Source organism: Acinonyx jubatus, chromosome C2 (genome assembly GCF_027475565.1).
Source record: "Acinonyx jubatus isolate Ajub_Pintada_27869175 chromosome C2, VMU_Ajub_asm_v1.0, whole genome shotgun sequence".
NCBI classification, from domain to species: domain Eukaryota; kingdom Metazoa; phylum Chordata; class Mammalia; order Carnivora; family Felidae; genus Acinonyx; species Acinonyx jubatus.
The window spans coordinates 133,518,757-133,662,935 of record NC_069384.1 but is presented as its reverse complement, the minus strand read 5'-3'; positions in this window follow the sequence as shown (position 1 = coordinate 133,662,935).

The following is a 144,179-nucleotide window of genomic DNA, read 5'->3' as shown; positions in this document are numbered from 1 at the left end:
TCTCCCGTTGCTCATGTTGCCCCAGTCGCATGAGCCTTGTGTTTGTTCTACTGGCATGTTAAACCTCTTCGTGCCTCAGGGGTTTCACACTTGCTGTTCCCACCGCCTAAAATATTCTTCCCCAGATCTTAACATGACTGGACTTGACATGACTTAACATGACTGGACAGACATTATCAGCACAGATGCCATCTCAGGCAGGCCTTCTATCATTCTACTCTCAGGTTGCCCTGGGCTCCAGCCAAGGCATATCCCTAGCATACCATTCTGAACTATTTTCTGCAAGGCTGTATTGCTATATTAGGTAGGGAAGGCTGGCAGATGCTTCCCAGGGTAGAATGACTCAAAGGCAATAAGAGTGTATTTCTCAGATGTAACAGTCCAAGGTGGGTATTCCTAATTGGATTGTGACTCTTCTCCCTGCAGTAACGCAAAGACCCGGGATGCTTCCATAGGGTGGCTCTGCCCTTTTCTAAGGCTTCCATGGGAGGGAAAGAGAGACTTGGCCTGAAAGGGACACACATTGTTTTTGTTTTCTCTTACATTCCATGCAGGGAGAGTGAGTTCCCTGACCACACAAGCAGCTATAAGGGCAGTCCAGCCAACTTCCCAGCTATGAGTGCAGCCTGCAAAGAGAAAGCAGGTTTTAGTGGATATTTACCTCTGCTATAGCAGCAAGAATGCTTTTTAAAATTATCATGGTTATTTATCAATGCACTTACTAGTTGTAGTATTATTACTTCATTCCCCCATCAGAAATTAAGCTGAGCTACGTGATGCCAGAAACTTTTTCTATTATGGATAACACTATAGCTTTATTTCTTAGAATAGGGCCTAGGAGAGTAGAGGATGAATAAATTCTTGTTTTAAAAAATACGTTTAAACAAAAGCGGAGCTGGAATTAACCTTGGTCTTATTCACATCTGACACTTTTTCCACCATGGCGCTCACTTTCCAAAAAAAAAAGGAGCCAGATACCTGGCCCTGGCTGACTTACGAAGTGCAAGTAAGACAATCAGTGGCTTCTGAGGTTCTACCCAGCTCTGAGATCCTGTGTGGCTCTAATTTCCTCTATTGTGATGAGGAAGCTTGCTCTCTAGAAGATAGGGGAAATTTGCATTAAATATGACAATGACAGGGGCCCTGGGGTGGCTCAGTTGGTTGAGCGTCCAACTCTTGATTTCAGCTCAGGTCAAGATCCCAGAGCCATGGGATGGAGCCTGCTTGAGATTCTCTGTCTCCCTGTGCCCCCTTTCCCGTTCACCCTCTCTGTCTTTTTCTCTCTTGCAAAAAAAAAAATAAATTAAAAAAAAAAATAAGACAATGACTTATATTCAGTGGTTTGGCTTAGGGCTGGGCACGTTTTCAAAACTGAAATTGGCCTTGGTACAGACCCCAGTACCTTTAGGCATGCCATCAGTTCTGTGGGGCTGGTTAACTGCATCTCTTGGGAAAGGCAAGCAAACGGGATAGAAATGTGCTTTGAACCGATGCAAGCCTTTCTGTTATTTAAATGCAGCTAAGGTACCATATCCTTAATTGGTAAAGTGATCCTACTGATTTCCTCCATGTCGCAATAATTCCAGGCTAGTGTCTGGTATTTCGGAAAGGAAGGCTCAAAAAATGGGTGTTGAATGTATATATATTAGATTTAAAGTATCAGTGACACTTAGAATGTTTAAATATGTAAAAAAATGAAAAAGCTGGCCAGGAGAGTTCCTCAATGTGCTGATAAGTCCCCAATTCCCCATTTTTGAAAAATGCCAGTGTCACCCAGCATTTTGCTGCTTTGATTGCATGTGCAGGACAGTAGGATCTCACCAACACCCCCTGTAGGAATCACCTCTGCCTGGAGTGTTTGTGGAAAAGGGGTATTTTGGCATGAATGCTTCGGAGTCCCATTCCCTTGTGTCTCCTTCTATGCTACTCCTGACTTCCAAGTACTAATAAATACCTTGATTCTCAGCCCTACAGCTACTGTTCTTTCACTGTCTTGCTATCTGCAAAGAAATGGCCATTCTCTCTTTTATTTCCCCAAACACACCTCAGCTGCTGTGCATACTGCAGTCCCCCCTTATCTGTGGGAGGTACATCCCAGGACCCCCAGTGGATACCTGAAGCCATGAGAGTACGGAACCCTATATGTGCTATGTTTTCCCCTATACGCACAAGCCTACGATCAAGTTTAATTTATGAATTAGGTACCGTAAAAGATTAACAACAATAACTAATGATTAATACAATCATAGTAATATCATGTAATAAACGTTATGTGAATGTGGTCTCTAAATACCTGACTGTACCGGGCTCACCCTTCTTCTGGTGATAATGTGAGATGATAAAATGCCTACGTGATGAGATGATGTGAGGTGAATGACATAGCCTTAGGCTACTATTGGCCTTCAGATGATAGGTCAGAAGGAGGACCGTCTTCTTGCAGAGTGCAGTTGGCCATGGGTAACTAAAACCTGCGGAAAGCAAAACCACGCATAACGGGGGAACTACTGTATGGAACTTTACCGCAAAGATAAGACAAGGTAGCACTGAACAAGATCCAACCTAGAGGTGAACCCTAAACTCTTAAAAATTCTACCAGCCCAAACAGAGGGGTGGTCAGTTTTAAAGCTCACTTGCTTTCACCTTATCAGGACCCAGGATCTTTTCTATCTACTGGAAGAAGATACCTGCTAGTCCTCCACTCCAACCCTCAGGTCTTTACCAGTGCCACCTTCTGAAGGTTCTCTCTGGGTGCCATTGCTGGCGCTGCCCTCACTGGGTACAACCCCAAAGTGCAGGAGAATCAAGCCTCTTAAAAGCATCCATCAAGCAGGGTGAAAAAACATACCCCTATTATTACGCTCCTGTGGTTATTTGCGTGTACTAGATCTGGATGGTGGGACTTCTGTGCCGTGATGTGCTGCTGTGCATTATGTCCCAACTCCATGCATAATGGTGTCACACCGGTAGCTTGAAATAGACCATGGTGGGAGCATTTACGCCAAAGAAATTGACAAACACTACAAATCAGGGCTCTGTTTATCCCCAGCATGCCAATTACTAAACGTTTCCCAGTATACCTCTGGACACCTCTGAGGTTACACACTGGCTCCCAGGGTTCCCCCGTGGGATTCAGCTCTAGTTACCCACATGGATTGGGTACCTGCATGTCTCTGCCTCAGTTGCTTGCTTTGCCTGCTGAGGTTTTCTGAGATCACTCCCAGAATAAATCTTTGTTTAAGAGTCAGCTGCTGGATGAACTCAAATTAAGACACTGCTGGGCACTTCCATGTAGGTTCATTAAGACCTCCGTTTGGCCTCTGGACTACCTCTGCATATCCAAAATAGCCACCTACCCCTACCATATACCTTTAGCAAAGAAGGAATAGAATCCCTGAGATGATTTTCTCAAGGAAGATTTTCCTGACCACCCTATCTAAAATAGCAACCTCCTCCACCATCCCTGGTCCGATATTACTTTTCTTCATGGCATATATTACCACCTGGCATAATGCTAGAGATCTACTTGTTCATTAATTTATTATCTGTCTGTTCCACTAGACTACGAGTTCCATAAGGACTAGTGCTTTCCTTATTTGCCTCTGATCTCTACAGTTTTGGTGCAGTCTAAACCCTATCCTATGTATGATGCAATATAAACATTAACTGATCCATCAGACAAAACTGAATCAGACACAGGGGATATAAAGAAAAATATACCGTGATTCTTCCCCGGAGAAGTTAAGAGGCTAACGGGGGAGACGTTTATCAGATAATGACAATACATTGTGCTAAGAGGTGTTACCGGTGGCCTAGTTTATCTATAAGGAGTCTATTTGCTTCACATCTGGCATAGGTACCAGTGTTTCTCCACTCCCATCATCCTGTCTCAGCTCAACCTCACCTCAGTTATGTTCCTTTAAATCAGTGCTTCCTCCAGGAATTTAAATCTTCCACAGACCCTATCAGAGTAAGCTTATAAGAATGCAGCTATGACTATGTCTTGTCCCTCATAAAAGGCTTTGAGCTGTTTAGTACTGCCTGCAGAATAAATTCTAAACCTTAAACATACGTGGATACTTCTTCAAGGTTGTTTTAGCCCCCTTTACTTCTCTAGCCACGTCTTTACATCTGAACTCCTAACATCTCCCCAAACAGAAATATTTTTCTCTTGCTTCCTTTCTCTAACTGGGGGGGCCCACCCTTTCCCCACTATATCCACACCTACTGTGACCATCATCACATGACTGTTGGATGATAATTCACAAATATCTGCATGTCTTACAAGTGAGGTATGACTGTCTTTGTTCTTGACAGTCGTTTCAAGGATATTTTTATAGCTAACAGCCTTAGAAGAGAGAGGCAGTGTCTCCCTCTGGAGCAGAGGGTAAGTTTGCTTGCTGCTCATGATAAAAGACTTGGGCTGCCTAAGGTCAAGGTGTCACTCCTGTAACGCAAACTGCTATGTGTTCAGGTGTCTTCAGGTCCCCTTCATGTCTCCTTGTGGGAATTGGGGCACAAGGAACCAAAGGGAAAATCTGCTGATGTGCTGGCTATTTCTAGTGTGTGGAGTAATACGCTGTCATTTATCTCCAATCCAGGTGTGTCACGTTTTCTACCACTGTCCATTCACTTGCCAAAAGGGTAAAATCTTGGACTACGCAGTTCTTGATAAGGGCTAACCTTTGCTTAAGTTTAAGACTTAGCTGAAGGATTATATTGTCAAAGGAAAACTGAAAGAAAGATGCATTTAGAAAAGGAAAGAAAATATTTACTTTCAAAGACTATAAAAGAGGCTATGATAGTCTCCAGAGATGGCCCCTGTCTAGTCCTTTCCTTACTTACATTATACTCCTCACATCAATGGATTGAGTTTAATTCCTATCCCCTTGAATCTGGGCTGGTCTTAGTGTGGCAGCAATTATGTTCTAGGACTTCTAAAAATTTTTTTTAATGTTTATTTTTGAGAGAGAGACAGAGTGTGAGCAGGGGAGGGGCAGAGAGAGGGAGACACAGAATCTGAAGTAGGCTCCAGGCTCCGAGCTGCCGGACGTAGGGCTCGAACTCACAAACCCTGAGATCATGACCTGAGCTGAAGTCGGACGTTCAACAACTGAGCCACCCAGGCACCCCTGTTCTAGGACTTCTTAAAGTAAATTACCAGAAGACTTTTAGCTTCTACTTGGGTCTCTTAGAATACTTTCTTTGGAGACAACCCCTTTGGGGACAACTCACTCATTTACCATAATCTAAGAAAAATCTAAGTCACATGGAGAGGCCACATTTAGGGGCACTGGTCAACAGGCCCTACTGAGCTTTGGTTCACATGTAAATGAGCCATCTTCAACATCCGGCCCAGTAGAGCTCCCAGATAACATCAGTCTCAGCCATCACTTGAATGCAACTGTATGAGAAACCTCAGGTGAGAACCACCCAGCTAAGCCTGCTCAACCATAAGTGATAATAACAGATTATTTAAACTGCTTAGTTGTGGGGTGGGTTATTATGAGGCAACAGATAAATGGAGCAGAATTAGCCTTCAGAAGGCTTGAATCACCATGTCACCAAATAAAATACATAACAGATATTTAAACACACACACACACACACACACACACACACACACAACTACCAATGTAAGCGTATTGTTCTTATCATGGTAGAAAAACAGCAACTTTCTCTGACGGTTATTGAGTCAAGAAGATTATCACATATCTGCAGACATCAGCATAGCCACAAGCAGGCATCAAATGATTGCCTTTCTTAAGAGTCCAGGATAATGGGAAATAGTAAAGGCTTTATTCTTTTGAAGACCTGCCTATACCATAACTAACCCTAACAAGGTGATCCTGTTGGTTTTAGTTTGTCGCAGGGTGCATTTTTTTTTCTTGCTGTGGAATGTGAAGAGCACAGTCATAGTGGAAGTCAGACAAAAAGTTTTTGCTTTTTCAACATACGTGAGGCTTTTCTAATCACTCTACTCGTTGTGACATGCATCCACAGGTGGTTTAATATAAGATCATCTTCATTAGAATATTAGTTATCTTCAGTATATTATAGGGCAGTGGTTCTCAAACTTTATCAGGAAACAGAATCATCTGATGGGCTTGTTAAAAATCCAGATAATGGGTCCCACTGCAGATTTTCTGATTCAGGAGGTCTGGGGTGGGGCATAAAATCTGCGTCTCTCTCTCTCTCTCTCTTTTTTAGTCACGTGGTTCAAGTTGGGGTTTTGTTTGTTCGATTGTTCTTTATTTTTTAACTTTTCTAGCTTTATTGATACATAATTGACAAATGACCTCGTGTAAGTTTAAGCTGTATAAGTTGATGCGTTGACATATGTATATATTGCAAAATAATTACTACAATAAGGTTAGCTAACGCATTAATTATCTCATACAGTACAATTCTGTGCGTGGATTGGGAACTTTTAACCTTTATTCTCTTAGAAATTTTCAAAGATACAATAAGGTATTGTCAGCTACAGTCACCATGCTGTACATTACATCTCTAGAAGTTATTCCTCTTATAATTGGAAGTTTGTACCCTTAGACCACCTTCACCCATCCACCCCCCCCAAGCCCCAACCTCTAGCAACCACCAATCTACTCTGTTTCTATAAGTTCAGGTTTTTTTTTTTATTTTAGATTCCACATATAAGCAAGATCATACAGTACTCATTTTTCTCTGTCTGACTCATTTCACTTAGCAAAATGACCTCAAGTTTCATCCATGTTATTGTAAGTGGAAGGACTTTCTTCTTTTTTTATGGTTTAATAATAGTCCATTGTATATATATAAACCATGTTTTCTTTCTCTACTCAGCCATTAATGGTCACTTAGATTGCTTCCATGTCTCGGCTACTGTGAATAATGCCGCAGTAAACATGGAAATGCAGATATGTCTCTGAGATAGTGATCTCATTTCCTTCAGATATACGTAAACTCAGAGGTGGAATTGCTGGATCATGCGGTATTTTTATTCTTACTTTTTGAGGAATCTCTATACTCTTTTCCATAGCTGTGCACTAATTTACATTCCTACCAGTAGTGTACCCAAGTTCCCTTTGCTCCGCATCCTTTGACAGCACTGGTTATTTCTGGTCTTTTTGATGATAGCCATGCTAACAGGTATGAGGTGATATCTCATTGTGGTTTTGATTTCACATTTCCCTGATGCTTCGTGATGTGGAGCACATTTTTATATACCTTTTGACCACATGAATATCTTTTCTGGGAAAGTGTTTATTCAAGTCCTCTGCTCACTTTTAAATTGGATTATTTGTTTTCATGCTATTGAGTTGTATGTGTTCCGTATATCTTGGACATTAACCCCGTATCAATATGTGGTTTGCAAACGTATTCTCCCATCTCAAAGGTTACCTTTCAGTTGTGTCAATGGTTTCTTTGGCTGTGCAGTAGCTTCTTATTTCGATGTGCTCTCACTTGTTTATTTTTGTCGTTGTTGATTGTGCTTTGGTGTCATATTAAAAAAAAAAAGTCATTGCCTGGACCCTTACCAAAAAGTTTTTTTTCTATGTTTTCTTCTAGGAGTGCTATCGTTTCAAATCTTGCATTTAAGTCTTTAATGCATTTTTAATTTTTGTAAATGGCTTAAGACAGGGTTCCAGTTTCATTCTTTTGTATGTGAATAACCAGTTTTCCTAACATGATTTACTGAAGAGAATTTCCTTTCCCCATTAAGTGTTCTTATCTTTCTTGTCGAATATTAGCTGCCTGTATATGCATGGGTTTATTTCTGGTCTCTCAGTTCCGTTCTATCGATCTATTTTGTTTGTATACCAATACCATACTGTTTTGATTACTATAACTTTGTAATATAGTTTGAATCAGGAAATGTGATAGTTCTAATATTGCCCTTCTTTCTCAAAATTTCTTTGGCTATTTGGGGTCTTTTGTGGTTCCATATGAATTTTAGTATTGTTTTTTCTGTATCTGTAAAAGATATCATTGGAATCTTGATAGGGTTTAGACGGAGTCTACGGATGGCTTTGCATAGTATGGACATTTTAACAATATTAAATATTACATGAACATGGAAGTGCAGATATGTCTCTTTCCATTCATTTGTGTCTTTCTCAATTTCTTTCATCAGCATCTTCTTTTAACAATGTTTTATTTTTTTAATGTTTATTTATTTTGAGAGAGAGAGAGAGATTGAGAGAGAACATGCAAGAAGGGGTGGGGGCAGAGAGAGAGGGAGAGAAAGAATCCCGAGCAAGCTCTGAACTCTCAATGTGGAGCTCAGATTGGGTCTCGATCTCACAAACTGTGGGATCATGACCTGAGCCAAAATCAAGAGTTAGAGGCTTAATCAACTGAGCCACCCAGATGCCCCTCATCAACATCTTCTAGTTTTTGGTGCACAAAAGAAAAATTTCTTTCTCAAAGTTATTCCTAAATCTTTTATTGTCTTTCATGCTATTATAAATGGGATTGTTTTGTTTATTTCTTCTTTACATATTCATTGTTAGTGTGTAGAAACACAACTAATTTTAGTATGTTGACTTTGTACCCTACATCTTCAGTAATTCATTTATTAGTTTCAACAGTTATTTTTGGTGGCCTTCAGGATTTTTTTTTTTTTTACATATATAAGACAATATCGTCTACAAACAGAGACAATATTATTTGGTTCTAATTTGGATGCTATTTGGATGCCATTTGGATGCTAATTTTCTTGCCCAACTGCTTTGGGTAGGACTTCCAGTACTATATTGAATAGAAAAGGTAAGATTGGGTACCCTTGTCTTGTGCCTTATCTTAGAAGAAAATCTTTTAACAATTCACCATTGACTATGATGTTAGCCATGGGCTTGTCATAATGGCTTTTATTATGTTGAGGTATTTTTCTTCTATATCAAATTGTTTGCGATTTTTTATCAGGAATGGATTTTGATTTTGTCAAATGCTTTTTGTATATCGAGATGATCATACAGGTTTTACCTTTCATTCAATTAATGTGAGGCTTCACGTTTATTGATTGATGTATGCTGAACCATCTTTGCAACCCAGGGATGAATCCCACCTGATTATGCTGTAAGATCCTTCTAATGTGCTATTGAATTAGGTTTGCTAGTATTTTGTTGAGAGTTTTTGCATCTATATTTATCAAGAACGTTGCCCTACAGTTTTCTTTTCGCATAGTTTCTTTTCTTTTCCTTATTTGACTTGGATATCAGAATAATGTTGGCCTTATAAAATGAATTTGAGATTGTTCCCTATTCTTTAATTTTTTAGAAACACTTGAGAAGGATTAGCATTAATTCTTTTTAAAATGAAAGAATCACCAGTGAAGAAATCACCAGTGAAGCCACGTGGTCCAGGGCTTTTCTTTGTTGGAAGGTTTTCGATTATTGATTCAATCACCTTACTCATTATTGGTTTGTTGAGATTTTCTCTTTCTTCAAGATTCCATATTGGCAGGTTTTATGTTTCCAGGAATTTATCCATTTTTTCCAAAGTTGTCCAATTTATTGACATATAATTGTTCTAGTAATCTCTTAGGACCCTCTATGCTTCGCTGATATCTATTGTAAAGTCTTGTATTTCATTTATCATTTTATTTGGTTCATCTATTATTTTCTTCATGAGTTTAGCTAAAGGCTTGTCAAATGTGTTTATCTTTTGAAAGGAACAATTGTTAGTTTTATTGATATTTTCCATTGTTTTTCTTCTCTACTTCATTTATTTCTGATCTAATCTTTGTTATTTCCTTCCTTCTCCTAATTTTAGGTTTAGGTTGTTCTTCCTTTTCTAGCTCCTTGTGTGTAAAGTTAAATTGTTCACTTAATTTTTTTTCTTGAGGTAGGCATTCATTCTATAAACTTAGGTCTTAGAATTGTTTTTTCTGCATCCTTTAAGTATTAGTATTTTTTGTTTTCATTATCATTTGTCTCAAGACATTTTTAAATTTCCCTTTGGATTTCTTCTTGATCTGTTTGTCGTTCAGGTGTGTGGTGTTTAATTACCATGTATTTGTGAATTTTCCAGCCTCCCTCCTGTTGTAAAATCTGGATTTTTAACAAGTTCCTGGTAAGGCTGCTGCTATTGTTCAAGGGCTCACACTTTGAGAAGCACTATGTTATAGATTGGTAGTTAAGAGTGGTGCCGTTGCTGGGAATGCAAGCTGGTGCAGCCACTCTGGGAAACAGTATGGAGGGTCCTCAAAAAAACTAAAAATAGAACTACCCTATGGCCCAGCAATTGCACTACTAGGCGTTTATCCAAGGGATACAGGTGTGCTGTTTTGAAGGGGCACAGGCACACCCTTGTTTATAGCAGAACGATCAACAATAGCCGAAGTATGGAAAGAGCCCAAATGTCCATCGATGGATGAATGGATAAAGAAGATGTGGTATATATATATATATATATATATATATATATATATATATATGCAATGGAGTATTACTCGGCAATCAAAAAGAATGAAATCTTGCCATTTGCAACTACATGGACGGAAATAGAGGGTATTATGCTAAGTGAAATTAGTCAGTCAGAGAAAGACAAATATCGTATGACTTCACTCATACGAGGACTTTAAGAGACAAAACAGATAAACGTAAGGGAAGGGAAACAAAAATAATATAAAAACAGGGAGGGGGACAAAACAGAAGAGACTCATAAATATGGAACAAACTGAGGGTTACTGGAGGGGTTGTGGGGGGGGATGGGCTAAATGGCAAAGGGGCACGAAGGAATCTACTCCTGAAATCATTGTTTCACTATATGCTAACTAATTTGGATGTAAATTTAAAAAAATTAAAATTAAAATGGATCATCTATAAAAACCAATTGTGGACATATATCAACTTATACCGTTTTCGTCTACTGGATTTTAAAAATGTCTTTCTCTTTTCTTCTGTCTTCTGATCTCTCCTTATTCTTGTTCTTCCTTTCAGATTAATATCGCATAGTTAAAACATATTCAAGATTAGCACAGTAATTAATTTGCCCTCATTGGCTATCTTATTTCGAGAACAACCAAGCCCCGCAGAACTGTGATTGATTATCTATTTAAAAGAAGTTACCTAATTTGCCACTTCTGCACTTTAGTATACTTCTTATTGCATATCAAAGGCTTCACTAGTCACTTTTTCTAAAAGAACACAAGGACAAAAGGTTTTATAAAAATAATTTTATAGGCTCAATGTTTACCTGTTATTGCCTGAAAGATGAAGTGTTGTCAAGAGGAAATGTCAGCAGTACCAAGAAATGTTTACATAGTAGAAATGACTCTTAGAATTCTTACAACTGCAGAGAATATTTTATTTTGGATGACAAGACAATCAAGTATTTTCCAAATGTTTTTACATCTTACCCTGCGTATTGCTAATGCTGATCTATTCACCCAGCTTAGAACCATTTGCCCTGAAAATTAGGTTTCTAAACCTCCTTTTAAAATGTATTTTTAAATACATTTAAATGTATCAAAATGTTTAAATGTATTTTTGTTACCCCTTTGCAACATTCCCTTATTCCTTTGAGGTTTTGCCCATGTCAGTATAAATTATAAATGACACTTATCTAAGATTCAAACTCAGCGTATCCTGCCAAACCACTCACAATATCGCCTTATTTAACTATTTGGATCAACCTTGTCAAAACGGCCACTTGTAGCAAATCGTGTACTGATGAATGTTTAACAACCAGCTCTCTAAAAGAAAATTCCAACAGCCATAACAACAACACTGCTTTGCAGTGTTTGCCAATTTTCCTGGTGTAAATACTCCCACGATGGCAGATCTCAGGTTACCAATGTGATATCAGTGAATGCAAAAATAGGAATAGATGTAGACAATGGACTTTCGTGAGTAAGCTTGTGCCAGCTGACTCGAGCACACCACTGCCACTAACACACACACACACACACACACACACACACACACACACACACTTCAGTGCTTTAACCACAGCAGAGCGTTTATGATTTCCTAAATACAATAGCACATGCAAACCTCCCTGCTTTGGCTTATGCTGTTACTCCTGCCAAGTGTACCCACCCCCGTGTGTATCCGGCAAACTCCTACGTAAGCACTAAAGTCCAGGAAAAATGTCAATTTCTCAGAGTTTTGCTGCTTTCCTCTAAGGGAAGAATTAATTACTCCTTTTTAAAACAGCAAGTTTATTGAAATATTTTTGACCTACAAAAATTGTATACATTTAGGAGCCTGGGTGGCTCAGTTGGTTAAGTGTCGGACTCTTGATCTCAGCTCAGGTCTTGATCTTGGGGTCTTGAGCTCAAGCCCTGCATTGGGCTCTGCCCTGGGCATGAAGCTTCCTTAAAAATAAAACTGTATACATTCAAGGCGTGCAACTTGATGTTTCGACATACGCATGCGTTGCGAAAAGATCAGGTTAAACAACTTACCCATCACCTCGATACAGTTACCATTGTGTGTATATATGTGTAGGTCATGAGGATATTTAATTTAGGATCTATCTTCTTAACAAATCTCCAGTATATGCTACAGTATTAGCTGCCGTGACAGTGTTGTACATTAGATCTCAGAACTCACTCACCTTGCATAACTGAAACTTTGTACCCTTTCACCAATATCTTCTCATTCCCTTCTCTTACACTCTGGCCCCGACAATCACCATTCTACTCTGTTTCTAATTAGTTTGACTATTTCAGATTTCACATGTAAGTTAGATCATGCAATATTTGCTTTTCTGTGTCTGGCTTAATTACTCCTTTTTCTGTGTTCACTTAGCACTTTAGTAATAATTTCATTAAACACTATCACATTGCCCATGCGTGTGTATATTTATGTATGCCTAGCATAGTTCCTGGCACATAGTAAGCAATCAATACATTTATATTGCATTAGCCAGAGAAAAGGCTCCGAGTAAACAAAGACCCAGAGTTTTAGAAAACAGAAGAAAATATATTTCAAGTAATGAAGTAAGTAAAAATAGTTTAAAGCCTATTAAAAATTACATTACAACCCTTTTAAAGGTAAAGTACTCAAGGAAGGGCATCAATTATATGGCATTTTTGTTTACAGAACATAATATTTAAATATTATATATATATCCTTTTACTTAATTTTTACTACATTTCAGAAAGGCTAAAAAACGAAAACTCACAGAAGTAAAGCACCCCCCCCCACCCGCCCAAATCAGCAAGCTAATTATTAACAGAGTTAAGACTCAAATTTCTCTAATCTGCTTTTTCTATCGAAATATGCACTCAGTCTAATATGAACCCCAAAGCACTATAAACTTCTTACAACATTGTACATTCGATAGTCACTTAATAAATATTACTGACTTTTCTCAGCTCAAGCCTGGTAAAAAGTAATTCAGCAATACACATTTAATTTCAGTCTGCCAATCCAAGTCTTGATAAACTAATGTAGAAATATGACTTGAAGAACATGTTAAAATTATAAAGGGCATAATTTTCTAATTTGGTGATACAATACTAATTCAGTCCTTCATCATGCATGTATTGAGTACCCACTATGAAATAGCTAACATTTCCTGACTCCTTAATGTGTGCCAGGCAGTATTCTGAACACTTCACATACATGATCTCTTTCATTCTCACAATCATTTGAGGCAGGTGCTATTATTATTTGCGTTTTTCAGATAAAGCTTAGCAAGTTGAAATAACATGACCAAGGTCACACAGCTAATGCACAGCAGAGTTGAAGTACAAACCCAAGCCTGACAGCTGCACTCTTAACCACTACAAAATGCCGTTTCCTTTTTGTTGTAGAAATAAAGCTATCCAAGATTCTTTTGTATCAACAGCAACAAACACTCTTTTAGATATTGAGAATTTCCAGTTCCTGACTTTAAGAGTTTAAGGTCTGCTGAGCAAGACATATATTGACAAAAACATATCTAGATAGAAATACTTTTGGGCTTCGAAATGCTTCAGACATTCAGAAAAAAATAGGACTTCCTGGCAACTGAAGCAGGCAAATAAGTGTCAAAATTTGAGGTAGACACCAAAGGATGAATGGGAGAAAAGAACAGGAGGAAAGTATTCCAAAGAAGTAAAAATATCATGCCTAGAGGCAATAATGTAAGGAAATGATATGTGACCAATGATTATACAGATTATACAGTGACCAATGATTATAGGTCACTGTAACGTGAAGTTTAGAGAGTAAGATTAGAATTGAATGCAAGAGGGTACTGAATGCAAGGGGAAGGAAATTGGACCTTATTCCTCAACCGCTATTTATGGAGGAAGGAATAACTGGCAAAAAAAAAAAATGGTATTACAACCTATTTGCTCTGGCACCAGTTTGTTGGACGGGTCAGGGGAGGGAAGAGGACGGTAATCTAGACCCGGATGCTGGAGATTAGAGGTGGAATGGTAATGGGGAAATGAAAGCATCTACTATAAAAGTCATTCTGAAGATGAGTCAGGAAGATTTCATGGGTCCCAGTGGAGGCGCTCTAACATGTGTAAGCCCAGTAACTAGGCGAAAATAAGGGATATTTGGGGGAGAGATACTAGTTTGTGACTATGGACAAGCCCTTTGTTTGCACATGCTCTAAGTGTGATGTGGTAGGAAAACTTCCAAGTGGAAACATCCAGTAGGCAGCTAGAGATGTTTGTGAAAATGGAATTCAGAAGAGAGTTCTAGACCAGTAGTCAGAGATCTATCTATCTAGAGATAATAGATGAAGTTCTGAAGTAGGGATAAATCTTGACTGAATACAATTACAGAAAAGGAAGATCTAAATCTTTAAGTAAATTGGCATTTAGGGGATGGGAAGAGGAAGTACAACCAGTAAAGGGGAGATGAAGAAAAACCAGCAAGTGTCAAGGACACCAAAGTGCGAAAGGGTGCAAAGTACTTTGTGGCTAGATGTGCTGAGCTGCAAAGGGGCCAAGTAAGGCAAGAACTGAAGAAAGACTGTTGCTTTTCACACCTGGCTTAAAGGATTCTTGGAGGGTTCTAATGCACTGACACATACAGATTCTGCATTGCTTTGAGTTAAGGACAGTAAAGAAAGGGAGGGAAACTATGAACGTATTTGACAGTGAGCTAGGAGCAGAGAAAGCAAGATGTAGGAAAGGTTTTTGGCAAGATGGAGGGCACTTAGGTACATTAGAAAAGGAAGACCCAAGGTTGAGGAAAAGACAACGAAAGGAAAGACAGATGCTTTCTTCTCTTGAGAAAGCAAGAGAAGATGATGAGGCCAAAGGAACAACTGCAGGGACTAACATTAGGCTGGAAGATAATCACCTTTTCCTTTCTATGAGACCCTGGAGAAAAAAGCCAGGAAAGGAGAAAATATTTTGCAGTGCAGGAGAGAGTATAGTTATTAGGGAAAAAATTCCTTTTGATAATCTACCTGCATCCAAACTTAGTCTGCCTGCCAAGTCGTCACAATCATTATTTAATGGAAAGGCTTCCCCTAAAGGGAGCAGGTGTGATTGGAACCAGTTCAAGTGTGAAGGAGTTGATGCTTCCTTTGGCAGGCTCCTGCCTTTCTTTGCACTCTTTTTTCTACCACATCCTGCAGGTGCCCAGTGGCCCCCCACTGGGGAACTACATCCCAGGTCTGCTCCCTGGGGACATTTCTCAAGACTGTACTTATTAAAAATTTAGGTCACTGTTTTCTGCTTATCTATCAAGAAAATTTTGATAAAATGTTGGGTGTCCTAGTGGCTGAATTATTATCACTTCCCCTTCAAGTTCTCTCCTCCAAAGGATTCTCTATAACAAAATCTTGGTCCAGAAGAAGGAGTAGAGTTTCCAGTACTGAAGTCGTACACTTTTGGATGCTCTTTGGGTAAGCAACCCTGACAAGCATCATTTCCAAGTGTATATCATCTGGTTGAAATCGGCATGGCCTTGATGGACCAACAGCCTACAGGCAGGTGGTTGAATAGGAGTAGGCATCAAAGTACAGGAATAATGATTTGGCTGACACATACCGGTGCTGAGTAAGTGGTGACCTATATTATTAATAATAAGAAGTGTTGCAAATTATTGTTATCAGTTTTTTCTCTAAAACCTGCTTTATGAAAGAAAATAATATGGGTGGGAAATTTCAAGTGAGAACAAGGCCTCTATCAATAGTCAGGGTTCTTCAGAGAAACAAAAGCTATAGGATACACACACACACACACACACACACACATATATATCGGTAGATTATTTATTTCAAGGAATTGGCATTACACAATTGTGTGTTGGGCTAGGAGTCAGGGTGGAACTCTGAGGCAGGGGCTGATGTTGCGGTCTTAGGAAGAATTTCTTATTCTTCAGGGAAATCTCACTCTTGCTCTTAAGACCTTTCAACTGAGTGGAGGAAGACCACTCATCTTGTTGAGGAAAATCTCCTTTGCTCAAAGTCAACCGATCGTAGCTTTTAAGCACATTTACAAAATGCCTTCACAGCAATACCTAACATTTGATTGAATAACTGGGTACCATAGCCCAGTCAAGCTGACATGTAAAACTAGCCATCACAGGGCTTAAGCAATGGCTGGTAAGAACAAGCATGTGTTTGGCATAGTCTTGAACCGCTTATACCTTCACACATCTGCTTTGTATAAGTGATTCTTTAGGGACAGCCAGTACAAGAGGCTTGGGTCAAATCTAAGTAAAAGAAGATAATCACTGGCAAGAAATGTAAAGGATTTGGAGAATGCAGCAAGTGCAAGAAAAAAAAAAAAGAGTTAATGAAGAGAAATGATCAGAGCCCAAGAATCCCCATGATGGATTCCCATGAGTATTGATGGGATGGTTTCAAACTATTTTCATTTAAGTATCCAAGAAGGAATGGCCTCACAGTACCAGAAGATTTGGGGATAGATTTGTCACCCAGACAAATGACTTAAGTTACATAGAGAGGAATAAACGTAATGAATGAAATAATGTTCCTTCCATCTGTAATATTTGCTTCTTTTGTGTTGATTTTTTTCTTTTGTATATGAATCATTTCTTAAATTTAGGATGTAAAACTAGATATCACTGCATCAATGACTGACCAAAACTAGCACCAATTTTCCTATTGATTTATTAAAATGTGCAGTTTGAATAAGACATGTCGCTTATTAGAAGGAGGAGAAAGAGCTAACATTTATTGTATGCTTACTACATGCCAAGCCACCTCACTAATTTCCTTACTCTCATTTTCTCCTCAGGAGGGCTCTTTAAGTTAGGTATAATTATCTTGATTTTGCATATAAGGAAGCAGGATTAAGGAGGTTAGAGATAATACCAATGATAAATGGAAGTGTTCAAAATGGATTTAGGTCTCAGTGTAGGGCCTCTGAAGTCCAGATTCTCAACCAATATGCTGAAGTGCAATTCCAGAGACTGTTGTTTCTGAAAGAGTTCCTACATGTGTTCCTTGGTGCCTTGGCATGGCGCCAACTTGCTTTCGGGACAACCTTGGAAGATCAGAAGAAGTTGTAGCTGGAGCTGGAGTTGGGGTGTTAGGCCAGGAAGCCCCCATCAGCTAGATCAAGCACCCTGTTTATCGAGAACATGTTGCTTTCCAAATACAAATATATATACATATATATACATATACACGTATATATATATACATACACACACACACACACATACACAGTTTTAGATCATTCAATCCAGGTATCTATTAGACAACCTAACATTTTTTTTTTTTAAATTAACACTTATGATCGAAAGAACTCAACTTGGTTTACAGTCTGGTGATTGAGATCCTCTCACAGTGTAGAGGATTCCCCATTTAAAATGAAGACCACTTTACAACTTCAGGTCTAAGTAACATAAATGTTTTTTGAATAAGTAGCCTGGGACAAACTGAACTGATTTTTAGACTTTGTTTCATCTCAGGCTGCCTATAGAAGTCTAGCCATAAATCAGAACCTATCCTTACTGGAGTTCTTTATAAAGGTAGAGAAATAGGACATAAGCATCAGCTTCCATTATATGAGGTAGCATAATCCAAAAATCAACACATAAAGGGTCTTCAAGTGTTATCAAATCTATTAAGTCCCAGATAGTTCATTGATGACCAATTTCCAAGTGCTTAAATTGTGCAACTGCATCTTAGCTTATGTGAAAATCAATGCAGAACCATGAATCACCAGAGAGTATGCTGGAGCCTTCCAGAGACAGTTTGTAATTAGCAAACCATCGATCCAAATAGACAGGACCCCGAAAGCTACAGAGACCAGGCAGGTGAAAAGCCAGAGTCCCTGTCCTTTACGATTTATCATTACTGCTCTGCTCCCTCCCAGCACCACGTAAGGGACTTCCATCCAGACCGTGATGTTGGCATTTCAGCTAATTTGGGGGTGGTAACTCAACTCTGGCACCAACGAGAAATATGTATAGTATTAAAGTCATTACATAACTTATACATGTTCCATTTTAAGGCTAGCCCTATTATCACTAATATTTCCCAGTATTTTTTTTTCCACCACACCATATGCTGGTCAATATTATATAAATCCAAATGAAGGTTATAATTCATAGAATCACAGAATCTTGGAACAAAAGGAAGATAAGAGGACATTTCATCGAACCACTTCATGTACAGAGGTGATGTCACAATTTGTCTGAAGTTATAGAGCGGTAGATACGAGGCTAGAATCATGGTCTCACTACCATACAGTGCACTTCCCGCCACATCTTATAGATTAAAAGCACAAGAGGTTTAACCTGGTGATCTGAATCTTTTGTCTTAGAGTAATTGATCTAACTGTTAATTACACCACTTTCCCAAAAGGGCTATGACCTTCTCTAAGAGCAGTCTCTAGTTAGGCCTGGATTCATGCCATGAAACTGACTTGCATGTGTAGTTTATAGACTAATAGAGAATTCCAATCTTATTTTTTTTCCATATTCAAACTGTTGTACAGATTCCACCAGAGGCCAACCTTTCTACTGTTCGCTAATACCCATTTTCCCTCATGGGAAGTTGTGCTTCATTATCTCTTTGAAGACAGGCAAGGTCATGACTACTTCCTGGTCAGTCAGGGAGCTTGTGGATTGTGGTCAGAAATGACATGTGTCACATTTAAGCCAAATCACTGTATTGCTGGTGTGAGACCCTAAACCTTGCCCTTTCCCTGTCTTTCTCATCCAGAGCATACATATCAAAATAGACTGTCCATGAGCATGGTCCCTGAGTGACTCTAATGAACAGAACTGACGGGCGTTGGGAATGTAATGTGAGCCACCGACATTTTGGGAGTCATTTGTTACTGCAAAATTACTAGTCCTACCCTGACTAATATGATAGTACTTGACCAAATGAAACTTTTCTTGATTTGTTATGGGATTTGAAAACGCATACGCCCAAATCCACAAGTTAGCTAGACAACTACATGTGTTGAATGATGAATACTCAGGCAAGATAAGAATTGTTAACTTATTTCTCTGTGGATATATACCTTGAAAGTGCAATCAAACTTATTTATTCATCTAATATTACTGCACGCTTTTGGAAACTGACTTGACTACAGATAATTATTTATCTGGATTATAATTACATGTATAACAAGGGTCATTAACATATGATTTTGCTTATAAGTATGATATGTCTTTAAAAATCAGTCTAAGTAGTGTTGAGAGTAAAACTAATTGGGGGAGGGGGGTCTGAGTGTGGAGCCAGCAATTCCACAATAGTTACCTGAGAACACTATGGGGATAATTATTATTGAGTCAGTCAAATGTTCCAGCAGCCTGGTCACAGCAGGAATCAATGCATACCTCTGTTTTCAATATCGAGGGATCATCTCAAAATTATCAACATTTGTGAGGTATGTAAATGCAAAGTGGCTTGTGTTTAACCCCTCAGGGGCCTTCGTAGGATCCCTCATCACTTGTATTTAAAGCAACATCTTTCTCTCAGAAGCAGAGGGAGAACTTTTAAAATTCCATTTCATTAGTATAAAATAGAAATACAAATATAGCTACACATTTTTGTCTCTCTCTCTGTCTCTCTCTGATGCTCTCTCTCACTCCTGTTCTCCACCCCTAATAAAGTATCTCTTACTACAGGGGACAAATCCTGTCAACGGGAAACTATACCAGGTGCCTAATGGATACATTTTTATCAGATTCCTTCACCTTTGAACCTAGTAATCATTGATCCGTTTATGAAGCAGTGGGCCAACCAGAGCTCAAAGACCAGTGGCCGGAAATTCCAGAGGTTCCAGGTCATTTATGGGCAGAGCAGAAACTTCCCAGAAAATGAATTGAAGCCTCTCGCATGTAGAGCAGTGCAACTCAACACGTGGTCCGGGGACTTGCGTCCTTAGCATTTTCTGGGAGTTAGTTGGAAATTCAAAGGCTCAGGCCCCACTACAGACCCATTAATGCAGAATTCTTAAAGAAGGGCCCAGAGCTAGGCGTTTCAACAATTTCTCCAAGCAAGGTTTGAGAATCACTTGTGTAGGGTTTCAATCAGCCTCCGCGCATTTCATCTGGAACTCAGATGGTGGGCATCTTGAGGACCAACAGACATCCGGGTGTACATTATCCAGCTGTTCTGAAGCCTCTGTCCGATTAGACCCTATTGACGGCAGTACTGATAGAGGCTTAGGCTTTGGAGGCGGAGGAAGTGCCAAGCAATTGCCTTTTCTTAGATAATTCCAAGATTAACGGGCTCACATTGCTCCGATTCTCAGCACTTCCCACCCTGCAACCAGCTAGAGAGGGAACACGCTGTCCTCTCTGCGGGCCAAGGGGCTCGATTCCCAGCCATCAGTTTGGGCAGGGGCAATGCTGATCAACATAAGTCACTGCCTGTTCCCAGATTGTCACCATTACCCAACCAGTCAGACATTCCGTCCTGGTGCTCAAGCAATGCTCTGCTGGTTTGCCTGGCTCGTGCTGTGGATGGGCAACTGCAGCACCAATGGCAGAGGACGTTCTGTTCAAAAGGGAGCAGGCAGACGGGGAAAATCCTTCCCACCTGATTTCAGAAGGAAATGTCAGTGCAGTAAAGCGGTCATTTGCGGAGAGCAGGAGTGAGACGAGCGAGAACCTTCTTGCACATCCCATGGAAAGCCAGCTGGACCTTGAAGTACTTAATGTGTTTCCCAGGGGAGGTTGCCATGTGCACGCCTGTCTTCCTGGGGAGCAGGGGAGTGGTGGGGGAGGCTGCCATCGTTCCATTTTTGCATTTTACTTTTAAGCTGTCTGAATTTCTGTTTTGCACGATTTGGAGCTAGTGTCAGTGTGCGTAAGTTGCAGAAGCCTTCAAAAGGAAACAGGTAAATACAATGAATAGCTGCCCTCAGTAGCAAAAACAGCTTCCACAGTGACAATGGATCCTACTCCGAATCTGCCAAAGGCAGTGACAGCAATACACGTGAACATAGGTTCTCACTCTCTTAAAGAAAATAACATGAAGACATTTTTACATGATAGTTCTCTGAAAAGAAAGTTGCTTGCTTTAAAGCCTCTGGCCATAAGATAAAACAGAATCCAAGTGTTCAAATATGCAAACGTGACCCTCCAAAAATACCCGGCTCTGCCCAGTTTTGTTAAAATGGCTTAATTCTGTCCAACCTCATCAGATGAGATTTCCGAATGGATGTACTAGAAACAATAGCAAAAAATGTTTTGCTACAAAAGTAGCAATGGCAAAAGTCTGGTTCCCTCTCCAGCCTCTCAGAAAAAATTATCCAGGCTGCCCATTATAACACCTGCTGCTCACAATGAAAGCCCAAGCCAAGCAACTCATGCCCTTCCATCCAAATATCCAATCTACCCGCAGAGAATTCAAGCTGTCCAGCCACACACCAGCTGCTTGCTTAGTCACTGCAGAATGCTCAACTTCCACACCCTCATCCCTCCTAATGTTTGTTCTCTTGGTTTCCCTCCCCTCTGCCTCTTCCACGACAAAAGGGTAGTTAACACAGCCTCAGAATCCCGCATGAACTCCCGAACCAAGATTTGGGGTACTTGGGGCAAGAAGCATAGAATTTTAGCCTTCCTTTTCACCCTCCCCTTCTACCTCTAGTATGATACTAAGCCAACCATTTCTAAAATACAAAGGAGAACCAGCAGGCTCTATCTAGTGCTTAGAGACAATCACGATTCCTTGATTGGACACCTCACGGAATGGGGTGAGCCATGGGCCAACCTCACTAATCTACCTGTATCCTATTTTCCAATGACCAGACGAAGGAATGGCTTCGATGATCTCAAAAACCATTTTAGGCAGTTCCATTTTCTTTTTTGCTATTTTGCTTTCCCAGTGCTTGAGTCACAGAAATGGTTTTCTGCTTCGCCCTGTCTTGAGTCATGACTTGTCTTACCTCACAGACAGATTTTAAAAATAACACGTATAAACCTTAAAAAATGAATTGTATTTTCTCACGAACGCGCATTTTTATTTGAGAGGCTCTTGGGCTTTATCGGTGATTGATTATTGGGCAGCATGATTCTTAGCATTTTGACGTTAAATGCATTCTCTTGGGGCGGTGAACACACTGGTCTGCCAACCCCAAGTGTTTATAGTGCCCTCAGCATTAATCTTTATTGATATAGAATCTTTCTGATTCCGTTATAAATAATCACTCCTAGCTAATCGTGTTTGCAAGCCAGGGGTCTTTCTGGTACTTCTTATAATGCACCAGAGACTTCCCTGTCTGTGCCCTTCTCTGGGACAGCTCAGCCAATGGAAGCTGAAGTTCAGCCCTAGCTTCACTGGCCAATCCAGGTAGACCATGGGAGGACATCCCTTGAAATTCAACTCTGCAGAGAAGGGGATTTTTCTGCAGTTGACACAGAGATTCTGTGTGTGTGCAGACGGAGGTCCCTAGGCCTGAAACATCCTTATTCAAGCCTTTAGTGAGTGTGGTTCCTTTCCACCTTTCAGATCTCGCCCCTCAGAGAAGCCCTCACTGGCCATTACATTTCACCAAGCTTTCCTCACTCCAAACACACGCACTTTCCCTTATACTCTCTGTCACCCACTATGTAATTCTTAGCAGCCAAACAAAGCAATGATACATTTGTGGTGGATTTTATTACTGCCCAATTTTTTTTACCCTTCCCTGTATCCAGGCTCTTTTCTGTGTAACTTTCCAGGATCTTCCCATTTGGCCCTTGTTATTCCCCTTAACCAACAGAATGAGGCAGAAGTATAATCACGAATGCACATTTCAAGCCTCTGTTTGCATTAGTTTAATAGCATCTCATCAGCCAATCAAGTTACATGGCCAATTCGAAAGTCAACAGGAAGAGAAATGGGAGGAAATGCAAAATTACCTGACAAAGGGCATTAAACACAGGGAAAGGTAAACAACAGGTACCGATAACTCGATGAACTGCATTGGGCAATTTCCACCACTTGCCAGTGACCTTCTGGAACACTGTGTTGAGAAGGATTCTGAAGTTTTGACTGAGCTCATCTCAGTTTCAACTGGGCTCATTGAAAGATGGGCCATGATTAATTTGCCATGCCTCTCATAGTCTGTGATATATCTGATGACATAGCAGAAAGCTGTAGAGAGAGTTGGAATCAGATTAGGGGAATCAAGAAAGCAACTATTTGTCAACAATCCTAGAGTTTATGAAACATCCCTGGTCAGTAGCCTTGTCACAGGTTCAATGTCCCATATCCCTTATTTGTTTTCCTTTTCACTGTTCTCCAGTCTGGGATTTAGACGAAGAATACTAAGGAGATAGAAAAGTGGCAGATCAGTGTAGGGGGACTAAATGCAAATGTTGGGCTAAAAGAAGCTTAATTTTTTGCAAGGCTAACTCTGGAATTGGTTTCAAAAAGTCCATTGTTTTTCTCCTATAATTTGGGCTCATCAAAAGGTTTCTTCTGTGTGGGCTCCTTATTAAGGTTTGTTGATAATTTGCTTAAAAGCCTAAGAAAATGGCGTCGAAGTGTTGGCTTATAGCTTTATTTCTGTCGCACCACTATTTGAACACCCACATGAAATCTATTGTCTGCTCCCCAAATTGTCTAAACCTTCAAGTACCATTAAGTTATTTGTTTTTATTTAATGTCTGTCTCTAATAAAAAAAAGTCTGCGTTAACTGGGAATGCTGAGCTTCTGGTCTGGAGGAGCTACTGATTCCCTGCTCACTGTAGTGGCTCTTGTACAGGGCGAGAGCAGCAATTCCAAATTTTGTCTCCCGAGAAAGACCACGCACGTGACCAAGTACCCATGGTCCCTGACTTAGGATGTTTCAACGTACAACTTTTTGACTTCGCGATGGTGCAAAAGTGATACAAGTTCAGTAGACACCATACACTGAGTTTTGAATTTTGTTCTTGCCTCCAGTTAGTGATGTGCAGTATGATCCTCTCTCATGATGTGGGCAGTGGCACCAGTCACAGCTCCCGGTCAGCCACGTGATCGTGAGGGTAAACAACCAACACACAACCGTTCTGGTTTTCACTCTCAGAATGGTATTCAATAAATTACATGAAATATTCAACACTTCTTTTTATCACGTAGGCTTTGTGTTAGATGACTTTGTCCGACTGTAAGCTACTGGAAGTATACTTGTCATGTGTAAGGTAGGCTAAGCTAAGCTCTGATATCAGGTAGGGTAGGTGTATGAAATGTTTTTGACTTACTATATTTTCAACATACTGACTCCACCTGAAGTCAAGGAGGATCTGTAGAGTGATTATAGTTGCCATCACAGAGGGAAAAAGTGGGAGAAAATTAAATCAAGAAGGGCCCTGTAGCTCGGAGTTCAGACACCATTGACATAGTAAAGGGATGACTTCATCTTTCTCCTGCAAACCTGTAGTCCTCACTTCAGTGAATGTGGTCACTGTCTGCCCAGTTTCCCTAGACACAAGCCAAGAGTCATTCTCAATGTTGCTTCTTCTTCACACCTCAGGTCCCATCGGTCACCAAGTGAAGCCAATTCCATTTTCTAAAGAGGTCTTAGGTTTGTCATGTCTCTCTCTCTGTCCATTCCCAGCCTCTGAGTTGAGACCATCCCGCCTTTCATGCGTGTTATTGCCTAGCCTCCTACCTGGTCTCCCAGGTCCCAGTCATGCTCACCCAACTTTGATCCATTCTCCAAAACAGCCAGCGTGATTTTCTAAAGAGCAGCTCTGATCAAGACTTGCCTGAATGTTTCATCCTTGTCACCATTCTTAAAAAAAAAAAAAAAATTAAATTCTGTAACTTGCCTCCCAAGATTACCTATCCTGCTTCTTTTCTGACCACTTTCTCTACATGATTCAATATTTTTTTGGCTCTCTGAACCTACTGTGCTCTTTCCAGGATTTTGGTTAGATTGTTCCCTCACCCTGCAATACTTCTCACTCACCCATCAGCTGGCTAATTCCTATCAAGTCATGGCATAGACTTCCCTTTATTTCTGATGGAATATCTGGATGGAACAGGAAGATACCAGAGTAAGAATGTTGGTGTAGCTCTTCATATTGCATGGAGCTTTGATATGTAGCTAAAGTTCCATTTGCGTTTATGCTGTGCCCCCCTCAGGTTCAAATAGGCACGTATCTATCTGGAAGGCCTATCTACATCAGTTTGGACACTTTTTGACTGGTAAGGAAAGTGCAAATCACACAGCTTAAGCACTAAAATGAATTTAGTGGTTCATGTAACTACAATAGAGAGATGATACTGGCTTCAAGCAAAGCTTGAACCCACGGCTCTGAAATGTCACCAAGAACCCAGTTATTTTCGTATCTAATTCCAAACATGACTGCCAGAGGCTCTCCATGGGACTTGCATGTGCCTTCATGTTCGCCAGAGAAGAGGAAGTCTTTATCTGAGTATTCAAGCCAAAGTCCTCACATACACTGATGGTTCCAGGAAAGGTCACATGACTCCAAATGTCCCAGTGAGAGGGTCAGTGTCCTTTAATCAACTCATTGTGATTAGGGAGACAGTATATACTGATTTGCTTAAACTAATCTGAACCCATTAGTGAAACTGGAATTAGGCTCAATCCCCTTAAACTGCAAGGCTGAAAATAAGAGAAAGGAGTCTTTTCCCAAAGACCTTAGACATAGTATTACCATTAAAGAGAGGGAATGGATGCCTGCCAGCCAATAATGGTGCTTGAAGGACCCGGAAAAGAACTTGTCTTTAATGATGCTTCATCATGAAACCAGTCTTCAGAGCTTCATCCCAAGACCATACCCACTGGAGGCAAGGGTAGAGAGCAAGGAGGGTATCATTTTGCAGGAGCAGTAGAGGCTCTTCCTTAAAGGATGTCACAATAGGAGTACCTGGGTGGCTCGGTCAGTTAAGCGTCCGACTCTCGGTTTCTGCTCAGGTCACGATCTCACAGTTTTGTGAGTTCGAGTCTGCATCAGGCTCTGCGCTGACAGTGTGGAGCCTGCTTGGGAATTCTCTTTCTCTCTCTCTGTCTCTGCTCCATCCCTGCTTGTGCTGTCTCTGTCTCTCTCAAAATAAATAAATAAACTTAAAAAAAAAAGGATGTCACAATAACCATACCAAGAAGAAAACCAAGGATATAAAAGATCATCTACATTGCCTAAAAAGGTTAGTTTAAAGCTCAAATCCAAAAACTCTGACTTAAAAATCATATGGCCCTGTAGAATTGCATAAATTGAGCCTTCACGTGAAATAACCAAACTTCACAGCCTTTAGAATACTTTTACCACAATAAACCCCAAAGCAGATTGATAGGTTCATCTAAGCAATGTATATATATAATGGGTACAACTACATTTAGTGTCTTCCAAGCGATTGCATCGGTGGGATCAAAGACAATAGTGGTATCTGATGAATCTGTAAGCCTCAAAGCTGTTTTTCCATTTAAATGTGTAACTCCTTTTTTTTTTTTTTTTTTTTTTTTTTACAGCATATGAACTTCTTATATTTATTTTTAGGCACTCTGCACTGAGCTGCCTGCATCATGTCAATGTTTGCTGTGCTAACTTTGCATCTAAAGGTTATTCAACACACTGAGATATGAAAAAACACTCACATTTTTACCTCGAAGAAACTGTGCTTGGATTCTGCTATATGTTCTAATGGTGTTAAATGTCAAAAAATACTGGAAATATAAGTATTGTGAAGCGGGCTGCAACTGCTGCCCTAGGTGGCTTGCGTAGCTGACGGAGACGAAGATGTCAGGCACCACAGTTCAGGTTTGGCATTCTGGTGTCAGTCTGGCGGATTCGGAAGAGGAATACAAATTGGGAGGTAGGAAAAGAAGTTTGTGATTATTTATCAGCGCCTGCAATTCACCTGGGTGAATGCATAAACAAAAGAGGCAGTAACAACTGAGGGAAGCACTGAGCAAACCGAGTAGCAAAATGTTGGACAGTGAAATTGCTCTTAGTTGAGTGTCCCAAGCACTGGATCAGTGTTCATCTCAACCCTGGAAAGTGGGGATCTTATCTCACTTCTGGCAATGGGACAGGTTAAGTTACTGGTTACAAGGTAACTTGTGCCATTCTCAAGTGATGACATCAGCGACCCTTAATGGCTCTTTTCGGAGCCAAATTTCAGTGCTAGCGCATGGATCAGCAGTGAGACCTCCTGTGTCTGTCACTGGTGGAAGAAATCCCCTCAGTTATCTCTGGATTGTTTTCAATGCTTCAAAGCTTAGGCAAGATCCTGTTGTAACTACTGTTTCAGTAATGCAACAAATTTGCTCCTAAGTCAGGAGAAAGACAAACGCACTCGCAGTCTGCCTATTTAAAGACTTTGGGAAAGCAATGGTGAGTTGGGGAACACCCACAGCTAGAAGCGTTTCAATCAATGCTACACACACACACACACACACACACACACACACGGGTTGCATATTATATCAATGAAGGAGAGGAAGCAAGTGTGAAAATGAACTTTTGAGTTCCTTCTTTGTTCAGAAATCATACTGACTTGCTTTTTGTTTCTACTGAAGGTTAGGAGATGCTCGTATTTCAGTGTTCGTGAAGAGAAAAGAATAAACTGCTGTTTGTTTCTAATGATGACAGTAGGTGTTATTAGAATATTATAATTAAAATCACATTGTTACATCACAATTACCTTATACTTTAATAATAATGTAATATGATAAATGTCATTATAACTGAAAAAAAGCCATATTTTGAAACCGGAGGGCCAACTTATGACCCTATACAGACATGAGACTTCAGGCATAGGTTTGTTTTCCCATTTACAACCACAAAGTTCCCAAGCAATCATCTAGATTGGGGTCTGCAAACTATGGCCCACAGGCCAAATCCAGCTGGCTGTCAGTTTTTATGGTTTTATTAGAACACAGCTACATTCATTTGTTAGCATACCAAGTATGGATGCTTTCAGGCTACGGTGGCAGAAATGGGTAGTTGTGAAAATGACTGTATGGCCTACAAAGCTAAAAATATTTATTATCAGGCCCTTTACTGAAAAAGTTGCCAGCATCTGACCTAGATTATGTGACAGTGCTTAATTTTCTTTGTTTTATCTTCACGGGCATGCCTGGCAATAATTAGGCTGGCATATCCTAACACAAAAATGATTTAAAGAATCATCCTATATCCATTATTTTGCTACCTTTGACATAATCTGTTAGCGGGAATATTCTGTTTCTCTTTACCCAGACCTGTTGGTGACTTGATTTTATTTAACTGAAATTTGAACACGTACTGTGTTCCAAAAATGGAGATTCTTACTCTCAGATCTTAACACGCCTTGTGAAGTAGGACCAAGTGATATCTATGGTTGGGTAACAGCATGATGAAAGCTCCTCCATGTTTCTTGAAAAAACCACATCTACCAGATGAGTTGATAAATAAATGTTTTCTCTCTTTTGCTGCCCAGATTGACTAGGAGCAAAAATGCAGAGTATCATTTGGCATCAGTGATGATAACCATTGTGCCCTTCTAATGCCACGGCTACATTCTTTTAATATTTGAACAGTGCATTGTTACCTCACGACAATACCAAATAATTTTAACTCCCTTTTCACAAAGACTCCAATTATAACCCAATTCCTTTCAGATTAAGTACACTTGGATAGCAATTCCCTTATACCAAAAAATATAGCCCAAGATAATGGGCTGTGAGTATAGTTTCAATGCTAATAAGAGGCAGTTTAACAGCCTCGAGAAGTTCATTCTGACTACATTTTCATTGCGGTGATAAACAGCATATAATGCCCCTCAATTATAGCTTTAATGTAAAAAAATGAAGTTATAAGACAATTTATCCCAACTAAATTGTAATTTCATTTCTGAGATGTTGCCCTTTTAATAAATAAAAACTCCACTTACCCATTCCATTGTTCTCAGGTTGGGTTTTGACAGGGAGATCGATTACAGGAAAAAAAGAATTACAGATGAAATCAATGCTACCACTATAAGTAAATTAGTGAGAGTTTGTTCAAGCCACCAAGCTTGAAATACTTCTCTCCCCTGTCCTCCCAGAGAGCCTGAGAAAATAAAATGTTATTGATGATTGCAACTTTAAGTAGAATCATGGATTCCAGCTGACTATGAGCAATGAAACAAAGGAATGTATGAGGGAAGTCTTTGAGTCACATGCGAAGTTTATTTTTTGGATTTTATTGGAGTATACATACATTCAGAAAGGTGCATCTCTTACAAGTGTGCAGCCTTATGAATTTTCACCAACAGACAAGTGAAGTCATCAACCAAATCAAGTAATAGAACCTTAGCAGCACCCTAAAAGCCAGTGATGACCTCTTCTCGAGGACAACCACTAACCGGACTTCTGACCATGTCTTTAACTTTGCTTGGCTGTACTTTATATAAGTGAAATCAAGGTTTTGTGACTGACCGCATTCACTTCTCGTTATGTGGGCAACAGCCATCCCTGTTGTATTGTGTGTGCGACTCATTCTATAGGGTGTGCCCCATAGAATGTTGTTTCCATGGATGAACTTTTTAAAATAATTCTAACATTTATGGATTTCTTTATTTTGAGGGATGCAAAAGAACGTAACAAAGAACACCAAGCCTATGATTTCAGAGAAGCTTAGAATAAAACGAACTTGAAGAAGACCACTGCAATCCTGTATGTGAAATGTTCATAGCAACTTCATGGATGATCGCAAAATACTAAAATAATTTGTTTTCGTCAGCTCGGGCTGACCAACCGCATGACTTCATCTGAAGCAAAGATGCCACATCCAAATGCCATCACATTGGAGGTTAGGGTTTTAGCATATGAATTTTGGGAGGACACAAACATTCAGTTCATAACCCAGCTCAAATGTCCCTAGCTCAGCAAATGGCTGGACAAACTCTGTCATGTCCATACAGTAGAATCCTACTAAGTAATAAAAAGCAGTGAATGATTGACATATGCAACAACATGGATGGACTTAAAGGGCATGATGTTTAGGAAGAAATGTTAATCATAAGAGGTTACATGTTGTACAAATCCACTGGCATAACATTCTCACGATGACAAAACTATAGAGATGAACAGATTAGTGGGTTTCAGGGGACAAGGATGAGGGAGAGGCTAGTGGTGAGATGGGAGTGGGTACAAATACAGGAAGTATCTACTGTCTATCTACCTCAAATTGAACTCAGTGCTCTTGATTTTAGTGAGAATCCTGTCCCTATATTCTAATCCTCATATAGATCTGTATAATTGCCTTTCTGAACACAGCTCTCTCGCTTCTCTGGATCACCGGAATCCTTTCCGCAGTGCCCTTCCCCACTGTTGGACATCATCAAAATCGCCACCATCCTCAATCTCTTCTCATTTATCGTGTTCTCCAAACTGAGACCAGATTCTCTCCCGAGGACACCATTTCCTCTGCACCCTTTTCTTTCCCACCTCTTGTATGTGACCAGACTGGTGGTGATTTGGGCGCCCTCTTCCATCCTCTGACCACATCAAACCCTTCTCCCTTCCGCCTCCCAACAATCTCCAGCTTGAATTCCTTGCCATCATTACACCATCCTTTCTTATTCTGGGCGTGTAAGGTGAATGGGTCAGTGTCTTCCAATGCGTTGAAGATTTTAGTTTCTGGCACGGTGTCATTTACTGCAAAGCCACTTGTATCATCATTCTTAGTGAGTTCGACATCCACGCAGATGAGAATTTCAAAACTCTGTTTTCCTCATTTCTTTAAGCTCTTCTTCACACAACTTCGGTCATCCCTTCTTGAAGCCCCAATGCCTTAGACCCTTAGTTACCAAAACGTGCAACCTCTTCTTAATTCACCTTCTCTGCTCATCATCTTCAGTCTTTCCAGCTGACACCCTCTACAACTCCGGCTCACCATGAGCATCTACAAGCTAGTGATCTGACCTTTGAAATTACCTCTTCACTCTTTATACCCCCAACTCACTTCTTACCCAGGTAAAATTTTAAAGTCAATTGTTAATATCGCTTCTTTGCATATGCCCTTGTCTCCTTGTGCTCTCTTTGGCCCGCTCACTCGAAAAATGCATCTCTAGTCAAACCCCACCCTCCCCGTACGCTCACGTGCACCCATGACACTAAATGAAGCTGGGAACAAACACGGGGCTGCCACTCGCCTCAGTTTGAATTCCTATTCACGCTCCATGAAAGAGCCCTTAATGTGGCTGGACAATCATAGCACGTGCCCCCGATCTATTCACCTTCCTGCTTTCCCAGATGACTGTTTTGTGCTTTCCACTCTCTCCTCGAATGCCTAACTGGTCCTCCTTTGTTCTCACTCTCATTTCACTGAGGAAGTAGAGGCAATCAGAGGAGCAGCTCTACACGTTCTCACACCCACACCCACCACCTACTTGCATCTCTGTCATCTAACTCTTTCTCCTGGCCTGTTACTGAATGAGTGTCCCCTCTGCCAGAAAGACCAATCCCTCCCCTTGTGTACTTGATCCTATCTGCTTTTGCCTACTTAAGAAAATTACTCTAGAAATCTCCTCCTTTTCTCCTGCAGCAACAACTCCTGTCCCAAATGTTTCTCATCAGCCCATGAAAAAAAGCCCATCCCTTAACCCACTTCCCACTCCAACCAGCACCTTCTTTCTCCCCTTCTCTGCATAGCACATCAAGTATCTATGCTCACGATCCCCGATTTCTCTGCTCACGTCCTCTTGAACTCCTCTAGCCAGGTTTCATTTGCATCGCTTGATGAAAACAAAGCTCTTGCCAAGGTCAAGAGGGAATTTCTCAATCCAGTGATCAAATCTCTAATCTTTATTTTACTTGATCTATCAGCAAAACTTGTTACATTTGATCTCTCCCTTCTTCTTAAAGCATGCCTTTCCCTCTGTGGCCAACTGGTTTTCTTTGTACTCACTAACTGCTATTCTCCATCACCTTTGGTAGGTCTCCCTCATCTAGCCCACCTTGGAATGCTGGAGTGCCTTAAAGTTGAGCCTTTGGAGCTCTTTTCTCATTGCCTGAGGAATCGCATCTGACCAGGGTCTGATTACAAATTTCTGTCTCCAGCCAGACTTGGCCACCAATCTCCAGACTAATTCTATCTGAGAACCTTCCCAGATTTTCACACGACTACCTAACAACCGTCTCATATTTAACATATCAAAACTTAGTTCCTGATCAGACTACCACTGGCCCTCTAAAAATCTGTACCTCCCACGCTCTTTTGTTCGCTAAGGCATACAGGCTTGGACTCCTACTTGATTCTTCTCCTTGTCCTCACCAGCAAATCAATCAGCAAATCTTACTGACTTAACTTTCGGCATATACCCTGAAGCCAGTCCTTCCCTATCACTTTTACTGCTCCCAGTCTCACCTCGATGATTGCAATGGTTTCCTGACAGCCACAGTCCTGGGTCAGGGCTCCTGAATTTGCAATATCTGCTGCCCAAAATTTCCTCCACTAGATATCCACTAACTGCCTTACCTCCTTTCGATCTTTTCTCAAATGTCTCCTCAGTGAAGCCTTCCCTGACTACCTTATTTCAATGGTAACTGAGTCCTGCCATGCTTCCTACCCTCCTTACCTGGGTGCTTTAGTTTTCTACCTAGTGCTTACATTAGTATGTCATTCAGGTAACTCTTCTATTTTGTTTAGTATTTTTATTCCCTCTCTATCCATAAAGGCAGGATTACTTTCTATTCTTCCAACCCACCATCCACTGCTGAATCTCCAGACAATATTGTTGCCAATCAATATCCGTGTCATTGTATTCTTTGGAAAGTAGGGAGGCAAGAGTTTCCAGAGTCCCCTGGCAATTAGATTGGAGTCTTATGACTGATTTATGGTCAGTAGGATGTGGGCAGATGAGTTGGAAGTCACGTCGAGGCCTGGTCCATAAAACGCTTTATGAGTGATGTTCCTCCTGCTTCTGGCGCAGCAAACTTGGAGGCCGTTTATTATAGATGGGAGCACCTTTAGGTAGAAGGAACATGGGTCTTAGGAAGACTGGCATTGGTCTGTGACACAAGCAAGAATTAAATCCTTGCATTAAATACTGATATTTTAGAATTGTTCAACAATGAGTATACTCTGAAGGAATATAGCACTTAATAGATATTTGTGAATGAATAAGTAAAAAATTATGTTATTTTAAATCAAACCCTCCTTAAAAGACATAAAAATGTGTTCTCTAACGTAGCCAACAGAATACAATGCACACAAGTTAATCATCAGTATCAAATATTGTTCTATGCTACAGAACCAGGTCTACAAAGGCTTTTGCAATATCCACTGCTGTGTATACCCTTTATACTTTTTAAAAACCATTCTACTTATCATGGTTCCTTTTTTTCTGACGTTACCTTGTTTTGCTTACTATTGCATTGACTTCTTGGGGGCTTCATTGTTGGTTCTCATATCTACTCTTAGATGCGAGAATCCCTACTTCTTCTCGTTTTTGGTTTTCCTTCTCATTTTCCCCCTCACTTTTTGTTGCAGACTTCTTGCTTTTCAGCTGATAATGGCAAGGCTTGAATGTTGGAGCTGTCACCACTGAATAAGAGCGTTTTCTGGTTTGTAAACCATCTATCATACAATATATTCTTTGTGGACTCTTGGCTTGTCTCAGCCCTTGTCATGAATACCCACATACTCAGAATAAAAAGCCTTTTCAAATTCTTTTGAAATTTGAGTCTGTCAGATATATAATCACCAAATAAAGGTAATAGAATAATACAAATGAATTTTGGTAAATCTTTTCCCCCCACATTTTCCATGGATTTACTTTATCTACTGCTCTTGTCTGTAAGAATTACTTTTCTCTTTTCATATTTCCAAATATAAAACAATCTTTTGAAGACTAGAGGAAATGTTGTCCCTTGTGGTAACACTTAAGATTATTTTCAAACACAACCTTTTTAAAACCATTTTAATCTAATCAAAATGTAGTTATAGCCTGGAATTAAAATATGCAAAAACTGAGTTTCTTAATGGTTTATTTCAATGGGATGTGAAGTTAGAATTGTTAAGAAATGCAGAATGCTAATTAACTAGAGCTAAAAGCTGGGGATGAGATAAAATATCCTGCCATGAACTCTTTATCAACCTTTCTTATTAAAAGTTCACAGTGTCCATTTGACTTGGATGATACAGAGCTGTGAGGTCATGGCCATTTAGACTTCTGGGGGTTGTCCCCTTTAGTTATTCCACCAACCAGCAGGGGGAGACACAGAATGCTCCTTGTAACCCAAGATATAACTCCCAGTACCTTGAGCCCTCATCTGTCCTTTTTTGTTCGTAACAGGTAGAACAAGTTGGTCCTGTCTGACAAACCCACCCTTTAGTGTTTTTGTTTGCTTGAATTACAGTTGATTTTGCCTTCAAGTGACTCACTAGAAGGAGGGATTTGTTTGTATTTGTTGGTTTTGCAGATACCAGATTATATCAGTGTGTATAGACACACACACACACACACACACACACATAAATACAAATATATATATATATATATATATATATATATATATATATGTAAATTTGGCCTATGGCTCCGAAGCACTGATGAATCTAATTGGAATTCAGCTAGTTTTTTTAATTAAACTTTATCTCCTAATCACTACCTCCAAAAGTCTTAGCCCAGCAGTCAACTTTATAGGAGCTAACAAAAGCAATACTAATAGACCTACTGACAATCTATATTAAAATTTTGAAATGTCTTGGCAGGTTAGAAATCCCAGGCTTTGTGTCTGATCTTCCAGGAATGAGATAATTTTGCCTTTATCTATCCATCAGTTCAGCTCAACACATACATGGGGTAGGAAGACCCAACAAAGGAGATACATGCTAGCTCCTAATTTAAGTACTAGGGATAAAGGCAGGTCATGGCACTTGCCCTTTGGATAGATAGGCATTTAACAAATAATTACTGGACAGTGTGATCCATGCGACACAAGAGATGTGAATGAGGTGCTGAAGTAGTTTAGAGGGAGCAGCAATGAACTTCATCTGTAGTAAGGCACTGAGGTCAGCTTCACAAAGAGAAATAATGCCTGAGCGTAACTAAGAAGGAAGAGAATAGATTTGGACAAAAAGGAAATAGAATGCGAAAAGGTACAAAATAGAACAACCTGTTTAAGTAACCTCCTTTGTTTGTGTTGCTGGAAGATGATGTGACAGGGAGGCCATACAAGTAAAGCTGAGGAGAAAGGCACAGGACCGAGAGTGGAGAATCCTGGACTAAGGCCTGGGAACAGGCTACAGAGGGAATCAGGAGTACAGAACTCGCAAAACTGGATAGTTATTCAGGCTCTACCGACCTGATGACAAGCGCCAGTCATCAAGGAGACTGAAAGAATGTGAAAACACAACTGAAAAGCCAGCACCTCGAAGGACAACAATCTGTGTCTTATTCTTTCAGGAAGATCGCCTCCATTATATTAGCAGAAGAATAGTAGATATGAATTACTAGGCAACACAGGTTCTCAAAAATTAAATGTCATATTCAAAGATAATTTCAACTTCAAATTTAGCTTGATTCCCAACAACAACTTTTCCTTCTTCAGGCTTTAATTTTGAAGATTAAATATTCGTTCACGGAAAGGCCTCAAAAGAGCTCCTTGACAGGCACATCTCTGAGTTCTTTACACGACAACAAAGGCAAAACAGCTTTGTGTGAATACCTATTTTACTTGTCCCATTTTTATTTCCTTGATTAATAATTTTATCTAATCTTCTGCTAATTTTATAGAAGATTGGGTAGGGATGATGAGTTTGGAGGGCTGAATTCCTACTTGTGTTATATAAAAAAGTATGTGGGTTGTTGCTTTTCAATAAGTCATTTGAAAAAATAAAGACTGGATGTGCCAAATCTCACTTAACACCCCTTTCTGAAAGGAAAATAAAACCCTTAAATATTTACACAAAACCTAATTATAAGTTTGCAAGCATTTTAGGTGGTTGAAAATGCATGGTCTGGACTGGGAAAAAACAGAATGAGAAGTTGATATGCTGTTTCCAGCAAATAAAGCAGAGGTCAACAACCTTTAGGTCATAGTTAAGGTGAAGAGTGCTTATAGATATTTTTGAGAGGTCTCAGGTTTGGCCAGTGGACAAGGAACAAAGAAATAAAAAGAGGAGTGAAGGAAAGAAGAGGGAAAAAAGGGAGAAGGAACAAGAATACTTGTTGACTTTCTCTGACTCTCATCCAGAAATAGCAATTTACTAGAAGTAGCATGGAGTTGTGAGAAAGACTGGGCGATATAAATTGTTAGGCTTGGATTCAAGTTTTGGCCTCTCTCCTCCTAGTAACATGCCCCTTGCATAGTCACTGAACCTCTCTGGATCTGCTCTGTATTTGTGCATTCACAGGAGCACCAATCACATAGTCTTGTTGAGATGGTTAAATGAGATAATGTGCTCAAGGTCAAGGTACAGAGGCTGCACAAAGATGGTGATCAATAAATGTTAGTCCTGTAGCTTTCACCAACCCTATTAATAGAACTGTGAAGATTACCCAACCTAGAGGAACTGAAATTCATGACCAAGGAATCTTGGTCTTTAAACTAAAGATCCAGTCTCCAAATTTGAGTAACCATTACATCATCATGATGAAACCAGCAGTGAATAATCCCCCATAGACCTTACAGTCTAGAAGAGAAGTAAGTTAATAGGTTTAAAGACACGAGGAATGCTATACAGTGGGAAGCACAGGGTATGACAGAATCAAGGAACAGAAAGACCCTTCCTTATCTGTCTGAGGAGCCAATCACGTGTCCAGGAAGAACTAACCTGAGTCTAAGAAATAAAGAGGAAGAGGGAATGAATTATTTGGGCAAAATGGGGAAAAAAACTCTGGTGTCGAGGGAAAAGAGGATGGTGAGCTTGCCGATCTATAAAGAGTGCAGAATAGCTGGAGCATGGAAATGAGGTGACTTCAGCCTTTTGCATCTAAAGAATGATGGTCAAGCCATTCAATCCTTTTTCTTCACTTGATTCTTTTTTTTCTCTATTTACCAAGTAACTTTAAATAATAAAAAAAAAAAATAGTACCAATAAAACAGTCCTTCTCTTCTGAATGGAGGAATCTTAACCCCAGGTCACATTTGCTAATTCCTACCTAGTCAGAAAACATGTAGAAGTTGTGAAATGAGCGAGTTCTAGAATATATACCATTCTACACTCTGTCCCCAAAGGAAACACTGGTAAGTGTAGGTTTAAACCGTGTAGGTGAGAGTTGAGTGATTTCCTAGCTCAGAGCGAATAAAGACCACCTTTCTACGGTCTCTAGTCTCATCATTTTTTTTTTAATTTTTTCTTTTAACGTTTATTTATTTTTGAGACAGAGAGAGAGACAGAGCATGAACGGGGGAGGGTCAGAGAGAGGGAGACACAGAATCTGAAACAGGCTCCAGGCTCTGAGCTGTCAGCACAGAGCCCGACGCGGGGCTCGAACTCACGGACCGCGAGATCATGACCTGGGCCGAAGTCAGCCGCTTAACCAACTGAGCCACCCAGGCGCCCCTAGTCTCATCATGTTTAACTTGCTTGCTGAAACTCATCCTGTATGTGGCAAAAGAGAAAGGGACCAGCATGCATTTTTTTTCTACAGACTAGAGCTACTGTGAAAATGCAGAAATTGTCCATCTTCCACAGGAAGGACCGGAGGGAGGGAGCATGGGAGAGATGAGATGAAAAGTTCCCTCTCAAAGGAATATGGTGAAGATAGGTAAATGTTATATCATCAGATTATGGAATCCTTGTAAGTCAGGGGTTCCGTAAAGGGTCTGATAGCAAATATTTTCAGCTTTGTGGGTCATATATATAGTCTGTGCTGCAACTACTCAGTTCTGCCATCATACCATGAAAGCAGCCATAGAGAATAGGTAAATGCATGGATGTCACTGTGTTTCAATAAAACTTTATTTATAAGAAAGGTGGGCCAGATTTAGCCCATGGTCTGTAGTTTGCCAGTCTCTGCTGAAGTAAAGGTATAGTTACATTAAATACAATTTACTTAAGTTATCAAAAATTTTCACACCCCAGCAGTCCGCAGAGGCAGTTTCTGTGGGTCTCGTGTAATGTATTGCTCACTTCGACTTCAGAGAGACCCTCAGGAAAGAGCGGAAGCATTCCGCATTAAGGGAAACCAATCCACAGAGTCGGTGTTTACACATGGAATCACATTTGTAAAATAGAGCATCAGATAGAACTACTTTTCGTCATCAAATGATGGAAATTGTAACGTAAGCTTTATTTAGCCCCAATTTTGGTCTGATGAATCCCCGCTGATACCCACATTGGCATCGAGACCGTATGTCACTTATCCAATAACTTTGAAGGAACCATTGTGTCTTTTCACGTAAATCTTGCTAAGCTCATGGATCATTGACCTGCTTTAGGTGATGTGTGGCATGTCAATTCATCCCCGGATACACACAACGGGCTCATCCACCCTATTTCCTTCTGAGATTTTATTTATAACGTGACTCGTGAGCACGCACTCCACCAATTTCAAACCAAGGTAGCCTGACAATTTTTTTTTCCCCTGTCAAGATGCCCAAAGCGTTTAGAGTGCTTTACCAACGTCCCACTTGCCAAATTTCCATTTTAACATCAAAGCCGTTGGAACCCGGAGACAAAGCACAAAGCCCTCTCAGCCAGTCAACTCCTATTGTTCTGTTTTACACGGGTTAAAAAAATAAATAAATGAATGGCGAAACAGATTGTTTTTGAAACTGATAACACAATTTGTTCTCCGGCTTCATATGTTAGATTTCCGCCTGCAGCAAATATTTACAGCAGAGTTTTAACCCTCTCAAAATCAGCTCGGTTATGTAAGAGCTGCAACTGTTTTTCACACAGTACCCTTGACGATGTGGCTCTACGAGAGAAAAAGTAGTGACCTCAGCCACCATCCTATGTGCACGGTCAAGGTTTAGTTACAAGGAGACACGCAGATGGAAAACATAGTCAAAAACTTGTCGTCAATTATTTAGCATTCCCATAAACCATTAGATGGTCAAAAATATCTTTAATTGATTCCATCGCTACCTATGCTACTTATTATTTATTACTATAACAAACTTCTCCATGGGAACAGCTAATTGTACCTCCCTGGTGGCCACTTCAAGTGGAATAAACCCTGCACAGTGCAGCCTAAGATACGCTGAAAGGTCTTCAGCTTTGGGGATTTGATTAAAACTGTATTACATGAACACATCAGCAACCATTGCCAAAACAAAACACTAATTTAAAAAATCCTTCTGCTTTACTGCTTAACACAATTGAAAGGAGCTTTGTGTGCATGTGTGCATGTGTGTGTGCGTGCGTGTGTATGAGAGAGAGAGAGAGACAGACAGACAGACAGACAGACATGGGGAGCGGCAGCAGAAGGAGGGGGTTGCATATGTTGTCTCCTCTGCAGACAATCGTGTGGATGGAAATAATGCAGCATTCTGTGGCACACTAAGGCAAAAGAAAAGGGCCATCCTGCCAGCTGCATGATGGGTACAGGTAAAATCTGTCATGATAGGACTCATGACCTCATGATAGGACTGCAAACGATTGTACCAGAAAGCCAATGGTAGCAAAAGCGAGTATCTGGCCCAGCCTCCCCTAAACACACACATACAATCATGCATACTTGCGTGCACACACACACACACACACACACACACCTTTAAAGAAGCATAATTGTTAATCTGCTCTTTAGTAGAAAAGACAGATGTTATGGAAATAGTAAGCCACACTCTGCTAAGAGTGTTCTGTGGGAAGAGATTCCATAGGCAGCATTCTACACGGGAAGATTTAGACAATTAAGCAACCGTTGTGAGGCATGCAGATGAATAACACATGCTAAATTAAATCAATACCAAACACTGTGTTGGAAATAGGTTAATTGTTTATTTTAAACTTCGTGGAAGGGAAAAAAAAAAAGTAAGCAACAGTGGAATTTGTCAACGACTCGAAGCAGTTTACTGGCCTAGATTTACCACCGCAGCCCAGAGAACAGAATGCCCCACGAAATCTTATCGAGAGGTCTTTTAAAAACATGTCTTCGCTTACGACCATTCCAAATTCGTTTCCAAGAAGGTGGTGAGTGAGTATGGAATTCTTAGAAACTTAAAGACCAAGACATTGAAATATTGCCCTGTAATTACAGCTCCTCAGGCTGAGCCTAAGGCCCTAAGGGGAATGTGTGCCTCAGTTTACCGCATTTATTCATGTAGACCTAGAGAATAAGAGCAGAGGCGCTCTGCCATTTCTTGTCGGACCTGGTTGATAAGCCAAGAGCCTCTGCAACATTATGTGAAGGAATCAAAGGCAACAGTTGCCAAGAGATGCCTTTATGTCATTCCAAAGAGCTGTAAATTTTAAATGTCGTGATGCACCGAAGGGCCCATAGCTGATGGATTTCCTCAAGGTAATGTTTATGCGTATTGAGTGAACGAGTACAAGCTCTGAGTTAAAACAACAGACAGAGAAACAGGGTGATAGCCTGTATGTTCTATACATCTATTCAATAACCCCAAATGCTAATTTTTGCATTCAGAAGAAACACGAAAGGGAGCGAGACACTCTTTCCCCGAGTGTCTGAAGACCGTTTCCGTGCTAGATGCTTGTATGTGAATTCTTGCGCTTTCTCCTGTCTGCGAGAGAGGAACAGTAATCCCATTTCACAGGTAAGGAAACTGAGGTTCCAAAGGATTAAAGGACTTGTCTGAGATCACACACTGGCCAGTGACGGAGTTGGGCCATGAAACCTAGCTCTGGCTGACTCTGTAGCTCAAGACCTTTCTGTTACCATGGCAACCTGCTGAAAACAGTCTCTGAGGATGTCCAGGTTGTAGCTCCGAGCCTGTCTTAAGATCATCCATACGCTTCATGACCTGTGTTAGCTATATAGACCAGAGAAGCTCTTCTCTAAAGTAACCCGGAGGTAAGGGAACATGTGTTTTCCCTACTCATCTCATCACGCTAGTACCAGGATGATTTGGCCAAATTGAAGTAATGATATTGGACTCACTAGGCACTTAGTATTAATTTTTCTATCTTTCATGTAGTTTTTAGATTTATACCCCTTCTACTCACAAACTGATCAAAATTGACCTACAGGGTAGGTAGTCTCTGATATAATAGTTAGTTGGTTTCTTTGGAAAAGGGTCAGTTAATATAGGAAATTATAAACAACAGTCAGATAGGTTAATCATTTCATTTTACCTTAAATACACAAATGCACATTCATTCACTAATATTTGAACATAAGATAGAAATCTTTTCTTTGAATATGTGGCTCCACTCAAAATTGACCACTGCCTGCAGTTTCAAATTTTGGTTGCCTTAAAATGAAGGAACAACTTAAAGATACTTTCAAAACAACCAGGATACGGAATTCTTGTAGGTAACTGGTTTTCTCCCCAAGCATTTCCACTTTCTTCACTGATGCCTAATTCCACATCATTATTTTTAGCAACTTAATGTTATTGAATCTTTCCGAAGCGTACAACTTTGTTTTCATAAAAATGATTCCATTTCTTTTTGCACGAATATTTCAAACCTTATGAAATATTTAATTAAAATTTGTATTATAATACTTGCTATAATACAACTGGGATAAACTAGCTCAGGATCAAGCATAACTGCCTCCTGGTAAACATTCTGTTCAACTGCTGGGACATAAACTCACAGGCTCACATCACTCAGAATTTTTTTCCAGACTAACTGGAGAATACCAATTAATGCAGCACACTGGTTATGGAATAGTGTCAATTAAGAAAATAATCATAAATAAGACAGGAGTATTTACACTAAAGGCATACGTGTTATTGGGCTCCTATTGTGACCTGCTAATTGGAGTTGGGACTTGAGTGCCCTGGCAGTAAAGTCAAAAAGGGAAACATGTTGTTTTACTGTTAGAGTTCCACTCCATTGACCCATGATGTAAAGAGCCTGTTTCACCCTGGCTCTGAGCCATCTCAAACTCAGTGAGAACTGGTTTTGGAGATAGATTATTTATGTCCTCACCACCAACAAATGGGGTAGAAGGGGCCTTGTGGAGTTACTGTTATATCATCTTTCAGATTTCTCATTAGTGACATAAATCATGGCATTAATTTGCGGTTCTTATGTTAGATCTTCAGACACTAGGGTAATTTTATGGCTATCATTATCATATGTCTCCTTTGTTCTTGATGAAGTAAGGAAGGGGGTGGGTGAATGGGGAAGTGGAAGAACACTTATTTTCCTTGCCTTCACTTTGGGACGTCCTGGCTGGTTTCCATCTTCTCCCTTCTCCATCAATGGTTCTTCTGGGATAGCATTCCACTAAGGCGTGGCACTTGAAACAGGTATGGAAAATATACACTTTTGCCTGTAGAGATAAATTTAGGTAAACTGAGTCTTAGGAGTCAGGAAGGTATTCATCCCATATTTTGGTATTCATCCCATAAAAGGTATTTTGGGTCCCCCCCCCAAATATTTTGTTAATAGGAGACAATGTATTCAAGCCGGATTTTGTCAATAAATTCACAAGCATACAAAATGAACATAAAAATGAACGGCACTTCTGTTCTTAAAAAGACTAAGAGTCAAAGATTGATAAATGAAGAGACTAGGAAGCAGATTCCTTCTGAGTCCTAGAAGAAATGGTTGTTTTTGTTTACTCCTCACAAGAGTGCCCGACACATATTACATGCCACGTAAGCATCAGCCACTATTGTTAATCTTGCACCCTCTGTTAACCGTGCCCGTTCAAGCAGAGGCTGTGTGATCCCTTGGCAGGGATGTAGCAGAGAAGATTCAAGCATCGGAAGAGTGTTGACAACAATACATTCCGACCAAGATATTCTGGGGTGATGGTCCTACACAAGCACCTTACTTCTAAAATGAGATCCAAATATCCTTCCGGAGACACTGCTCTGCTCATTCCCATCTATATATTTCTATTGAATTTCTAAATTATGAATATGAGGAATGCTTTTAAGGTGTTTTCTTCCTTTGCATTTCACTTTTGTTTCCCCCCGCCCCCGAAACCTACCTCCCAATGCCCGGGATTCCTCATCTCAGCCAATGACAACAGTGATCATCCAGTTTTGCAAGCTGGAAATGTGGAAATTATTCTGGGTTGCTAATTTCACCTTCCTGCCATTCTCAATCCATCCACAGGTTCTACTGGTTCTGCTTCTGCTTATCGATCTTGCGTTTTCCAGCTCCTGCCCATCTCCGTTCCCAGCACCCTCACCACCACCTCTGCTTGCCTAGACAATCAGAACCATCTCCTAACCATGCAAGAATTTGCCAGCTTTCATTCTTTCCCCTCTCCAATCTATAATATCGCAGCAGCCAAAATTATAGTCTTAAAAACAAAAACAGATTATGGCTCTTTTCTATTTAGAAAAACTCCCAGCTCCTTCCTGCCTCCAGGTCTGCTGTTTCTGAGCTGATTTTTACAGTCTTCGTGTGGATAGTTCTTTCTCATCTTCCAGGTTTCAGAATAAATGTCACCTCCCCAGTGGGGCCTCATGATCCATCTTTTCCAAAACTGGTCCCCCACTCTCTCTCATATTTGTTTCTCTCCTAGTGTTTATCATCATAATTATTTGTTTGTTTTTAATCTGTGTATTCTACTACAAAATTTAAGGTACATCAGAGAGGGGACATGTTTGTCTCATTCATCACTTTATCCCTATAGCATATAATGAGCTCTCCATAAATATTTGCTGAATGAATGGCTAAATAAATAAATGAATGAGGTGGGTCAGTTGTCATAAACACTTGGGGCTGCCTTTAAGGAGATGGAAATAAGAGGAAATGGAAACTGAGAAACGTATCATGTGAAACAAACACTGAAGGTTTTGGCTTCCTTGTGTGAGGGATGGTGACTTACTCATTTCTAGTTTCTAGTACTTAGCACAGCGCCTGGAACAGCACACAGGCTTCGGAAGCACCTGCTCCGTGAATGAATGAAGTAGCGGATGATGGGAACTTGAAGCTAAAGGAGAAATGATTTGAACCTCGCCGTTTGGATGAACAGCTCTGTGCAAACACATGGAAGTTGCTTTGCAATTAACAGTATTGTTGAAGATGTCATTATTCGGGCAGTGATTAAGAGTCCTTTTATTAGAATTCATTGTTTCATACAGGGAGAACAGGAGCCAGGCTTCTGTTCATCAATTTTTAACCTAGTTATGCCTCTGTCTTCTTTCATGATCGTGAACAGCTCCCTCAACCGCTTGGAATCTCAGTTCTTTCTCTTTTTTGAATGTTTGGTCATTAACGCTACAATCTGATTAATAACTGGGCTAATACTACTGATAGCGTGAATCTTACTACTAGGATTATTATTAATATTAATGTTAGAAAATTAATGTGAGAAACTTACAATGTGGAAATGGTTTTCTGATATTATTACACTTAAGTATATTTGCAATTATCTGGAAAATGAGACCACAGTATCAGAAACAAGGCTTTTTTGTTTGCATGGACTCTTAATCTAGGAAGAGAAGACTGAATCCCAACCAGAAGCAAAGGCCTATCACACCTCAGTTCTTAACATATCAATCTTTAAAGATTCTCTTTTATTATAAGTAAACCCCAACCCTCACCCACACAAGTGTTCCAGAATTTATCTGGGAATCCACTGGAAAGGGAGGCTCAACACAAACACACATCACAATGTTGATGATAAACATTTGAAAAGCTGTTCTTGTATATTTGGAATCACGGAACATCTCCACAAGCAAGGCAAAATATACATCTGGAAGGAGATTCTGGAAGGTATACATTTAAGAAGAAAGGGAGCTACAGGCTTCATGAAAAAGAACAAAAGAAAGCTAATTTCAGCTTCCTGACATTCTCATTCCATCAGCTGGTCCTACTAATTCTACCTCCAATGTCTGTCTTGCATATTCCAGCTCCTCTCCACCTTTTTCAGGTATTCAATTTGGTCATACCACTCTCTGAAAATCCTTCAAGGGCTCCCTGTTGGGTCCAGAATGATATCTAAACACAACCCTCTAGGACGTGTGAGAGTCTTCGTGATTAAAAGTCAGTATAGGGTATGAATGCCAAAGCTAGACTGCTTAGGTTTGAATCTTAGCTCTGACGCTTTCGTCCTGTGTGACCTCGGGCAAGTTACTCAACCTCTCCGTGCCTTACATTCTTCATGTGTAACATGTGAACTATGGTAAGAATGGACTCATAAGACCAAATATGTCAATTCATGCAGAACATTTAGGATAATGTCTGGCACATTATCAACACTCTGTTTTATATTTTGTTATGATTTATGATGGGCTGGTAAGGTGTATTAGCAGATTGCCGCTGGATATTGGGTTGCCTTGATCAGGAATCAGCAGTGATCAAGCTACTTTTGTTTGAGTGGCTCTGGGCTTTATCGCAAAAAAAAAAATGTGAAAAAGAGATAAAATGAATGAACTCTGGGCTGATAAGGTAGAAAGAGAAATGCCGTCAGTAGAGGTAACAAACTTACTGGAATCAAATCAAGGAAACTCTCCCGTGTATGAAACGTGGGGGAGCACCAGCGTAATGTCAAAAAAACCAGCTGGGCAATCTTTGCATTCCTGGTGCCCTCCGTAATTTCTGGTCTAGCTGCAGGATCCATCGATGGATCGTAAATTGTCCTAATTCCGGTTACAGTTAGCACTAACTAGTGGTAGTTTGAATATCAATGCGGCGGTTTCTCAGGAATGGTCCTGGGGGTCTTGGGGCTACACAAAATGTCCAGAACAGCAACAGAGATTCCAGGAGTCTTCTGGGTACTAAATGCCTATGTCAGCATCCTACTCTGAAGAAATAGAGGTGGGGGCTCCCTGAGATCTACACCCTCCCCCCTGCACTCCCCAAGCCCCGCACTCCCCAAGATAGAGCTGCCTTGATGGCTCTTCCCCTCCTGCAGTGTAAGACTCCCTTACACTGCCTTCAGCTCCTCTAGGACTTTCCAATTGAGAACAGGGCCTGGGATGACGATGACCAGGTGAACCAATCACCGCTCACGCTGCATACAAATTTACGTTGTTACCATGACAGGTACTGCTAGATTTTACTTACCACGTCTTCTCAGTGATTTTTATGTTTTGCACCATATACTTAGAGTTCTATTTTTTTTTTTTTTTTGATTTTTCAGTCCTTGTAAACCTGAAAGCAATCCAAGCTCAAAATCACAACCTCTTCCATTGAGATAAGTATCACAACACAATTTTTGAAAATGTATGGGAATCGGATCATTGATCATGCAACAATTCTTGCACTATGGTTATAGGATGGTTACAACTGTGGCTTACATTAGAGTATTACAGAATGTAGTTCGGTATGGCTACGGTTTGAAGTGTACATGTAGCAATGAGGCTTTTGAGATAGGAAAGGGAGTTCAAAACAGTGAGAAGAAGGGCGCCTAGATGGCTCAGTCCGTTGAACAGCCGACTTCTGCTCAGGTCGTGATCTCACGGTTCATGGGTTCAAGCCCCGCATTGGGCTCTAGGCTAACAGAAACTGCCTTGGGTTCTGTGTCCCACTCTCTCTCTCTCTGCCCCTCCCCAGCTTGCCCTCTGTCTCTCTCGGTTTCTCAAAGGTGAATAAACATTAAAAAAATTTTTTTAAATAAAACAAAAACAATGAAAAGAACATCGTAGGCACAGGAAAATATTGAACTTCACTGCATTTTTTTGCTTACTTGGCTCTTTCGAAACTATGTAAGATTGCAAGCTGTTGATGGTGGGAAATCATTTCATTTTTTTTTTCTATTCCTGAGTGTACTTTAGTGTCTCACACATAGAGGACCCTCAAAATATACTGGTTGAAGAAACAAATTATGATAAAACAGACTAAAAGAACGGATTACAAACGCCTGTCGGCAAGGAGGAGATGACAGATAAAGAAGCTTCGTTTGCTCCCAGTTATTTGGAGTTTTTATCTTATATTGTTTCTTCTTTTATTCCCTTAAAAAAAAAATTAACTCAGAGCATAATATGCTCAGGATCATCGGTGCATCCCTGCCTGGGCTGGGAATTTCTGTTAAAAAAAAGGGGGGGGGGCAGAAAGGGGAGAGTCATATCCACATAAAGCCATCCTCTTGCCTGAAAACAAAGGTTTATGCTTTGCCACCGGTGGTAATGCCATCCGTGCACCAGTCACATGGGCATCCCTGGGGTGCTGGAGAGAAGTACAGAATCTCAGGCCCCACCCGAGACTGACAGAATCGGAATCTGCCTTTGAACACCATCCCCGGGTGATCTGTGTGCGTGTAGAGTTCTGAGAGGCACTGAGCATAATCGCAGGCTGAGGATTTAAGGCGTCCAGTGATGTGTTAGGTACTCGGCGGGGCGCAAGGGTGATGTCTGAGAAGGCTGTGATTTTGAGTCTGGGCGACTAAGAAAATGATGGTCACACGGACTAAAACACGGAAGATGAGATGAACTGGTTTGAAGCGGGAGTGAGGGAGAGGCAGACCGATGCCCCGCAGCTTGAGAGAAGAGGAAACGTGTCGCCCCAACTTTTGTCCATCAAGTCGCTGGCAATCAAACGCGGCTCACTTTCCATAACAGGAGTCTGCAGATACAGAAAGAAACTGCCGGAGAGGGAAAAGCAAGGGAAACATTGTAGCGTGACCGTATGTGAAAAGGAGACGGTGTTGTTTAAAGACTTTTGCACTCTTGAAAGAGAGGCAGCAACTGTTCTGGGTCCCGCTGCTGTCCATGCTGGCTCCATCGTTCCTCCGGGCTGGGTGCTACCCACCAGCTCTCCATGTTTTCCATTCTTGTGCTTCGTGCATTTAATACCTTGAAAAACAATCCTCTTAATATTTAAAACCCATTTTGGATATCCACACTGTGTAAAATGTGTGTAAAAAGCCTCTTAGCGCAATTGTTTTCAAATGACACTGTCAATGTATTTTTCCTCATTTCTGTAATCATTATTACTCACTGTTGCTTATAATAACTCCGTATGAGCCTAGAACTGAAATCTGTTTTCTTATGGATTTTTTTTAAACCTTAACTTTCACTGTATGTCACACTTATTCTTCTTATTTTATTTTTTTATTTTGTAGTGACTTTTTTTCAGGTCCTTCTTGAAAAATATCACAAGCATTAACTTTTCTTAACACAGCCCGGAATCATTTCCGTGAACTTTGCAAAACTAGGCTCACGATGGGGGGGACAGATGATCGGTGGGGGCAGTGGGGGGACAAGGAGAATATTATACTTAGTATAATGCACCTTTTACCGTCAGATCTCAGAGTGCTTCGCAAATATTAATATATCACCTTACTTGCCTGGGAGACAAGTCCATATGATTAAACACATTTCACAGATGAGAAAACTGAAAACACAGATTGGTAGCGTGATCTGAGAGCCGTAGCAAAGGTCACGGTGGAGGGGCCAGAGCTCAGCGTCCCGATACTGGTAACACGGGTCACTGGTCATCACTTCTGTTCTAGACAAAAAAGCCTATGGTCCACTGACCCAGAAGAGAGTGCTGGTACAAGGTATGTTCTTCCCCCTTGCCCTTCCCACAGTCCCAGTTCTCTGTCACTTCTGCCAATGTGGCTCCTTACCTCTATCTCTTGCCATGCTTGCCTCTCAGAAGAGAGGGGAGTAAACATGGGCTCACTCGAGATCAGGTGAAATAAATACTGTGGCTGATGGTGTGTGCACGCATGTAACAGGGAGAGATTGTGTGAGTGTGTGTGTGTGTGTGTGTGGATACGCATGAGAGTGTGTGCGTGTTTGTACATGAGAGTATGCATGAAAAAGTGTATGTGAGTGTGTGAGAGAGTGCACGAGACAGCGTGTGTGAGAGAACATGTGTGAGACACAGTGGGAAGTGTGTGAATGCAGGACGGTGCCTATGTGAGAGGGAGTGTGTGCGTGACAGAGAGAGACTGTGTGTTCATTCGATACCTAAAAGGAGGGTTGACGTATCTACATTTTTCAAAGAAGACAGAGTATTTTAGGATTATTGTTATCATTGTACTAAAATAACATGGAGGCAAAAATTGCTGTTCTACCTTTGGTTAAAGGCGAAGGGCAAATCCCCGACAAACTTTGAGAATTTTGGTTCAAAGAAAGGCTGCCGGGGCTCTTAATGAGAGGCTGGAGTTTTGTTTTGCCCCAGCACTGAGCCACCCTAACTAAACCCCTCCCAGGATGAACTCACAGGTTTGTAGACAAGCAGTCTGCTGGGGCCTGCCTCCCCAAAGTGTCCCCTCCGGCCCGCCACATCCTCTCAGCGCTGCGCCAGGCCTTTGGGGAATGAGCATGTCTGAGATCACTTGGCGATTAGGGTAAAGCCGCTCTTGGATGAGCTCGGGGTATCAGGTAGGCAGAGAGGGCACCCGGGAGTAGAGGAGAGCTTGTGTCTGCAGAGAGGTGAGCAAGGATTGCCCTACGGAGTGTGCCTCTTACCCTGAAAGCAAACCCAGCGAGCTTTGCATCCTTTCGCTCCGTCCGCTGGATCAGAACTCATCCTCCGCCCCCTGCTTTTTTTTTTTTTTTTAACAGCCTTGTTATACATGACCTTGTCTTACTCTGCCTGAACTTCGACCTGGCCATCGTCGACATTTTCACGACTGTTCTAACTCGAGCCTGGTCGTTCACCTTCTAGTGAGTAAGCATATTCATCTTCAGGAAGGCGTCTCTCTCCTCAAGTCTCTGGAGGACCAGCCCCCAAGTTCCCTACCCTGCTGATGCCTCCAGTCCCCTTTGCCACGGCCTTCCGTGAACGCACAGGGCGTGAGTGTGACCGCACCAGACTGGCTTCCCAGCGGTTTCCAAGAGCTGTGTGTGCAGCGGCCAGAGCGATGCGGGGGCTGAGCCTTCCGCTGGGTCCAGGGCTCTTTGTCTGCCCTGCATTGTCAATAGTAATAGCTGTCATTACTACTGATTATAACAGGAACTCTCTGAACAAAGCAGGAATCTTGCTAATGAGGATTATGAGAATCCTAAGAATTCTAAACTAAAAAAACACAATTTCAGGTTTTAAGCCTAAGAGGCTGGCAATTAAATCTGGGCCTAGAAGTCGAGGGAACTGAGGCAGAGCGCACACAGCGATCACAAAACCATTAAGTTTTCCCTCGTGGTGGAAACCAAGTCGAGAGCAGATTCAAGATTGCTGTTGTGACTGGAATTTGGTGACGGTAAAACATTTCTGCTTTACAAGAAGCAGTTTGGGGAAGGTTCAATGTATTGAAATGCTTAAAAAATTCCTACAGGTTCCTGTTACGGCATGGAAAAAAGAAGTGTTAGAGTCACTGGAGGGCAATGAGGGTGTAGCATAAGGCCTTCTTTAGAAATTCACGTTTCTTCTCTTGTGTTTAAGAAGTGACCTGTATCTTGTGTGTGTGCGCTCTTCCTGTAAAATAATTAAATAAATAACTGTACCAATTTAATAGAGTGAATAATGGGAAGTGAGGTTTGAAAAATAATTCTAGCTACTTTTTTACTTCCCAACATATGATCCCATACAAAACAAACTGGATAATGCCAGTTGATGGCCTTACAAAGGTCACAATAGACACACTTTCAAAATGTTACATTACTTGGAAAGGCATATTAAATTCCCTATTTTCACCCATTCTTCCGCTTTGTTTTTCTTCTCTTGTGGCAAAGGTGTTAGAACAGAATAAATGGGAGGGGGGGAAACAGGAAGTGAGGAAAACTTAGCTAAGCGAAGAGCCTGGATAAAGGATGTAATATAGACATTAGCTGTGAACACATACACACACGCACACACGCACACACGCACATACATGGTTTTTGCAGTATAATTTTTGCTTCCTCAAAAAAATCCGATTCACCACAATGTCTCCCTATGTGATCTGTTTTTTCTCCCTTTTCAGTCTGTAAAGATGCATACTAGTCTTTCTTGCCTTAAATCTCTAACATTCACTCCTAAACAGACGAGAGCCATTGAAGAAACAGGTGAAAGTGCAGATTTCAGAATTCCGCCCGCCAAAAGGTTCTAAATCAGAACCGTCACGCTTAGGGTCGGGCACAGAAGTACACATTTCTTACGTAAGCATATCTGGAGGCCTACGAGGCAGGTGGACCAAGAACCTCAACTTTGAGAGGCACGTTGGCCTAAAACCAAAACAGGGACCCTTCGAGCCCTCAGCAGACCAACAACTGATGGTGACAAACTTGGTGGACAGCAGAGAATGAACTAATTAACAATTCCCAATATGTCATACATGCATCGTTCCGATGACATGTGTAATTAAGAACCATGATGTGACCAGTGATGTCTTTTAATAAAGGGATACAGAGTCTACAACCCCAGAGATAAAGCCACAGACAGAAATGAGCACGCACATTGGGTGGGTAGGTTTGAGAGTACCAATTTTTAAAAAAAAAACTCTCTTTCAAAGTCTGGGATTTAGGAAGCCTTAACTGGTTTTTCCCTATCACTTTCCACCAAGTTTTATGAGATAGAAGCATTTCCAATAAACATATCTGGGAAGGGCTATTTAACGCCAAAGAACACTTTTCCTCAGTCCGTGTAAGGCTTTTCTCTTAGAAACAGGAAACAGCTTTCTCTTGCAAAGATGAATGTTGTTCAAAGGGTTCATGTGTTGCCTCAATTCAAAACTCATACTAAATTTGGCAAAATGTGGTGCCCGTGGAAGGGAGAGAAATTTCTATTACAGTTGATAGTGTCGAACGGCTTTCTGAAATTATTTGACGAATGCACACTCAGATTCGTCTTTAAAGACTCTTTAATGAGGCATTTCCCAAGAAATTTTGATGACAATCTGTGGAGGACTGATTGGTAGTATTTACGTACTTCTGAGGGACCACAAAGTTACATTTGTGTGAATGAGTTACTTCCTATTAAGTAAATGACTCTTCTTGTACATGTGTAATAATACTTAGACTTCACTTTTTTTCCCTCTGCTCTCCCAAAGAAGTTTCTGTCTCTCCTGTCATTTGTTGTTGTTGTGGTGAAGTTATTTTTCTTGACGAGTTCCACCTACTCACAGTTAACCTGAAGGTCTTTTCCACTGTAGACACGCTGTGAATGCGCAAAAAGGAAGCTGCTTATCGCAAGATCAGCAACTCAAATTACAGCGTGATCAGAAGTGACATCACTGTGTGGTTTCATTAATGATATTAGAGGAGAACAAACTAATTTCAGTCATTCTTTTCGTGTCGAAAAACTATGCATCTCCTCCTCTTGGTTCCCATTCTTCTATTCCTCCCTGAATCGTACCAGGGGTTTTTTCTCGGGATCTCTTCTCCTTCTTTATTCCCAGGCCCTTGTGAGTGTGCGTACCTCCTCATTCAGCTCCTGGAGAACAGAGCAAAAACAAAACAAAACAAAGCACCTTAACACTATTGACCTGGTAACTTTCTTTTCCCAGAATAAGATCTGAAGAGAATTCAAGAAAACCACAGATACTAGAACTGATGAAGTCTACTTCCTGTGAATTTGTGTGGCTTGCTCGTCAAGTCATATCCCCTTTTTTATTCTTATTCTTTATCCTGTAGTCACAGTGTTTCTGCAATTGTCTGTGGACCCCGCTTACCACAAACCATGATTATCATATGTGAGAACCTTGGCCCAGTTCTAGTCTTATAGCAACAAAGACCGATAGCCTGGACTGCCTTTCACCTATGCTCCCATTTGCGCTCTCAGTCGTAACGAAACTGGTGGGTTTGAAACAGATGTGATCAGGGGGAAATCTGCCTTTGCCTGAGCTAGTCACACTCTCTGCTTTACTTTTCCAGTGATGAAATTGTGTGTGCATGTGTGTGCGGGGGAAGGGAGGCTATGGGGGGAAGCCTGATATGTGGGAAGAATAAGGATTCTGTGCTCTCATACTATAGTAGAGGAAGTTGGATTGCCGAGAAAAGAGTCTGGATGCTGGGCTGGCTTCTGGCTTCTGGGTTTGTTTGGGTATCCTGTAGGAGATCAGACAGAGCCAGAAATAATGGCATCAAATCCACAACCATGGACAAGTCATTTATAAAGCTGCTCCCAGCTTCAATTTTCTTAGCCTAAACCATAGTTTCTCAACCTTGTCACTATTGACTTTTTTAGGACAGATAATTCTTGTCATATGGGGACTCCCCTGTACCCTGTAGAATGTTCAGCAGTATCCCTGGCCTCTACCCACTAGATGCCAGTAGTACCCCCATTTGTGACCGCGCCCAGACACTGCCAAATATCCCCTGAGGAAGGGCGAGAAGGCAAAATTGCCTTCAATGGAGAACCAATGGTATAAAATAAAGCAGTTAACATTTATGAGAGCTTTCTCTTCTAAGAGTCCACAAGTATAATATTCCATGACTCTCTAGATCCATAGCCAATTTGTTGACGCAAACGACCTTTTTTCAACTCTAATGGCAAAATAAGTTTATGAAATGAACCCAAATGGAGATTTAGCCCCAAATATTTGTAGAGAGCTAATCTGATGGCATAACAATAGTGGGCAGCATTTGTTGACCACTTACTATGCTAAGTGCTTTCAGTGAGATCTCTCATTCATGGGTGAAAGTTGAAAGAAGTGAAATTATTAGCTCCAACTTAGAGAGAAGGCAAAGTAAGGGGCAGGGACATTGAACAACTTGCCCAGGATCTCACTGCTAGTAAACGGGAGAACAAAAACTCAGATCTATCTGCCCTCAAATCACTAATTTCAGCCATTACTTTCCAAAAAATCTTTTTTACATTTATTTTTGAGAGAAAGAGGGAGACAGCACAAGTCGGGGAGGGGCAGAGGGAGAATGAGGCACCGAATCCGAAGCAGGCTCCAGGATCTGAGCTGTCAGCACAGAGTCTGACGTGGGGCTCGAACTCACAAACCGTGAGATCATGACCTGAGCCAAAGTCGGACGCTTAACCGACTGAGCCACCCAGGTGCCCCTGATTTTAGCCATTATTTTCTATTGCTTCCTGCAGTGTTGTGCGAGGCATTGTTTAGGCTTTTAATATCAACAGATTTACTTCTTGTCTCATGGTATCTATGAGGAGGTATAATCATTATCCTCATTTTTTTTTTGTATGTGGGGAAAGAAAAATGGCAGAAAGAGGTTATATAACTTGCCCTAGGTCACACAGCTAGCAGGTGGCAAAGTTGAGATTTCAACGCAGTGGGTGATCCCAGACACTACTCCCTGTTGCCTCTCGATGTGAAAAGCCGCAGTACTAGACCTTGACACCCTAGGAGTCAACGCGAATGTTCTTTTGGTGGTGTTCAAATGTTTAGGGAGACTTTATAAATGGCGGGAGATGTCATCAATCCCTTTTCTGCAAAGGAGTTGGTGCTATGGAATGAGAATAACACTGAAATTACAGTTGTTACAATAAAAAAGATGTTTTATGCGTTGTTACATAGGAAGAGAAATTTGACCTGCACTCCTCCCACTCAGTCAAAGGGTGAGACATTTGAAACACCCTCAGTGGCAATGCTTTCCAAAGTCTGACCAATAGTCATCCAATTACTCTCTCATCATGCCTTATTGAGCGCTCTCTATGTCCTTGACACAGATGGTAGGGATACAGCCCGCGATCAGATATTGATTCCCGAGAAGCTCAAATACTGGTAGTAAGAGATGCCCACACCGACATGTACAGAGGGAGAGAGGAATTACAGATGAGAGAGTAAATTTTCCTAACTCAGAAAAAGGCTGACCAGGACAATCTTCCAAAGGAAGGAGACCCCTGAGAGATTGTAAAGGGTCATCAGACACCCAGTTGGAGAGACAAGTACATGGTGTGGTTAGAGGTAGCAATTTCAGAGATAGAGACATTATCAATTATGTCTGGAGAAGGAGGACTATAGAAAATAAGAGAAGGCCAGAAAAAGTAGATTAGGGTAAGAGAGAGCCTTGACTTTTATCCTAGGAAGACTGGGCTTTTTTTTTTTTTTTGTAGGTAACATGGACTCACCGAAGAGTTTTAAGAAAAAGAGTGGCAGAATCTAGAACCTGTGTTTTGAAAGTACTGCTGTGCACCTATGTAAAAAAAAATGGATGGAGTTGACACGCATCCAAGCGTCCACGCACCTTGCCATTGGGCAGCCAAATTTTTCTTCTGGAGTTTACAGTTTGTCAGACAAACATGATGAACTAATACAAAGCCAAGTACCAATTTGGCCCCAATTTTTCTGCCACTGCTCTACCTTGGGGCTAATTAAACTATCCTTCAGGAGTCCTCCGGGGACACATTTCCTTGAGCAATAGGGTCTAGGGAATGCAGTTACAGCTTAACCTTCTTTTCCCACAAAAGAAGTCTCCTGAGTTTAACTGGTCTAAAAACTCTTGGTGTGGGTGGAAGTAAAAGCAGGCGTTGCCAACAGCATTAATATTTTATGCCTACAAGGCAGCTTTGTAGCCAGGGTTCTCAAAGCTTTAACAAACATGCATTTTTAAAATCTCTCTCTCTATGTGGTGAAAACATGGGAAATTAGGGGTAATGACTGAACTTGCTGTGGTCTCCGTTTTTAAAAAGAACCTGGAATTGGACCCTTCCCCCCTTCCCTCATGTGCTGTCCCCCAGACCAGAGATGAATCCACACTGGGTAGAGTTGGACTCCTGACTAGAGAAGTTGAATATCCTGAAAGAGACGATCTCAATGCTGAGGTCCTGATGGCGACACAGTTAAGCAGCTGTATTGAGACAGTATTCCCACCCGCATGGCTACAAAGGACAAAAAGGAGTCTACACGATCCACACAATAAATGAGACCAGTGTGGAAACACCATCACATGGGGAGAAGTGGCTCCACAGGTTCCCCACCGGGGTTACCTTCCCACCTTGCCATGACCATCAGGCAGGAGGGAAAAGTCATGTGGATGCGCACTCACTTCTCAAACTACCAAGGATCAGGTCAGGAGTCAATGAAAAAGACATACAGTGCCTGAGAATTTCCAGTGTAAGCAGACTTAATACGACCTCTTTCATTGATAGCTCAAGCGGATTTTTGCACGGTCAACTGCAAGAACTCTCCCAAGACCGTAAGTCCTGGTAGCTAGTGGGCTACTCCACCCATAACTATGGCTTACTTAATTTATCTGTGGCTTTTTCTTCTTTTCCTCGACAACATTCATATGAAGAGGGGCCCTGGAATTACGTGGCTAGAAGCGGGTCCTGACAGCTCAGTCACAACTGGACCCTCCACTCCTTGTGACTGGACCCTAAACTCATCTTACTCTTATGGCTGAGGAACGTAAGCCATGTGCAGCTTCCTTCCTACATCTGTATCTTGTCTCTTTCTCCCAAGTCCTCCGGAGTCCTGAATTCTCTGATTTAACATGCTGTCTACTGAGTATGCTGCTATCAAGGGTCATTTTCTAACCAACAGATCCAATACACTACACTAGGAAAGAGGAGCTTGGAAGGGAGAAGGCACAATCTCGCTCCCAGCTGCCATTTTATGGAAGCCAGAGGGTAGAATGGCTCTACCCGGGACTTCAGTTCACTGCAACCATTCTTCACAGATCCCCAGACCCTGTGCCAAGCAAGTAATTCTCTTTCCTGCCCCTGTGCTCTCCCTGGGAATGATGGGGTAGAGAATGGGGAAAGCAGGGAAACTTCCCGCTAGGATAACAAACACCTCTTGAAAACTATGGAGTTTTAAATGGAGCTCTATCAGTAACCATATGAGTGATTTTTAAACAAGGCACTCATGTCAGCTTTCTGAGCCTAGATTTTCTCACTTAAGCAATTAAGGGGTCACACTAGAAAATGAGCGATAGGACAAAGAGTCATGATTCCCACCATCCGTAATGCTCTACTGGCTTTAACATTTTGGGGTCATCGGGTTCCTTTGAGAGTCTAAAAAAAACTGGGGGGAAAAAGTTCATGCTTCAGAAATTTTGGAAGTAATCCAGGGGATTTACAGAGTTGACCCCAACCCATTTCCCTACTCCAGAAACCCCTTCCCTATTGCTCTGTAAGAAGGGGAAATTTTGGGAGGGCGCCTGGGTGGCTCAGTCGGTTGAGCATCTGACTTTGGCTCAGGTCATGATCTCGGCTTGTGAGTTCGAGCCCCACTTCAGGCTCTGTGCTGATAGCTCAGAGCCTGGAGCCTGCTTCAGATTCTGTGTCTCCCTCTCTCTGCCCCTCCCCGGCTTGTTCTCTCTCTCTCTCTCTGTCTCTCTGTCTTTCAGAAATAAAATTAAAAGACATTAAAATTTTTTTTCAAAAAAAGAAGGGGAATTTTTTTTAAGTGCCCACGATGAGCATGCAATTAGTGCTCAAAAATGCTCCTTGAGGGAGTCTATCCCATGAACTCTATGTTCTCTGTCTTCACAAATGCAGTCTATGTCACATCATCATCCCTCAAAATAAATTATTGAATATCCACTTGCATTTATTGTTATCTGCAAACTAAATAGCACTATTAAGTTCTAAGGATTGGTTCATCCCCCATAGAAACTAAATTCAGATGTACGGAAGTGAGAATGCTTCAGGAACACATCAGTCACTCCACTAATCACCGGGGTTTCTTCAGCTGCTTGGGTTGGCATGTATTCATTCCCAAAGTTCTGTATTTATTCAGAGAGGGTGGTGTCCCCAAAGAGAGGAGGGCACTTTTTAATTCAAGTATATCTGAGCAGATTCCCTCAAGAACCCCAAATGAAATCTCTACTCAAGTTTGGTACAGCTTTCCAGGAAGCTTTATAAGGATATCTATCTAACTCATTCAAATTAATTGGTCCTTTCCAGGAGATGATGACATCTTCTTATTTATCTTCCTATTTTCTAATTATTTGCATCACCTTATTATTTTTATTACCTTTATTCTCTTGAATAATGTTAATGGAATCCAGTATCGTTTGATAAAAGAAGTGTGAACCTCCTAAAATATTTAGCACAAGCAATAAGGAATCAGGGGTTTTGCCCATGGATTAAAAATCGGCTGTCACTGTAGCATCTGACTGTAGTCATGATCCTGTTTATAGCCAGGTGGTTTGGGTAGAAGATATTTCTACTTTTTTTTTTTTTTAACTATACCAATAATACCGTAGCTAAATGCTACCTTAATTTCTCATTACCAAAGCTTGGCTTTTGACTCATCTCGGGATAATCTGGCATAATTTGTATATTACATGACTGCACTCCAAATTCTGTCTGCCTGGTGTAGTGTGGTAAGCTAATCCAAAACATCTGTCCTGCACTTTGTGCTCAAAATCCCTAAAAGAGGATATAGGATAGTGGAAAATAGATCTTCCCTATGTGCTTTAGTTATTCAAAACCTAGGCCCTTAAACAAACATTCGGAAACAAATTTATCGTCTATAAATGGATTCCAAGCACATGTTGAAATAAATACGCGTGCCCTTCTCCAGTATCCACAAAACTGGAAGCAGTCTAGTCGGCCAATCTGTCTTCCTGATTCACTAACTCCTCATTATTCAGAAGGTATTGATGGTGGTTGGCTTGCATTGTGGCCCCTAATTAGCCAACCGCCCAGTATTCACGCCGTTGTGTGCCCATACCCATGCCCCGCCCACATTAACTCTATGCTTGAACATGTGACTTGTTTTGGCCAATGGGACCTTAGGAAGTTTGATGCAAACGGAAGTTTGAAACGTGCTTACACATTGAGTCTCATCCTCCTGGAATATCCCACCTTGGAAGCCCACTGCGGTTCTGAAAATAGCTCAGTCTGACTGCTGGTTGATGGGAGGCCATGTAGTGGGAAGCTATGTAGAGAGAGGCCCCGGAAGAGGCGAGCTTGTCCTGAAAGTCCCAGCCTCTAGCAGAGCTCCCAACTGTGTGCAGCCAAGTAAGTGACCTCAGCTATACTATGTGGAATAGAAAGCTGCCTAGCTGAACCCCGTCAACCCATAGACTCATGAATAACAATAAATCATTGTTATTTTAAACCTCAAGGGAAATATATAAGGAATTATAATGTTACTTATATAGTTTTAACTCCACATTTCATTTAATACAAAAAATATCTATATAATGTGCATGTGTACATGTATGTTACAAGATGTAATGTATGTATATAAACATTGTAATATGAATGGTAGTTCTTATTGTTGCCTTTATTACTCACATAGGCTTTCAACTCTGATGCCCATAGTAGGCAAGACAGACAAATTGTCAAGTGTAAATTATGCTTGAATTAACGTCTCTTTTCCAAAAGTATGTTTCTCCATATTTTTACGCAAGATAAATAAAAGCATTGACGCAGACTTACAAAATTCTGACGTATTGAGAGATAAATATTTATTAATTGGCTGTGCTGGACCCTAAAGACATTAAGTACACAAATACATGTTAAAATTAAAGTATAAAACTAAGCCTATGATATTACTTTGAACACTTGTTTTTCCTATTGAGAATTATAGGCCTAAGCTACTTTTTTTGGTCTCTATCAAACCAGTTAGTTTAGTTGATATATCAGGTATTTTTTTCTACTTTTGCTCAGATTTAAGTATAAACTAACCAATTAGTAAATTTTATCTAGTATTGTTTCCATTATAATTACCACTTGTTCAGTGATTATTAAGTGTTAGGAATTCCACTCATACCTTTGCATAGATTAACTGATCGTCACAACCTGCAAAGTGGATAGAGTATTGTTCCTACATTTTGAGAGGAAACCTAGAGATCAAAAGGAAATTTTCCAAAGTCAGAAAGCATATATGTGACAACCCTTTCCAAGTGGTTTATTTTTTTCCTCTAATTCTCTAAGCCAGGGGCCAGAAAACTTTTTTTTCTAAAGTGCTATGTATTAGTAAATATTTTTATTTACTAATAAAATTGTAGGTTTTGAGTTGTGAGTCATACAACTCAAGGCTACCATTAAAGCACAGTAAGTCAAAGGCAATAAATGGATGAATGGATGTGCCTCTGTTCCAGTAAAACTTTATTTATAACAACAGATGGTGGGCTGTATTTAGCTTGCACCTCTAGTTTTAAAACTTCATCCATTGTCTCCCCATCCCCGCAAACCAATGTTGATCAAATTTGAGCTCAAATCACAATCACGTGGAGGGAGGCCTTGTTACACAGAGTGTTGGGTTCTCCCCCAGAGTTTCGGGTTCAGTAGGTCTAGGATGTGTTCAAGAATCTGCATTTCTGTCAAGTTCCAAAGTGATACAATGTTACGGGAATAGGACACACCCTTTGAGAACCACTGTTACAAGTATACAGGACTTCAGTTGATGGTTCTAAGGTCCAACCCCATTCTGAAGACCTCAGTCTATCTTGCTGCCTTTTTAGAGAACCCAAGCATCCTGGGTTGTTAATTTTAATCAAATTCCCGTTTTTATTTCCTCTTTTTCTTTGGTTTATTGTGTGTCCAAGAGGAGGGAGTGTGCATGAGGAACTAGAGGGAGGAGTGAGAAGGAGAGTTATAATGCATGTTGAACATAGATTGACAGCCCCTCTCTCCACTGCCTACTCCATCCCTCAGTGCCTTTCCCTTCTCCATCTTTTGAAGATGAAAGTTTTAATCTTGTCTTAGACAAGACTCAGACATATGCATACATAACCACATATTTGTGGATGATATTTGATATGAACTCTGAAGGTTATGGACTTAGGATAACATAACCTTACAGAATAACCAGGTGAGCTTTCTACAGAGACTACAAAGTGCAATAGGTTAAGTAATGTCAGAGTGAAGCAAGAGACAGAAGAAACAGTGATTTTCTGAGTGCTTTATTGAGTGTAAATGTGGAAGAAAAATTGCATTCACTATGCATGATCTCAGAACCAGGCACTGGCCTTCCGTGGAATCAGCATTCGTCATTTTCCACAATGACACTGTAGTTTGGAAGATTTCATCACAAGGTAGCTAAAAGCAAAGACTCCTGAGTCATAACAGGTCTTTACTTACTATGTCTATGAGCTTGGGCATGAATTTACCCTCTCTTCTCTTCTTCCATAAAACAGGATATTGATTGCACCTCCCATAGAGGGTCATGTGAGGGCTAGATGGGTTAATATGTGGACAGAGACTGATCACATGGTAAATACTTATGAAAATGATGCATAGTGCTGAGTACATTTTACAGTTGAGGAAACTGAGTGTGAGAGAGATGGAATGATGCATTCAGGGTGATTTTACATGTGTACTAATCACCAAAACAAGCTTTGAACCTCGCTGGGGCTGATTCCAAAGCTTTGACGCCGAAGGGAGTGGAAACTCAAGCCAAATAAAAGAAGCATCAAATCTCTTTTTACAGGACAACAGGCTTAGGAACCCACACCAAAAGATAATCCCAGTATCCAGAAACACAGAGAATTGTGCAGGTATATAGGTTTGGAGAAGAATGGGCTTCTGTGAGGGTGGGCAAGAAGGAAGGGTCGGGATAGAGCCATGTCTACGTGAGGTGAGGAGGGGACAGCTTGGTACAAAGCAATAGAAGACTGCCTTGGATATACGCAAGGTCGTTTGAAGCAACAGAATATTCCTGTGGCAAAATTAAGGCCACAAAGTTAGGATGACCTCCTCCCAAACACACACACACACCACAAACGAAAAGAAGGAAAATCCCTAACTTTAAAAAAACAAACAAAACTCCTTCTGAGTGATTTATTCAAGCACTGAAGAGAAAAGATTATCAAAATAATTTTCTATTCATCAATAATGGTAAATGGGAAAAAAAATCATTATTCCTTCATCATTGCTCCTCCCAGACTCCTACTTATTTAGCTAAGTAGGGCAGAGGGGAAGGAGCGCCTGAGGTAGCTGGGAAAATATTAAAGGAAAAATTTTTGTGCAAATAATTTTACAAGCCCTTCTGTTTTCCAACAAGGGGGATATCTGTCCCAGGAGCCCTGCAGCTGTGCCTCTCACAGAGCGAGCTATTAGGTTTACAGCTCCCAGAAAATAGCTTCACACGGCTCTGATTGCACGGGGCCCTCTGAGGTCTTGCTGAGGTTTGCTTTGGTTTCACGGTGATTTTATATTTCCTGTTCAAGGTTTTATTAGTTTTATATAGATACATAAGCATGAGGGGTCAAGGGGGAGGAAAAACACAAGACAATGGGGTGGAATTTTTAAGCTGTGCTAGGAGTTTAAGGGAATAAGATGTTGCTCAAATCGTGGGAGGTTGGTGCTGGAGTCCGGACATTCAGTCCCAGACTGAGTCAAGATCTGGTGTCAGAAATCCTTGCAGAGTGGACCCACTGCATCTCCCAACTTGTGCTTCCTTCCTCTGCTTCTAGGTATGAGCACTGTCTTGCCAAAGCCGTCTCTTTGTTGTAGATGTTAGGGACAGAGAAAACACTACACATACAGACCAAGGTCATTCTAAATCTATTTCAACTGGTGATTAAGAGCATGGGCTCTAGAGCCAGACTGCCTAAGTGCGAGCCCGGGCCTCTCCACATGTAGCCAGGACATCTGGGATAGCAGTGTTTTGATCCTTCACCTTAGAAGTGAAGACAATAGTAGGACTTAACCCATATGGTTGTATTTAATAATAAATGAGAATCAACAGGAAAACTATGATAAATGAAAATTTGGAGATATATATATATATATATATATATATATATATATATACACACACACACATATAGATGTATATATATTTAGAAAAGTACCAGGCATACAGTAAATGAGATATATAATGAAGTATATAATAAAATACAGTACTACCATAGTCTCAAAAAATGCTATCTCTCAGTATTATGTTTATTATTTATTTATTTTGAGAGGGGGGTGGGAAGGGGCAGAGAGAGAGAGAGAGAGAGAGAGAGAGAGACAGGCAGAGAGACATAATCCCAAGCAGGCTCCACACTGTCAGCTCAGAGTTCAACATGGGGCTCAATCTCAACCGTGAGATCATGACCTGAGCTGAGATCCAGAGTCGGACACTTAACCAACTGAGCCAACCAGACACCCAAATATTATGTTTATTAGTAGTAGTAGTTGTGTTTTAATGAAATACTGATTCTCACAACTAATTTGTTTCACATCCATTTCCTCAGGTGCTCTCACATATGTTTCTGGTCTGTTGCACTTGGGTCATGGTTGAACCATACAGGTTAGCCCCAGAAAATGAAGGACAGGGAGAGTACGTTTACCTGTGGCAAACAACTTAGTACTTTCGACCACAAAGAAGTATAGTCTAGAGCCTTGCTTCTCAAGTGTCCATGTTCCTGGGAGGAATTACCTGGGGATCTTGTGCAAATGTACTTTCTGACTTAGTAGGTCTTTGGTGACCCAAGTCTTTGCCTTGTTGCTGGTCTATAGACTAGACTTTGAGTCACAGGGGAATCTAGGAATGAGCACTCATCTGGGAGGCAACCAACCCGGGCACATGCCTATCTCAATGTTGAGTTCAAGTGGTATTTTATAAAATTCCCTCATTTCCTTCCCCCTGTCAGCTTGCCAAATGAGCACTGAAGGTGTAGAAGAACTACAGGACATGTGCTGAAGAATATAGAGGTGACTGAGACACAACACTCCTGCTCTCAGAGGACTTACCATCTAATGGTGCAGAATGAGACCCCAACCACAAATGAATGCCACCCAAGATGGCAAAGGGAAAATACAAGCGTCCAGATGAGGGAGGGCCATTCCGTCAACCTGAGGAAATCAGGCCAAGTAACACACTTAGCATTGCTTCGCCACAATTTGTCCCTCTGCAAAATGGAACTAAAATTCTTGCCATGTGGCTCTTAAGACTATATTACGGGTGTAATGAACCCATTGAGATAAAAGTGGTTTTGCAAGCAATGGCCTACGTGATTGTTATTAATATCAGCAATAAAATCAATATTCTGGTTATGAATACATAGGTCAGCCGTTTGGAGTGATTGTTCTTATTATCCTATATAAGTCTTAGCATTAGACTGTCACTTAATAGAATAGAAACAAAATGGCTCTCTTGGCCAACTTCACAGCCATAGAGCAAATGCTCTGTCCCTGACATGGGGCAAGAGTACTACATGCAGCTCTGCTTTCTGCTCATAAGCAGCATGGTAGGGTTGCAGAAAATAAAGCTCCACCTCTGTCTCTCCATGCATGATCCTGTGTTAATTAGAAGGGGTTAAGGGGTAAGAAAGGGGAATCTGCTAGAAAGGCATGGTCAAGTATTCAGAGAATAGCAATCATCAGAAACAGAATTATCAGTCTTATTCCGTTCTCCCCATTATGGCAACAGACAGGAATCCCACCCGTCATTTTGTCCACTTACAGATGAACCAGCTACCATTTTTAAAAAGTTCCTTTTTCTGTTCTAAACAGATCTTTAAGTTTCTGGCCACCCCAGATCCAGAGCTTCCTGTGGGTTGTCTCAGTAGGGGCTGCATCCCGGCATAGATGCTGCCTTGGCACAGACTCACTTTCCTCCCTACAAAAGAATTTCCACCATTGTTGCCCTTGGGGGCATTCCCTGATAAACAGCCTACTTGCTAATCTCCATCTTAGTGTCCCCTTCTCCGGGGTGGGGGTGGGGTGGGGGGGACACCCACACCACACCTTCACCTGGCGGCCTATCTAAACAGAATGGACTGCTCTCAGTCCCTTGAAGGGGCCACATACTCTCACCTCTATGTTCTTTTGTGCACGTCCTATGTCCCTCACATCAAGCACACAGAAAATGTGCAAGAAATGTTGTTGCTGTTGTTGCTTTTGACTGAATATATGTCCTCGGGTTCAGAAGACATTCTCCTGCCCTTCTTCCTCCAACCTCCCTCCCCTGAGTAACTCTTCCTCATCTTTTCAGATATTCAGCCTGAAGGTCATGTCCTCTGCAAAGTATTTTCTTTCCCTTTCTTGGAATTGTTATCACCCCTTTACTGTATCAGAGATTTTTGTTGTACTGTGTTATAGTTGTTTACTTGCCTATTTCCTTCCACCCCCACACAAACCTAGATTTTTTTGCACCTTGAAGTCATGGCTGCATTTTTCTTTTACTTTTGTTTAACCAGCAAATAGTAGATGCTCAATAAGCATTTGAAAATAAAACTTAGATCAGTGATAGCCTGACATGTACGTGCGTTAGAATCACCTGGAGAAACGTTAGAAGTACAGATTCTCATGCTTGACCTTGAACCCAGTGAACAACTGGGGTTCAAGGGGGAGGGCCTATTTCTGCCTTTGGGAACTAAAATCTCAGCTTGACGATTTACTATTTCTACTGAGAAGAGATACATTTAGTTATGTCTTCACATTTTTGACATTCATTTTATCATCATTTTTATTCAAGGCTGAGCTCGTGGTCAGGAATACACCAACTGATGATGTTTTTTTCTCATGTGGGAAAAGATACTGTGATTTCCAAAGATCCAGTTTGGTGACTGAGCCCGAGTGTTGTGGAGACAGGTTGCCTGGGTTGACTACTGGTCCTGCCATCCTCTGGCTGTCCAGCCTCAGACAAATTATGCCCTCACTGCATCCCCCCATCCTCGCTTGCGGAATGGAAACAATAATAGTCCTTGCATCATGAAGTGGTTGTGAGGGTCAGATGAGTGAATGGGGAACATTTAGAACTGAACTTGACACGTAGGAAAATATTAATTAATGTTGGTTATTTCTATTACTATTATGACTACTATTTTTTATTATTGTTTTAGGAAATCACCTTCTGGAAACGTGTAGTGATAAGGGAGCTATTGCACGACTGTCAACATTTAAAAGTCAGGCAGGGAACTGAATAATAAAATTCAGTTTCAGACTCTAATCCTGAGACCTACGTTATCTTCCCCTAGTTAAATCGTGCTTTGCCACGATCTCCTGGTTCCCGGTGCCTGACGATTTTTCTCACATTTTGTTTTTTGGTCAGGACTTTCCAAGTGTAAACAAATACAGTTCACCATTCTACAAGAGACTGGGGTGAAGAAGGATGGTTTTTATATCTCAGAGGTTCGAAATTGCACAATCCTTCAGGTACAGCATTTCAACTGAGAGCGGCCTGTTTTCTGAAAGCCAGCCTTCCGTACAGACAGTAGTATATCAATTTGTCACCAGCTTGGAGATTCTGGCAGAAAGCTGTGAGAATTACATACCTGTAATTTGGTTTTCTCATTATAGGGACCTTGACTGTCTGGGTGCTGTTGAGTAAGGTCATTGACACTTAACAGAGAGCAGCTGGACTGGGGAACTTGATGCCAAAACTCAGCAGCCCCTCCTCTCCCCCTCCGCCCCCACATCCCTCTCTGGCAGGAAATTACACCCAAACCACAGAAAACATTGCAAATGCTTGCATCCAAAGAGTTATAATTAAGTTGATCAGCTTAAATAAAAAGGCTGTGACCTGTTTTTTTACTTTGTGTAAATAAGTCAGGTGAAATAATCCATTTTACTTGTCCCCAAAGTGTTCATCCACCTGAAGGCAAGAGAGAGCTTAGATTTCACAGGATTAATTTAGGATAACCTTGAGAAAAGTTTGCACCTTACAAACTCTCAAAAATATTACGACGAAAACCTGAGAGCTTTTTTCTCATTACAAAAAGTATTTTCCAAAGCCCCCAATCCCAGATAAAGATAATGTGGATGTTTGACCTATAAAAGATCAGTACAATGTAAAGGACTTAAAAATCTGTCTTGTAGAAAATAAACTTGGTTTGGGTCATTCCATGGGGTAGAACTGAAGAAAATGGATAGAAATATATAAAAAGAGAGACTCAGAGTTAATATGAGTTAATAGTGCAAAACGTCATTGTATTAGCAGCTGGCATCTTATTCGCTCGTAGAAAGGGAGCAACATTTGCTTAGGGACAGACCCTGACAAGGGCTTGAGGACGAAGGTGAGCGTTACAGAGAATTATGTGTGGACAGAATATTCATCTATGTGTGGTGACCTCTCCTTTGCCCCCTCAAACCTCCAATAAAATAATTAAACCAGCACATAGCTAATTTCTAGAGGGTCTTTCACAGAGACTGGTGGAGAGGCTGGATGCTGCCTCCCAGACTACGTAGGAGGGAAGAGGGGACTCGTGACAGCCAGAATGTAGATGGACAGACGCATGAGGAACCAAGTTGTCAGGAATTTGCAACACTCACGGAGAGGCCTCTGGACTTTCAGAGAAGTTCATGAGGAGTTGGCTGAAATCCCTGAGGGACAGGAAACCCTGGCTGACAGCTAAATTGCACGAGAGAAAGAACATTTATTTCTACGGTGCTCTGCTAACTCGTACGGTAACTCCCTCAGAGGTGATAAGCCCTACTGTGTTTTGTCACAGAGCTGCAGTCTGGTGCCCTTTGGGGACAAATGAATGAGAAGACTATGGCCACTCAAGGGGCCCTATTGTGAAACTGCAGTCTTGCTTAGCATACCAAGTGAACCCTCAGAAGGAGCCTCAGACTCAGCCTTAGAGGAAGACGGTGTCAGAAAAGGTTTCTTAGAAGAGGCTACATGGGGTGGGGCAGGGGGTAAATTTGAACAAACAGTGCCTTCAAAATACCAGAGATTGGTTGGTACTTTGAGGGAACAGCAAACGGTTGAGCATGGCTAACTCTCAGAAGTTAAGGTGAGAGATTTGTTCTGCCTGAAACAAGCCTATTAAGGTAGCCAGGGGCCACATCACAATGACTTTCCCACGCCAATCAGTCCAAGGCCTTTGGATTTTATCTTTTTTTAATCTTTTTTGGGGGGGGGTAGGGGAGTCAGAGAGAGAGAGAGAGAGAGACAGAGTGTGAGCAGGGGAGAGGCAGAGAGAGAGGGAGACATAGAATCCGAAGCAGGCTCCAGGCTCTGAGCTGTCAGCACAGAGTCCGACGTGGGGCTTGAACCCACAAACTGTGAGATCATGACCTGAGCTGAAGTCAGATGCTTAATTGACTGAGCCACCCAGGCGCCCCTGGATTTTATTCTGAAGACAATGGGAAGTCATCAAAAACTGTTAAGGGAGGGGAGTAGTGTGATTATATTTGGGGACTTGAAAAAATATGTCAAGAGTCTCTAGACAACTATTTGTCTTGCATAGTTTAGACATTTACTTGCCCAAACACCCTCCTCCTAGTCCAAAAACTGGCATTTTCTTCAAGACCCAGTTCCCCTATGAAATCTTATTTGATAATACCAATTCCCTTCTTTGATCCCTGTAGCATTTGTTTTTTTCTCCTGTTATCACTTCCCTCCTTGCACATTTTTTTCCCAGTGTAAGCATTCTTCAAGTGTCATTTTGTATCCAAGTCTTTGCAAATCATTCAGGATAGAAATTCACCTACTGGAGACAGACAGATGGTAAATGAGGAAAGCAAACCAGGTAGGATAGACATTTGTTTGCATCGTAAACATGACAATTGACCCTTGTCAATTGCAGAGGGGGGGGGGGGGGAGTAGGGACACGGACCCCCTCACAGTCCAAAACCCATATATAACTTTCCCAAAATGTAACTACTCATAGCCTACTGTTGACCTGATGACATAAACAGTCTATTAACACATATTTTGTGTATGTTATGTGTAAATATTTTATCCTCACCACAAGGTAAGTTACAGAAAAGAAAATGTTATTAAGAAAATCTGGGAGCGTCTAGGTGGCTCAGTTGGTTGAGCATCCGACTTCGGCTCAGGTCGTGATCTTGCGGCTTGTGGGTTCCAGCCCTGCGTGGGGTTCTGTGCTGACAGCTTGCTCAGAGCCTGGAGCCCGCTTTGGATTCGGTGTCTCCTTCTCTCTCTGCCCCTCCCCCACTTGCACTCTCTCTCAAAAATCAATAAATGTAATGTTAAAAAAAATTAAGAACATCTAAAGAAGAGAAAATATATTTACAATACTATGTTGTATTTATCCAAAAAAAAATCTGTGTATAAGAAAACATGTATAATTCAAAGTTCAACTATACTCTTTAGTTCCATAAAGAAGAGGTAAAAACAAACAAAAAAAAGGTACATGATTAACCACAGCCTAGGGGAGCAATAGGGAGCCATGAGGTCTCTGGCTTAGCAGAGAGCTCATTCACTTTTGTAAGAAGGGCAACCACTGCTTGGTCGCAAGTACAGAATTGAAGGTCCACTGGATAAGATCTCTTGGTTAAAAGGAAAAAAAAAAAAACTTGGAAACTCAGATTTTATTTTTAAACAAAACTTTTTGAGTTTTATTTTTTTCCTTGGGTTGGAGATTCATCTTAACATGCGTGCATTTTAAAACTGTAACAGGGTCTCAAACTGTTCCGAGCAGACATTAGACAAGCACAGAAGGTTGAAAATTCCTATTTAAAAAAATGGAAATTGCAGTAAGAAATGGAGAAGTCACACACATATGGTGGGGTGGTAGTTTATCCTGCTCCCTCAGAAGTTAAATCTAACCTTCATTCACATTTTTTTTTATTACGATATTCTGATCTGATGCCTGGTTGTGCTGAAAAGCACTGGGCCTCCCCACAAGGATTGTTGGTTCCCATCTCCTAACAAAATGGCTCTGAACAAGAGGAAGGTACCCTTCTGGAAGTTTCCTCCCCAGCCTCCAAAGGATCTCAGTACAACCCATGGAAGGCCAGCCATCTTCCTCTTCCACTTGGAAGTACTCTTCCTAAGTGACACTTCACAGAGGAAGTCTAGGACCACATCACTGTCCCCTGCAGATGGCTAGTAGATTTGGGCACAGTTGCTTGAATGTGTTTTCCCTTTGATTCCTGTGCTCAGGCTGGACGTCCCCTCCCCACACTTCTGCCAGGAAGAGGTGAGGTCTCTAGACTTGACAGGAGCCACAGTTCTATGGAAATCCACATTCAATATATGAAATATCCTGATATTTGAAAGTTGACTCCAAACCTTTCTAAACGCTATAGTCTAGAACGAGCATAGCAGTGGCACAGATATGTGACACAGACCTCTAGATTACAACGTCCATCATACATATTTATACTGCCATCAGGTCTAGAAACTTGCTTCATAAATATAGTTTGAAGGCAAGGTGCCCTCTCTCCTGTGATTTTTAGCAATCTTGTCCTTGTCACTCATTTGGCTCTTAGTTTGTGTTGACTTTTATTGCTCTTTAACTTTCACATTTATTTCTAATCTCCTCAAATAGATGAGACCTCCTGGACAGCAGAAACCATCCCTCGAGTGTCTGTCTGTCTCCAGTCCCTAGTGTGGTAATTTTCCCCTTGTAGAGGCACCATAATAACTACAAAAACTAAAAGTTATTAACTGTGTACTACAGATATTGTGGATAATGATTTATTCATATTATCTCGTTTGTTTCTTAAAACAGTATTACAAAATAACTATGGGTATTTTGATTCCTGTTGACAGATGAAATCCAGGAAAGGTTAGGAAAGGTTAAATCTTCACCAGCTCATGTGGTTAGTAAGGTATGGAGTTGGGACTCAAGCCTAGAAAGCGGGCCTCAGGAAGTGCTGTTCTACTGCTAAAAATGCCTGGAGATGGTAACCATTAGGGTGATGATGTCAGAGAACTTGAAGAAGGTGTTTCTCCTGCCTCCCTCAAACTCTGTGATAGGACGATGCTAATCCTTGGATAGTTAATTCATTTCAAATAGCTTTCAACATAATAATGTGCAGTACAAAAGAAGGAACTGGAGTCATCTTTGGGCCTTATGAAGACAATTGTCGTGTGGTTACTTAAACCATCCTTAACAAATGGTTTGTAAGCTATGGATTCACAAAGATGTGTCCTGATTTCCTCCATATTTGATTTGAATAGAATAGCTTAAATGATATCCTCAAATATTTTAAAAATACTAATTTTTTTTTAAAAACCTGCACATTTATATTTGATTCGAATGTAGTGGCTTAAATTATATCTTTAAATATTTTTAAAACACTCATTAAAAAAACCCCGCACATTCAAATGGAAATCCAACCTACTAGATGTCTCCAATGTGCTAACTAGTAGTCTTACTGATTAATCATATCATAAATACATTTTATATATTTAAACATGAAGTACATTTATACTAATAAAATGCCACATTTCTCTGCTTTACATATTGGAGTTCTGTGTCAGATTTCGTTTGCATAATGCATTCTGCTCTGTGAGAAAGTTGGAAAGCCTCTTCTCTAATATATATAGCTTCTTACTAAGTCAGTCCCTGCTCTCCTGCCTAATTACACATGCCTGAATAGTCAGTTGAGGCCGATTAGCATTGTATTATATTTATGGAATCTAAGACACAATCAATTGTAAGGTGTACTCGTATTTTATGAACCGCAAAGAAAGAAAAACACTCCCAGTGAAAATCTAGCATGCAACCAATTCTGATATCTTAGATTAAAAAAAAAAAAGTTCTCAAATCAATAGAATATAGTAATTAGAACTGGAACTCTTAAATCAGATCACTTGGATTTGAAATCTAGGTCATCCTACACACTCTGACCTTCAGCAAATCACTAAACCTCTAGAATCTTCATCTGCAAAATGGGACTATTATCACAGTCTAACTCCAAGGGCTGTTGTGAACATTAAATAAGAGAACAAGTGTAAGGCCAGGGCCTTGGGATCTAGTAGGATCTTGATAAATGTTTGCTATTGTCATTACTATGAGCCCTAAGAAAGCCCTTGATTTTATGACCTGATTGTATAGGGTTGCTCCCTACTAGTCATGGGGCAGAGTCCAGGAATCTACACCTTTCTGTTAGTCTCCTTTCCAGAAGCTCTTTACTCTCAGTCAGAAGAGTGAGCACACATCTGATTGAGTGGGCTTTTATCCCTAAACGAGGGGGTTTGCCTGGTGATATAAAGCTCTGTTCAGATGCCAATTTAATCTCTTCCGACGGAGAGATTTTAGAAGCTTTTAGCCCTCCTTGGTGACCTCCGTAACACACAAATAGATGTTTCCCACTCTTGTGTCCTACAACCCTAGAGTACTGTGGAAGGATGGAGTAGGCTTTCCTTCTGAAGTGTTGGTCTTGAGTGCAGTGGTGAGAAAGTTTATTTAGATAAATGATGAAAGAGTTCAAATTTTGGAGCTAACTTTAGCTATAGATCTTTTGTTCAAAGCAGAAAAATAAAGGGTCTTGGACCATTTGAACTCTATATACGAATCATTTCCTATGAAACTTTTACGTGGATAAATAGGAACATGGCAACTGTATTCTTAACATCCTCTTGAACCCCAAACTTGCCTTTGCAACTGCTTGGTAGTTACCACCAACCTATCACACCTCAAAGGGGATCATGGACTTCTCCAAAAACAAGTAAGTCAGGGTGGGCTGGGTTATGCTGCTGTGACAAATAGAACAAAAACCTCATGTCACCAACCAGCAGAGGGCAGGTGGTTCTCAGCATCTCGTGACAAAAGTATCTGAACTCCCTCTACTGTGTGGCCACCCCATCACGTACACCTTCCAAGCTTGTTTCAGAAGGAAAGGAGGACTGGGAAGTCACCTCAGATGTTTGTAGAATCAGGACTTTCAGTGGCTTATCTCACTTCCACCCACATTCCATTAACCAGAACTCAGTCACAAGGCCCCCAGATCCGTTGATTCTACCTCAGTGGCATCTGAACTGTGTCCCTTTTTTCCACCCTCACTGACACTGGCCCTTTTCAGATACTCTTCATCTTTTATCTATACCACCAAAGTAACTCCTTAAGAGATCTACCTGCCTCCTTTCTCTCTTTTTTTCCTATCCCTGAACCCATGTCCCCCACACTACTGCCTACATTAACTTTCACAGACTGATTCCCCTGAGGGAAAGCAATTTATTTGCCTGTAGGATAAGGACTGTGTTCCTTGCATGATTATCAGGTGCAGTCAGCTGCTCACGTACCTGTCCAGGTTTACCTCCCATAGACCTCCTTATGTATAACTCTATCCAGCCTTACTGGATGTCTCATTTTCCCGGAAATTTTCTTATTCTATGCATGGTCTCCCAGCAGTCAATATTTTTACCTTTCGAAGGCCTACCTATTATTCAAGACCCCACTAAGTATGTCTCTTCCTTCGTTACACTTTTCTTGATTCACCTAGTGGCATGAAATGGTGATACAAAGAGCGCCTAAAGCACGTTTGAAAGAACTCTTATTTCACGCTATTCATTCCTCTGGGGGTTTCACGTTAACGATGTGAGGACTTGTCTTCCTGATTTGACTGCTTGCTCCTTGAAGATCCGCAGTGGAGACTAATCCCCTTATATTTATGACACCAACCTCCATGCATCGAATACAGTGTACTCAGTACGCACCCAGTAGCTTAATTTGTGAAACTCTTAGTAACTGCTAGATACAAAAATTTGAAATGTAAGATTTTTCATACATTTTCTGCTCTAACATGATACAAAAGCCCTGGAAGGAGAGACTTGTTGTGATAATACTGAAATAATCTTTAATTCCCATAATTCATAAAGGTACGTTCAAGGTGGAACACAATGAAGGGCATTGTCATTACTGCATGATCCATTTTGGTTCTTTAAAGTCTGAAAGCTCTACTGGCCGAGGCTATCTGGGGTTTCAGGTAAAGAAACATTCCAATAGGCAACTAGCGGGCACGGATTTCATCCTGAACTACCATCTGTATTCGTCTCTCCACTTAACATATTTTCTCTATTCTGTGTCTTCCCAAATACTGTGGTTTTCAAACCTATTGTTTACCACCAGGTCCATTTCTCTTACCCCATTCTCCTAAATTTGTGACCTTCACCTTGATTCCTTAACTAGATACTTTCTCGGATGGGTCTAGTGACTAAATGGCTTTATTTCCTTACTGACTTAGTTTTTACTTGGATGAAAATCCAGTTTTTTAAGTACAGTGAGGAAATAGTAAAGGTGAATCAGGTGAGATTCTTTGGACCACAACCAGCAGTGAGCTCGAACTCGAACTGATATAAATAAATAATATGGCAATGTATTCACTTTCATCATAAAAAGTCCAGAAGCAGGATGAGTTCTGATGTGCTTTTTAGTAATTCTCTTGGCTCAGTCCTTCTCTGTGTTTGCTTCATCCTTGTCTTCCAGTGGGAAAATGGCCACAGTAATTCCAGGCATCATACTAGACAAAACAACATTGAAAGAAAGAAGGGAACTGCTAGTTCATGTGTTTTCGTTTTGGAGGAAGGAAACCTTTCACAGAAGTTGCCCATAATGCTTTAGTCATGGGTCATGGGCAGGATTAGGTCACATGCTATTTATAAGCCAGTTACTGTCAAGGGGAATGGGATTACCAAACTGGTTAAAATTAATGATTTAGGGTGGAGTGAATTTTAAGGGGCCGGCCACAATAATTACTACAAAGGAGAAAGCAGAGAACAAATAGGGAAGAAAGAAGGAAGGAAGGAAAAACAAGCTAGAATTCGCTTTCTCATTTGACAAACTCGTGCTTTACAAATCATTACTATATTTCAAAGATCTCTTTTGGGTCTCTAAATTTCAGAGAGCTTCAGTTGGGAACGTGAACTTTTAGGCCCTTCAGCAGAGGAATGAGATCTCTTGAGGTTCATCCAGCATTTAGTGTTCTCATCTCTAAAGCATCTATGTCACATTTACTTAGAGGTCATTGACCAGAACTAGTCATATGGCCCAACTAACCACGACAAGCAAGAAATTCAAAACTACTCAAAGCTACCACGTACCTCCAAGGCAGGAATCTAGAAAAATTTGATGACCACCATTCTCCACCAAATATGCAACCCTTTCAAACCACCCCCAAATCGTAGAGGTTGATCACAACAGAGGTTTATTTCTCACGTCTACTGCGTGCCCCTCGTGAGTTGGAGGTAGGGTTTTCCTTTTGGAGTCACCTGGTGACCTTACTAGTGACCTCTGAGGTATGGTCTCAACCCATGTTTTCACAGCCATCGTAGTAAAAGAAAGAGAATGTGGTACACTATGTACTAGTTTTTAAAGTTTCTGTCTGGAAATGACACTTGCCATTACACCCACATTTCATTGGCAAAGAAAGTCATGGCCATGCCTGATGCCTAGAGAGAAAGGGGAAGTGCAATTCTTTCCTGTGCCCAGAAGCAGAAAACTAAACTATCTGCTACACTGCACTTATGAATAACCTGTTTACTTCTGTTCCCCCAACATGTCATCTTGGGTTTTCCCATAACTTCTCAGGTCGTTATTGGGTAATAAATAGTCTCTGTCTTGTGGTAGCAAATAGTTCATTCTAGTGTAATATCAGAACTCCAAGCTCCATTTGGTTTAAAAATCTCACTGCATATTCAGGTTGGTTTTGGAAGACTTCAGAGGGTGTTTGTGTATGAGAGATTAAGTCTTGATCACTTTTTCTCTTTCTGGATATGCTTCCACCCGCACTCGTTACTGACCCATTCTTTGAACAAATAGCTATTAAGCACCTGTTCCATCAGATACCATTCTAGATGTTGGCTATACGGAAATGAATAAAGTAGACAAGGTTTCCTATCTTCCAGGAGTTTATGTCTTAGTAGATAAAAGCCCAATTAATTGTATAATATGATAGTGGTAAGTTTTAGAGTAAAAGCTATAGTAGAAAAGGGGATAAGAAGTGTCAAGGAAGTGCTGTTGGGGTAGGGATGTCCACCAGAGACAATGACATTTAAGTAAAAATAAAGGTAATTGAATGGATAAATGGAGGAAGAGTTTCTGAGTCAAAGGTGAATAAATGCAAAAGCTCTGGAGTGGGACGTGGCTGGCTCAATGAGGAGGACAGTTCTGTTAGTAGAGCAATGGCAGGTGGGGAGCGTAGAACGATGTGAGGCCAGAGTGTAAAGAGAGGCCACAATCCTACAGAGCCTTGTAGATCGTTGTGGGACACTGGAGGGCTCTGAGTAGAGAAATGGCATGATCTGGTGTGGGTTTTACCAAGATCATTTAGCTGTTGTGATTAGAATGGATGGGAGAAAGGGCAAAGCCAGGACAAGCGAAACCAATCAGGAGACCACTGGAGAAATACAAGTGAGACGCGTCGGTGGCATAGACGTTGTGAATCCTTTTATGTTTCAAGCCTCTCAGGGCCAGAGCCAGAGGTGAGGGAGGAGATACAACTGAGGGGTTGAGGGCAGAAAAAAATTTACCCAACTGCAACAGTTGGAACCTCACAGAATACCCTCTGGATGTGATAGAGGTCAAGTGTTGAATCTTTCTCTCCTAAGGCACCTTTGTGGGTTGGTAGGGACTTCCTGTTGCTGGTGATCTCACACCTGCATTTCCATTGATAGAGTCAAGGCCCCACCAGCTAGCTGGTCATGTATGACTCTCTTCACCAGCTTGTGGTTTCTGGCTTTGCATCTCTTGGTTTGAACTCCTTAGCTCCTCTACAATTTTCTGTGGCCAGAGTAGGCAGGCCAGCTCCCATTTATAATGTCTAAATTCCCCAATGGAGACTCACTATCAGTTGTCCTGCCCAACCCAGGAAGTTCTGGCCATTTCTAATGTTGCCCCGTCTATTCTGCCATCCAAGGGCAACAAGCCAACCACAGCCTTTCATCTTTATAATGAGCTCAAAATACTGGTTCCCGTGTCCTTCAGTCTTTACAGGAGATATATAGGACTTCAAGACATTCTTTTGAAGCTTTGAGATGAGGGGCAAGCATGACCCTCCCCTTTCCTGTTGGTAGAAGGAGGGAGAAACACAGCACACTGACAATTCCCTTAAAAAAGACTTTCCCTACCAGCCTCTCCCAATTCCAGTTTATTTCTTGCCTTCCCTTACACAAACTGGGAGACAGTGATGGGTTAATTCTGGAAGAACAAACTTCCCATTCTTAGTAGGTCCTGTGGAAACACTCCACCACCTAGTTTTACAAGATAGACCATTCATCACCTATTTGCAGAAATTCCAGGTCTTAAGAAAAACCGAATTTAATATCTTCTTACATTGCAAGCACAGCGCTGGGACTTGGATGAGGCATGTGAGACTCTTAGGGTACACAATTTAAAGAGGCTTCATTCATAGGGATGTGAAAGTAAGGCATTGGCACTTCATGACCTGATTGTGAGCCTCCGTAAATTTTATGCCCCACAAGCCTCGTTTGCTTACCTCTAGTCCCAATCTTGACAAGCAAACAGAAGCCAACCAGAAATAATTTAAGCAGAAAAGGTGTTTGTTAAAAAGACCTTTTGAAGGTGACTCATAGAATCACAAAGGATGCTGGGGAAATAGGTTTGGAGGCTATATGGTGAGGAACAAGGCCCCAAATCATGCCACAGGTGCAGTGACAACATCCCAGACTGCTCTGTTGGAGATGCACCCAAGCGTGGACTGCTCACCACAATGGGACTAGACAGTGGAACAGTTCCACGGTAACCATGGTCCCTATTGTTTCTGGAAATGGATTTAATCACTGCCGCTGCCGCTGCTGCTGTCACTGTGGATCCTGAGCAGTCACTGCTTTGTAACTTCACTAGCTTCTCAGTCAAAATCTGGGCAAGTGATCTGAATGGCACAGTCTAGACGATGTGTCCAAGATGCAAGGCATTCTCATAAAGTGTACATCAGCCATTTTCAACTTCTGTACTGGAGATAGGCTTAGGTTCCTCAGGTGGGAGATTCCCCAAATGCATGGAGGGAATTTAGATCCAGGGCAGTCAAAAATTAATGACAAGTGACATCGATCAACCAATAAGTAAATACTGTGAAATAACTGGAAGTTGCAGAAATTTCTATGAAAGAAGCAAAAATGGGGGTTAATAAAGGAAGAAAAAGGTGTAATCTACTCGAAATACAGGGGTCAGCAAGGGGCTTAAGTCGGCTAGACCTCAAGAAGGAAGGATCTGGCTTTGGCAAGGCTGGTCACAGGTGGAGGACAGAACCAACGTAAGGGCCTCTAGGATGAGAAGGAGCTTGGTGTGTTCCTGTAGTGAATAATAGCTAGAGCACAAATGGAGGGACTTTTAGGTAGGGGAGTAAAGTGATCTAATTTCCTTTTTTTTTTTTTTTTTTTTTTAAGAAAATCACTTTTGCTGCTGTCTGGGGAAGGAGTCGGTATGAGAGGGGTCACACCAGAGATGTTAGTTGGATGGCTGTTGAGGTACTCTGTGGGGAAGAAGATGGTCCAAATAAGATAGCAACGGTAAAGCCAAAGATAAAAGTCTGGATCTCTTGTATATATTTGGAGACAGAATCAACTACTTGAGTATGGGAAATCAGGAAAAAAGAATCCTGGATGAGCGCCAGGTTTCTGGATAGAGCAATCAAATGGATGGTTGGAACTTTTACGAAAATGGAGAAGAGAAAACGAGACATGGTGATAAAAGTTCAAGAGCTCCATTTGGGACACGCTCAGTATGCAAGGCCACTATGTCATCGAATTGGAAAGGCTTCAACTCAAGCTGTAAAAGTAACTCCAGAGTCGCAACAACATTTTAAGTGAAATCGGTATTAAACATTCCATGACGCTTGGAGTCCAGAAACATTATGTTGGCTTCTGTCTTGTTTTTTTTTTTTCTTTTCTTTTTAAAAATAACGCAATGTTTTAAACATACAGAGAAGTAGAGGAATAAAAACTTGTAAGACACCTGTATATCCACCATCCAGATTTAACAAATGTTAACATTTTACTATATTTGCTTTAGATCTTTTTTAAAATAAATAGCACTGTGCACACACAGCTCTGTTCCCTCCATCCTGTTCCTCTTAACCGTATGATACCATTTATATAAAATTCTAAAACATTCAAAACAATTCTATGTATTTTTAAGGACCGCTGCATATGTAGTAAAATTATAAAAACAAGAATGCGAGGACATGCCAACAGCTGAACATATTTTTTGTTTTTCTACTTTAGATGAAATGTAGTTCAATCCCCGCCTATCAGGGGTTCCAAGAAATCACATCTCCGTCACTTTGGAGAATGGGCCTCCTCCTCACTTGAAATCTCACAAGAATTCTGCTACCGCAACTCGGAGCCATTGGAGAGAACTGTTAACTTTCAGTTCACTGGGGTCACATCTAAGACGCTCCTTGTCTGAATCTACACAGACCTCTTGAGAGCAGGAAGGCTGAACCTCCATAACGTCCACTCGCTGGTGCCAGACGTGCCTCTAGGACCTGTTCCACAGCTCCTGGTGTCACCAACACTTAGTGTTCAGTCCCAGTCTCCCTGCGACCCCCCTCCCTGGAGGCCCCGGGAACCTTGGCACAATTACCTGGACACAAGGCAGAAGACCTACCTCTCCCCTCCCCCACCCAAATTTCATTCTTCCCAGGGTTAAACCTCCTCTTTGCTCCTTCCTCATCCCAAACCGCCAACTTTGGGGCAATCTAGTCCTCAGTCACCAGCTTAACACACAAAGGCTTTTTAACTCCCCCCACCTCCAATATTAAGGAAAGCTCGCATTCAGGATAATAAGTTCTGCCAACCCTCGAAGAAAAACACAGAAGTATCTTTCCTTCTTCCCCTGGTTGCTCACAGCCAAGGCAACAAGAGACCACTCATTTCTCAGACCGGTTATCTTGTTCCCCTGAATCCAGTTTACCCACTGTGCCTGTTGACCACACTCTCCGAAGACGTTCATCTGGGCTGTTCGTGACAGCCACTTCCAGAAGGTTCTCTTCTAATGCCATGTATTGTCCTCCTCAGGTAGAGTGAATCGACGCCGGGCCCCTGGCATCTTACTCTGTGTATCATTTGTTGCTCTTGCTCCCGCCACACAGTCTCTTTCTTGTATTTTTGATCTCTTAATAATTCCAATCATTTTCTATTCCCCTCAGAAAGCACTTCTCTTTTGTCCTTTCTCCTCCTGCCTTGTATTTCCTTGGTGAACCAAAATATGACTGATGAATCAAAGGGGGCTTCTACCAACACATCAGTATTGAGAAAAGGAAAATGAAATACATTTTGAAGCATTAAGCCTTTTGCCCACCCATCCCTCACAAAAAGAAACACAAAACAAACAACCAAATGCCCTACCCTACTCAAGCCAGCCACGGATTTGAAAACTCTTACCTCCAAATGTCAGAGCTCCTGACACCTATGTCTTCTGTACTTCCTAATTATACTTACTCTTTTCCGATAACAGCCAAGCAGAAGAGTACGGTTTCTGATTGAATTTCATTGCTCAAATACATCCATTTTTACAAAAAAAAGAAGTTTCTACTTCGTTGATTGAAAAGCTGTATTGCAGGATCTTGAATAGACTGGGGACCTACCCACCACGTATGACATTATTTCTCTGACGCGATGGGGTTCCAAAGCCACGAGGAAGCACACTTTAGAGATGTAACCACTGGTGACTCCATAAACACAAAGCCGAGTGATAAAAACAAAAATTCATATTCCTGGTATGGAAATATTTAACTTGGCTGGAAAGATTTCGTTTCGGCAAAACTGTTTTATTTCAATTATCGGATGATTATTTAAATGACTTTCTTCCTCAGAACTCTCTTATTTGCAGGGCAAATATTAATGAGCACATATTTAGGGTTCTCAAAACTAAGGAAACATATACGCAAAAAGCCAGTCATTTTTTAATAGACTCCTACTTCTCCTTCTTCCTTGTTTTCATGTCTGAAGTTGCTACATAAGAAAAGTAGAATATTTAGTTACTGTGAGACTGAGTTCATAAAAAGTTCATAACGATAGCAAGCTTTCCCCATTTTTTTAAGCTTTTTAAAAAATAACATAGGGACACCTGGGTGGCCCAGTTGGTTGAGCATCCGACTTTGGCCCAGGTCACGATCTCAGGGTTCATGGGTTCGAGCCCCGTGTTGGGCTCTGTGCTGACAGCTCAGAGCCGGGAGCCTGCTTCGGATTCTGTGTCTCCCTCTCTCTCTGCCCCTACCCCGCTCACACTGTGTCTCTCAAAAATTAAAAAATAATCTAAATTCATTTTTTGTCTCATGCCTAGAATGTGTACAGAACACAATAGAAGTAAATATTTGAGAATGGAAAATTATCTGTCTAAAATGCTTTTAGATAGAGCCCTGCTTAAAGGGAGAGAAGATAATTCACAATCTCTTCAAATCTTTACATTGTATCTTCTCGGCAGCATGGTAGTATTCCACGTTCCCTTTTTCCCACACTCTCCCAGACCCAAATCCCTAAAAGGCTGAATGCAGGAAGGCAGGACTGGACAAATCAAATACCTCATTAAGAATGCCTGAAGAAATATGCCTAAAGATGAAATTATAGCTCTTAGGCCAGCACTCAAAACCCTGGAATAAAAGAAAAGAGAGAAGGAGGGGGTAGGGGCAAAATTATGCGATTTGACCGTGGTTACTTAGCCAGCAAATGTTTCTGAAAGCTACTAACTACTAATTGTGGTGAAGGTTTTTAAGCCGGGAAATGGTGAGTCTCTCTCTCTCCTTCCCTGATGCTCTGTAATTCATATGCAGTTTGGGGATGGCACTATGTCTTAAATACAATAATATTTTAGAGAAATTTGAACACTCGAAATTAACAGGTATGCCAATTGGGGGCCATAAAAGAGATACAACTCCAGAGATTTCAGATAATTTAATAAGGCGTAACCATTTTTCTAAAGTTGTGTGGTTTTTTTTTTTTTTTTTCATCAGCCTAAAAAGCTCTACCATGTGGCCTAATTCAAGGCTGCAGGCAGGAGAAATTACTGACTTTATTATGCCTGCCTGGTGATCTCCAGTAAAAGCGGTTCGGCACCAGGCGTTCTCATTCTGGGAGGCTCTGCAGAAAGCTTTTGCCCTGACAGATCTCCACTGGCTTCTTGTGAAAAGCAACCGAGAGAAGGAGGTTATGTTCCATTGTGCGCTGGGCTTAGAGGTTTGTGTCCCTCTCTTTGCCTCAGAAAAGCCCACAGCGGGGCCTAGTCACGCCCGAGTCATAATGGCCCTGGGGCCACCGAACACCATTCAGGGTTCGCCGAAGAGAGATTAATGTTTATTATTATTGCCATTAATGCTATTACTGTTATTGTTGTTATTATCCGTTGCTTATTGGAAATGAGCATTCTGTGGTCTTTTCAAACATTCCACTGCTTTTCCTGCAGCGTGTGGAATAGCCAGTCACTTATCTGCAAGGGAACAAAGGGTAAAAGTGAAGGCATTGCTTTCTCCTGCGTTTCCTCTGGTGCAACTAGACTTGTGTTTTTATTTGCTAAGATAGATAAGAAAGCAGAAAAAGAAGGGGTGTGAAGCTGGCTTCTCTGAGAGAGCAAACCCCCGAATCGCAGTGGACTAATGCCATACAAGTTCGTTTCGCTCATCTGAAGTCTAAGCTAGGTATTACTAATGGTCAGACAACATTTTTCCCAGGGAACTGTGGGGCTTTTCATTTTGAGGCTACCAAGTTCACGTTGATGGTTGACTCCATTTTGGCCAGATGAAGGGGGGGAAAGACTCCACACGGGAGGTCTCAAAGGAGCACGCCCTTCTGCCCACATTCCACTGGTCGTACTTCACCGCAAGGAGTCTGAGAAACGGAGGCTAGTAAGTAGTAAAGGTAAGATTGGAACCAGAGCAATCCTACCTTGGAGACCCGTTCTTCAAGTGTCAGGAGGCTGGCTCAAAGCACATGGGGGCTCACTTATATATGGAATCTAAAAACGACGAACTCAAACAGAGAGTAAAATGGTGGTTGCCAGGGGCTGGGGAAATGGGAGATACCAGTCAAAAGGCACAAACTTTCAGTTGTAAAATGTGTAAGTTCTGGGAACCTGATGTACACCATGGAGATTATAGTTGACAACATGGTAGCATGTATTTGAAAGTTGCTACCAGAGTTGAGCTTTAATGTCCTCACCGTGACAACAACAACAACAACAACAACAACATAATAGTTACATGAGGTAAAGGAGGTGTTAGCAAATCTTATTACGGTAAGCATTTTGTAACATATATGTGTATCAAAACATCATCATGTTATACACCTTAAATTTACACATGCGGTATGTCAGTGATATGTCAGTAAAGCTGGGGGAGGGGGACAAGTACATGGGGCTTCTAAGTAACCTTCCCTCAGAAGGTGACATTTGTGTGGATATGATAGCACAGCAGGAGCAAAGCTAACAGCTCTTTGAAAGTTGGACATACTTGTGGTTATTGTTGCAGAAAAGTCAGCATGAGCACTTCTAAAGGTTAAGTTCCTCCTGAAGTAACTTTCACATTTTTACAGGGCTAGACACAGAACAGTCTGTTCAATGCCGATGTCTTTTATCTGGGGCCATTGAATTTCTGAAGAGAGAAAAGCTCCAATATCCCTTCTGGGGGTAGATATCTGGCTACCAGGGTTCTTCTTGCTCTAGGGGGAGGTAGGGAGGTCAGCGCTTCCAAATACAGATTTTCATTCAATTTCTTCTTGTTTTCAGCCCCTCAGTGCACTCCTGTCTGTCAGCACATTGATGCATCTGAGCTTGTAGTGCACATCATTTCTCTTCCTTTCTGCAATCCTCATAAAAACTCTAACCTGTACCTTCCCTCAATCTGTTTTATCACCTCCCACACGTCCAATGCTTTGCATCTCTAAAATTTTATTGAAATTTCTCAACTGATGATGCTTCCTTCCACTCTCTTTGCCCTTGTGGCTTTAAGCAATAGTCCTCGTTTCTTAAGAGGTTTTTCAAAAATACAGCTTCCTTGGCTTACTACTTGAAAATTCAAATAAAGTAAATCTGGATAGGAACTTAAGTCTATCTTGTATTATAAAAAAAATTGAAGTACAAAAAAAAATAGAAAGAATATAATAAATCCCCATGTAGCCATCACCTGGACTTAATAATTATCAAGTTTTGAGATATTTTTTCCTTGCTGAAGTATATTAAGGTAAGCCCAGACATTGTATCATTTTGTCCCTAGACATTGCAATATGCATCATTACAAATTAAGACATTTTCTTATATAACCATTATGCCATAAAATTAACCATATTTATCTGGAATCACCTCATGTTCAAGTCCATAATCTAATTTTCATGATTATTTAAAATTTATTTATAATTACTATGTTTTTCAAAACAGAAAAAAGAAAGAAAACTTTTTTTACAAGGCAAGTATAAGATAGATACCAAAGATGATGAAGATTGCCCAAGAAAAGGGAATTTTTAGATCAATTTCACTTACAAATATCACCTGAAAAAAATTGTCAGGCAAACAGCAACCATAAGAAAATTGAAATGGCTGTACTAATAATCAGACAAAATAGACATTAATACAAAAAAGTTATCATAAAGGACACTTTTTAATAATAAAAGAGTCAATTTATCACAAAGATGTAACATATAACATATAGGCACCTAAAAATAGAATCCCAAAATTCATGAAGCAAAAACTGACAGCATTGAAAGGAAAAACAGACAAGGGTGCTTGGATGGCTCAGTTGGTTGAGCTTCCAACTTTGGCTCAGGTCATGATCTCACAGTTTGTGGGTTCGAGCCCCACACTGGGCCCTGTGCTGACAGTTCAGAGCCTGGATCCTGCTTCAGATTCTGTGTCTCTCTTTCTGTCTGCCCCTCCCCTGCTCATGCTCTGGCGCGCGCGCTCTCTCTCTCTCTCAAAAATAAAAAAATCATTAAAATTTTTTTTAAAAAAGAAAGAAATAGACAATTTGGCAATAATAGCTGGAGGCTTCAATACCCACCTTTGATAATGCATAGATCAACTAGGTGGAAAAATCAAAAAGAAAATAGAAGAGTTCAACAACTGTAAACCAAATATCTAACACACATCTATAGAACCCTCCACCCAATAATAACAAAATTTACCATCTTCTCAAGTGCGCATGGAACATTCTCCAAGACAGATCATACTCCAGGCCATCAAATAGGCCTCAATAAATTTAAAATGATTGAAATCATTCAAATATGTTTCTCAACCACAACGAAATGAATAACAGACATTAACTGAATAACAAAAAGAAATCTGAGAAATTCACAAATATGTGGAAATCAAAACACACCCACTCCTAAAAACTATGGGTGAGGAAAGAAATCACAAAGATAATTAGAAAATACTTTGAAATAAATGTATTTGCAATTCCCCAAACTTATGGAATGCAGCTATGCACCACACAGAGGAAAGCTGATAGCTCAAAACACTACCCTAAAAGAGTAAAAATTAACCTCAAGGACATAATTTTCCACATTAAGACACACACACACACACACACACACACACGCAAATGAAACTTAAAGTAAGCAGAAGAAAGAAAATAATAAAGATTAGATTGGAAAATTATAAAATAGAAAATACAAAAATAGAGAAAATCAATGAAACCAAAATTGGTTTCTTGGAAAAAAAAAATCAACAAAATTAATAAACTTTAGCTAAACTGTCTAAAAGAAAAAGATGATTAAAATAACCACAAGCAGGAATTAAAGAGGGACATCACTACTGGCCTTACAGAAATAAAAAGGATTATAAAGGTATGCTATAAATAATGGTAAGCTAAAAAAATTAGATAATCTAGACGAAATGAAAAAATTCCTCAGAAGACAGAAACTACTGAAATTGATTCAAGAAAAAATAGAAAATCTGGACAGATGAGTATCAAAGTAAAGAAATAAAATAATAAAAATCTTTCCATTAGGAAAAGCACTGGCCTAGATTGCCTCATTGTTGCAGTGTACCAAATGATTAAAGAAAAATTTGATAATAATATTACATTAATGTTATTTTTCCTAAACTTGATAATAACAGTTAGATTATGTGAGAAAATATTCTTGTTTTTGAAAAATACACAATGAAGTATTTATGGGTAAAGGAGTATAATTTAACACCCTAAAATGGTTCAGAAAAGAATTTTTATGTATGTGTATATGTAGTTGGATATGTGTGGATATAGATTAACTGTGTGTGTATTGTGTAAAGAGACATACAGAGAGAGGCGGAGAGAATTATACATTAAGTGTGCCAAATCTTAACAATTGGAGAAGCTGGAGAAGCTGAATTAGGGTATAAAGAAGTTTATGGGTTTTTTTTTTTTACATCTTTTTTACAATAATACAAAGTAAGTTTAAAGTTATTTCCTAATAAAAGGTTTGTTGTTGTTGTTGTTGTTTTTTTTGTTTGTTTTTTTAAATAACAGTACATTAGGATCAGGATAGAATCATTCCAGAAATACAAGGTTTGTTGAATATTAGGAAATCTATAAGGTAATCTATCACTTTAATAGAACTAAGAGGAGAGATTATAAATTTTTTTTTAATGTTTATTCATTTTTGAGAAACAGAGAGAGAGCATGAGCGGGGAAGGGGCAGAGAGAGAGGGAGACACAGAATCTGAGGCAGGCTCGGCTCTGGAACTCATGAACTGTGAGATCATGACCTGAGCCAAAATCGGACGCTCAACCGACTGAGCCACCCGGGCGCCTCTAAGAAGAGAGATTATATGATGATCTTCATAGATATGAAAAGACATTGGAGAAAATTCAACAATCTTTTTTTTGTTTGTTTGTTTTGTTCATTTTTGAGAGAGAGAGACAGAGACAGAGTGTAAATGGGAGAGGGGCAGAGAGAGAGGGAGACACAGAATCCGAAGCAGGCTCCAGTCTCTGAGCTGTCAGCATAGAGCCGGACGTGGGGCTCAAACCCACAAACCATGAGATCTTGACCTGAGCCGAAGTTAGATGCCTAACCGACTGAGCCACCCAAGCGCCCCTAATTTTTTTTATGTTTGTTTGTTTGTTTATTTATTTATTTAATGTTTGTTTATTTTTGAGAGAGAGAGAATGAACGGGGGTGGGGCAGAGAGAGAGGGAGACACAGAATCCGAAGCAGGCTCCAGGCTCTGAGCTGTCAGCACAGAGCCGGCTGTGGGGCTCGAACTCACAAACTGCGAGATCATGGCCTGAGCTGAAGTCGGATGCTCAACCGACCAAGCCACCCAGGCAACCCCCAAAAAACAACAATCTTGATAAGACACTCACTGAAATGAGAATCGATGGATATTTCTTTAATACAATAAATGAGCCATAAAGGGCTACCGTCCCTACCAGATATTAAAACCTAAAAGTAAAATTCTAAAAACTTTCTACATTTGAAACAATATAGTAAATATCGTTGCATAAATATTGTTGCATAAGTAGATGGAGAGATCAATAAAGAAAAAGGCACAAATGATTATGGGAATGAAGTGTTATATAAAAAGGGCAACATAAATCAGTGCAGGAAAGATGGAATTTTTAATAAACAGTGTTGGGTTAACTGGATAGCCATTTTGGAAAAATGCAAATATGAAATTAGATATATACCTCATACAAACATCATGGATACATTTGGCCCACATAATTATGAATCCTGGTAGAGAATTTTGTGATTTGGACATGGGGAAATTCTTCCTAACTATGACTCAAATCTAAAAGCAACTGAAGATAGGTAAATATTATTACATTAAAAAATGTGAAGGCAAATCAAGCAAATATAAAAAACAAAAACTATTGGAAAATTTATAACACAAAATACCGGTATTTCTAATATACAAAGGACAGCTAAAATCTGAGGGACAGAATGAACAAACCAATAGATAACGAGGAAAAGCCAACAGCAGAAAGCTCACAGATTAACACATAAAAATACTCTTTAATATATGAAAAGATACTCAACCTTAATGCCTAATCAGGGAAATAAAAATAAAAGAGTATCAAGTTCTCCTTCTTACCTACTGGATTTGGAAAAATCACAGTTTGACAAATACAGGCTAGAAAACTGTAGAAATTAGCATTTTCTTACTTTACCAATGGAAATCTAATCTGGTAAAAGGCTAATGGAGGCAGTGTTGTTAATAACTAGAAAAATAACATGCATTATCTTTCCAACCCTATACTCCACTTCTAAAAATCTATCCAAAGGTTAAGCTGCCAGAAACCCCCCCTTATTTATGCACAAAGTCATTCCTTGCAGAAATTTTTATCATATCAAAAGATTATGAACAACCCAGATGTTCTTCTTTTTTTAATGTTATTTTTATTTTGTAATATTTTAAAAATGTTTACATATACTTATTTTGAGAGAGAGAGAGAGAGAGAGAGAGAGGGGCAGAGAGAGAGGAAGAAAGAGAATCCCAAGCAAGCTCTGTGCTATCAGCACAGAGCTGGATGCAGGGCTGGAACTCAAGAACTGTGAAATCGTGACCTGAGCCAAAATCAAGACTCAGATGCTTAACCAACTAAGTCACCCAGGTGCCCCCTTTTTATTTATTTGGGAGAGAGAGAGAGAGAGAGAGAGAGAGAGGGAGAGAGAACACAAGTGGGGGCAAAGAGCAGAGGGAGAGAGAATCTCAAGCAGACTCCATCCTCAATGTGGAGCCTGACATAGGGCTCAATCCCATGACCCTGAGGTCATGACCCCAGCTGAAATCAAGAGCCTGTCACTCAACCAGCTGAGCCACCCAAGTACCCCCAGATGTCCTTCTTTAGGACACAGGCAAACAAGGGAATAGCAGGCAGTCATAAGAAACAAAAATTGTTACACACTGAGACGGAGAGATCCTTCACAAATTTTTAGGTTTGAAAAAGGTACAAAAAAAGTAAATATGCCACGGTTATGTCAGTAAAAGAAATATGTAAATCCATGCAAATATAATCAATCGAAGGAGAATTGACATCTTTATCATGCTAAAGGAAGACAAAGTGTGACTTTCAGTTAAACGTGGAGGAATGAGCACGTGTGTTTGTTTTAGGGTTCTCTATAGAAATAGATATATTTAGGGGCGCCTGGGTGGCTCAGTCGGTTAAGCGGCCGACTTCGGCTCAGGTCATGATCTCACCGTCCGTGAGTTCGAGCCCCACGTCGGGCTCTGTGCTGACAGCATGGAGCCTGCTCAGGATTCTCTTTCTCTCTCTCTCTCTCTCTCTCTCTCTCTCTCTCTGCCCTTCCCCTGCTTGTTCTCTCTCTCTCTCTCTCTCTCTCTCAGAGTTTCTCAAAATAAAAATTAAAAAAATTAAAAAAAAATAAAAATAAAAAAAAGAAATAGATATATTTATTTTTAATTACATATAAATGTATAATATTACTAAATAGTATATATTAGTTTGTGTACTTATGTGTTTATTTATCATTTATCATTTTAATTTCTATATTATAATCATTTATATATTATATTATATATTAATAAGTGAAGTAAATATAAACAGAGAGGAGCACCTGGGTGGCTCAGTCAGCTGAGTGTCTGACTCTTGATTTGGCTCAGGTCTTGATTTCAGTTGGTGAGATCAAGCCCCGTGGCAGGGGCTCTGTGCTAACAGCATGGAACCTGCTTGGGATTCTTTCTCCCTCTCCCTGTGTCCCTCCTCCATGCACATGTATATTCTCTCTCTCAAAATAAATCTCAAAACAAAGATTAAAAAAAAAAAAAGCTAGAGTAGGAGGGAGCCAAACCATAAGAGACTCTTAAAAACTGAGAACAAACTGAGGGTTGATGGGGGGGGGGTGGGAGGGAGGAGAGGGTGGGTGATGGGCATTGAGGAGGGCACCTGTTGGGATGAGCACTGGGTGTTGTCTGGAAACCAATGCGACAAGAAATTTCATATTAAAAAAAGAATAAAATAAAATGCAAAAACAAAACAAATCAATAAAAATAGAGAGAGATCGATTGATTGCTTAATTTAAGAAGTGGGCTCACATGACTGTGGAGGTTGTCAAGCCCAAAAGCTACAAGGTTAGGCTGGCATCCTGGAGACCCAGGGAAGAACGAATGCTGCAGTTCAAGTCCACAGGCAGTTTGCTGGCAGAATGCTTCGCTCTTCAGGGGAGGTCAGTCTGTTTTCTTCAGGCCTTCAAATGATTGGATGAAGCCCATGCACATTACGGAGGGTTTTCTTTTTTCAAAACCTACTGATTTAAATGTTAATTCCACCTAAAAACACCTCCACAGAAACATCCAGATGTGCTTAACAAAACACCTGGGTACCACGGCCTAACCAAGATGACACATAAAATTAGCCCTCACAGTGTTTATCTCTGTTCCTTCCGGAGGCCAAATAAAATGATAGTAAAAGAGGAAATAAATAACTGTATGTGATGGGCTGAGCAGACTGAGCTACTCAAAGGATGTGGCCTCTTTGCGAATCAAGAAAAGTAGCCAAAACAAAACAAAACAAAAAATGCACAGGGGAAACAGGATGGGCAGGATTCGTGAAGCAAATGGAAGGAGAAAATGAGTTCAGCAAAGGGCAGCTTCTACTTTCTCTCCCCAGCCTATGGCACAGGAATTGGACTTTCATTTAGGGAAATGGCATCCATATAACACAGTTTTGTTTTGTTTTGTTTGTTCATTTTTAAGAACGATGATGAATCCTCTTACTCGGTTCCCATGATAACCTAAAAAAATCTTCTGCTGAGCCTATGTGCAAAGAATTAGCATTCTAGCCTTCAGCAGACCAGCAGAAAACAAACATGGACACTGTGTCTTTGCCAATGACCGCCTTTCTTGCCCACCCATACATATCATTGATATGGTTCTTTCCCTGCCGGCCTGAGTCCATCCTTTGAGTTTCTAGTCCTCTATCCTTCTCCCCATCTACTAGAGTCACTGACATCCTCTCTTCTACCAGCGCAGCCTTAATCATTATTTCACCGGCCATTTTTGATCAGGCTTGCTTATTTAACCTGTGATAGTGCCATATAAAAGTTGAGACCCTTTGCAGCATCCCAAACTTTTGCTCACCCAGCTTTTGCTTGCATAGGGCTGGATGGTTCCAAAAGTGGAGACAGGAGTGTGGTGTGCTCCTTGCTGATGACAAACTTGAACGTGTTAGAGTCTCAAAGGACTCCTCGGGAAATTCTGCAATAAGACTTGAAAGGCAAGAGGTGCGACCTAACTGTAAGATTATTTGAGGTGGGGCACCAGTGTGGCTCAGTCGGTTAAGCATCCGACTTCAGCTCAGGTCATGATCTCGTGGTTCGTGAGTTCAAGCTCCGGGTCGGACTCTGGGCTGACCACTCAGAGCCTGGGGCCTGCTTCAGATTCTGTGTCTCCCTCTCTCTCTGCCCCTCCCCTGCTCATGCTCTGTCTCTCTGTCTCTCTCTCTCTCAAAAATAAATACACATTTAAAAATTTTAAAAACAGATTATTTGAGGCATTATGACATTATTGTCCTAATCATCTCTGTGTCAGTGGTTATGTTGAATTGGGTCTTCTGGTACATACTTTTGTTGATAAAACAGACATATATTTCTCTTTTATTAGGGATATGTGAATTCTTTCTTCCTGGAACAAGCTCACCTGGGCTAACAAAGTAAATACTAATGTTAACCAAAAAACCTAATTATTTACATTTCATTTAATTGTCATGAATGAAAAGTAGTTGTTACTATAAATTTGTGTTTATGCGTGGTGCATCTATCAGAAATGCTTTAATATTTGGATAGGAATATTCTTAGCAGCCATTACATCACTTTTTTCAAATCCCACTTTAATGACTATAGTTCATGTATCACAGTTATTATTTTTGTTTGTTAGATTTTAGTCGAGCAATAAAAATCCATTACAAATAATATAACTCGAATGCTTTATTTATCATCTTTGACTTTTAGTATCAGCGCAGTAAAAACTACTCAGCAGCATTATAACAATTTTTTAACTATTAATTTGTTAGTTTTGTTTGTATTTTTAAGGCACACTAGTAAAAGTGACTTTCAACATGTACACACTTTTACTTAACATTTACCGTAAATGATTAATATAAAGCAGAATATTGGTGAATATGGAAACGTTCTGGGGTTTTTCTTTTCGCTTTTTCTTCTATCCTTTTCATCATAAGATCCAGGATCTGTAGCAGAGAAACACATAGAACATGTAATCCTAAAATTGGAGGACCACCGTCCTATATAGCATGCATACCCACCCAGCATGATCCTTAGCTTGGGCAAATCTTACTCCTGAAAAGGAGTCACTGAAGGCTTTAGAGATGAATTGATCCAGCCCTCTCAATTACATGACAAGAAATACAAACCCACTGCTGTGCCACTGCATGGCGTTTTGACAGATCTAAACTGTCAAAGTACTCCGCCTGCATTGGAATTCACCACATCCTTCAGAGACTCCTTGAGCTGGTTTTAATATACTATCTTTGTTCCTCAGATCCATATATCCTATTCTGTGTCCCAGGAAGCTGACCTATACGGACTGCATCAACTAGTTCTCTTGTCCTCTGGATTCCAGTTGAGTTTGACCAATAGGAGGCACCACTGGGGACAAGGGACTAGAGTCCCTTGGTTCCATCCTTGTTGGGTCACCAAAGTTTTGTTGCACCTTCTTTGAGAAGCCACATTTCTTCTTATGTCAACCTTTTCCACAGCTACAGGTGCTCTCTCTGGGTTCCAATTTGTCATTTCCTCCACTTGTCCCTAGGATCTAAGGGTGGCAATGGCTCCCCAGTATTGTTAGTCCTTGAGTAGTCTACCTTCATTGATTTCCTTCACCCTGCCCTTAGTAAAGAGTTCCTTTATTAAATGCTTCTCAATGACCCTGCTTGAGTGTGCTATTTCTTTGTTTTCCAGAAATACTCCCATTTCTGCCACTCAGCAATTGAGGACTAAGACTTTGGTCCAATCCCGGGAGGGCCAGGAGTTCCAATGTAGGCGTTCATTGTCATAATCCATTACACAATGTCTGCTCCCACCAGCTCCCTGGGCTTTGTCTTACAAATTATTTACTTTTCATGTTATCATTTTAGAAATATATATTCCTAGAAGTGCTGAAGCCACAGTTGGTTGTGAACAAATCACCACAAGCCTCCTGAGTTTTATTTATGAACTTATATTTCATACTTGCTACTTTCTCACATGTTGTTTGGCTTAAGGAAGTATCCCACTCACCAATCCCCTGCTTTTTCTCTGCTTTTGTGTTTTACCACCTTGTCAGCCCCTCATGGAAGGAAAAAAACATGCTTGTCAAGGTAATACTGAGATCCAAAAACGAAGAGATTTTAGGCAGCAAATTAATATTCACTGCCCATACTCAGCTCAATTTCTTATAATAATTTAGCACCACATATGGTAGTTATGAATAAGCATTGATAAGAGAAGTTTCCTAATCTTTTCTACATGATCCAGAAGAGAAAGATTTTTAAAACTTCAGTGAGCCAATAAATATTAATAGTTTCAAAATGGGTCCAAAACTCTAACCAATAGAAATGTGGAGCTGGGGATTTGCTTTGTTGCAAAGTTACAGAGAAGTAATTGTTAGTATGGCTATGTTAGTGCCATTGTTGGTCTCTGGACATCCAAAGGGTTCTTGGTGCTGAATGAAGTGTCTAGAAAGGCAAAAATAGTTGATTACAAAAAACTCTCATTCCTAAAAGCCACAAATCAAATAAGAAGGAAAAATTAAGGAAAAAATTCACCTTTTCAATGTTTATTTTCCCATTTTCTTTTATCTTTTCTGATTATGAAAAGCAGAGGTGGCCAGCAGAGAGCAAATAACAGTACGTGCACACACAAATCCAGAGTGTGGACATTCCTCAGCACTGACTGAGATTTGTCTCTATCTAAAATGATATCCCCAGGGGCGTCTGGGTGGCTCAGTCGGTTAAGCATCCGACTTCGGCTCAGGTCATGATCTCATGGTTTGTGGGCTCGAGCCCCATGTCAGGCTCTGTGCTGACAGCTCAGAGCTTGCAGCCTGCTTCAGGTTTTGGGTCTCCCCCCCCTCTGTCTCTGCCCCCCCTCCACTCATGCTCTGTCTCTCTCCTAAACATAAATAAATATTAAAAGCAATTTAAAATTATATCCCCAAACATGAGGAAAACAGATAAAACCCTGCTCAAAAATGCAATTGAATCCGATAACTTGATATCCCAACAGAGAAGTTCATTTGAGAAATATTGCAATAGAAATAATCATCCGCAGTCAGAAAGATTGTTTTAAAACTTTGGCCAACTGGGGTCCAAAAAGTGACAAGAAAAACAACATAGTACTATTGTTTTTCTCCTTCTGACCTTTGAAATTTCTTTTTAAAACTTCACAAGGATCCAGAACTTATTTTTATCTGTAAATTGAATGAAGAGGGAAGCCTTCATTATGTATACATTATATATATATATATATATATATATATATATATATATATATATGGCTTACAAACTTGTATGCCACAGAGTTAAATGCCTGATGATCTAGGTTCACATGAGGATGTTGGTTTTAGTTTTATAAGAAATACGGGCTCAATAAAAAGAGAGAATAAGGCATCATGATATGGAACAATTTCTATTTTTTGGGAACCACACATTTATGTATAAACTATAACGTGAAATTGCATACCAGTTAGAATAATAAAGGATGACTAATAATGTTTGGTAAACAATAAGAAAGAATTATCACAGGGTGGAGGGAAGCAGCCCCTACTTTCTCTAATTTTTAAAAATGGGCCAGGAAAAAGAAATATTGTATCACAAGGACAATTAACGTAGCAGAGAGGGAATTGGATTTTGGTGCTAGATTTACCGTAAACTAGTTGAAGGACCCTCCCCGAGGCCTCATTTTCTTCAGCCCTAGAATTTGGAAGAAGCGCCGTGAGGGGGTGGACCAGATGATCTTTAAGATTGCTTACTGTGCCAGAATCAAATGTATTCTAAATCTATCGTAAGTAAGTTCCATTTCACACATACACACACACAAGAGATAAAAATGCCAGTTGTTATCTTCTTCCTAAGGCTTTGGTTTTGTTTCAGACCTTATTTTGGAAAGGGAAAAAAAATCACAGATGAATCACTGCAAATTATGATACCAGTCATGGATCTTATCAAAATTGGCGACTCATCCATTTTCAGCAGTTTTGCTAGCCATGGGAAAAATGCAATTTCTTTCTCTCCTTTCTCCAAAGGCCAAAGGAACATGATTGCATCCTTTTCTCCAAACTATAGAAAAAGGCCCTGACCATTCCTTATTGTCTTGTGCATTTTCGTACTTAATCCATAGGAATAATATTGTTCAAGTCCATTTTGAAGTCAGTCTTTTCAAAAGACTAATGTTTATGTTTGGATTTTTCTGGGAGAGTAATAATATAATAATTATAATAACAAGTATTTACTCTAATTTGATATTTATTATTATTCATTTAATGCCCTGTTTCATTTTGGTTCATATAAATGCCAATTTTATGTAATAGGAAGAGCATTGAATTTTGAGTTAAGAACATATCTATTTGTGCTCATCTTTGGTACTGACATCTGTGTGACCTTAGGCTTGTCATTTACACATTGAACCTTCATTTCCTCCTCAGTAAAATTAGAATCCAAATAAAGCTTATCGGAGATATTCCCCAAGGTTACTGTAAAAATCAAGTAAAATAATTATGTAAAACCATTTAAAACTGTTGAGCATGATGCAATTAATATACTAATTATTATTTCCTTATGTATGTTGTCCTAAATAATTCTGCTCTCCAAAGAGTATTGAAATTCTATAATATTCTATTCACTTCAGAGTTTTTGTGGACTTTTTGGATTTGGGGTTGGTCAGTTTACAACTCAAACACATCTACCTAACCCAGAACCGGTATTGGTAGCCCAGTTAGCAAGCTAACAGCTACGATGTGCAATACACCTAAGTGTCCCTGACTTGCTTAAGGGCATGATATGGACATATCTTCTGAAAGATATGAAATCTGGATGTTCTGCTATTCGCCTGTGTCCCAGCAGTTGAGAAATCTTCCTTGCTGGAAGCAGTATAACTGTGATGGCGATAATTTAAAGAGAGAGCGAATTTTCAAAGGTCACCTTTATTAACCCCGTGCCGTCCAAAACTTAAACCTTTTCCATTCGGCAAAGTGACTATTTTTCAAGTTTCCCTCAGCCTCCACAATGAAGGGAGTTTTTGCTTATCGAGTTCACTGCCAGGAAATAAACTTGAGAGTAGTGATTGCCATAGATCTATGGAGAGATTAAGAGTTTGCAGAGACGGTGGAATATGCAATAAGGTGGTGGTTCCACGTGCAGAAGCATGGTGAGAAAGTTCCTCTTAGCGTTCTCAAAGAAAATCACGGTAACCTGGAAAGTTAATAAAGTTCCTTGAATATAAACAGGCTGGGGAATTATTGGTTTTGAATTACTGGCAATAGTGAAGAGGGTTAAATACAGTTTCAGAATGAAAATTCGTTTTATTTTGTCAGGAAGTGAGTGAGCAAAGAGGTGCTAGGCAAGAAAAAGAAAGAGAGAAGATCACTGGGGCCGATACCAAAAAGTGCAACCTGATTCAGAGATGACAGAGCAGGTGAAGATTTGCAGTGTGGCCACCGCAGGGTCACCTACGGCTGAGATAACCAGAGAGGCGAGAAGAGAGAGGGAGGGAGAGTGAGAGAGAGAGAGAGAGAGAAAGAGAGAGAGACAGAGCCACCATGCAAATGTAGCCGAGTACTTTATTACTTGAATTCTGAATGAGATCTGATCTTTTCTCTCTCCCACCTTCTTTAACACTCTCCTTTGAAATAATGGAAAGACATAAAAGCTCTAAAATTTATGATTCCTTCTTTCCTGCAGCAAACATTGTCATAGTACTGTTTTAATGAAAATGAGTCACTCCAGACTGCCTTGCTGCACAATGTTGAAGTTTGGTGCTCAAACCTTGTACTCCAACCTAACTTTCCTTGCTTTTGTTTTGGTTAAACATATGTCCACTTTCAAGCCAAGGTTCACATTTTTCCCTCTGGCTCATTAAAGGAAGCTGCAGGAGGAAGGCTTTCCATGTTTTCACTCCTTGCATTCAGATGTCCTGTCTCACAGCTAGGTTTTACAAATTCGTAAGGCTGGAATGACCTGAAGGGTCATTTCAAGTTACCCATTACGGAGCTGGAATCAAAACCCAAACTCAAAATCCTATGTCATTCATGATGGCATTACCTGAGTCACTTAACTTTTTAAGTTCTTTGAACTTCAGATCACTCCCTTATCTGCAAATAGGAACAAGCCTGTAATTTCAAGGGTCATTTTGGGAATTAAGTGGGATGTTGTAATTAAATTTCAGAAAAGACACACACTAAATGTCAGCATCATGCCTACCTACCCATTACTCCTTAACACATTTATGAGAAGAACTACATCTAAAATCATTGAAGAAAACACAACCATTCTGTGTTTTAAAAAATCACCTAAAGATAGAAGTCACACACATTCATGGTAAATTCGAATAAAGACAAAGATTAGGAGGTAAATGAATCTGTTTTGAATCCCAGCTCCATACTTACGAGTTCTGTGAACTTTGATTCTCAATCTCTCTGAGTCTCAGTGTTCTCTTCAGATCCACTGAGATTTCTTTGCATATTACATGAGATCATTTACTTAAAATGTATTGTTTCATTCATGCACCAAAATAGTTTTTGACAGCTACTGTCCTAGGCACTTGGGAATACATCAGTGAACAGATAGAAATCAACCAACAGGTAGAAATTTCTGTCCCATGCAGGTTTTAGTTGTGGTGGAATAAGATAGAGATTAAAAAACAAGTAGGATAATGTATACGATATGCTAAAAGTTATAAATGCTATAGGACAGGGGTGCCTGGGTGGCTCAGTCGGTTAAGTGGCCAACTTTGGCTCAGGTCACGATCTCATGACTTGTGGGTTTAAGCCCTGCATCGGGCTTTGTACTGCCAGCTCAGAGCCTGGAGTCTGCTTCAGATTCTGTGTCTCCCTCTTTCTCTGACCCTCCCCCACTCATGCTCTGTCTCTCTCAAAAGTAAATAAACATTAAAAAAAAATAAGTGCTATAGCAGAAAGTAGAAGTAAAGGAGATTGGGAGTTTGGCAAAAAGTTTTGTGGGGTGAAGGGATGGGAAAGTATGTTATAGGCTTAAATATGATGATCAGGGTAGGGCTCACTGAGAAGGTAAAATTCGACTAAACACTCAAAGAGGTTCAATAAGTCAGTCAAGTGGTAGTGTGATGAGGTGAGCATTCTCGGCAGCAAGAACAGCTAAAGCAAAAGCCCCAACCACTGAGAGGCTAATACGATTGGAAAGAAGCAAAAGGGAGGACGGTAGAGGAGAGACAAGAGGGGCAACGGGGACCAGAGCACATAGAGGCTTAAAGGCCATTGTGAGGACTTTGAGTTTCAAGCAAAATGGAGACCCTTTGGGTTTTGAGCAAAGCCATGGCATGATCTAATAAACGCTTTAAAAGGATCTCTGAGCTGCTGTGTTGAGATTTCTCAACTGTAGTAACATGGGTCAATAGCAGAACAACCAGTTAGGAGGAGAATCTGGGAGAGGAATAAAGCAAGTGATAGCAATGGAATGGTGAGTGGTAAAAGTTTGGATTTAAGGTGAAAGAAAGCCCACAAGATTTTTCTTAGTGAATTGAATATTAAGAGTGAGAGATAGAGAGGAGCTGAACAAGGTCTCTAGATTTTTGGGCCAGGCAACAGGAAAAATAGAGTCGCCATCAGCTGAGGTGGGGAAGATTATGGGTTGAGCCAGTTTCGAGGCAGAGAGAGAAGGCATTCAATCTAGGCATAGCAAGCTTCCCCTAGATGTCTACAGCATACATAAGTAAAGATGCCCGAAGAACAGTTGGATCTATGATTCTAGAGCTCCAAGAAGAGGCCTGGGCAGCTTTTTCTATGCAGGAGTCATCAGCACTTAGAGATATGTGAAGCCGTGAGACTAAGTAAGACCAACAGGCAAGTGAATAAAGCTAGAGAGGGGCAGGGAACTAAGGACCGGGAAAACAGACCAGTGACCAGAGAGGTAAGGGAAAGGCTGGGGAACACATCTGGAAGCCAAGTCAAAAAAATGCATCTAAGAGAAGGGGGAATGATCAATGACTACAAATGTTACCAACATAAGGTCATGTAAGGCGAGGAGTGATCTGGCCACACGAACATCCCACTGCCACCTTGACAGGAGCAGTTTTGGTGCAGTGGTGGCAGTGGTGGGGGAAGCTTAACTGTGCCAAGTTTAAGAGATAGTAGGAGTAATTTGTGAGGAATTTGTGAGAGAGCAGAGATGTGCTTTCAAGGAGTTTTGCTGTAAAAGAGAGAAACGAAATGGAGTGGTAGCTACTTTGAGAAGGGGAGTTAAATCCAGCAGATTTGATGTGGAAGAAATTAGAGTATGACTGAGGGTTGATATTATGTACGTCAAGCTCTTGGAGCAAGGCTTGGTAGCTAGTATTATCTGCACTCCCCAAGAACCCATGTTTGCACTTGGTAATCTTCCCATTTTGCACCTTGTCTATTGATACTTCCCGACGTGTAGGTACCTGCAGATATAAACGACAAGATTGGTCTATGCCTGAAAGGGATGGGGAAGCTCAACTTCAAAGGAAAGTCTTCCCCTGTGTTGTGGAATCTCCTTTTTACTACGTTCGGGCAGACACACTATTTCAAGGAACAACACCAAGGAGCGTTACCATGGTGGCCTATAATAACCACTTTGGAGCCGGTGCACCTGCACCGAGAGACACATACTCTCCCTGAAGTGCCTCCTTCCCTCCTCGATACTACACTGATGTATTTTTCCAGAGAACGCTGTGGTGAGGCTTATCTCCTTAGCTTAAGACTTCCCACATTCCTCAACTGTATTTCATTCACATGACAGTTGAAATACTATGGAAAGGAGAAGAGGAGAAAAACTAGAGGAAATGCTAAAACCAGCAGAAAAGGAAAGTGACTAAGTAAGTGAGAACAGTCCTATATGAGGGGCAATGGGTGATTGACCTGAATGGGAAGGAATGAGCTAACTCCCCGGCAATAGCCAGAGTTGATACAGGATTAGGTGGATGTGACAAGCATCTGTTGGTTTTATCTACCCAGTGTCCAATCTCCATTTTCTGGTAGTAGTCCCCTGGAAACTGTCACTACTCTATTGTCTACAAGCTCAGTGGAAGCCTTAGGAGAAGTCACAAGGAGAACCAATCACCTCTTCCTCTTGATGGAAGTGGCACCAGGAGGGGAAAGGATTGCTATTGTCTTCTTGTCATGGAAATTTCCTCAAGAGCTGGTCTATTGGGACTCACTTCTCACATTCAGGGCTCATGGTCAGTGGGTGTGCTCTGCTATGACTGTACCAGTTGTTCACACAGCTATCTGCTCCATTTGGTCTAAATCCATGCTCTACCTACCATTAAGTTTTTGGAGTATCACTTCTAAGATACCCTGGTCTCTGCTAATTCCAAGGCTCAGTTCTTCAGCTCTTGCCTCATATCTGTGAGTTACATATCTTAAACATCACTTCCCTTTCCCTCTTTTTTTCCTTGTAGATTAAGTTAAGCACAGCTACTTGCCATATATTTGCAACCAAAGAATGGTAGAGAGAGACTGGACTAGTCTGGAAACCCAATTGCTACTGTTGAACTTCGAAATGACTTTTATTTTTTTATTTATTTTATTTTATTTTATTTTATTTTATTTTATTTTATTTCATTTCATTTCATTTTATTTCATTTTATTTTAGAAAGAGAGAGAGAGAGAGAGTGTGAGCAGGAGGGGCAGAGGGAGAGAGAGAGAGAATCTTAACAGTCCACTCCCAGAGCCCTACACGGGACTCAATCCCATGACCCTGGGAAAATGACCTGAACAGAAATCAAGAGTCAGATGCCCAACCGACTGAGCCACCCAGGTGCCCCCAAATGACTTATTTCTTTTAATGTTTATTTATTTTTGAGACAAAGAGAGACAGAGCATGAATGGGGGAGGGGCAGAGAGGAGGGAGACACAGAATTGGAAGCAGGCTCCAGGCTCTGAGCCATCAGCCCAGAGCCCGACATGGGGCTTGAACTCACGAACCGTGAGATCGTGACCTGAGCTGAAGTCGGACACTCAACCGACTGAGCCACCCAGGCGCCCCCCAAATGACTTATTTTTAAACACACCTATGAGTAGGTTGGATCTGCCCTCATATACAACTTTAAGGTTTTTCCATTACTCTTCTCACTGGCTGGATATAATCTCAGTACTGGCTACAAATTGGAATGCCTTGTGAATCAGCGGCTGCTCCTTTTGCTCAATGACAGGTCAACAGATGACTGCTTAAAATTTTTTTCCTTTATTTCCTCTTGGAACCAACAATAACTATAAAAGAAATGGCACTGAAATATATAATATAAATAGAGAAGGATTCTTGAAATCTTCTGTATATTCTAGATTGCCATTTGGGGGAAAAATCTCTTAAATCTATTAAAAAAAATCTTTGTAATATACAAAATGGAAATTCGTTATCTAGATGCCACTCTAAGAGCCTTTTGCTCTTGGCTATGAAACCTTCATCTGAAAGCCTTTTCTTTTGAATTCTCTGCCACAGTTTTATGGGATGCTCAATGTAAACAGATGCCTCATATAAACTTCATTTTTATAGGTAGCTAATATACTAATATCCTACAGGGATAATTTAAGCTCCCAGGTGTCCAGGTTTTAACTAGGCTACAAAGAAAATTTAGCCAAGGACAATGGGACAAACTACCTAAGCTAGAAATGTCATGGCTCTTTCATGAGGCACCAGGATTTCAGGTAACTTCGAAATAATGTCACACAAAGAACAATCTGGCGAGGGAAGAGACTCCATTAACTGAGGTGATTCAAATTTATAGATTATGTTGGGGCAATTTAGAAGCAGGGAACCCTTGTATATATTACTTATATATGTAGTTCCACTTTGAAACTTGGAGCAAAATACCAACTCTTCTTACCAGGGTACTATATTCTGAGAATTCAGAACAGGGTCCATGCAATTAGAGAGTACATAATGCAAAAATAGACCAAAAATACCACACACACACACACACACACACACACGTTATATTTTTGCATGTGGTGGAGCTCCTAGTGAGAAGAAATTTAAACCTTTGCAGGAGAAGCCACCAGCCAAGCTTTATATTCAGAAATTGGCTGGAAGCAGATCTTTGGCTCTTCCCTAAAGACAAAAGTGGTCTTAGTTAGTAATTTAAACATAAGGCTGGGAGTCACTCTTGCCCTGGTGTAGCAAACCCTTTATAGCTGCCTCCCAATTACAATGCAGAATACTGAGCTGAGAACTGGAAAGGAAGTTGGGTACACTGGCATTGGAGCAAAATGCTTGTTGGAAGAAAACAGTCCCTTCTCTTTGAAGGTTGAATATTGTAAGAACCTCTGCAAATGATGAGCTTAGCAACTGAGGTCTCTGCCAAACAGAGGTGATGGAAATGGGAAGTTGGACTGAGGCTTGATATAATGCCTGGAATTAGGTGGGTCATGAGATTTTGTCCAGCATCTTTCCACAGCTGGAGACTCTGTAGGCACGGGCGTGATGCTCTGGGGCAATGATCCGGCATGTTCATATGAACTAAGAGCCTAACATGCAAGCATGCAGTAGGAAGCAGGCAAGTAAGAAGTTTGCAGCTAGTAAACCACGTGGCTGCAACTGAAGTAATACATATCTATTAAAAGGGGCACCAGAGAGAGATCCAGAAGTCCTCTCCAGTGCTCTCCAAGGTGCAGTTTAGAAATAAGATGAAGTCTCTCAAGAGTATAAGTCACAAGAAGTCTTGACACTTTGGGCATGCTGATGGACTGAAGAGAAGTTGCTGGATTTTCTCCTAACCTGGTATGAGAGCTAATTTTATGTATTGATTTGTCTAGACTATGGTGCCCAGCTCTTTGATCAAGTACCAGTCTAGATGTTCTGTGAAGGTGTTTTGTAGATGTGCTTGACATTTACGGTCAGTTAACTTGAAGTAAAGCTTACCCTCAATAATATGGGTGGGTCTACATCTAATCTAATTATTTGAAAGCCTAAAGAGCAAAAATTGAGGTTTCCTGGAGAAGGAATTCTGGCTCAAGACTGTACTATAGAAATCCTGCCTGTGTTTCAGCATGCCAACCAGTCCTGTGGATTTCAGGCTTGCCAGTCCCTGTAATAGCATGAGCCAATTCTTTAAAATCAATCTCTCCCTCCCTCTCTCTCTCTCTCTCTCTCTCTCTATATATATATATATATATCCCCCACCTTAAGTGAATAGCCTTCTATTTTGTTTGGTTCTGCAGTTCTCAGTTTCTGAGAATATATATATATATATATATATATATATATATATCAGATATATTATATATATTTAATAAACCCTGACTGATACACCTGGGCAAGTGAGTACTTGAATGATTGTTCAGAAAAAATGCAAAATATAATGACTGCATGTATACCCCAGCTGGTGAGACAGTCCATTTTGATCACATACATACACAATTGATAAATACAGACATACTGTTCTATCGCTATATTGCTTAAACACTCTCACACAGTTAAAATGATTTACAAAGACTTGCACATCTTTCTAATATAAGAATCACTCCTTTTTTGTGAGTAACGTCCCTCATCTCTCTCTTTTAAAGTACATTTTCTGTAAATTATCTTTCTAGCACTATTTTCTACTTGAAACGAAACTGCAAGAAAGGGGAATCCCAGGCAGGCTCTTCTTGTACTATATATTTAAATAACCCCAGAGCTTTGGCAAAATTCCTCCATTCTCTTTAAGTTTCGGAGATAGGTAGGCAAGTGCCCAAGAAAGGCTGGGGCAGAGTGAGTCTGGCCCACACACACTGAAAACTCTAGGACCCAAAGAGACGAGACAGAGGGCTATTCACTTGCAGGGAGGGGAAAGAACAAAATTCAAAACTGAAGAGACCAGAGACCTTAGATCAAATTCGTTCATTCATTAAAACTTGATTAAGCATTGACTACACACAAGAGTGTATATGTGGTGGCAGTGAGAGGTGTGGGGGGGTATGGTACACAGCCTACCCCCTTCAGGGCTGTAAAGTATGTACCGTGGTCCCAATTTGTGCATTAGAAAACTGATCATGAGAAAGATAAGAAATGCAGTGGATCTAGAATGCATCTATAAAGTAAGTACACAAATAACTGTGTCACAAGAGAGAAACTATGAGGTCTCATCCATGCGGGAGGGAGGCAATTGGGGAGAATGCCTTTAGGGAAGAGATCGTGATGTGCTCTGCACTTCCGGAAGCAAGTGACACCTGCAAACAGAAGATGAGTACCCTGAAATCAGGGCCAGATTAAGATTTTTAGAGGCCCTAATCCCCAAAGAGATTACGGTGATACCCACCTCCCTCCATTATTATATAGTATATATACTATAATGGCATATAATTAATATAATATAATATAATATAATATAATTATAATATATACATAATTCAAAACAAAAGTGCTTAAATTTTTAAGAAATTAAAGAAATGCAGCTGGGTTCCGATTGTTTCGCCATGATGACCACTTTGTTGTTTTTCTTGGATTAACACATCCTTTCAAAAACAGTTTGGGGGAGGTTCTCCTCTTTTGCTTGTTCATTAAATTTGTTCTTAGTCTGTCTATACCAGGATGCATAAAGTTTTATTGGCACTCAGCCACACTCATTCACTGATGCATCATCTATGACCGCTTTCCCACCACAGTGGCAGAGTTATGTGGTTGCAATAGAGAGCAACGGCCCAGAGATTAATGGAGTGTTACACCCAGGCAGAAGTACAAAAATGGTGTGTAAGTGGTATGCGTTTACCTGGGAAAATAGGCTGATAATCTCATAAGAAGCCTCACAGAATGGCGGTTAATGAGTTAGATAGCTATTAGTTACTCAGTTAGTTAATTTACCTTTATGAGCACAACTTCCCAGCTCAGTCTACCTCCTGGGAGCGGATCACCCAGGACTAGATTGAAAATTGCCTGAAGATCCCGAAATTGATGTGTGTATAAAGTGTGTCTCATTTACCAGACCGCTGATCCTATGACTCTCTGGTCCCCACTTCACCCTTATAGAGGCAGCCATAGCCAGGTTGATGATCAGAAGTCTGCTTGATGACCAGAGAATCCGAGGAAGGGGCTGAAGTGAATTGCAATGGCAGCAGATGGAGAGCTGTTTTATACAGACTGGGGTAGTCTGGTCAACGGAACCAGAGTTCCAGAGTCCATGAACTCTTATAGTGGGTGGATAGGCACTGCTAGGGTTTGCCCCTATAATCTTCTTTTTACAGTGTTGCCAGCCTCCCTTCTTAGGACACATTCATTCTTTAGAAATCTGAATCTATTCACTAGGGCTGCAGTCAAGTTTTGCAAACCCAGTCTCCCGTCTGGGTCTGTTCTGTCTCTTTAGGTCAAGATCTGTTCTCATCTATTGCTTTTCTTTCTTAATTTTCAAGGGTATCCCTCTGTAGTCTTCAAGTTCAACTGAGAGGAGTTGATGGCATTTTGGTTTTTTTCATTCACACAAGTTGAGAGAGGATTCAGCTATTCTCATTGTCATGCACCTCACCATGTGAGTAATTACTTCCTCAGGAGCTCATTTGGTGCCACGAGCATGTGTTCACCTATTCAGGGATGTAGACAAAGAGCTCATTTAGAGGCCCTAAAACCTTATCAAATCCTGATTTATACAGGTAACCACATCAATAAACACATCAAAATCCTGCTGGGTAGTGACAGTCGCTAAATAAAACTGAACGCGTCTTTCTCTGATTTGGGACGCACAGCTCTCCTTCTTCCATCTTCCATCTTCCAAAGCTGCTGGCCCTGCTGACCCTGTCTGGTCTACTCTGCAAGGCATAGTACACCTGGACTGTTGGGAATTGTGCTCCCAACTTAGAGCTGACGGTGCTCAACGACTTAATGTCACCCTGAACTGGCCCTTTAGCAATTGCCTACTTTTTTTTTTATGTTGACCTGGGGCAGTTTAGGCTAATGGTTGCTCTTTGAAGCAATGTTTGCAAGGCAAAAAGATGAATCTTTCAAGCCTTTTGAAAGATGGGAGACAGAGAAACAACATTTTTGAAGCCAGTCATTGTGTTGTGTACTTTCCACACAAAGTATCTAGTTTAAACCTCAAAGCAGCTACTTATTTTGGAGCTGAAAGCTGAAACTCAGCTGAGTTAAGTAACTTGTCTAAGTTCTCACAACCAGTAAGTGGTGAATCCAGCACCTTATTGCGCAGTCTGATCTCACACTGTCATACTGTGTTGCCTTTTTTCCAACACCAGTTAGCTAGTTAGATTGGTGACTCTTAAAGCCACTGATGCATTATTATGAAAAACATCTGGTTCAGAGCTTGTTTTTGGTTTTAGATTTCATAAGCTCACCGTCATACCCATAGCTGTGTCTGATACTTTCTGGAATAGGGTAAAGACCAACAACATAGACAAATTGACCCTTCCATTAACTTCTTGCCATCCTCACTCCCTCGTAGTCACCAACGAACATCAGCTACAGTCAATATTCATTCAAATAATGCAGCGGATGTTTAGCCAGTACCTACTAGAAGCCAACCACTTGTGCTGAGCCTTATACAAAATTCTTGCCACGGATTGACCTAATCACTGAACACACTCGTTGCACAATGGCCAAGAAACCCAATAGATGGATGGACAACATAGGAGTTTTGGTGAATTTGAAAAAGAAACTTGTTTCTAACCACTGAGATTTTTCAAAATGTATATTAATAGCAGAAAAGCACCAGCGTATGATTAAAACTCTGTTAACCACACGTTTTTGCCCTTTATTCGGAGCACCTGACGCCAAACCCGACCCACAGAGCAATCCTGTTGGGTACTGAATACTGACGCTTACTGAATTGCAAACGCTGAACCATTTCCAGTCAGAAGAGTCAAGCAGTCCCTGGCAGTGACCTCAGCTCGTGCTGACATCCCCGCTGCCCTTCTTGGAAGCTTCCTTTTTGTCTACTGACTGGCTTCAGGGGTGTGGCAGCTCGTAGAACCTACAACATACCAGAATATGAAACAATTCAGATATGGAACGAGAGTATGGACTAGGAAGAAACTAGAATAGTATTTGCTCGCTGAACTTTAATATCTTCTGTCAAATGGGAATGGTAGCCCTGCCACAGAAGAGTATGGTAACACGCATGAAATAAGGTTGGTATAATGTTCATTCGTTTAACAAAAATGTCATCAGACACTTAGTGTAAACCAAATGCTATGACAGGCACTGGAGGGGACACGAGTAAACCAAACAGATATGCCCTTGCTTTCGCAGGCCTTTATGTGTAGTGGGGCAACCAGACATTAAACAAGCAGGCTAATCTCGGAATGAGATTGTCAAATGTTCTAAAGAACTCTATAAAGTGCAGAGTGCTATGGGGATATATAATAAAAGCTCCCTGAGGCAGGTTGAATAACAGTCCCCCAGAAGACATCCATGTCCTAATCTGAACCTGTGTGCATATGTTACCTTACATGGCCGAAGGGACTTTGCAGATGTGATTAAGTTAAGAATCTCGAGAGCGAGAGATTATCCTAAATTATCCAAGTGGGCCCGCTATAACCTCAAGGGTTTTGAAAAGCGGAAGTGGAAGACAGAGGCATGTTTGATTGCAGACGAGGAATGATATGGAATGATACGGTGTGGGGAGGACGCAATCTGCCTTTAACTGCTTTAAAGACAAGAGTGGAGGCACAAGCTAAGAAATACAGGTGCTTCCAAAAGCAGAAAAAGGCAAGAAAACACTCCCTAGAGCCTGCAGAAAGGAAAGTCCACGGATACCTTGATTTTAGCCCAGCGAGACTTTTGACCAACAGAACAACAGGCTAATAGATTCATGGGATTTTGTGACACTAAATTTCTGGTAATTTGTTATAGCAGCCATAGGAACCTAATACAGTCTTACACTTCATGGTCAGGGGGTGGGAATAGTCAGTGGAAGGCTCTTTGAGGACTTTAGCTGAGACTTGATGGTTGAGTTGGACTTCTAGTGGCTGGCCTGCTAGTTTCTGTCCCACTGTCCTCGTTTCACACCCCTCAGCCTGGCACTGATGCCCATGGCCTTCTCTGGCGGCAGCTGTGTTCTCCTGAGACAACCGGTCCAGGAGACCACATTGCTGGCAGGCTCCATGAGGCCACATAGCTCTGATCAGGACCTCTTCCCACCACCCATCCATAGTGCATTCTACCATTCTTTCAACAAGTATGTATTGAACGCTACTATATGCCAATTCTGTTCTACATGCTGAGTATACGGCACACAAAAAGAGAGTCAATGTTCTTGTTGGTGGCATATAACTGGGGTTCATCTTTATGCAAAAGATGAACTCTATTTGGTCATAAGTTGTTGAAAAGCAGACCCACACATGAAACAAATTGATGTAATCTTAAAACGTGCTGTATAGTCTCGGGGCACCTGGGTGGCTTAGTCGATTGAGCATCTGACTCTTGATTTCTAACCCAGGTCATGATCCCATGGGCATGGGACCAAGCTCCGTGTAGGGCTCTGAACTGGGCAAGGAGTCTGCTTAAGATTCTTTCTCTTTCCCTCTCTCTGCCTCTCTCTCCACCCCTCTCTCCCACTCTCTCTCTCTGTCTCTCTCAAATTACAGTCTAAAAAATGCCAAGAAACAATGAGCAGGGTGCAACAGAGACCTCATGAACAAAATTCTAGGTAGCCAGAAGAATGAATTGACTTTGCTGTGTCCTGTTTCTTGCCACAGTGTTGGAGCGATGGTTACTGCAGCAAGACAGAGAATCGCCACTCTGGTTCCAGGAATTACAAATGCCACACACACAACTGGTCTCCGGATTTAAGAATAGAGTAGGTTCTTCTCCAGATGAGCAGATATTTTTTTTTTAATTTTTTTTTAACGTTTATTTATTTTTGAGAAGAGAGAGGCAGAGCATGAGCCGGGGAGGAGAGAGAAGGAGGGAGACACAGAATCTGAAAGAGGCTCCAGGCTCTGAGCTGTCAGCACAGAGCCGGATGTGGGGCTCGAGCTCACAGACCGTGAGATCATGGCCTGAGCCGAAGTCGGACGCTTAACTGCCTGAGCCACCCAGGCGCCCCAAGAGTAGGTATTATTGTCAATCTCAAAAGCGAGAAACTCATAGACACTAAAGAGATCACCGAAATGAGTGGCGCCACACAAAATAGTTCAGCATAAACGTTGTTAATGTACTGTGCAAACGTCCACAGCTCTTTTTAAAAGTTTATGTCAAAAAACTCATTGTGATTTCCAGCACCTAATGATTTGGGGGGCAGGGTTGTTTTGAAATTCATTTATGTTATTCTCACATCATAAGCGTAATACTGTTCTAGCATAGGTATATGTTCCCCAAAGGCCTGCCCGAAATTTCAGACAGCATCTCAGCCCCCTCCAGAAAGCTAAGGAAAACCTGAGATCCTGGTGGAGCGTGTCCTCATCAGACCTTTTAAAGCACGCTGCAGTCATGCATAATAAAGGAGAATTCTGAAGTAGCTTCAACTGCCTATTGGTTTGAGAAGGTGACCTGCCCGTCCCTGGATATTTGGGTGGGAGACATTAATCAAGCATTCCTTTGTCAGTGTTAGTTAAATATAGTTAAATGATCCTATCTGCCTGGGCTGTTTAGACCTGTCAGAAGTAATCTGCCCCTTCTTGAGGATTGCCAAACAGGTTTTCATCCCAAGTGACTCAGTCATTTATTCCTGTTTAAATACAAATCTTACTTACCTCTGTAAGTCCTGGCTCACCCTTAAAAACTCCACATGGGCTTAACACGCCCCACTGTACGAAGCGGGGAGAATTGTTATGGATTCTTCTCATTTTTCTGAATACTACAAAGACTGTGGCCAAATTCCCCAGAGAGTTGGGGCAAGCCGAAAGTAAATGTAGGGCAAACCACAGAGAGAGTATATACAGGGACTGATTTGGAAGGAAGCACTTGACCGACTTTGTAGCCTAGCTAACCCAGCACCTACACCAGGAAATCGGGAATTATCCAAGCAGCTCTCAAATCGTATGTCAGAAAGCACAGATTACAATTTTCTGGTTTGTACCCCACAGTGAAGATTTACAACAGAAATGACAAAAATGAAATCCCCTTTCACATGGATAAGTGATTTCATAATGGGAACAGAGAACTGGGAGCTGTTCCCTTAATTGTCACAGAAACACTGGTTTTGTTTTTGTTTTTTTTAAGATACCGGATTGGTTGGACTCTGTTTCCTCGTCTTCAGTGCCCGGATCTTTGCACAGTGGGACTGCAGCAAGAGGTAACATCATGGTTCCAGCAGCAGGAACGGCCAGCTCTCTACCCAGAATTGGCTTCTGGATGTGAGAGCCTTAGAAAAGTTCACACTCTTCCACTCCACAGTTTACTCTTGTAGAAATTTCTCCCACTGGCTTGTTTAGCAGTACAAAGAAAGACTCATGTGCAAAGATGTTTATCCTAGTTGCGCTTATAACCAGAAGGAAAAGCGAAATATAATATAAATATAAAAAGAACGCACCTACATATTCCACAATAAGCGGTTGGTTAAATTAATTCTGGTGCGCCCACAGAAAAGGAATAGTCTGTTGTCATCAACAGTTGTTTATAAGAACAAAACAAATTTGTTTTTTTACTCATCCACACTTTTCTGTACTTCTGTCTTCTTAGTTTATTATCATTATTATTATTTTTTTTTTTTTTACAAAATCATGATTGGTTGTTGGTTAGTAGACGGAAGATACTGGAAGCTGACTGTGAAGGTACTAATATATACTCCGATGGGCAACACTGAACAAGGCTTTTCTTTGAAAACAGTGACATACAGGACTCAGTAGTCATTATTGCCCAACCAATTCTTCGTCACTCAAACAGCTTTTATATCTCGCACATCTAAGTACTTCCAACTGATGCTGCCTGTCATTCTACCTGCTCTCTGTTGGTAACAGCTGATTGCCAGTTTGCGCTATCTTCTTGAAAAAGAAAAAAAAAAAAAGATCTTCTTAACCAAGTTCTTTACTTCATGGGTTGACTGCACAGGAAAAGGCCCTCCCCTGAGTTGGTGCTTATGGGAAGGGCAAATTTGCATTTATTTACTCGTAAAAAGTGCCCTTGGGCTGAGAATCGTATTTCAGTTTAAACACACTTTTCTTCTTAGGTCAGTGGTTGTCTTGCTTTTCTTCATAGATTATAAGCTTGTCTTTGAACTGCTCGTATTGCCTAGAACAAGATTTTAAGTTGGCATATTTTATTCATTTATTTTTTTTAATGTTTATTTATTTTTGAGAAAGAGAGACAGACAGAGAGCAAGCAGGGGAGGAGCAGAGAGAGAGGGAGACACAGAATCTGAAGCAGGCTCCAGGCTCCGAGTTGTCAGCACAGAGCCCAACGCGGGGCTCGAACTCACTAACCGCGAGATCACGACCTGAGCCGGAGTCGGATGCTTAACCGACTGAGCCACCCAGGCGCCCCTAAGTTGGCATATTTTAATAAATCCTGTTGGACAAATAAATGAAGTCCCTGTATCAGTGAATTTCCATATTCTTTAATCTCTAAAAGCATTGTTTAAATTAAATCTTATTTGCACCCCAATATTTTAAATAAGTCAAAGAGGAACTGGTCTAATTAAAGTAGAGGTGGAGAAGGACCAAAGCTAAGAGTGACCATTAATTCATCACGCAAACTAGGACATTGTTAGTAATGAAAGGAGGCACTATTAATGATCGCACTGGGGCAACATATTTTACAAATTATTCCTTTCAACTTTAGGAAGATCACAAGTTCAAATTTCCCAGAAGCAGTAAAGGGAACTGGCTGCACAAAATGGAAACTACAATCTGGAATAGGGATTGGAGGTGAAAAATACTATAAGTGAGGTCCAGAGCGAAACAATAAACTGGACAAAAAATCTATTTGCAGAACACTGACGGTGGGTAATTCGGTCAATTTAGAAAGTGCTTGCTGAAAGTGCCTGGGTGGCTTGGTCAGTTAAGCGTCCAACTTCAACTCAGGTCATGATCTCGCGGTTTGTGAATTTGAGCCCCGTGTCAGGCTCTGTGGTGACAGCTCAGACCCTGGAGCCTGCTTTGGATTCTGTGTCTCCCTCTCTCTCTCTCTCTCTCTCTCTGCCCCTCCCATGCTCACGCTCCACCTCTCTCTGCCTCTCAATAATAAAAAAACGTTTAAAAAAAATTTAAAGAAAAGTGCTTGAACAAAACAACGAGGAAAAGATGAGCCTTCGCCAAATGAGCAAAGGATAGCTGCATAGGCAGCGTATAGGGGAAAATATACAAATGGCAATGACCAATAAAAATGTTTTCAAAATGCTTATCTCACTCTTAATTAAGGAAATGTAAATCAAGACAAAAAGCCATTTTTTGCGTAACGGACAAGCAAATGTTAACGTATAGGATAGCTGATATTAGTTAGACTACAGAGAGTCATTTTTAACACTGATGATAAATATATAAACAGGCTAAAACTTTTTAGATAGCCATTACACAATAGCTATCAAAATGAAAATACATACTGTTTTTGACATAATGATTAAACACAGCTAGAAATTGACTTGATATTTGCAAAGGCAAACATATATACAAGTAACATGGCCTGGCGTTGCAAAAAAAAACAAAATAAAACAAAAACAAAAACCTGGAGAAAAACAAAATGTCTATCAATTAGGGAGGGATTAAATACGTTACAGAGTGGGATATCCATACAGTAGTGCCGTGTAGCCAGTACAATAACATTGGTATTTTGTATGTTCTGATATGGAAAAACCTTAAAAACATATTATTAAGGTGAAAAAAAAAAAGCAGGGTCAGAACACTGTGTATACTATGTTTTTATTCTGTACATTGTTAAGAGGTTACTTACAGATATTATGATTATATGGGTTTTTAAGAGCATACCAGATGGGGCACCTGGGTGGCTCAGTCGGTTAAGCCTTCGACTTCGGCTCAGGTCGTGATCTCACAGTTTGTGAATTCGAGTCCCACCTTGGGCTCTGCACTCAGAGCCTGGAGCCTGCTTAGGATTCTGTGTCTCCCTCTCTTTCTGCCCCTCCCCTACTAGCACTCTCTCTGTCTCTCTCTCTCTCTCTCTCTGTCTTTCAAACACAAATAAACATTAAAAAATTTTTTAAATTAACAACGACAACAAAATTCACACCAGAAACCATGACCATTAGTTGTCTTTGTTAGAAGGTTTGGGTAGAAGAGTAGGGACAGGGGTTGTTTTTACTCTCTGTTTTATACCTTTTTGCCTTGTTTGAGTTTTCTAAATATGTTCATGTGCTCCTGTTATAAATTTTTAAAATGTCAACAGAGGTTATCTATGTGGTTGGATTATTGTAATAAATATTATAAAAGGTGGGGAGAGCTATGTGTGAGGAAGACAAAATGGGAAGCCCAAGTTAAGCGATGTTCCAAGCTTACAAAATCATAACGATGAAATACTTTGAAGCATAATCTCTTTCTTTTCCAGATGTTTAGCATTTGAGCCATTCATGCACCCAAATGTTTATTACAGTCTTGAAATTAGAAAGGATGCCATTCCTTGCCCTCTAGTAAGAGAATAAGAGAAATACGTATAAGGGGTTGTGGGAGCACAGAACACACCCATGATGAATGTCAATATATTAAAACAAACAAACAAACCCCAGAATATCCATCTCACCGCCGTCTTCATTCCTGGCCCTCAATAAACGGGAGAGGCCCCCGCTTCTATGGAGCCTTCCCCGGTATCATTCTCTTCCCAGCATAAAAACTACCGTTTTGCACGAGACTGAAATATCAATGCTTTGACCTGCCATAGCTTTCAGGAAAGCATGGCGGGGGTGGGCTGAAGTTAGAACTGGGAAGTAGAAACCAGCTCCCCTTCTATAGTGAGAATCTTCTAGAAACCTATCAGAAGAGCAGGATCCTCACAGAAACCAGTGGAGACCACCGGCAGACCTCACTGTACTCTGTTCCCAGTCAGGTGTTGAATGAGGGGTGAGGGAAGGAGACACAAAAGCACTGAAGGGTAAAGCGGAAGGAGCTGCTCGTCTTTGTTTATATGCCCAGTTCTCTCTCCTTTAGACTAGTTTCTATATGGTTTATGATACAGGGGTTTGGCTATCCTTCTGCTACATTTTCCAACCTATCTTTCTTTTCAGAAGCAAAATACTTGTATCTTCCTACAAAGTAGGCATCTACTATTGCCCAGCACTATGATAGTTGCTTTCCAGAAAGCCACCCTCCAGAAGGTGACAGTACACCCACTTCACAGATAAGGACACAGGGCTCAAAAGGGATGAATAATTCGCACACAATCATACAGCTCGTAAGTGGCTGAGTACCTAGCTGAATGCATTATCGAAGCTATAAATATTACCAAAGTTCAACTGAACAAAGATAAATTTTCCACAAGAGTTTGGCTTCTCATATCATCCTAGATAAATAAAAGACGGGATTCTACACAGTCAAGTAAATGTGAAAGTCAAAGAAAAGAACTCAGTTGCAGGTCCCTTCAGCTCATAGAACTTTCTGCACTGATGGAAATGTTTTACCTCTGTGTGGTCCAATCAGTAGCCATTAGCCACATGTGGCTACTGATCACTTGATAAGTCGCTAGCGTGATTAGGAGGTGAATTTTTTATTTCATCTATTTCAGTTAAATTTAAAGAGACACGGGCTACCACATGGCACGGCACGGTTCTAGGCAAGGTCATTCAAGAAACAAAATTTATTGGTAATCGGGATCCAAAGGGGAAGAAACGGAGGGAGAAGACATGATACAAAATCACAAAATATTTACAGCTGGGAAAAACTTTAACGAGACCATCACAGGCAACCCACTCATTCTACAGAGATAAATAAATTGTGACCCAGAGATATTAAGCAATTTGCTAAGGTTGCGCAAGCTAGTAAGGGGCCAGATATAATTTCCACCTTTTCGTGAATGTTAAGCCTAGCTGTGATGTTAAAACAATTACACATAATTGAGTTAAACTAAGGAAAACAATAGAAGGATTTTTTTTTTTCCGTTTTGAGTCTGTATAAAGCAAGGAACAAGTGACAGTCTCAAGCAGGCTGGCCCTCTTTGCCTCCTTCCAAATCTCTCTATGTGAGTAAGAAATAACTTCAGGTCAAATTTCCACAAGGTACGGACATTGGAAGTATAGAGCTAACCTTCTAGTTTAATGCCATGGCTTCCTGTTAGGGAAACACCAAGCACCATGGAATGGTGTTTTGATGTCCCAATTTTGTTACAAAAAAAAAAAAAAAATCTGATTCCAAATTATAACATTCCCTAAACTATGCCCTCCTTCCCAACTTCTACCCCCGAATGGGTAAAGTCCTGTCTACCTCCCTCCCAGAGAAGCTCTTCTCTTTAATTAGGTTAATAGGTTACAGATAGGTTAATTGGGTTAAATCCTGGGCAGAGGCAAAGTGCTTCTAACTGCTGCCACCATTGTATTACCCGGAGCTAAGCTGGAGTTTCAGTACATGAGAGTCTGCACTGTGCTCAGTGGAGGCCTATTTAAACACGATACGTGGTACTGACTTAACACACAAGGCTCTATCATTCCCCTAAACTCTTTGGCAAAAGCATTTTGAAAAGAAGTCCTTTCTGTTTTATAAATGATTTCTTCCAGGTTTCCAGTGAAACAAGTCATTTAAAAAAAAATTTTTTTTTTTTTTGACAAATGAAAGGGGAAAAAAAATGCCTTTTGAAATCCAGGGCACTTGAAAGTTTCATTTTCCTGTTTTAATTTGCTTCAGCGTTTCAAGGGAATAATAATAGTTTTTTAATGCCAAAGGTGGCTTTCATCACTCAAAGCCCTCTAATTTCCTCCCATATTGCAAGTAATGTGTTAATAGTTCCAAAATGAAATATTACCTAAAACACAACTTGGTAATTTTCCTCACAGTTCAAAGTTATTTGAAAAAGAAGCATCACCTTTTACAAATATTTACTTTGCGACAACAGAAGACACTGCAAATTATCTTCTTTTTTGTGCCATCTTTGAATCTCCCGTGAGGAAAAAAGGAAATAAGTGGGAAAAAGGGAAAGGAAACGCCCCCTTCCCTTTCATGTTCTAATACCAGGTTCCACCTAAAGACCTGATTTCTATCTTTAAAATTAGATAATGCTCGTATATACGTATAATATATATAGAGAGAGAAAGAAGTGAGAGAAAAGCTTGGTATTCGTGGTCTCATTATAGAATACACACACCAAAGAAAGGATGTGCATAGAGGCCATAGAGAATTTAAAAGATTTATTTATGATGTATTACTGTAATTTTTAATTTAGACATGCAAATTTTTTAATTTGCACCGACTGCTTTGCCTTAATGGTTTTGATTAATACTTGGAGGTAGTGTTTGTGAAAGAGATTTATACTGTGATTCATCTGCAAAATAATCAAATCATTACCAGCTAATGACAAAGCTGTGAAAAATGATATAGATATTGTGTAACTTCCAGCTATGGCTGAACACGTGGAGGTACCCAATCCTTCCAGCAAATGTGGACTTGTGTTAATAACTGCTGGGAAGTTCGCTCTAGGTCCACTCTAATTTGGCAACAAAAAACATTGATCTTAATAAAGCTGTCTGATAAAAGGAGCAGTGATTAACATCCCGAACCCTCTATTCTGCTACTCATGCCAAGGTCCCTTTTTTTTTTTTTTCCAGGAATGAAATTCCACTGCACTTCCTGCTTATCGCTCCATCGCACCTCAGCCCTCCGTGGGTTTCCAGATAAGGCTGCAGACAGCCTAAGAAGGGGGGGCCGGGGGACCGGAGGGAATAGGGCTGGTGGCTGCAGGTGGCAGTGGCTGAGGGAGTAAAGTACAGCACGGTGACTTCTCAGAGTCTGAATCCATTTCGAAGCCAACACCCATTCCTTCCAGAACTCAGAGGTACCTCCTCTCCTAGTGGGCCCTTCCTGCCTGGATTCAGGCATTCAGGACCCAATGACTCTTACTCTGCTGCTAATCCTGACAGAGTCAGCAAAAGTGAAGGAGAAAGCTCCAGAGCATGCCTGGAGTCAGCAGAAGGAACTCTCAAATAGTATCAGGAAACAGAAGAGGGCAGGAAGCAGAAACCCACAGATAATCCCCAAATCTCATTTCAGCCGCTTCTTGTGACAAACTTCGCCACCACATCTCACCCAAGCGGCTAACCGAATGGGCAGATTTGGATTTTACCTCCTCTCTGGCTGCCCCCTCCCACCATATAATAAAAATGAACAATTCTTACAGTCTTAACTGTGGGCCAGACACGATGCTAAGGCCCTCTGCACCCCTTCTTTCATTTAGCCTCCCCACAAACCTATGAAGTAGGTAGCAGTAGCAGTATTCCCATTTCACAGATGAGCACGTCTCCCAAAGTTTAGTAACAGAGAACCGGCATGTGATGGAGGCAAGACCTACTTCTGGTTCATTCTACCACAACCCCACCCATCAGTACCACGTCCTTATTTGTCTGAAATTTTACTGACCGGTGAAAATGCCCAAAAGGAGGGCAGTCAGAAGAGAGAGAGGAGGAAGTGGAGACAGCAAGTTAAAAAAAAAAGACAGAAAGAAAGGAAGAAAGAAAGAAAGAAAGAAAGAGAAAGAAAAAAAGAAAAAGAAAGAAAGAAAGAAAGAAAGAAAGAAAGAAAGAAAGAAAGAAAAAGAAAAGCTCGGATCAGCCACAGTTCACACTGAAGCGATCATGTTTTAACTCATGATCAAGACATTCAGTTCCTTTTTTTATTTCAGTCCTCACAAAGGAAAAGCCCAGTGAGTTGATAATCATTAATATTTCATTGAAAACCAATCCATATTTTCTGTGACGGTGACATAGACATTCCACTTTATCAGGAAGCCATTTTACAAAATTAGAAAAAGCAAGGCACCATTCTGGAAAGCACAAGCCGAGACTACTTATCATGATTATTTATTACTTATTGGGTGCCAACTGGGTCCCCACCGCGGAGAGGGAGTTACAAAAGCATCGTGCAGAGGCAGACGGTCCCTGTTCACTGGGCTCACAATCCAATCCCGACTACATGGCTACGAGGGACCCTGCGTCTTTAATTACTGGTAACTGTGACCGCTGCGGAACCACAAAAGGAAGATCAGAACTTTCTATCACTTTTGTAGACGTGAAGACAAATGAGAAGAGAAGCAATAAGTGTAATTAATTTCAACCAGAGCTGGAAGAGGAAAACTTTCAGCTGTGTTACCATACACGGCATTTATCAGGAGAACTTCTCTCTCCGCAGTGATTCACAGATAGGGAATCGGCTGCCATTTCAGACAGAACCAGGAGAAGAAAATAAATGAAACATGGTGGCATTCTCTGGGTTCACAGTATCTACGAGAGAAATAAGCATGCGATTTAACTGCGCAGGGGGGCCCAGGAAAAGCAGGAAGAGGTAAGACAGTAAGTTCAAAGTAAGGTTAAAATTCGAGCCCTTCCGAGTGAGCCAACAGAATAAGCCTTTGGACGGATGGGCATCGCGTGCGATTCAACCCAAGATATCGTACAAGTAATGAGGCTGAAGTGCTGAAGAAGAGGGAAATATACTCTCAGAGGTAAACTTACATGCAAGTCATTGGGACTTAGCTGAATAATTCCCTCTAATGCTTAGACAAATAATGCTGCTAAATTCTTGGGAATCGAACCATGTCTCCACCCCTCAGCTTTCAGGAGCTTCTGAAGATGGGACTGAGCTAGCTGTGGGGAAGATTAAATCCAAAATATATTCATCATGATGGTTTCAGAGAAAGGACATGCTCTCTGTCCATCGATAATGTAAAAAAAAAAAAAAAAAAAAAAGGAGTTAAACTTGATTCTGTTTTCCAAAACTGAAAAGACAACCTCAGATATTTTTGAGGAAGAGACCAGAGCATTCAGGCTTTATTAGCTTGGCTTTGCTGCAACTGATCACAAATATTCTGGAATTCAATCTTTATCCAGGAGCCCCAGCCTCCCTCCTCCAACGCTATCAACAGTTAACAACTGTGGTCATTGCAAAGCATATCAGCTGGTTTTTCTGTGTGTGTGTGTGTGTGTGTGTGTGTGTGTGTGTGTGTGTGTTTTCAAACTGCAGTTATTTATTTTTGAAAGAGAAAGAGAATGTGCATGCCTGAAGAACCAGGGGAGTGGCAGAGAGAGAGGGAGAGTGAGAATCCCAAACAGGCTCCTTGCAGAGGAGCACAGCCCATTGTGGGGCAGGATCCCACAGACCACAGACCGTGAGCCAATGACCGGAGCCAAAATCGAGAGTCAGTCGCTTAACCGACTGAGCCATCCAGGCACCCCTCGCATCAGCTGTTTTTTAAGCCCTCTGTTTTCCATGCCTGCCAACATGTAATAGAACCTTCTCGGACCGTGGAGATGACTTCTACATCTAGTGCCACTAGCGCCACTGAGGAAATGAGCTTTAATTTGATTCAATTTTAATTAATTTAAACATAAAGAGCCACGTGTGCCTATTCACTGTCCTCCTGGGCAGTGCAGGTCTACAGAGAGCAGTGCCAGTTTTCCTGAAGCTGTATTAGCGCAGATAGAACAGGTTACATTGCACGTGGCACAAGATGCTCTTCCCCAGACTCCCTTGCAGCTAGGGGTGGCCGTGTGACATAAGTCTGGCCAATCTGAGAGGAGCTGAGGGTTACTGGACAAGCAATTTCCTTTCCCACATGGGACAATTTCCTATTTGCCTCTTTTGCTTTTCTTCTGCCTGGCGTGTGTCCATGATGCCCGCACACATAGCAGCCATCTTAAATGTGATCGCCATACACCGAGGTTGGCCCCTCCGGAAGCTGGGGAGGGGCTGGGACTTTGAAAACTTCCTCAGTGATCACCTGAGTCCTGGCCCCCCAACCTGTGGATGTCTGTGGCACGGGACAGAAAGCCCTTTCTCATTTAAACTTCTCTGCCTGTTTTTCTGTGCTTGGAGCCAAACCCACTAATCCTAATAGATAAAACTAGGTCCCATTATAAAGGTTTGCCCCATAATGAGTATCTCAGTGTCTACAGACGGGTATAAAGTCCGGTTATAATGGCAGTGCTTCTCCATTGCCCTCACCATCCTGACCCTTCTGCTTTGGGCAAGCCCGGGGCAGTATTGTGAGTAGTGAATAGTGAGTAGTTCTTATCAAATTGCCCTCCCCCCATCCTTTGCTTCCATTCTCTGTGCCCCGTTTCCTTGCGTTCCTGGCCTTGTCTCATTCTTGGTTTCTTCGTCTCTTCCCTCAGCCGTCTTCTGCTATCATCCATTATTTTTGTGATACTTCCTTCAAATCGGGGAGTGGAGGGAGGTTAAGCTTCGTCACAGGCCACAGAGATTTTAGTCACAAGGACTAAAGGGAGAGAAGGTCATTGAACATTATAAAGGTATTTCCTTCCACTGAAATATCTTTGGTAATAATTTTCCATTATGTGCCTGGAAAGAGGTTTGCTTGGTCTCACTTCGGATGTCTTGTTCACTCTTCTAGTTTCTTCCCAATGACTCTTTTTTTTTTTAAATACAATGTTTATTTATTTATTTATTTTTGAGATGGGCGGGGAGGGCAGAGAGAGAGGGAAAATCCCAAGCAGGCTCTGAAGTGCCAATGCAAAGCCTGATGCGGGGCTTGAACCCGCGGACCATGAGATCATGAGTTGAATTGAAATCAAGAGTAAGACGCTTAACCAACTGAGCCACCCAGGGGCCCCTCCAGGGACTCTTCACTGGGGGTATAGCATGCCCTAAGCCTCTGCTTGGCCCTTCCGTGTATGCTGTTTCTTTTAAGCCTCAGAATACCCCCCAGGAAAGGAACCTTGAGGAGACACTTGGGGACCAGGGTGGCCTTTTGAGAGTTTTTCAAATCCACACACTGTAGGTATTCATAGCCATTCACTAAGGTTGCTGAAAATGCCTCTGGTGTGTATGTCAATGGCGTCTCTTATTCCCATTTTACAGATGAGGAAAATGAAGCTCAGAGAACAGAAGGACTTTGTCGTACATAATAAATAGCAGTGCCAGGATCGCTGGTTGTAAGTCAGAGCTTTTTCCGCCAGAAAAAAATAGGAGGCTTGGGGTTCATTCTCCCATGTGAAGCTCTCCGGTGCCAGCCACTGGAGGCAAACAATCCGTTTCCTTCCTCAAAGGAGCTCTGACGGAGGGGAAAGGGAGAAGGGGAGAAACTAGGGAGAGGCCCCTAATGATGAGAGAAGTTCTCTGCCCTGCCAGCATGCCGGGCAGAAAGACACTTAACCTCTGCATCTCCCAGGAAGCCAAGGTGTTAATAAGCTTCCTAACCTCAGAGGGAAGTTCTGAGGATTCATTCTTGTTTAAAACCACTTTGTGATCCAACGATGAAAGATTCTCTTGGTTCTTGGGTGTCCCTAGTTCCTCCTCCCACAGACGTGACTCATGAAAAGTAGACGGGTGGAGGGAAAAGTACAGACAGGCAGCCGAGAGCAAGTTGAAAACAGAATAAGACGGGACAAAGAGGGCAGGGCGAGTGGTTCCAGAATTCAGCAATGGCCAGGAACCACTGGAAGATGTTCAACTAACTGCCCCTTCTCCCTGGACGCTCAACATGCAGCAGGGGTTTCCCTCACCCTCATACCATCCCATCCAAGAGAAAAACCGAGTGCTAACTTTTGAGAAGTGCTCTTCGGGGATCAAGTTAATGTAAAACCCTGCCTCTGCGTTGTCCAGTCCTCTGCTCCTTCATGCATCCTCCTCCAGGAAGAGGAAGAAAAATAGGTCATTCACTCCTTGGATATTTGGGCTTAGATGTGTCCCCAAGACTGAAATACTTTTTTACAAAAGTCTTCAGAAATTTGCAAGCGTTTCTACATTTTCCCCTCCTTCTTAAAAAATTTACGATGGAGTCCTATTTCCCTCTTTCCGCTTTTTCTAAGTTAAAAGGATGAGTGTGAAAACACAAGGGCAAACCCTTTCCAGAGTCAACTCAGCATTAAAGCAGCCCCAAATCGCTTCTAATGAAGGATTTCAATGACGGACCTGGAAAGAGAGGAACTGAAGGATAAAGGTAAATGTGTAGAAAATTCAGCTTGTTGTTAGTACACCGGTTACACCTCTGTCCTCAACAGAGAATTGTTGCCCAGCAGTTGTAGACTATGAAACAAATACCTACCCTCCTAGGTACTGATGAAGTGTATGGATGGAGGAGAGAAATCACCTCTTCCCTCTACCCACAATATAACAAATGTCATCTCCAGACACTGAAGAACACAGGGTTCATTTTTACTATAATATTTCAATCCATTTGAGCAAGAGGAACTCACAATGAATCATCCAACAAACACTGACCAAAGATCTTCTGTATGTTGGCATACATGAGATGATCAGTAAACACTCATGACCTAAGAAGCTGAGAAGCTGAACGATACATCTTGTTCTTAGGATCAAGATGTACGTGGCCAATTCGTGGGGAGAACGCAATTAATGCAGAGGCTAAAGCTTTAAGGAGGAAAGAACAGCAAGTTCAAAGCAGAGGCACTTTTCTCATTTGGGTAAGGACAGTGCACCCCAGGCGTCCCTAAGGAACACCGTGTACTGTTGTTCAGTCGGTGCACTGAATCAAAGGACTAGTCAAGCATGGGTGGGTGACAGAATTTGGCCCTTTCTACGTGCCAAGCGGAGAGCCAGCGAGGCACATCTGCCCAGATGTGATGCCTTTTGCTAATTTCCACAGACAGAATGGATTTTGGTGTGGTCCTATTTGCCTAGCTAAAAAAAAAAAAAAAAGTCCCTTCTTCAGGTTCGCTCTTCATTTATAGTCGTGATGATCGCGTGCGGCCCAGAGGACAAAGAATCACCACAATACAGCTCTCAATTGGTGGATTAACTAAAACGTCGTATCCTTGATTTCTGAGCACTGAACTATGCGGAGATGTTACCGGCGTCTATTTAACAGAACTGCCAAAAAACCTTTAATTTTTTCATATAAAACACACCCAGAACACTGAACGAATTTCATCAAAACGCTTAAGTGCCAGAAATGATTCCAATCTAAGAAAACATCAAGGCCTCGCGCTGTCTGTATCGCACATGCGACAGGCCTCCGTTAACGACACGGCTGGAACCCGGGTCTTAATTCTTTGGCGCGAAATCACCGGTTGACGTTCTGCCGGGAAACCTTCGGGAAGGGTCTCTGTAAATAAAGCACCCAGCTTCTTAGCAGAAAGTTGGCCGAGAGAGCGTGTTTCCTTCAGGGTCTGGGAGGAATATTCGCTGATCGAATGCTGAGGCAGGCCTGCACAATCAGCTGTTGTAACAGAATCTGTTGGTGTCGGCGGCGTGCTGAGTGACAGCAGTGTGTAATCAGAGAGGCGCACAGATACACATCAGACGGCAAGAGCGCAGAAATAAGCAGCGGAACGGGAGTATTTTGGAACCTAAATGGACCTTGGCACAAAACACTCTGAGACTGCCATTTTGCAGAGCCTGATGATTTTTGCTGGTTGCGTCTGGAATCTAGAAAGGCAAGAGTGAGGAAGACGGGAGGAGAGAGGTTTCTTTTCATGGAGCACATCCTAGGCCCCACGCGCAGAGGGCTTTGCATATGTCCTGGGATCTAATCCTTAAGGGTCACAATACGATGTTAAGGTGTATGATCTCTACTCACAGACGAGAAAAGCAAATCTTCAGAGACCCAATAACCCGCCCAAGGCCACCCAGCACATCAGTGACAAGGCCAGACCTGAAATCCAGGTCTTCCAGTCCCTAAAGTCCACACCGTCCCACCTGCCTTGTTGCCACGCCGTGGTGTAAATCAGGGGGTGACACTTCCTTCCATCCCAATCCTAGGAGCCCTCTTCAGCTGGTGGCTTCTGAGTATTCAAGAGGAGCTGGCTTTTAGCAAGTGCCCTTTCACTTTGTCTGCTTGGATGCTCAAGAAGGAGAATCTAGCTTATTCAAAAAGTAACCCCCCATGGACAGCTAGGTTGGGCTCGATTGGACTACGGTCGGAGAGCTCATTTTTCTAATCAGGTTTTTTGAACAGTAGGGCCAGGATAATGGGACATGACGTTCAAGAGCATGCATGACCAGCCTCCCAGGTATCTTCCCTGGGGAGGCATCTCCGAAAACATGTTCATCAGTTATGAAAGTCAGGTTCCCCTCTGAGCAAGGGAGCAGATTTACAAGAAAGCAAGTGATGTTCTCTGAGAGGAGTAAACCCACTTTATGTAAACCTGAAAGATCAGTTACAGTTCCCAGAATTCACCCCCAGAGTGTGCCCCTGAAGTCACTGAGTGAGGGACTGTGAGAAACAGTGTGAGTGGACTCAGAACAAAACAAGACTCACCTGATTACAAGTTTCATTATGAACCTTGGGTTTTTTAGAGCCGGTGACATCACACTGCTTTGAAACGTTGGGAAGGGAAGGGGGGCTGCTTTCTACGCTCGACACACACGTGAACTTCGCGTGTCTTACAGGACTTCCCACTGACATCACACAGAACTTTGTCTCCACTCGGGCTTCATGAGCTTTATAGGCCACCCTGGCCCTTCTCCTCTTTCAGAGGTGGTTAGCAACCAAGGGTGGATTTTTGTTATTTTCAAAGGCAGCGTCAGATGCCACGTGCTAGTGTAATTGTCAATGAATGTCGGCAGCTGGAAGCTCCGAGACCCGTCCTGGGCTCTACCTAAATATACCATTTGGATTTGGGGTCCATAAGAGCATGTACCCCAAAGTATGGTCCACCATGAGCAGAATGGGCCTCAAATAGGACCTTGCAAAAAATACAGGATCCCCAGGGGCGCCTGGGTGGCACAGTCGGTTAAGCGTCCGACTCTTGGTCTCAGCTCCGGTCATGATCTCACAGTTCATGAGTTCAAGTCCCACATGGGGCTCTGCGCCGATGGTGTGGAGCCTGCTTGGGATTCCCTCTCTCCCTCTGTCTCTGACCCTCCCCAGCTTGTGCTTGCTCTCTCTCTCTCTCTCTCTCTCTCTCAAAATAAATAAATAAACTTAAAAAAATTTTCTTAAAAGAGAGAACCCGCAGTTCTGTTGGATTACAATCTGCATTTTTTTTTATATGAGCCCCAGATGATTTGTACTGATCTGTGCGTTACAGTTGGATAAGTGCCAAAATAGACCTGTGGTCCTCCAAACGTCTCTCTAGGGACCAGCATCACTGGCATCACCAGCCACTTGTGATCAACGCGGAGTCTCAGGTCTACTGCATCCGAATTTCCATCTTAATGAATTCCCCAGGTGATCTGCACCCACACGGAAGCTGGGAAAGCATTGTTTCAGAGCCAGGCAGACCTGGGCTTTCGTCTGGGCTCCACCACTTGCTACGTGTATGATTTTCGACCAAGTACATAACTCTTGGATTTTCAGTTTCTTTGACAGGAGAATAACACAAACAGATCCTTTTTTCAGGAAATTCAAAGGGATTAAATTAGGTCATGTAGGTAAAGCTCTTAGCACGAGGCTAATGCACATTAAGCACTGGGTAAATAGTTGTTTTTAGCTTTCGCTTTTTGCTCCTTTCCCTCTTGTCTGTCATTCCCTGCCCTAGAGAGATTTCCATGAGGCCTTCCTGGGTCCCTTCCAGCGTTAACATGCCCTGATTTGACAGTTAGTTCATTTTTCTTAAACCAGCTGAGTTGCCACTAACCCAAACCCTGTAACTATAATAGAAGCAAAACTGGATTGAGAATTAGTTCCTCATCTGTGTCCAACTTTCTCAGCTGGCTGAGTCTGGTTTTGTCTCCAATGTGAAATGGAAAGCCAAAGGGGGACAGAGCCCACAGCATGTCTGCTAAGCACTTTCCGTGTAAAAAGTTCAGACGCTAACACCAGAGGAAACAAGCAGTCAAGGTCTACTCTTGTGGAGTTTGCTTATTCAACCAGGGAGATTGACAAATAAATATACGGCTGCCACTGAAATTGTAATACATGTTGTGAATGAGGGCCAGACAAGCGAGAATAGAAGTCGATGGTGCAGGTGGAGTTAGGAGGGTGAAGCTGAAGTGTTGGCCTTTTAGAGAGGTGACAGGCAAGTTGAGACTTGCAAAGGAAGCATGAGAATCAATCAGGACAAAGAGAACCCCAGGCATAAGCAAGTGCAAGTGCAATGGGCCTGAGGCAGAAAGTGGTTTGAGAAGTTAAAAAGCCAGAGAGAAGGTGGACAGGACCAGACCCCAGTCAGCAAAGTCGCTGGTTCCTAGATAGCAGGGACAGGTGGGCGGAGCCAGATCTGGGCTTCCCAGCCATTGGTGGTTCTATCAGGGAAGGCGAGGGAAGATACCACTGTAGAGAGCTCATGAACATAAGTGGGTCAAGCAAATCTCACTACTGACTGCATCCCTGGATGAGCTCCTAGAAGGAACTCAGTAATACTTGTGATTAAGCACAAATGAATAAATGGATGAGACATGCGATTCAAAGGCACGGATGACCCAACAGGGGAAAAAGTTATAACCCAAGAAAAGTATTTTGCAAAAGAATGCTGGGTATCACTCCTCCGAATGCCCCCTTCCCTTCCGAATTTAAATTTTTTCTTGTTCTGCTGGATTCTCTTATCTACATACCAATTTGTTGTAATGTCGCATGTCTTCAAAAATAACCTTGCAGGACATCCCCATTCTATTCCTGTCACTGGCCCATTTTTCTAGTACCCTTTACAACAAAGCAGTGAGTCGTTGGTCCTTGCACTATCCACTTCCTTTCTTCTCATTTTATGCCTTAAAACACTTGGTATTGATACACTAAAGAATACATAGGGGCTCCTGGGTGGCTTGGTCGGTTGAGTATCCCTCTCTTGATTTTGGCTCAGGTCATGATCCCAGGATCAGTGGATTGAGCCCGGGTTGGGCCCTGTGCTGAGAATGGAGCTTGCTTGAGATTCTCTCTCTCTCTTGCTCTGCCCCTCTCCCATGCTCGCACTCTCTCTCCTTCTCTCTCTCTGTCTGAAAGAAAAGAAGAATATATATAATGTATATGTAGATCATAAAGCTTACAGATGAAAGTGGACACCACATGAGTATCCCACCCAACTCATCTATTAGAACTTACCAATTCCACTGAAGCAATTTGGATACTCTTTTCCATTCCACCCCTGCCCCCACGAAGCCAGTCAGTAATAAACCTGAATTTTGTATTTATCATTCCTTTGTTTTTTTTTGAAACAGTTTTGTCACAAATGCTTGTATCTCCAAACAGCACGTATTTACCTTTACCTGACTTTTTGTGCTTTATGAAAATGGAAAATCACTCATAAAAAATCAACTCCAAATGGGACTTTCCAATGGCAAACTATCCAAACTTCTGGAAGGAAAGGCAGAACAATATCTTTATGACTTCCAATTGGGAAATGACATTTTAAATAAGACATAAAATGCGCTAAGAATTTTATTTATTTATTTTAATGTTATTTATTTATTAATTTATTTATATTTTGAGAAAGAGAGAGAGAGAGAGAGAGAGAGAGAGAGAGCAAGCTGGGGAGAGACAGAGAGAGGAGAGAGAAACTGCAAGCAGGCTCCATGCTTTCAGTGCAGAGCCTGATGTGGGGCTCAATCTCACGAACTGTGAGATCATGACTTGAGCCAAAACCAAGAGTAGACACTAACCTGACTGACCCATCTAGGCACCCCTAAAATGCACTAGTAATTTTTTTAAAAGACTCCCTCTATACACGTAAACCAACCCCCTCCCACTCTTTTCCAGATGTCACACTGCCAAGCAATTGAACCATCAGCGACTCTTCCTTTTAAGTTAAACATAACCCTGATGGAGTTCCTTTAAAACACAAGTATCCTCCAGAGATTACTAAGGTATCAAGCCTCTTCTGTACATTGGGTTTCCCGGGACATTAGCTCTAAGACAAAAATTCATGTGCAGGAATCTTATTAAGGAGGGCTCTTGGGGTTGACAGCTGTCAGGGAAGGGAAGGAGGCAGGTTTGGGACAGGGAGAAGCTGAGCTGTGATGCAGTCCAACAAAGGCCCCAGCCAATGCCACAGGGTTCTGAGGCTGGGATGGCCTTTTGAATTATAAATTATGGCATCTTGGCCTTTAATGCCTCGTCCACCAGTCACTGCAAGCAGCTGACCGTGGGCAAAATGGCTTCCGTCGGTCAAAGTAATTCGTTTAGGGGGCTGACATTTAGGAGACGTTTGCTGACAATACTTCCAGCAGCTGGGGGTATATGTTCTCACTCCTGAAGGGAAATCTGGATGGCATATCAGAGCATCCACCAAAGTCCATCACACTCTGGACTGAATACAATGTCTTCTTGGGGCTGGGGCAACCTGGTGGCAAAAGAACATTAGATATGGGTGTGCTGAAAAGGAAATGAGAGGAAGGAAATCAGCACCTAAAGCAACTTGGTTGAAGAGAGCTGGGGAGGGAACATTTGCTGGGTCATGGGCATTAAGTAAGGGCTACACAACACCAGCTTCCTTTACAGCTTCACAGTGTTTTCCAGAATCCACCTTGGTCCTTGCTTCTAATTAGTAATGAGTAACCCAACTAGAAGACCAAAGACATTCTTAGAGAACCAGTCCCACAGGAGAAGCTATGCACCCCTCATGCATCTACCCACACACAAAGAAAGTCCACTTTGATATACTTACTTAGAATTTTGCAATCAGACAATCTAGAAAGGAACTATTTTCATTTCAGGATGAATAAAAGTGTTGAATCATTTTGAAAAATAAAATTTGATACTTTGAATTGCCATGTGGGAGAATGACACTGAGCCGGGGGAGTAACCTAAACTTTCTAGGACTTTGGCTCCTTAATCTCTTTGTTAGAGCCCTACCTCAACTGGAAACCCTGAGCTTCGTGTAGTAGGTAGCAAGAGCAGGCTTCCGGTAGGCCATGATAGAAGCCAGAGCCATCGGAACAAAGAACACTGCACCTTCCCAGAGCTCTGCTTTGCAACTTTTCAGAAGGTGAGAAGATTTTCAGCAATATTTTAAAAATTGACCAAAGAGAGATAAAGCCATTAAGAAATAACCAGTCCTCGGGGAACCTGGGTGGCTCAGTCAGTTAAGCGTCCGGTCATTGTCTCGTAGTTCATGGGTTCAAGCCTTGTGTTGGGCTCTGTGCTGACAGCTCAGAGTCTGGAGCCTGATTCCAATTCTGTGTCTCCCTCTCTCTCTCTGCCTCTCCCCCACTCATGCTCTGTCTCTGTCTCTCTCTCTCTCAAAAATAAATAAACTTTTAAAAAAATTTAAGACTTTCTTGCTGACTTGGTATTGCTTCGTTCAGGCTGAGCAGGTAGAAACAATTGCAACTGAATGTGAACTTGAAGAGAATAAATTTCCTCATCTTAATTATTCTCTAGAATGACAACATTCAATAAGCAGCATTTTGACAAGATATTAATAAGTTTCTTACTTAAAAAGGCAGCTGGAGGGAGCTCTCTCAAATGTATTTGGGAAATTCTGTGTATTGTATCTCTCTCCTGCAGAGTCGTGGTGCCATTAAGTTAGTAAGAGATCTGAGAAGTCCTGCAGCAAAGAAAACTTCAATCTTGTTGAAGTATGCAGTCTTCAAGAGTCAACCCCAGAACACATTTTCCCTGGAACACTCATTAACATCTTGCCAAACTAGTACATGAAGAGCATGTTTTGGAAAATGCTGGTCTAACCCTACCTATTCTACTGACAGATGGGCAGCCCTAGGGTCAGAAAGGAAAGGAAGCTTTCCCGAGATCACAATAGTTATTAGAGACAGAGTCAGGACAAAAAGGCTGGGTCCATAACCTTCAAACCAGTGTTATCTTTCTAATCTGCAGACTAATGGAAGAAAATCAAATTTGGCTATTGATTGAGGGTTGGTCTAAGAGATGGCTGCAGGATTCATTTTAAACAGAAAACTTTTTCTTATTTTTCTCACTCATAGGATGTCTATGGGTTTTCTTATTCATAGAGTGTTTTAGGGTTTTCTTATTCTCTCTAGGACAGGGAGACGAAGGAAGAGAGGGACTAAACAGAATCTGCTTAATAAGGCAAAAGACCATCAACCTAGGCCATTAAAGTTGTGTATGCCTTTTAAGGGATTTTTCTATTTCCTCTAGAAGTCTACATGTTTGAATTGGAGGTGGGACCCTGGACAGAGGAAGGAGAATGTGGGAGAAACACAGTGGGACCCAGCAATGTGGCTGCAGAACAGACTCCAGGCAGAGAAATTACCACGAGAAGACTTCCGATGGTGGACTATTAGAAAGGAGCTTCTGCTTCCTAATTAGAGATGCTTTGTGCTTCGGTGCCCCTCTGTGGTACCCCCACATTCTCCCTCTCCCCCATTCCCAAGGTCACTTAGTGAAGGGCAAAAAATGGCAAGGAGAAGTAGACCCTTGCAGCATGCTGTCTTGGAAATGATGTGGAGGCTGGGTCCATGTTTGTAGGGAAACGCACAACGTCAAAGACTGGAGCTATTTGGTGGGGCGCTGCTGGGAAGCCAGAGGGGACCCAGGGAAGGAATGGAGTCACAGTCGGGAGCAAGAGGGGGCAGAAAGCAACCACCTCTCAACACATCTGCCCCCACCCAAGACTCCTCAGATATATTGGAGAAAGGTACTGAACTTGAAGGAGGACGGAGTACTACTTGAAGTACTTGAAGTAGGAGGGAGCCTCGAATTAATTTATTTGGACCTTTAGGTAAAAGGCGAACCAGAAGGTCAACTGGGACTTTTAAGTTACACCATGAGATGGGGACAAGGAATTTCATGTGAGAATATCACTGAACACGGCTCCTAATTTTTTCCAACTGGATCGGTCACCCTGGATTCCTGTTGCCACGTATCCATGTGGCTCCAACCATCTTTGTCTTGCTTTGCGGTGCCCACTGGGAAGCCAGCCACCTCTTGATTCACCAAAGAGGTGCACCACAAGATGAGTACTCACCAAACACTGGTCCAGTCCTTCCTACCCCCTGGTAAAATACCATGAGTATTAGGTAGCCAGACGAGTGGGGAATAGCCCCAGAGAGGACGAAGAAAAATACATATTCAATTTTCTTTTTTTTTTAATTAAAAAAAGTTCTTTTTAATGTTTACTTATTTTTTGAGAGAGACAGACATACAAAGCACGAGAGGGGGAGGAGCAGAGAGAGAGGGAGACACAGAATCCGAAGCAGGCTCCAGGCTCTGAACTGTCAGCACAGAGGCTGATGTGGGGCTCATACTCGCAAGCCGCAAGATCATGCCCTGAGCCCATTTAGATGCTTAACCAATTTAACCACCCAGGCGCCCCTACACGTTCACTTTTCAAACTTGAAATGCTAAGGACCTTTTGAAATGAAAAGTTTTTAAAACGCCAAGGAGTCTGGGTAGCAATCTTGTAATTGGCCTAATGCCCACGATGTGGCCTATCAGTTCTGATTTAAGTTTTAATTCCAAAATGCCCTAGAATTCCTTAAATCACTATATGGTTATCTACTTCTCATCATTTTTACCTGTAAACATAGTCAACTCATGGTAGCACATTAAATTGGATGCTTCCTGGTAGTAACCCCCGCACCTAGGAGCATTTAACCCCCTTTCCCACTGACAAAGTGAGCTTGGCTCACCTGTGATGGGCGGAGCCAAGTCTCTCCTCTCCATCAATATTCAGTATCTTTGAATGCAACTTTTGTGGCAGCAGGATGTTCAGATTCCCCCTTTCCTACAATGCAAGGAGAAACCTAAGCATTTATCTTCCAAATTATCACTCTTATTTTTCAAATGGTGCGTGTCTCCCCCACTAAGCAGCTTACAGGAGACAGTCAGTTGCAACCTAACATGGATGAGGTTTCAAAGGTATGTGCTGTGCACTCCGCAAGGCTTCGGAAGTTCCCGCCTGTGGTCATTTCCGTGCTTACCCCAGCCTCTTCCTTGCTGAGCAGCGAGGCTTAAAACCCTGCCCTACAGCCTTTACGCAAGCCAAGCCACTGCTCATCGAGAACATAAGTCCAAATGGTATCTTCAAAAGTCAGATGTCAATGCCCCTTACCTCTCAACAAGACAGCCCGTCTTCAATGAGATCTACTTTGCATTCCTTCCATACACAAAGTTATTCTAGAGTGCATGTCATAGAGTTTAGCCAGGAAGCCAGGTGCTTGCTTAATCAGTATTTTCTGGTTCAAGGGACACTCATTGCCACTCTCCGCCCCCCAACTCCATCAGCAAGGATAGGAGGATTTTATCAGATAATGACAGTGCTGTACTCAACCATTCTTTGTTGAAGCATCTCTACTTCTTTTCTGTCTCATCATTCATCGTGTACAGTTTAAATGAGGAAGGTTAAAACAGTTAACCAGATCATGTTAAAATACGTGTCCAAACATGCTCCCTGCTCTGAAACTGGAAAGCTGAAATGATTTAATTATTTAATATTTTAAGTGAAGGGGGTGTGAGATTTATTTTACGATCACTAAGGAATAGAATCAAGGAGGAGTCACTAGGCTGCACAGCTAACAGGTGCATCTGTCAAGAAGTTTTGTAACTTAGTCAAGTTAAATGACGTAACACACCGTTTCTTCCCTGTGGTTGAAAAAGAAAGGACAATGTACGATTCTATAGGTATAAAGGATAATCCAGGATTAGATGTTGAGAATAATGCAGGGGAAATGTGGATCTATCGGAAACCATTTTCCATCACCCCGCAGCTGCCAAGAGAGAATCTTTCTCTTAGAAAGTAGGGAGAAGGGGGAGAGATGGAAACTGGGTTATAACAGAAGCTGTAAAGACTAAAACTTGTTCTCATTCTGAGGAATTCTTTTTCTTGTTTTAATTAGCCTTCAACAATTAAAGACAACATTTTTAGACCAACAAATCACAAACCCACTACACTAGGGTTTGGCAAACTTTTTCTGCAAAGAGTCAGATAGTAAATACTTCAGGCTCTTAGAGCCATACAGTCTCTGTAACAGTTGCTCTAATCTCCTATTGTAGCAGGAAAGAACCATAGATGGTACGCTCAACAAAGGGGCATGGCTGCGTTCCGAAAAATACCTTTATTACAGAAGCAGACAAGGAGCTGGGTTTGTCCCCCAGGTGTGTAGTTAGCTGACCCCCGCCCCAGACGAGGTTTTATGAAGGCTAGGGCCTATATCGCCAAGGTCTGGTACATTTTAGGCACTTAATAAATATTGGGGAGACACATTCTTTAAAGTTGGAGTCGCAGGAGCTCTACATTGTATGACCTTGGCCAAGTCACTTCATCTTTTAGAGCCTCAGTTTTTGAAAGTATAAAATGGAAAAAGGAATGTCGGTCCTGCCTGTGATGAATACCTCATTGTAATATAAGTCAACCACAACGACAGAATCACCAACATGTATTGATCTCTTAAAAAGTATCGTATAAAGTTGGTTTTTCTACATAACATATTAATCGTCACGGTAAATGTATATTATCTCTATTTTGTCAGGTAAGGAAACCAAGTACACAGGGAGTTTAAGTAGCTTACATTCACGTGGTAAATGATGGAACTGATATTCAAACTCCAGAGGCTGCCCAGTTAACCACTATGCACAGCTTTGTTTTCCCCAACCTTGGAAACTGAAATGAGCTTTTACAAAGAGTTGTTTGCTGCCTTTTGTATTTTATAAATCATGGACCTGGCTTGCTCCATAGAACCAACATTTTATACTTTGTGCTCCAATCCTCTACGACTCTTCAGCCAACTTCACTGGAGAAGAGAAGGGCATACATGAGAAATCACATAAGGTCCCACTGGAGGCGAGCAAATGCTGGCAAACTAATGCAAAAGTGGGGCAGGGGAGATATTGATTAGAAAATACTAGACAGCTCACAGAACTAAGGAGGAGCAGAACAAGGCTCTGGGATGAGAAAGGACCATGTACAATGGTAACTCGAAGACACTGATAACGAAACCGTAGCTCGAAACCACCTCCGGCTTCTAAGTATCTCAGCTCATGTTTCAAATTCCCTGGAAAGAGAATCTCTTTCGTCTAGCTACATCAAGCATTTCCACCCTTATATTAATCATCTCTAGCCAAGGAACAAAACTGGTGGCAATGTGATAGAGGAAATGACATAGATGTCATGGATGAAATGGAGCCATGAAGGCGGCAACCACATCAGCGGGGCTATACCTTAAGTGCAATGCCAGTAGCATGTCCTGACTGATGCTACTTTCTACCTACTGCCCTCTTATCACATTTTCACTTGAAAACAAGAGCCTTAGACATGTCGCGTTTCTTTGAATCCTCTATCATAGGCTGCCAAACATGCAAATTTGCTGTGAAAAGTTCCAGATGCTTCTACCCTCCCTTATTCAACCTTTCCCTCCTTCTACCTATATCCTCCGTACACTGTCTCCTTCCATCCGTCTTTAATTTTCGATCTCATGATCTGTCGATACCCATAATTCTTGATCGGCCCTGCCTACCTCACCTGTTATCACACACACACCTATGCCGATCGCCCAGTTATGACACTTGTTTGTTTCTGGCCGTAGCAGTAAAGTTCACTCTCCAGACTCCACTTTTATATAAACATCTGTGTTTTACGATTTCTATGGCTTAAAATATAGCTTTAGTGTCACGACTCTATAGTTTAATACAAAATGGAATCATCGTCCGTACTCGTTTTTGTTTGACAAATGTGTTCTTAACCTTATTTCTGCAGTAATTTTTAGGACAAGAGCACTACTTTCTGATCAGCACAATAATAGAATGCCCGTTAAACAGATGAACGTCCTTTGTGGCTAAAATGTGGTTTTGTTTCCATCACACTGGGAGTCAGACTCTTTGGGAGGGCATTTAGATAAATGTGAACCGTAGAATGTTGGACAAACTGTTTTAACTGCCGCTTTCCCTTCTCCCTAATTTGCAGTTGCATTTCTGCCCCTGTGTATTTCCCCTCCTCAGCCCAGGACAACCTGCTCCTTTCTACAAGCCAATGGTTTCCACATTATACCGGGAGACCAGGCCTGGAATCCAGAGAGAGTATAGAACTTTCTGCCATGGAGTATCTAGAAGGAATCGGAAAGAGTCAGGGACCTTTAAATCCATGGTGTTGTGTACAATTCAGCGGTTGGTGTTTTTTTCTTCAGACCTTTCAGTTATTATTCCAAAAATGAAAATATTTCTAATTAATAATAATCACTTCAATTTCTGATCTTAGGTTAATTTCCAGGCACTTTGCTGATGACTTTACAAGCATTATCTCACTGAATTCTCACTAAAGCCCCCAGTCCATGTTGTAGATGAGAAAACCACAGCTAACAGAGGTTAAGCAAGCAGCTTGCTATACCACACAGCTAATAAGAGGGAGACATGAGATTGATGTTTAAAAAAAATTTTTTTTAATGTTTATTTATTTCTGAGACAGAGAGAGAGACAGAGCATGAGTGGGGGATGGGCAGAGAGAGAGAGGGAGACACAGAATCAGAAGCAGGCTCCAGGCTCTGAGCCATCAGCACAGAGCCTGACGCGGGGCTTGAACTCACAAACCATGAGATCATGACCTGAGCCGAAGTCGGTCACTCAACCGACTGAGCCACCCAGGCGCCCCAAGATTAATTTATTTTTTAACGTTTATTCATTTATTTTTGAGACAGAGAGAGAGAGAGTGCACTTGTACAAGGTGGGGAGGGGCAGAGAGAGAGAGAGAATCCCAAGCAGGTTCTGCAATGTCAATAAAGAGCTCTATGCAGGGCTCAAACCCATGAATTGTGAGGTCATACCCTGAGCCAAAACCAAGAGTCAGGTGCTTAACCACTTAACTGACTAAACCACCCAGGTGCCCCGGAGGGAGACATGAGATTTAAATCCAGACAGTTTGACCCCAATGCCTGAGGTTCAAATTAATTACAGTTTCTCTTTCATACCTTGCTGTTTGCTTTAACTATTACCATTATCAAATGTAATTGTAAAAAACAACTTATAATTATTTGCTACCTTTTCCAGCATGAGATCATTATGCTTGATTCCATAGTCACTATCCTACATCTGGTCAAAAGTCATATCCATCACTTCATTATGGAAATCAGTGAATAAGTAGAATTCATTCTTTTATTCAATTCATATTTGTTGCTTTCTTTTTTTTTTTTAACGTTTTAATATTTATTTTTGAGAGAGAGAGAGAGAGAGAGAGAGAGAGAGAGACAGAGCACACACGGGAGGGGCGGAGGGAGATGAGACACAGAATCCAAGGCAGCTCCAGGCTCTGAGCTGTCGGCACATAGCCCGACATGGGACTTGAACCCATGAGCTGCGAGATCATGACCTGAGCCGAAGTCAGATGCTTAACCTACTGAGCCACCCAGGAGCCCCATATTTATTGCTTTCTTATTATGTGGCAGGTTCTAGGCTAGGGTCTCTGTCAAAGATAGGAATGAACAGTCTCTTCCTTCATGGCGTTTGGAGGGCAAAACACTAGAAGAGATCGTTGGAGAAAGAAAAGGAGAGACGATAACAATTACAAATTGTTTGGCATAGTATTCGATAAAATTTAATGAACAGTTGCCCTGCAGACTACTTTTCAAGGCTGATTCTAGCAAACTTTATCCTGTCACATAGAAATATCGTATGTTCCTATTATATAGGTCTTTCTGAGCCCCTGGGTTCTGCGGAGAAATGTAGGATTCTTTTCAACAAAATGCCATGGCACACTCTCTGCCATTCATTCGTTACTATTACCCTATTAAAAAGTGCCCCACTGTTATAAATTCTTAAAAATCATGGTGGACAAAGGAATGAAACTGATCTGTAAACAAAACAAATGTACAGGCTATTAAGTGCTAAAGACGATGAATTTTATCCTCAAGACTGGGTTGAGATGAGGGAAATTACAATGGTATTCGCCTAGGAATCACTATCTCCCCCTTACCTGCAGAGACCTAGACTACTTTAATACTAACAGAGGGTCACATTTTATTATAGCGAACGCCATGGTAAAATTTTCTGAACGATAGCTGAACGATATCAAGAATTTGAATATTTTTCTTTTTTCGGCAATAGGAATACAAGGAACAGAATCTAGAGTAGAAGTCAATTCTCTGTATCTTTACTCGAGTAACAAGGTAACAAAGCACTTAAGCAAAAGAGTAAGAGAGTTTGACTTTTTTTCCCTCAGATTTATTATTGACCAAAATAACGCTACAAAATGACTGAGACTCAGTCAGCTTGAGTTTTGAAGCTCTCTCCCCGAGTTAATTTTAGTTAAAATTATGTTTGAGCTTCTGGATGGGAATTTTTTTTTCCCCTTGTCTGATTGATTTTTGTTTTGTTTTCTTTACATTTATGTTCCCTTTGCACATTGCACTTATGCCAGGTTTGGGAGGGGAAAACGCCGATCATTCCGCAAGATGGTGGGTTGCCGTGTTTTGGTTGATTAGGATGAGGTTGCAGTAAAGCATCCAACATGCTGGTGTGCCTTTCAGTTAAACCTTCAAATCCTTAGAGGTGTTTCTCATCACTAAAACAACAGACCATAAAGTTTGCTTTATGCAAGTAGATTTCTTTCTTTATTTGTACTCAAACACAACCATAAAGGTTTATCTTCTGATCAGAGAAAGAAAATAAACAAAGCAACAAAGGTCTCCACAATAGAGAGTGTATAAGCCAACTTAGCAAGGTCTTTGTTCTTTCCAGGTTAATAAGAAATAGGAAGAAAGGAAAAAGTAGGATTATGAGGAAAGGAGGCTCCGTGCTTTTTTATGTCACTTTGATTCCTGATAAGCAACTTCAGTGTGTGTTTAAAATCTTGAGGATTTATATTATTAACCAAACAAGAATTTTTACAATCAGGGAACATTTGTCTGGTTTCCCCCTCGCCTCCTCCCTCCCCACCCATCCCCCCAACCAGCACACACAATTTTTGTAGAATATTTTGTTGGCTATAATTAAACTATGTGTGTTAATTAGGATTAGATTTTAAATGCACTGCTTGGGAAGTTGAAAAATACAGGATCTGAATGAGCCCAAATTGAGATGACACTTGAATTTTCGCAGATGTTTCCATAATCCTAATTTCAAATTGATTGTACTTCCTGAACAGTGAGAAGCCATTTTCAGTTATTTATTCAGACGTGTGCACTACTTTTCCCTCTGCCAGTGGTAGAAAATATCTAACACTTTCGTTAACTCCTTCAAATAAACTGATTTCTGAGGCAGGTTTTAATGGGAGGGGTGCCAAATAAGTCCCACCTGCTCCCGGGGTCACCCCAGAGCCTACATACGGCCCACGCAGAAATCTGCACTCCGGCAATTTCTCCCTCGCCTGCCCCCTCACGATGGGTTCAGCTGGCTTTTGACTGTCACTGCTCAACAGGCCAGGGAAAAAGGCAAAGAGAGACAAAAAAGGAAAACTTCCCATATTATTGGCTACGAGCAGCCCATAATCTGTGACACTTGATTCAGCCACAAAGATGTGCAGCATCCTACGCTACATAAGCCCAGGGTTTGGACCCAACAGCAGGGCCACCTGTAAAACACATTCCCAAATAAATGGCCTGTAAAAAAGATACACCCCCGCCAAATCCAAGTGCTTCTGTACCAAGCAGCATTTCGGCTAAAGCTGAAAGCCCAACACCGGACTTGGAATATGCTTGAAAGAAAGGGTGGTCATTTCTTGCATGTGTGCAGATTTGTTACGGTTTCTCTCTACATTTTATGCTCGCCTCAAAATCCAGGAAGTCTTCAGAAATCCTGCCTTCTCCTGACAAGTCTCCTATTTGATTGTAATTCCTTGCAGCTTTCCTGTTAGGGGGGCCTCTGCTGAATTAGAGGCATGGTGCCTCTTCCACCTGTAATGATTTCCCACTCAACTGTAAGACAATGGCCATGATTGATCTAATGAGGGACTGGAAAAGCCAGCTGATTGCTATAAATAGTAGAAAGCAAAAACTTGTGCTTGGCTTCCCAAAGAATTTCTCATCAACTCTGGTACCCCAACCTAAATAGGTAAGCAGCCTTGTGGCAAATTAGGTAAGGCACTGAAGCTTTTTCTTGGTGTGAGTTCGTATAGAGGGCAAGGCAGGGTGTAAGCAGTGAGAGAAGACTGACAGAATATTCGCGTTTGAGAGCGACAATCACGTCATTCTATATGCCTCGGGGAGGCAGCATTCATTTTTTTTTCAGCAAAAAGCACTTTGAATAAATGCCACTGTACATGAGGCCAGAGAGTTAAGGCTTTTTGTTTTTGTTTTTTTTAAGACTGTTGCTTTTTAAATATTTGAAATCCAGTGGAAATAGCTGTTGTGTATTCATTTGTCAAAGAAACTAGCGTGCTGCCACGGTACATAAAAGTAATTCACATAATGTCCCCGAAAATCACATAATTTTTTTTTCCTCATTGCATCTCTTAGGGTTGTGTTTCTTAACCCTGGCTGCACATGTATCACCTGAGGCCCAGACCATACCCCAGATCAATTGTACCCAAGTTATCAGGACTCAGACCCAGGAATCGCTCTTTTTAAGCTGTCTGGGTGATTCTAATGGGTGGCCAAGTTTGAGATCCAGTTGTTGTACTAAAGGGTCTCAAAAGTTGTGTGGAGACATTTTTTCCTCCTTTCTTATATGCAGGTGAAAGGGTCACATAAAATGGTCCTCTCCCTATCGCTTGTCCCTCAGTCACCTGAGGATTAACCCGTTCATCACGTGCCTGCCTGGGCTTGTTCCTGATCCCTGCTAGAGCCCCTCCCTCTGGCACAGGGGTGGGGGGAGCCTTGCAATCCCCTGGATAATGGGAAGGAGAGCTGTAGCAACTTGGCTAAGGACAATAGGCGGTAAGAGGCAGAACCAGATTTCAAATCAGGCCAGTGTAGACACCAGAGTCCCTGTCTTTTACCATTACAAAAGCAAAGGTTTAATGCTAGGGCCCTAGGAACCACACCCAACCGAAGACTCTTTCATTTTGGCTCTCACAGAAATCTAGTTCACGTTCATCCCCACCACCCCTTGCAGTCTTCATATTGAGCACATTTCAACCTTTTACTGTTACAGCTTGGCCTATGTAGGCGTGTGAATTCACATGCCTGTGCTGAAGTTGGAGGGGCCTTTAAAATTATAGTGAAGTCACAAAGTCATAAATGCTGTCACATGTTTCCATCCATTACCCATTGATAAAGACTAAAATCCTCCCTCCCTCCCTGAAACCGATGTTCCTTACTAATGTCATTCAATTATTCACTTGTTCATTCATTCATTTATCTAATGCGTTTCTGCTAGATAGAAGACACTTTGTAAGTCAAATAATCCAGAAGGACAGGAGTGAACATGTATGTCCCATTGAGCGCCAGACATCTTGTTGGGCATTTTGCAGATATTTTTTTTAATGTTTATTTATTCTTGAGAGAGAGAGAGAGAGAGACAGAGCATGAGTGGGGGAGGAGCAGAGAGAGGGAGACAAAGAATCCGAAGCAGGCTCCAGCTCTGAGCTGTCAGCACAGAGCCAGAGGCGGGGCTCGAACTCACGAACTGGGAGATCATGACCTGAGCTGAAGTCGGACGCTTAAGTGACTGAGCCCACCCAGATGCCCCAGACACTTTTTTTTAAAGCTAATATTTAATCCATTCAGCAGCCTATCCAATACTACGAGCATGAATATTTTCCTGATAACGTAAATTGAGAATACACGAAGCAGGGACATTTTCATTCCTTCATTTAATAAATATGGATGAGTAACCTCCAGGTGCCAAGCACTACTCTAGATTATGGTGACCCAGGAGTCTGAACAAGACTGACAGGTTGTCCATCCTTCATCTGTGATGTGCTGGAGGCCTCTCATCTCAGTCAGTTTGCAAGAGCTGATAATTAAAATTTCAGGAATTTTGCAGGGCAGTTGTTAAACTACAGTAACTAGAAATCATTCATGTTAGGAGTATTTACACAGCAGAAATTGGCAGAAACTACAAATCAGGACCTTTCCTCCTTTCTTGCTTTTTTTGAGCCAGTTTACAGCCATTTATGAAGTTTTAGAATTCAAATCCAGACCTGTCTGCCTATGAAATGAGTGCCATTTCTACTCTGTAGCTGAATGAAGACATCTCTATCCTCAAAAAGCTATACACATAGGGAGAGAGAAGTACATCAACACCAAGAGCACAGATTCTGACGTAGACCCTGGATTTGATTCCCACCTGCTACTTACCAGCCCTGGGACCTCGCAGATTTACGTTAATAGCTCTTAGTCTTAGCCTCAGTTTCCTCTTCTGTAAAGTGGAAGGCAAATAACACTTACCTCCCCGGGTTGTTGCAAAGATGAAGTTGGTCAATATATATAAAGGGGATAAAAGCCTGACATTTAGTAAGTACTATGTAAATGTTAATTATTATTCTTAAAAAAAACAAGCAAAGCAAATTAACAGGCATGTGTAGACCAGTGTTTATACCTGAGAGAGAAAAAGAAAAGATTTTGAATCCAGGAGAAAACTATTTCTCTCCTTTCCTTCCATATGGTTGAATTAAAAGCTCCTACAATTGTTCAAAGTTTGCCCAAACCCACTGATTTGACTATGGTTGTTCTCATTATATGGCGAGGGGAACACTGCTTTGTCAAGCTGGAGCTTTGTTGGAATCCAAAAGAAGTGTATGCACTCTGTAATGCCTTATCCAAGCATAGGCTCACCAAGACCCCCTGAGGGTCGCAGTCACACAGAAGCCTGTGCCCTCAGCTTGTCTCCTGGCCTGACTAAGGAATTCAGTGCACAGCTTTGTGGAAGTCCATTTTTCCGTGATTCTTTGAATCACGTGATTCTTTGTAATCACCATTGTTTTGTCATTTTTGTTATTATTTTGTTATTTTGTTATTTTGTTATTTCTTTTCTTATTTTTCGTGATTTGTGTTGATTGAATATACCAGCACCTTAAAAAAAAAAAAACTGTTGGGGCACCTGGGTGGCTCAGTCGGTGAAGTATCTGTCTCATGATTTTGGCCTAGGCCGTGATCTCACGGTTCCTGAGTTCAAGCCCCGCATCAGGCTCTGTTCTGACAGTGCAGGGGATTCTCTCTGTCCCCTCTCTCGCTGCCCCTACCCTGCTTGCTCTCTCTTTCAAAATAAATAAATAAACTTAAAAAAAATTTTTTTTAAAAAGAAAAAAAAAGAATTGTGTTGTTACATGCCCACCGGAATATATAAACATTGCTAATCAAAGCTACTTGTGTGATGGAAACAATTCTTATTTATGTAAGAATTATATAAATTTTGTAAGAATTATATTAACTCTTTATAGAGTTAAGAAGGGAGAAAGGATCCAAGGATAGGAGAGACATTTAATCTATCAAGATGTGAGGACTTGAACACAGTTTGCAGTAAGCATGCTTATGTTTCAGTGAAAATTTGACAAGAAATAAGCTTTCAGTTTAACAACTAGATCTAGTCATTACAGGTTAATAAGAATAAGGACTTGAGTAATCTATCTCTAAGTGGCCACACAATTTGTAAACTGAAGATCGAAAATCTTATGGTTGCAAAAAAAGTTACTCAATCTTTTATCCACAGAGATCAGCAAAAATGGCTTCTTAGATTGTCCCAGAATTTAAGTCCATAAAGTGTGAATGTGTCATATTTACTGTTGTTTATTTCACTAGATGTTAGATTAAACAGTCATTAGTTCAATCAAATTACTTAATATTATTACTTCATATGAAATGCTCCATAACCTCAGTACACATCAAAGTGTATAATTTACACCAAAATCATTACTTGCCAATATTTGGGGACCCTGGTAGGAAATCAAGATACCATCTCATCTAGCCAGCTAGAATGAAATTTCTTTTCCTCCTCCCCTGAGAACTGCCTTCCCTCAGCCTTTGTCAAAGACTTTGTCAAAATGTTAAACGAAATAGTTGTGCAGTATATAGTAACGATCTAGAATTACTATTACTAAATGTCTCTGAAAGCAGTAATATCCCAATGTCCAGCTGTTCTGAAACTTCCTGCCCAGACTCTTAATGATATGATTCAACTCAAAGTCCAATAGAAGGAGGAAAAGTTAGTGAGACCATGTACAAAAAGGATTTAAGTTAAAAGTTGGAGAAAGTTACACGGAATGAACTAAAGTCTTGACTATGGCAGGCTTAACGGGAACTTCCAAAGGAAGCTGGAAGGTGGGGGAGTCCTTTCTCTTTCTTCTTTCTCATACTTTCTTATTTTCTGTATTTTGAAATCTTGAGCCATTTGGGGGATTTCTGAGGATTGAAACTTTAAGGATTTATTTTAGTTATTTTTTTTTTAACTTCATAAGGGGCCTAATGATAAAATTTTGTGTGGTTCCTACTTTCATCAGAAACAAACTGAATTTCGGGGCGTCTGGGTGGCTGACTCAGTTAAGCATCTGACCCTTGATTTCAGCTCAGTTTTCATCTCATGGTTTGTGAGATAGAGCCCCTCATTAAGCTCTCACTGACACCATGGAACCTGCTTAGGATCTTCTGCCTTCCCCACTTGTCCTCTCTCTCTCTCTCTCTCTCTCTCTCTCTCAAAAATAAATAAACAGACTTAAAAAAAAAGAAATAAACTAAATCTAACTGAGCAGACATATATGGGATGCCTAGGCTCTGTGGGATGTTTAAGATCCAGAGTTATGCCCCCCAGAAGATTATATCCTGACAGAGATGGACACATGCATCAAACGTTGAGGAACAGTTCACGTGTGTAAATTACATAGATGAAGGGCATTGCGAATAACCAAATTAACAACTCTGAAGAACAGATTTTATGACATTTTTATGTTCATTTTTCTGATGCTAAACGATTCTAGAAAACCTAGGAAATTTAGAGAAGTCCTCTAGACACCAGAAAAATCCCCTGGAGATAATCACCATTACCAGCATTTTGATGTTCAGTCTGCTAGCCTGAAAGACAAATGAAAAAAGGTAAGCATGAGAACCGTGATAGAGGTAGAACTGATAAGATTTGACAACTGATTGGATGTGGTGAGAAGAAAGTCATCAAGAATAACCATATTTCAGAACTAAGCAACTTGGTGCACAGTGATGCAATAAACCAGATAAGGAACATGAGAAGAGCAGCAGACTTACAGGGAAAAGACAGGTGTAATTTTTTTTTTTAACTTGAGAATGAGATAGAGAGAGAGAGCAAGAAAGGGGAGAGGGACAGAGGGAAAAAGAGAATCTTAAGCAGGAGCCATGCTCAGGGTGGAACCTGACACAGGGCTCCATCCCACAACCCCGGGATCATGACCTGAGCCAAAATCAAGAGTCGGATGCTCAACTGACTGAGTCCCCCAGGAACCCCTGGACGGGTGTAAATTCAAATTCTGCACTGGAGATAACAGCAGTGGAGTCACATGGAAATCCTAGTATGTGGATGGTTAGGTAGAGTTGATATTCTTAAGGTATAAGAATACCTACTAGTAATATTCTTAAGGTAACCATATTTAAGTTGGTCATTTTAAATTTAGTTTTTAAAGATCATTCTCAACTATATACCACAAACTCTGAACCATAGTGAGAAGAAACAGAGGTTATATTTTGATCTTCATCATTAGCTCAGATGAATACATTTCAAATCTCTCTGTATTTTATAAAGTGCTCCTCCCATTATCTGTGGTATAAAGTCCCAAAGAGATATGCAATGAATATTCCCTATTCATAAGTAATTTTGACCAATGTTTACCAAAAATTTCTTAT